This window comes from Pseudonaja textilis, chromosome 1 (assembly GCF_049901715.1).
Source record: "Pseudonaja textilis isolate UNSWEBS1 chromosome 1, rPseTex1.2, whole genome shotgun sequence".
Lineage (NCBI taxonomy): Eukaryota > Metazoa > Chordata > Lepidosauria > Squamata > Elapidae > Pseudonaja > Pseudonaja textilis.
The window spans coordinates 203,468,093-203,612,271 of NC_141990.1; positions in this window are offsets into that span (position 1 = coordinate 203,468,093).

Sequence of the window (144,179 nt, forward strand, 5' to 3'; positions counted from 1 at the left end):
CTCCATTCCCTCCCCACTCCTGGTGGAAGGTTACTGCAAAATCCCCATTCCCTCCCCACCCCACTAACCTGCTTTCCAGCTCCATTCTCCTGTGCAGGGCAACAAAAGAAGATCCAGGCAATCAGAGGTGGTATTTGCCGCTTCTCCAAACTATTAAAAATTTCTCTCCAGAACTGAGAAGAACCTGCTGAATGCCACCTCTGCTACCTTGCAAAATATATTTGCCCCAGGCTGGACTGTTCTGGTGCTTCCTAGGAAGAGGTGAAGTATGGTAGCAAGCAGAAGAGCTGTTGCTTTCTTTGTAGAAAGTTTCAGACAGAAACTTGGCAGCTTCTCCCAAGCAATGCAGATTCCTAAATCCTTCTGGAAGCCTGAAGGATTACCATGACTCAGTGTATAGTAGCTACTATATAAACAGATTGAGCAGGTTTCTCTTTTGAAACAAGCGCATATAATTCTCAATTTACAAACACAGTTGGCACAAAACTTTTTGTTGCTAGGCAGGATGGTTGTTAAATGAGTCCTGCCCAATTTAACACCCCGTTTTACCTCAGTTGTTAAGCAAATCACTGCAGTTGTTATGTGAATCATGCAGTCATTAAGCCAATCCATCTTCTGCCATTGATTTTGCTTGTTGGAAACCAGCAGGGAAGGTTGCGAATGGCCATCATGTGACCCTGGGATGCTGCAACCATCATAGATACATACCAGATGCCAAGCAATCAAATCCTGATCATGTGAGGATGCCCCAACAGTCTTAAGTGCAAGGCCCAGTCACTACTTTCAACACCAGAAAAAAATGCAACTTTGAAGAAGAGCAATAGCAATAGCACTTAGATTTCTAACCGCTTGTCATAAAAATAATTAAGTAAAAGACAAACCACAAGTAATAAATTTTACTTTAGGATCAAAGGATTATTTCATTACATATTTAGAACCTGAACAGACATCATAACACAAGTTATATCAATAACTCATTGCAATGAGGTCCATTGACATGGCTGAGTCCCCTGAACACATCCCAAGACATTCTTTTTATACTTCCCTGCATGCATTTCACAACTTATTTCTTTGTTCTCTCTTACTGACAGTCTCCACATATTCCCATGTATATCTCAAACCTCTAGCCACCGGCTACTTTCAGCTCCCTATTTCTCACAGTTTTCAAAACTACATACTTTTGCAAAATCACATTCAACAGCAACAGCTCAGCAGGATTACAAATAGTTCTGGCACATTTTGAAATCATCCCATCTAAAACTTTGGTTCATGTCTCTTTTATTCTGGGGTTTGCTATCATCCAAAGGCCTTGTTGAATCTGATAGATCAATACCCTATTTTTTTACAGTGCTTTTCAGCCCTCTCTAAGCGGTTTATAGAGTCAGCGTATTGCCCCCCCCAAACAATTGGTTCCTCATTTTACCCAGCTCAAAAGGATGGAAGGCTGTCAACCTTAGGCCTGGTGAGATTCAAACTGCCAAATTGCAGAAGTATCCTACAGTACTGCATTCTAACCACTGCTCCATCAAGCTCAAGAATGGTTGTAAGTTAAGCTCTACCTGCAGCCCCTTTCCTCATGTATTGTGTGAAGTGATGGCAACTTCTAAAAACTTGAAAGTACAGGGAAAATAGGTGGATGGTAGTGGTAGAATTACACCACTATCCATCCCACCACTCTAACCAATATTGTTGTGCCTGTTGTGGCTTGGGGAGGTCCCTTCCCGCTTCCTTCTCTTTCCCATACTACCAATTTCATGAAATTCAAATGTGAGATTATAATTTGATCAGCCATGTGTTTTTCAGAGAATGGATGTCAGTGATTTAATGGTCAGCTTTCACTCTTGTAATTTAATCTAGGATCAATTAATTCAAGGAACAAAAATATAGTAGTTTTAATTAATAGTATTTATAGAAGGAAGATGAAGGTTACAGCTCGATAATTCCAACATGTGTCCTATTAGCAAAAGTGTCACATTTTATAGGCAGTTGAAAGTATCAAAAATATTGTGGACTACTTCCTGCTTTTTCAGACTTAAGGACTGGTAGTTTATCTCTTTTGTAAGTTTGCATCTTTTCATTGTTTTGTTAGCTCAGTGGCTATGATGCTTAGCTTGTTGATCAGAAAGGTCAGCAGTTTGGCAGTTCGAATCCCTAGTGTCATGTAATGGAGTGAATTCCCATTACTTGTCCCAGCTTCTGCCAACCTAGCTGTTCGAAAGCATGTAAAAATGCAAGTAGAAAATAGGAACCATCTTGGTGGGAAAGTAACAGTGTTCTGTGCGCATTTAATATTTACTCATGTTGGCAACATGATCATGGAGATGTCTTCAGATAGCGCTGGCTCTTCAGCTTTGTAACGGAGATGAGCACTGCCCCCAGAGCCAGAAACAACTAGCACGTATGTGCAAGGGGAACCTTTAACTTTAATGAAGAAAGGAGGAATGACCTATCCCCAAATCTTTCATATTCTAATACATCAAAAGTAGTTGATGTATCTTATTATTATTGAATTACCTGAATTAAATTAAACATTTGGCCAAGTATATTTGTAGTTACCATATTTTTATTCCCTTCCATTTATTGGAATGTATTGTATAACTGCTTTCTATTAATTATTTTGTTTACACACAATCTAGGATTCAATGCCATGAAATCACAGTTCAATCGTTGGCTTCTCCGTATGTTTTCCTCATCCTACTAACACTTCTTTCTCAGGGAAAAAAACAGTCCAGTTGCCTTTGAGACAACTATGACCTGGATGACTGAGAATCCCCACAGACACAGTATGATGGCTTTTTTAACCACACAAAATTCCTTTGTGTTTAGGGGAGAGAAAAAAGCATTGGCCATCATTATTTCACAATATCCAGAGGTGTGAAATTATTTTCAGATAATGTTCCATATCGATTGTCACAAGGCACTGTCTCTAGAGTACAACTCTCAATCTCAAGGACTTGTTCCACCTAAACAAGCTTTTTCCTCAAACAAAAGCCAGATACAAATGAAAATGAAGAGCTTCTGTGGGAAACGCTCTCATGTTCAAAGCCCAGGAGACTTTGAGCACCTTTCAAAACTCCTCAGCAGCAGCAGCCTAAAGCTGTTAATTGAAGTCTTGGAAGACATGAGTCTGAAAGGTCATGGTTGTCACTAACCTCTAAAAGAAAAGTGTAATCAAAATCAAATGGATTGGGACAATAGCAGTGCTATTTATACCACTGCCCAAGAATGTTAAAAGAACATATTAGGACACTAAGAAGGCTTAATAAATAAACTCTGTGAACACTAGCTTCTCTAGTATCTAGATCTGTGGTGGTGCAGTAATTAGTGTGCAGTACTGCAGGCTACTTCTGCTGACTGCCAGCTGACTGCAATTTGGCAGATTGAATCCCACCCAGTTCAAGGTTGACTCAGCCTTCCATCCTTCTGAGGTGGGTAAAATGAGGACTCACGTTGTTGGGGACAATAGGTTGACTCTGTAAACCACTTAGAGAGTGCTGTAAAAAGCACTGTGAAGCGGTATATAAGTCTAAGTGCTATTGCTATTATACTATCCTTTGTTTTTTTCTTAAGTATTTGATGCAGAGGCAATTTCCCACCATTTTATGTGTTATCCAGTTGTGCAGGCCAATGCTGAATTTGGGGTCTATATCTCAAAAAAAAAAAAAGTCACAATGGTCTTTTCTTCTTTTTTTCATGCAGGTAGTCCTCAACTTATAAAACATCTTTTTGGAAAATAGCATGGTCCCAGGTTGAACTTCTTTATACAGACACAAAACTCAATTTCATGCTCCTTTTTGTATTCTATTCCATATCTTATACTATTTTACATTTTCTATATAGTTTTTCCCCTCTTTTAATTTTCTCAATTTTATTTTGATTATCTCATCTCAATTCAAATCATTATATTTATACTTTTGTCTTTTCTGTTTCAGTTTCATATCATCTTTTCTCATTAAACAAATTTTCTCCTGTAGTTAGTAATTGGAGTATGACACCTTTATATCTTTTAATTACATCCATTCAACTCTTATTTAAACTTCAATATATACCTTAAGGTTATGACCTTCAATATAATACATAATACATAACTTCCAATCGAATTCTGCTTGGTACATTCTTATAATACACACTATATTCTTAAAAAAAAAAAGATTGTAAATCTATGTAATTATAAACCTTCATTCCTTTCCAGTTCAGTTCTATCATTAATAATCATTAAAGTATTAAACATCTTTAACACTTCTTTTTAATTAAATATCACACTTCCTTAAAAACACATGTAATCTCCATAATTAATTGTTCCCTTATTTCTCTTCACATATGTTTTATAAATCATTAAATATACCTTTTGTTACATTTATTTATTGACAAGCATTCACTAAATTACGATAGCTATTTTATCAGACATTTTAATCATACATTGTTTCATATTTTCTAAAAATATTTCTGTTTCTAATACAACCATACTATCTTATGTACCTTTGCAGAATCCCTTTTTCCATTAAATTTTCACCCATTATCTCTAAATAGGCTGTTTCTCTATATTTTGTTTCTGTCCTTTATAACTTCTTTTCCTTTCTTTCTTCCCTCTCATCTTCTCCCTCCCCTTTTTACCCCCTTGTCTCTCTACTTCTAATTCTCTCTTCTGCATTTCCCTCTTCTGTTGCTTTCTGATTTTATACTTATTTTTCACTCTTTTTTTGGGGGGGGAGTTGTTTTTCCCAATCTTAAACTTTCCATTCTCTTTCCCCCCTTTCCTCCCCCCCCATCTAAGATTACTTGTTCATTAAAGATGGCTTCTTCTTTGTCGCAATCTTCTTGTTCTGCAGGCATTTCTTGTTGTTTCTCATAATTCCAAATCTCCATTTCTAAAAACTGAAATACGAAGCCAAAAGAACCTCTCCCTTCTTGTGCTTTTTAAGTTCCATTTTCAGTTCTTCTAAAAGTGCAGCCATTTTAAACAGTTTTAAACAACCACCCCATTGATTTTAGTCATTCAAACAATAACCAAGAATCCAGAAATCATCAAGTAATCCAGATAGTCCTGAGTTATATCTTCTTATTTCTTTTTCAACTTTCTCTTCCTGGGGTTTTTGTTGCGATATTTCAGTTAGAATGTATCTTTTGAAAGTCTTGTTGAGATTCTGCTGTAAGTTTTAATTCCAGGCAGTCTCCTCCCTTCCAGATCTTACCCTTTTATTCTTTTTCTCTCCTTTCCTGTTTTCAAAAGCTTTTAATTATCCAGAAATCTTTATTATCCCTTTGATTTTTTATTTTCAGCATTAAATGCCTATTGGTGTCAAAGTGGATTTTTTTCCAATTTCTTGCTTAAGTCTCTTAGTTGTCAGTATAGGAAAAGGAAAAAAAAAAAACAAATCTTTTCCCTTTTCTCTCTCCTTCGCAGCTTAAAAATCTTCTTAGGGAACGATGTTATTGTTTTTTAATAGTTTCAATTCCAGGGTACCTTATTTGTTGCTTTTGCTGTTTGACCCAGTCAACCAAAACTTTATCTTCTTATCTTCCTCCTGCACATTCTTTTCCGGTCGAGTTCTTCTTTGTGGTGGCCATTTCTGACCACCGCTGCAACCACCTTTGGGAAAGGGAGTAATGGCCAGCTGGGGAGGAGAGATGTGGCTCTCCTCAACCCTGCAGGCAGTCTCCCCCATCTTCACCACCTCTACAGGGTGGCTTAGCCCTGAAACCAGCCAGCTCGGGGCACTCCAGTGGCGAGCACGGATCGAAGCCTCACAGAGAGGAGGTTTCGGTCTGTCGCTGAAGAAGCTCACACCGGAAGTCCAGGTAGTCCTCAACTTATGACCACAACTGAACCCAAAACGTTTTCGTAAATGAGGTAGTTTTAAGTGAATTTGCCCCATTTTACAATCTTTCTTGCCACACTTCTTAAATGAATCACTGCAGTTGTTAAGTTAGTAACTTGGATATTAAGTGAATCTGGCTTCTCCATATGACTTTGCTCATCAGAAGGTTGCAAAAGGGGATCACATGACCCCGGGACACTGCAACCTTCATAAATACATGCCAGTTGCCAAGCATCTGAATTTTGATCATGTGACTATGGGGATGCTACAGTGATTGTACCTGTGGTAAACTGGACATAAGTCATTTTTTTCAGTGCCATTGTAACTTCAAATTGTTGCTAAATGAATGGGTATAAGGGGTGGACTACCTGTATACATAATTTAGATGATTGCCTTTGCTCTACAGGTGGTATATAGAAGAGGTACAAACTAGAAAAAAAATTCTTAAAGGAAGAAATAAGACATCTTTTTTTATATCTCTAAATATTTCAAGAGGTGGAGAAGAATGTCTAATGATTGATAACAATGATGATCATGATTGTAATAATAAGACAACTTATGCTCCATTGGGTCATTGTTTCAGATATATTCACTTGCCTGAACAAACAAACAGAATGACCACAGGCAAGGAAAACATCAATGGAGGTGGAAGTGGGAAATTCTGACTTTCTACCAGATTCCCCATTTGAAGGAAGGAAGCTGGCAGGAGCATCAGAAATTTTCCTTCCTTCCTTCCTTCCTTCCTTCCTTCCTTCCTTCCTTCCTTCCTTCCTTCCTTCCTTCCTTCCCTCCCTCCCTCCCTCCCTCCCTCCCTCCCTCCATTTCCTGCCAGCTTCCCCATTTATTTCTTTGTGGGAAACCTGCAGGAAGAGTGTCAGTGGGGAAGCCAGCAGGAAGCTATAAGTTTAAAAGATGCCATAAAAGTCAAGGGTGGTACATGGGAGAGTTGGAAAGCACCAGGACAGGTTGGAAAAGTCATATGGCAGTACCCAAGAGATGCCATGAAGGTCTGGGAAAGCACACTGGAAGGACAGGGTCAGCGAGTGTGTGGTGATATATAAGAATTGGGTTTTGGAGATGCAAGTCAGGGATGGTGTGTGGGTCAAAAACAGCACATGGGGGCTGCATGGATTGGGGAAGGCCTATGGGGGAAGCGGCATGTGTTGTGGGAGCAATTGGGGTGGGGGCAGCATTGGCCAAGAAAGGTACACAGGGATTTCTTCTTCCCTGATCCTCTCTTTCTCCCTTCCCTTTCTCATTTACTCCCCTACTAACATTTAAGTAAGTGGCTGCTGGTGGATAGGGGTGGGACCAAAGGATTGTAAGAATGGCTGGGAAATGGTCACAGGAACATTCAAAATGAGCATCGTGTGAGTGCAACAGCAACAACCTGTCAGCACTGAAGAAGGCAGAACTTCCCCAAATTTCATTCCCTCGGGTGTTATGGGTCCTGGATTTTGGATGCATTCTTTAAGCTAGCCCAGGGGTGTCAAACTCACAACATCATGGCATTGTCACGTGATGTATTGGGACTTTTCCCCCCTTCACTAAAGTGGGCGTGGGTGTAGCCAGAATGTGATGCATCTGGCCCATGGGCCAGGAATTTGACAGCCCTGAGTTAGCCCATATGAGGTACCTTGGTTCAAAAATTGTTCCCCTATGATGCATGTTTTACCCAGTTAAAGTTACAAGAACAAGAGTTTTAGAGGTATATAGTAAGATTTTCCAGTGTGAAGAATGACTTTATTTTACAGAGTGAGCACAAAATTTTGCAAAGCAAAGGGTTTTTCTAGGAACCAAAAACAGTTTGTGCTCTCTTGCTTCTATCTCTGTGGAAGAAGTAAAGAGCACCCATGATGTGAGTTACAGCTGTTTTTTTAATCATACTATTCCCCAATATAAATTTAAATGTTGTTATATAATTAACCCCTGGGGAAGGGAAAAGTGATACGAGTCTTCAAGATCTTTAAAATGCTTTCATCAGCTGCTTACCTCTGTAAGAATCAATTTGGCAGCCATCCTGTTTTCTGATGACTAATCCCTGTGACCAAGATAATTCACTCCCAACCCCCACCCAGCAATTTTTGTATTGTGTTACATGTGATGAAAATATTTGAAATGAAAGTGGACTTTTCATCTGTAAAATCAGTCCATGCTCCAGTTAACATCAGAAATTCCCAGAAGATAAATATTTTCACATGCAAATGGCTTTTGATCCAGATGGACAAAAAAGGAAAGACTTCTGTTCCACATGCCAGAGGTACTGAATTTGCAAACCAAGAACTTGCTTTTCTCCTATTAAACCATGAAACATGGTTTACTCAATTTTTATCCATTTCTAATCTTTCAAGTAATGAGACTGTCAGGCCCCCGTCAGAGTCTGAATCCGAGGAGGAAGCCAAACAGCTGACAGGGAGTAAGACTGTGCTCTGTAGGCTGTGGAGGAAACTGGGGAAGGGCAAAGTCCAAATTGGGCAGAGCAGGAAATAAGTAGAACAAGGGAGAGGGAATTCAGAGGAAGACCCAGGCTCACCCCCTCTTTATTCTAGGGCACACAGGGAGGAATGCAGAAGAAAGCAAGGTGGGTTGCATGGCTTATGAGGGAGGAAAGGGCCCTGATTCCCTTCATTAGCTGCAGCTGGGAACACAGTTTATAAAAAAGGCAAGCTGCATGCGGCAGGCTGTTGGGAGCAAACATGACTTTATCTTGTGTTGTTGTGGCTTATCTGTGTTCCTGGTGTCTTCCCAGCTGTGTGAGTTTTCCCATGCTTTCTAGTCTGAAATTCTTGCTCCTGCCCTGCCAAACTAATTACTTCAGTTTGGCTTGTTTGGATTTTAAATTTGTGTTTACCCTGTTTTGGACTTAATTTTCTACAGTCAAAGCCTGTTCCTGGGAGAGTTTTTCTCCAGCCAGAAGGTAACGTAGAAATTGGGGACAAAGTTGGAGATAAGGGGCATTGGTCCTACCTGAATGCTTTCTGAAACGCCTATATGTGCTTGTTTGAACTTAATATTGTGTACATGGTCTCTGTGTGTAAATATACTGATATATAGAAATATCTATATAGACTGATAGACTGATACTGCAGGCTCGTCTATATGAAAGACATGCATTTGTGACTGTAAACATCAGATATTAACTTAGTTTGAGTAACTTCTAGATAGAGACCCTGTGATGACCTGGGTTGTGGCACAAAGGCAACACAGTCAGATAATCAATAAAAGTCCCTTTATTCTCCACTGAGCCAAAGGGAGAATCCAGGCTGGGTAGTCTCTAGTCTGCTAGCTCTGCAGACCGAGTTGAAAAACTGAGGACACACTCCCTGGTAACGGTCCCCAGTTCTTCACTCGGTCTCAGTGTGTTCAGACCACCCTTTAAGGGCTCTGAATAGTTAGGATTGTAGAAGAATATTCACCCCCTGGATTAAGCTTTCCTTCGCAGAGAGGCTTAGATCAGGTTTGACAGCTAGCCAGCTTGCTGGTTTAGCACTTTCATTTTTTCACGCCTTTTATCTGGTTCACGGTTTTTTGCTTTTTATTTTATGTTTTTTTGCTTTCCTTGCTGGTGGACCGGGTTTTTTTTTCTGTTTTTTGTTAAAACTTGGGTGGAGGAGACCCCGAGAGCCCATGTGGCCCAGGCTTGGGGCGGGAGTTGGCGTCTTATTCAACTCGCCTTCTCCCAATCCATTTTCCTTTGCCTGGGACAAGCCGCAGCTGCCACTAAGCACTTCTTTCCTTTTTCGGCCGCGGTGGCCATTTCTTTTGTTTGGGGACATTCTTGCAGTTCATCTCCAGGATTGTCCCTTGGGGGCGTTCGGGACATCGGGATTAAATCCTGACCCCCCCATCCAGACCCCAGAGTACAGTGGCAGCTGTGAGACACTTGAGTCTGCCAGATAGTTGCGGTGCAGCCAGCGCCAGGCTCACAAGCCTCTGACCTGTCAGGGCTTGCTGCAATTCAAAGAGTCAGCTGTTTTTTCAACTTTTTTTCTCTGACTTGGCTTTTGAATTGCGGAGCTGGGCTAAGCTCACCACTCTGGGTCGCATTAGCCTCCTGAAGTGGTAGACAGCTATTGTGGCTGTAGCTGACAGTGTAGGCTAAATAATTTTTGTTTTGTTTTTTACTTCTTTTTCCCTTTCTCTCCCCCTGTCAAGTGACAGTTATTTTTGGTGGGCTCAAAGATGGTCCCCAGGGAAGCTGATCAAGAATTGTCAGTTCCTCAGCAGGGCAGAGAGAAGGCTGTAAAGGGATCTCCTAAGCCCAGGTCTGCTGGTCTGGAGGCAGCAGCTAGGATTAGAGCCAGGGCTCTAGCCCCTAAGAGACCCTCTAGGGCTAAGGATAGGCAGGCCAGGCATAGACAAAAAGCCATAGACAAACAGTTTGACAGGGCAGTGAGAGATTCCAGGATGGCTGAAAACAGAGCCACCTCTCAAACTCTGCCTCCACAAGATGACAGGCAGCTAGACAGATAGGCAGTATATGACTGCCTGGTCTCCTGGTGGCTCAAGTACTCAGGATTTGCAGGGAAACCTTCAAATCAGGGCAGAGACCTCTCACAATTTTTCTGAGCTGCCTCAGGAGATCTTGATGGCGGCACCTGCAGACCAAGTCTCCAGTGGAGCCAGACCTGTGCCTGCAGCCACCTTTACACCTACAGCAGCTGGCTTACGGCCTGAGGAAACCCAGATGCAAGAAATGCCATCCTTCATGAGAGCCTGGATCTCCCGGACAATAAGACAGAAATTGCAGGCAGAGCTCAACTAGCTGCAGCGGCTGTCTTATTTGGACACTAGCAGAGGCACCCTGCAGGGGCAGGGGCAGGCTTCTGCAGAACAGCTGATCCACTTCAGAGAATGCTCGGGCTCCCCTTCAGAAAGCAGCCAAATTTATGGCTTCGAGAGGGACCTCCTTCTGGGAAAGGATTTTTTGGATGAGGAGTCAGAGGTAGCAGATCCCCCCTCCTTTAAGGGCCTTTTCCAGCTGGCTCAAGACTCTGCTGGTTAAGGCTAAGAGCACAGCTCATCTTAAAAAGGACACCGTCACTCAGGACCTTCCCATGGAAGGAGAAGATCAGGAGGATTTCCTGTTCACTGAGAAAGCATCTATGGTGGATGCTGTACCTGTGCTCCAGATGTTTCTGAACCTGATAAAAAAGCAGTGGGATGTACACTCACCCTAATGGGTCTGAGTCTACCTTATTTAATGTGGACAAGGATCTTTTGGACATTATGGAAGTGCCAATGGTAGATGGCCCAGGGGTAGCTCTAGCTTCCTCATCTGTCATCCCACCTGATGCGGAGGATGTTTTAAAGGCAGAGGATTGGAAGGAGGAGATGGCGCTCTGGAGAGCTCATCAAGCTGACACCTGGGCCATCAGAGCATCGACGACCGCATCCTTTTTTACTCGGACCTCTTTGTGGTGGCTGAGGCAGCTACAGGGCAGAATCCTGCCTGAGGATCTCAGGGTGCATCAGGACCTGAATAAGATTATAGCTGCAGCTCAATTGACTGCTGATGCCACCCTCGTGTCAGTCAAATTTTCTTCCAGAGCCATGGCCTCTTCCATAACAACACGCAGGCTTCTCTGGCTAAGAAATTGGCAGATGGACATCAGAACCAAATGGAAGCTGGCGTTGGCTCCTTTTAAGGGAGAGAGGCTTTTGGGGGAGGCCCTGGATCCCCTTTTGACCAGGGACAACCGAAAGATCCTGCCCTCCCAGGGGAGGCGCTTTGATTACACGTCTCCACCCTACTACAGGAAGCCCTCCTTTAAACAGGGGGAAGCTGTGGCAGGCTTTTCCTGTCAAAGTAGGCCCTTCTTCCAAAGATCCTCATCTCAGGCGATAGATAGGCCTTTGCCGCCAGAGGGCATCAGAGGCAAGAAGGCAGAAGGTCCTTTAGGGGTTCCAACAAACCCTTCAGGCACAACAAGTGATGCCCGAGTCTCATCTCAGGCCCTCATAGGGGGCTGCCTGGGACTGTTCTGGCAGAGGTGGGAACAGACCACAATGGATGCTTGGATCCTGTCAATCTTACGGTCGGGTCTCTCTCTGGAGTTTCCCTCCTACCCCCCCAAGAGCCTTTGTGTGCTGCCCCATCTCCAGGGATCCCTCAAAGTGGGATCTCATGGAATCGGTGATCCACCATCTGCTGGACATTTGGGCCATCCAGCTGGTTCCGGTAGATCAGGAGAGACAGGGTTTCTATTCAATGTTGTTTGTGATTCCAAAGGCCTCAGGGTGGTGGTGAGCAATCCACAACCTGAAAGGGCTGAACAGACATCTAATCTACCAAAGGTTCAAGATGTACTCCCTCCACTCCATTCTAGAGGGACTGCGGGAGGGAAATTTTTTGGCCTTGGTAGACTTGACGGAGGCCTACCTCCATGTGCCCATACACCGCAACCACCTTCAGTTCCTGAGGTTTTGCTGTGGCAGCCATTTTCTATGGCCACCATTTTCAATACAGGGCTCTCCCATTCAGCCTGTCATGAGCCCCTCAGACTTTTACCAAGCTCTTGTCAGCAGTAGTGGCACACCTCAGAGCCTTACCCATAAGGATCCAATGCTATGTGGATGACATCCTGATAGCATCCTCTTCCAGATCCCAGGCGGAGGAGGATCTGATGTCGATAATCAGGATTCTTCAAGAGCATGGGTTCTCAATAAACCTGGACAAATGCCACCTAGTACCATCAACTTGGCTCTTGCATTTGGGTGGCTATCATAGACACCTTGGCCAGGCAGGTTTTTCTCTCACAGGAGCATCGAGACAGTATCAGGGAAGTCACTTCGCTGATCCTGTCTTCCAGAGAGGCGCCTATCATCTTGCTGTCTCAACTTCTTGGCAAAATGATATTGTGCATCAGGATTGTCCCATGGTCCTGCTTCCATGCCCAAACCCTTCAGTGGTTCCTGCTCCCTTACCAGAGGGCATGCAGGGGTGACTCACCAAGGAAGGTTTGCGTCCCCTTGCCAGTTCTTCATTCTCTCCATTGGTGGCAATCCTGAGCCATGGATCAGGGATGCTTGTACAGGCAACCCCAGATAATTACCATCACCACCGACGCCAGTCTATATGGTTGGAGGGCCCCACTTGGGAGTCCAGGTCACCCATGGGAGGTGATGACAAGAGGAGCTCACCCACAACATAAATTGGCTAGAACTCAGGGCTGCCCACTTAGAGCTCAAGGATCTAAGGCAGGAGGTGGTGGGGAATGTTCTTCTCCTCATGGACAATGTGGCTACCAAGGCCCACCTAAACCAGCAGGGGGCACTCACTCCAGACCTCTAATACAGGAGGCAACTCAATTGTGCAGGTGGGTGGAGAGAAACCTGTTGTCCCTACGAGCAGAACACATCTCGGGAGTGTCCAACGTGCAGGCAGACTGGTTGAGCAGGGCCATGGTCAACGAGTAATGGTGACTGCATCCCAGTCTGTTCCAGGAGATGATGGAACGCTTCGGCCGCCCGATTCTGGATCTCTTTGCATCACCAGAGAACATGCAGTTCCCGAGATTCTTTGCTTGATTCCCTGCCCGGGGAGCAGAAGGGGTCAACGGTCTCTGGTGCAGGTGGTCCCAGGGACTATTGTATGGCTTCCTCCCCCCTTCCCCTGATTCTGGGAACAATCAGGAAAATACTGATAGAGAGGGCGGAAGTTCTGTTGTTAGCCCCTTACTGGTCTAGGCATCCTTGGTTCACCAACCTGGTGGGCCTGTCAGTCGCCAGACCCTGGAGAATTCCCTTGCACAAGATTTCCCTCAGCCAGGGCCCAATCAAGCACCCAGATCCAGCCTGGTTTCGGTTGATTGTCTGGTGCTTGAGCGGGGGATCTTGAAATGGGAGAAGTTTTCCACAAAGGTCATTCAGATCATCCAGGCGGCCAGAAGACCTTCCACGACCAGGATATACAATGCAACATGGAAGATTTTCTGCAGTTGGTGCACCAGTCACCAATTGGAACCCACTGCTGTTTCTGTTGCAAAGGTATTAGAGTTCCTGCAGGACAGGTTGGATAGAGGTCTCACCCCCAATACCTTGAAGAGACAGGTGGCTGCCTTGGCCTTGGTAATTTCGGTCATCTATCAGTCTATATAGATATTTCTATATATCAGTATATTTACACACAGAGACCATGTACACAATATTAAGTTCAAACAAGCACACATAATTGCACATGTAATTGCCTAGTTTGAAGATCATGTTGGTTTCCAGTATCTTTAAAAATAAATTGATAGTGAAAGGGTGTGTAACAATATCCAAGTCTGTTTTAGATAATCCGGCATTAAATACTATTTAATATGTAAAATTTGGATAATAATCTCAATTTATTTATACAATGCCCAATTTCTCTTTTATCTAATTTTATAGCTGGGCCAATTGGCATCCAAGGTTTCCATTAAGTATCATTGCACCTACAAACAAAAAAGGAGACTGTGACCAGCAGAATTTCATTAGGTGATTACGGGCCTTCTCTATATGTCTGAATGATGTCGGCTTTGACTATGAGGGAAAATCATAATCTTCCTAGGAACTGACATTTCCTTTTTTTTCTTTTTTTATGCACAGAGAGGAAGACCAAAAGTCATAGAAGATATTCCATGAGGTTGCTATGCCTCTTAGTCACCTGCTGTCACCTTCACCCAGAAACCTCTGAATTATAGACTCTTCTGCTTTTCAGCAAACATCAAAGCTTGCTGTGGTGGAAGAAAAAGGTACTTTCCTGTCCACCAAGCATGGAACCTTGCCAGAGAGGAGAGAGTGACTTAGTTTTATTCCTCTTTAGTAAGCTTCTGCTCTTCCTAGAGTGAGAAAAATCCAGGGAGGCAAAGATCTACTTTCCTGAATGTTCTTCTACCCTTTTCTGCACTTGACTTTATTTCCTCATTTCCATATGTCCTCCACAGCAGAGGGAAAATCAAGGGAGCATGGAGGATTGATGATGACAGCAGCGCTGTACTAACATGACACATGCTTCTTCCACGCATGGTGACATCACATACTTGTATGTCAGGGCAAAGTTTGTGTTATGGTGACATGATGCTGCTTTGTTCATTCTGAAAAAAAAAATCCTTAATCTTCTGTCTTCTGTATTTTAAAATGCACTTACTCTTTCTTGTGAAGGCACAGGGAAATTAGTAAATAAGATAAAAAGAGGAGGAGGAGGAGGAGGAGGAGGAGAAAGTCAACAGACTGAACAAAAACTCAATAGTCATGACCGGTTCTGATTAAATGAAGGGTGTCAAACTCAAGGCCCACAGGCTGAATCTGGCCCATGAGGTGCTTAAATCTGACCCATAGGGCCAGCCATGAAATAGCAAAGGGCTAGCTCTTGGTCCTCTGGAAACAAAATGGGCTGTAGGGGGCCACATGCACCCCCATGTCCCATTTTGGCTGCCAGAGGCACCACGGGCCTGTCATTTGCTATTCCCAGGCTGGCTCTGCGGGCTGATTTTAATTACCCCATGGACCGGATGTAAAGATTAAATAAGAAAGAGGAGAGATTGTTCCTGACATAGAAATACATTCTCTATCTACTTCTAATTCTTCTTCACTAAACCTCCCTATAAATAAATTCAATAAACAGATACTACAGACATTTTCCGAGAGCAGGGGTCTTCAAACTTGACAGCTTTAAGACTTGTAGACTTCAACTACCAGAATTCCTCCTCCAGTCATGTTAGCTCAGAAATTCTGGGAGTTGAAGCCAAGTTTGGAGACCCTTGCCCAAGAGTATAAAACTCAAACGGACTGAAAACAAGCTAAATACAGTCACTTAACCCCCCCCCCCCACACACACACATACATATGAATGTCATTTTAAAAATGATGGTTTCTTGAAATAAGTCGATTAGAATTAGTGAGGTAATTGACAGTCACCTGCAATAAGGAAGAGCCTGCTCTGTAATATTGGGAAAGAATATGGTAAGTGCTTCTTGCCTTACAGATGACTGAGAACTATTTTTCATTATGTTAATTTATGTAGTATAAGGCCCTCCTGATTGACATTAATTGATTGTTCCACCTGGGGGTTAATTGACATAAGTTTGCTTTATTCACCAGCACTTTTAATCAGGCTTTTTACCTACTTAAAATAAATAAATAAATAAAAATCCTAGTAGGAATGCATGCAGGGTTATATCCTGACAACACAGTTAGCAAATATAAGGGCTCTTTTGTTAAGATGTTGAGATGTTATTTTTTTTGTTTTCTTGTTTGGTTTATATATTTAATGTTTTAGATGTATATTATACAGAGCAGGGTGTGTCAAATTTTTCAACTTGCAATTTCCGAACGTTAGGAGGTCTCAAAAGTTGGGACGTGCCTTGGAGATTGTAAAGATATATTGGTTACTTTAATATAATTTAGATGTGCTTGATAAGTAACTTTATAAATACCATAACATTTCAGACCAGCAGTTCCCTCATACTTTCAAAGAAGAACATTATTCTGTGTGCAGTGAGCCAGGTGGAAGATATCTTCATTTTCCCTCCAGAGAAAGACTCAAAAACAGGAAAACCTGCTCAAGTGATTGCAGACAATCTAGTGTATTTCATGAAGAAGAAAGGCATTGACAAAGGCTTGAAGGCCATTGAAGGAGATTCTACAAATGTTAATACTGGCTGTGAAGATGATACCATGTGCTGGATAGAGGTCAAGGCAGAACATGCACCCTGCTGGAGCTGATTGACTGGTCAGAAAGTGCATATGAGCCATCTTTGACGTGCAAACTGACTAGAGCAGAAATAAAGAAGTTCATTGACGAACTAATGCAAGTACCACAGTGGCCTTGTCATGCCCAATCAATAGAGGGATGAGTGAAACAGGTCACAGAAGCAGCAAGAAGAGTTATATATACATGAGAAATGTGAGCGTTATATCAGAGTCCAAGAAGCAAGTTGGAGGCTGATGTCACAGAACGAATCAAAACAAGACTTGATGAAACTTGCTTAAACATTTTTGTAACTCAGATAATTGCTTTCGGTGTTAGTTCACAATTGCATGGATTACTTTTTTTGCTTCGCTAGATAAGATTCATGCAGAAAAAAACTTTAATTTTTATAGCACAAGGTGTAATTTTGAGAAGATAAAGTTAGCAGTATTTGTGGGGGGTATAGGATAAGATGTGGATTTACCATACCAAGCTAAACATTGCACAGTTGCAAAAATAACATCAGATTTGAATTATTGGTGTAAAAATACATATTTTTAGAACCCCTCATGGAAAAAAAAAATTGCAAAAATTAATTTTCATCCCATTAAATGACACACCCTAATGTAGGGTACTTGGTAATGCTGAACTTTTGTTATATCAATCAACCCGTGACATTTATGTCATTTTTTCTCTTTGTAGCCTTTTAAAATATAGACAGATGGGACAATTACGGCATCAACTATCAATGTATTCCATATCAAGTGCAACTTTACCTCTATTGTTGCAGGGCTTCTTATTTCATGATGATTTTGACTCGCACTACCATACACAGATGAAGTCCTTGTGCATATTTTATCAGGGGTTGTATGAAAGATGAACAATTGCTGGCATTAGGTGGAGAATAAGGATGTGATCAAAGTCAGCAAGCAAGGATACAAAAAACAAAAAAGACGCTTAGTACAGCTTGCATTCTTTAAAGTGAAGTGGACAGGAACGTTTTCTGAACTCCCAGTACAATAAAATACAGGTTGCCATGGCCTTCAATTCCACGTGTGTTATTTTCTTGTCGGGTCTATTTGACAGCTCTGATCTCAGAGAAAGGGTCTAACTCTACTAACAAAAGGGAAGAGAAAAGGGTACAGTTAAATCCCACAGTCTTTAAAGAAGTATATTATTTATTATACTGTATGCTTAAATTGCCTAAGCATCTGAGCAAGGAAACAAAATGAATATAACACCTGATTGGAGAAGGTTTTTTTTTTTTTTAACATTACAGTTGGTGGTACAGCCTGCCAGATGTTCAGACTGGATTTGGCCTTTTTGTATATCTATTGATCCCTTCCCAAGGACCTGAGATAGGTGGATGTAAATGTTTGATGGTGCTACAGATATCGTCTCAGGACATAAGCTGTTCTGAGTAAAACTGCTTTTTGCAATTGACTGATAGTGAATTTGTCAATGCCAATGGTGTTCAAGGGGTACTCCAGTTGTTTTGGAACTGCACCCAAGGCACCTATTGGTACTACTTTTTCTTTCTTTTGCCATGGTCATTCTATTTCTATTGGTTATCTTCTCCAGTTCTTTCTTTTCTGTTCTGGTATTGCCATGTCCACTATCCAAACTTTTTTTTGTCTTTCTTATCAACAATTGTGAAGTCTGGGGTGTTATGGGGCAGGTGCCTATCTGTTTGAATTCTAAAATCCCAGAGCAATCTATTTTTTTCTTCTTTCTATGACTTCCCCCTATTTTATAGTCCCACCAGTTCTTGCTTGCAAGCAAATGACATTTTTAATAGGACATCTTGCAAATCATAATTTTGCCAATGAAAATTCTGCTTTTAATTCAATATAATTCATGGTGCCTAGTATTGTGTAAGCTTACATAATGGGTTACTGAGGGCAGGCAGCTCCATGGGATTGGTGACCCATTCTGATTCTTATAGGATCTTTTCTGGTCTCCATCCATGAATGGGATAGGAACATGGTCTACAGCACACATATATATTGGTACATTCATTCAGAGAGGCTTAGGGGTTGCTAGATGGGCACAGATTGGATAAAATCTTATTCTCCAGAGGTCTCTGGCATTAAGTAGCATCTGCAAGGTGGGGGAAGGGTGGGGATTAAAAAAGCTCCTCCTGTTAGTAATCCCAATTAGGTCAATTTTTCTCTGGACAAGAAAAATAGATAGGACTCCTTGGAGTTTTGGGTCCTGAACAGAGAGCTCCTAACAGCTGCATTAATTTCTGCTCTGTCTCCCCCCATAAACACACCTGTGCTACTGTCCAGAATATATGCACTTATTGCAATGTGTATTTGAATATATGCACAGAATATATGCACTTAATGCAATGTGTAATGAAAAACAAGCAACTAGCAATGTATATTATAATGTTGATATTAGGGGAAAATACAGTCAGTATTTGTGCAGATTTAAATGCGGTTATACTGAAGAAAGGGATTTTCTTTCTCTTCATGTTATATGTATGCTGGATTGTGGGCTCATTTATGCTTACAGTAGAACCAGTGGGAAAGTGACTTACTTTAATCATTATTCATGTAAGTTCTATTGATTTTAATGAGATTACTCCAAGACAACTTCAGCCTACATCCAACCCACTGAAATATGTTTGTCTAGCTCACGGCTGATGAAAGAAACATAAGTGAATGGATGAATGAATTAATAGACACAACTACTGTAACTACCTATTATTTCACCAGGAATAAATATTGAAAAGATGCTAAAACTGGTCATAAGATGAAATACCTTGCTTTAATACATTTTAAAATAGCATGAATAGCTTTGCGTTTTTTTTAAAAAAAAGCCTCCTCTGGTATTTCTTGAGTTGGTCATATTATCTATTGTTGAACTATCATGGTTCAGTATGAAATGTTGATGCTTCTTCTTTTCTCTGGGACATAGTTGATTATTCCTCAAGAATGTGCTGGATGAGCTCATAGAAATTGTTAAGTAGCATGCGTACCGTTACTGCCCAGGGTGAAATATAGTGTATATGGAGGGCATATATTCTTAGATGTTAAATTATATAGTTTACCAATAATCGCATAAAACCAAAAAGCAAAACCAAAAAAGAATATTTATGTAGGAGCTTTTTGATATGTTTGATTTGCACTGTTCTATTGTTAACCTTATTAAATTATATCTGCTTTCTATTGCGCCATGAAAAAAAAATCCCTTTCTGTATATTGTTTGAAAATGAGTAGCCAATAATTAGTAGATTAGATTAAGAAGCCGGAAGGTTCCTTTTTAAAGAGAGAAGCACATTCCACTGAGACCAAGAAGGGATTCCAGTGCTAATGGCTAAGAAAAAAAAATTGAAAAGGGGCACATTGGCAGACTTTTCCAAGGGAAGGAAAGTTACACATTTAATATCTGGTTTATTTCATTCTTCTTTTGCTTGGAAAGCAGACCCAACCTCCTCTATGATTTGACCTTCTTGGATAGCAACACAAGGGCGCCAAGCAGGGGTGGGATTCTACCGCTTCGGAACCAGTTCTATAGAACCAGTTGTTATAATTCTGTGCAGTTCAGAGAACCAGAAAATTGCGTCCTTACTGGCCCCGCCCCTCTCCACCCTCCCCTCCCCTCCCCACCCCACCCAATCAGTCCTATTGCACATGTGCAACATTGCGCGCATGCCTGACATCGTTGACAGTGGTTTTCCCCACCCAGTCACTCCTTAAGGTATTTCTTTTTTTCCCCTCCCAACGAACAGCTGTTCCTATAGTCAACTGTGCTTGGATTCCCCTCGCTTACTTACTGCTTCACCCAAGAGGCTTTCCTGAGGTCAAGAAAGGCAAAAAATGGAAACAGTACCCCCCACTCCATTTTCTCCCTTGCTGGACCCCAGGGAAGCTTCCTGGGAGCAAACTCCCTCAGGGGGGCATTTTTCCTCCCAAAAGGCTACCCTAGGGCCCAGGAAGAAAAAAAGGAGCCGGGGGGGCACGCAACACCCCCCTGCACTCCATTTTGGGGCCTCCTGGGCCTCGGGGAAGCTTCCTGGGAACAAAAACACCACCACCCCCAGGAGGCTTCCCTGAGGCTCAGAAGGCCCCCAAATGGAGGGTGTGTGTGTGGGGGTGCTGCGTTCCCCTTCCAGGCTGTTTTTTTTTTCTGGGTCCTCATTTTACCCAGCTCAGAAGGATGGAAGGATGAGTCAACCTTGAGCCTAGTGAGATTCGAACTTGCAAATTGCAGTCAGCCAGCAGTCAATGAAGTAGCCTGCAGCACTGCATTCTAACCACTGTGCCACCATGGCTCATAGTTAGAATAATACTTCTCAAGATGTCTTTGATAGAATAGGCTCATGGCCAGTCTGTTTGCTAGTCTGGAACCAGAATAAAAAATCAGTGATTTGGTGCACCATGACTACCAATTGTGCCAGCAGTTGATTTAATGGATCAGGTTGCTGATCTGGTAGTAGATCAAAGCATTTGGTACAGGTAGCTTCAAAGGAAAGAGAAGAAGGAAATATACATCTGAAAATACCTACAATTTACAATAAAAGGATGGCTGCCAACAGACTGAGAATGGGAATACTGGATTATCACTTTATATATTTTGGTATCCGTAAAAGATGAACTGACTCACAGTAGTTCAAAGAATAAAGGAGCTACAGGTAGCATGACTAATTCATTGTGCTGTCTCCAACATTCGCATTCACATGCACAAGGAAACATGGATCAATAACAAACATGATTGACAAGGAACATTTCAAATACCACTTAGAGATTACTCATTGTCAGATCTGTTTAAAATCAAATTACAGTTTGGCAAAGTAGCACTTTCCCAGTTGTATTTAAGAAATTTTACCTTTCGCATTTCAAAAGTACCCCTGTCACATTTTAGTTGATGCAAACGAGAATAAATAAATGAATAGATTTTATTACTGTAATCAAGCTTCTGATTGAGAACAATTCTCATTAAGCACTATATTACAACTGGAAAACCTAACTGTGTCATAACAAATGAAGTACTGCTATGCTTCTTGTAAAAATGCTGGATTGCAACAAACAGATCTATACAGGGAATTTATATTTTTGAAATAATCATATTATCTAATGACAACTTTAAACTTTACCTATTTCATTTTGGTCTTCCTTTAATCCCCCTGGGAGACTTCATGACTTTATTTCACATAGAATATCTAAAAAAATGTAGACATAATATATACTTATATAATTTCCTCAAAAAATTTGGAATACTTATGACTCTTCCATGACATCTCAGCAATTCAGTCTAACTCCTTGTAAGATAAGAGAATTAGAGAATCACAGTAAAATGTGTTGTAATTAATATTAGAATGGAACCAAGGAAAATGTTGCTTAGTAAATAATGTGAAATTCAAGTACTAAATATTATAAAAGAAAAAAATGAAATAAATAAAGTAGGGCAATAAATCATTTTGGAAATTGGTGTCTGACTGATCCTGTTAAATCTCACTCTCCTTTATATCTGAATGTATAAGCAAAATAGCAGCATATCCCATATTTTTTTTAAAAAGAGTAAGACCTCAGAAATAGGAATTCTATTTTTTCATTTCCTTCTCTTGTATTGTTTTCTGGCTTTCTGATTTTTTTTTTTTTTTAATATCAGAAAACCTTATTTTTATTTTTGCATACAATATGCCACTAAGCTTATTCTCTGTATCGTATAAAGTCATATCTTTGTACTCTGCTGAATATCTAGCCACCAAAAAGATACGTTGGCAATAATGGAATGTTGTGTATTTTGTAACCAAGGCTTATAAAAATGAGACATATACATTTGACCTGGCATTTCAGTGGGGGACATCATAATTGGAAGATCACAGCTACTATTAAGTAACAACCTTCCTGAAGAGAAGATTTTATATGATTGCTGAAACAGCACATTTGGTACAAATGTAAGGAGTGTACCATGTGAGGAAATATATTGGTTTTCTTTCTGTGATTTATCTGGAATGTCTCACCACCCTTTGAAACAAAATTACAGTTTATATGAAGATATTCAGATACTAATGTTATCTTCACATACACCTCCAATTCTGTCAGAGTTTTCAATTTTTGAATCAGAGATTCTATTATGTTAGTACTTATGATTCATGTCTAGGTAAGACATGGTCTACTGTAGATGTTTCCAACAATATTGTAGTAATGGTGCAACGGTAGAGACAGGAGAAAGATTTGTAAAGACTTCATCACTCTTAAAAATCTCTACAGGTTTATCAATAATCTGATGTTTAAGTCCCTGAATAACATATTCGTATCTTATTAAATTTGCTTAGGATAATCAGTTTCATAAACTTCAATTGTTCCTTCTAATAGTCATGGTATTAGAAGAAAACTGAATTAGTGCACATATTATATTTATATAAAATAGAATAACAGAGTTGGAAGGGATCTTAGGAGTCTTCTAGTCCAATCCCCTGCTTAGGCAGGAAACCCTATACCAGTGATGGCTAACCTTTTTGGCACCCAGTGCCCAAAGTGCACACACACGCACCCCCAAAATGCAATGTGTGCATGCAACCCATGTATGCAGCCTGTGCCCCCTGAACATGCTTCTGCCCCTGCACCCCTGTGCATATGCACATGTCCCACTGCGCATGCACCCCACCCTTATGCATATGTGTGCAACCCCCGCATGTGTACCCCATCCCCAAACATGCACACATGACACCCATGCATGCGTGACAAAGACTCAAAAACCATCTGGCTGGTGGGAGGTGTGCATGTGCGGTGGAGCTGAGCTGGGGTGAATGGCTCTTGTACCCAGAGAGGGGGCTCTGTGTGCCACCGCTGGCACGCATGTCATAGGTTTGCCATCATGGCCCTATACCATTTCAGACAAATGGTTATCCAATCTCTTCTTAAAAACTTCTAGTGTTGGAGAATTCACAACTTCTGGAGGCAAATTGTTCCACTGATTAATTGTTATCAGATGTTACAAAATGTCACACTGTTTTCAAACTGTTTCTATTCTTATTTTTTTCAAATAAACTATAATTTACAAGGACCAGTTAAGGTATTCAGTCCATTATCCTGAACATCCCTCTCAAAAAAAAATTTCTGCAGCCACTGCATTTAATATAGCTTAAATCAACCAATGATTCATGATGCTATAATTTTTGAGAAATATGAAAAAGGAACAAAACATTTACAAGCAGATTAGTGTTATAGAGAAGAATGGGAACTGAATACCATACTTGTATCTTATTAAAATTGTTTACATCAATGAGCTACAGAAACACTAACCTCTTACATCATGAAATCTATTTACAAGACAATAATTATTTTCTATACTAACTTTTTTTTCTTGAAAATTATTTTCAGAATATAAACTCAAGCATGCAATAAATTATAACTGTAGATGGATATGGTATGAACCTTGGAATAATTTAAAAAATTTAGTCATATTGCCACATCTACCAGTTTTGCATATGACAGTGAATGATAATATATGAAACATTGGATCCATACTGAAATCAAAGGACACAATTTTATTATTTTTGTACTACTTGTGAAAAAAATCATAGGGATCAAGGAATATGAAGATACAGCAATAGAGAGGGGTTTAGATACACTAGATAAATGTAATTTGCTTGTCTTGATGTGCAAGACATCAAGACAAGCAAAGATTGCTCTTGTGCTGACTAAAGTGCCATGAACCAAATGATCCTACAAGTATTTGTAGTAAAAGGGAGCGATGAAATATGGCCTTGTATATGTTTATTTAGAAAAAAATTGTTATTGAGTTGACCATGTAATAAATATAAAGCAAGGTACCATCACCCTCAAGATCATCATCTGCATTTAATATTATTTGTTGCCAAGTAAGCATGCATTAGATTCAGGGGGAATCATATAAATATCAGAGGTGGTATTCAGCAGGTTCTGACCAGTTCTGGAGAACTGGTAGTGGAAATTTTGAGTAGTTCAGAGAAACAGTAGCAGAAAATTTGAGTATGGAATACCACCTCTGACTGCCCCTGCCCCCATCTATTCTCTGCCTCCCAAGTCCCAGCTGATGGGCTGGGTCTTCTTTTGTTGCCCTGCACAGGAAAATGGAGCTGGAAAGCAGGTTAGTGGGGTGGGGAGGGAATGGGATTTTGCAATAACCATCCCCCAGGAGTGGGGTGAGAATGGAGATTTTGAAGTATCCTTCCCCTTCTATGCCCACCAAGCCATGCCCACCATGCCATGCCACACCTACAGAACTGGTAGTAATTTTTCTTTTAATCCCACCACTGATAAACATGCAAATAATATTGAATTATGACTTCCAGAAGTTCTAACCATCATGGATGCTACAAGCTGTAGTTCAGCAATACCTGGAATACTTCCTGTTCCCCATCCCTCCTAAAAAGTTTTGTACATATCTTTCCTTCCCATTCCACCTCTTTTTACTTTATGTACTGTATAACAAAATGAATGGATGCTTCAGGGCAATGGATTATTTTTAGCTATTTATGCAGCACAAACTATGCGTTCTGAAGTACCCTTGAGTAAAGGATAACACAACTATTCCCAGTTTTTCATTCAGTCATTTACAGGGTCTTTTGGTTTCTTAAAATGGTTTTAATGATTCCATTTTGAATCTTAGGCTTTTACATTTCAAGAAGTTAAATGCCCTTTAAAATTATCAAAAGACAACAAGGTTGAGCGCAAGCGTTCTTATTTATAATGCCATTTCTTCTCAACAGCTCTTCTTGCCAAAATTGCCATCTACATCAAACACAGAAGTGAGTTTAACAATTCACTAGTTAAGTGAACAAACACTTGTTAAACTGAGCAGATAACTCAAATGCCAGAAGGGAGTTGAAATGGCTCGGTTAACACCGAAGCCATAGAAACAAAGTGCTTATCTTTGATGAGGTAGATATATGACACTACTGAGAAAGTAGATGAAAGCCTACATGACAGAGCTTGTTCAAACTCTATAGTACAAAAATAGGTTTTTAAAGTTGGAGGTATAAAAAAACAGATTCTGGGGTTTTTTTCAGGGGTGGGTGGGGAACATTCCACTGTATGCTGCCTGTGTTGGAGAAGTGCTCCATGTAACTATAAAATCTTTGGTGTTTGTAAGGTAGAGAGGCTGCACTCTTCTCCTCTCTACATTCTCAGGCAGCAATAGGAGCATGAGGTGTACGTATATTTCTCAGAATGAGAAGTTAGATCCTTATTGAGCATTGATTAAACATGGGAATAGAAGGCAGTCAAGGAAGACTAGCTTCCCATACCAGCTGGGTACCCAAATTGCCTCAATCTCAAATGTGAGCTTCCAATTACAATTTTCATGCAAGATTTGACTCTGATTGTGTGAACTCTTTGAAACTCCATGTGGTTGACCAAAGAATTGATATAAGTAATGGCCATTTCTTTTTCTTTTTTAATTTTTTTTTTAAAAAAACAAACATACACATTCAAAACATAAAAACATAAAACCATCTTTCATTTTATATACATACAGTGTGTCAGTTGGTTACATATCTTTTGTGCTACTCTTTTGTAGCCATTTACTCACAATTTATATCAGTCTTCACATTGTCAAACTAACGTCTGCTTATATATTTATCAGTTATTAATCATCCATGACTAAACTATTTATTCCATCATTTTATACGAGATGTTCCAAGTTTTATCTTAAAATTTGTGTTATACTTTCAACCAATGGTTATATATATCTATATTATGTTTTATATCAATCTATTAAATTTCTATCACAAAATTATCTAGTCTGTTACATTACCATGTCTTTTTATCCAACCATTGATAAAACAAATCCCTTATCATATAAAATTGCTTGTCTTCTTGTTCTCTAATTTCAAATGTCAGTTTACTCATTTCAGCGCAGTCCATAATTTTTTTGATAACTTCCTCCTGCATAGGTATTTTGTCATTTTTCCAGTTCTTCACAAATACAATTCTAGCCAATGTTAAAAAATTTACAATCAAATATTTCAGTTCTTTATTGTATATGTCCGGTATGACTCCCAATAAAAAGATCTCTGGTTTAAAGTCTATATGTTGTTTTATCATTTTTTCCAACCATGTGTGGATTTTAGTCCAATATTTCTTCGCTTCCGAACATGTTCACTACATATGGTAATATGAACCAGGTATCTGATAACATTTCCAGCATTTATCCAATTTAATTCTTAAACATTCTCGCAAGTCTCATCGGGGGTAAGTGCCACCTGTAAAACATCTTACACAAATTTTCTTTATATGCAGTTGACATTGTTATTTTATAATCCTGAGACCACAATTTTTGCCATTTTTCTAAATCAATTCCATATCCAAAATTTCCCCCCCAAGCAATCATCGTTTCTTTGACTTGTTCCTCCTCCAATTTAAATTCTAATAGATGTCCATAAAGTTTTTTAATTATCTTTTCATCAGTACCCATCAAAATTTTATCTAAATCAGTCAACTTGTCATAAAGACCTTTTGCCTTAGAGTCTTTATCAAACTTAGATTGTATTTGCAAATATGAAAACCAATTCATTTTTACACCTTGTTCTTCCAACGCTTGCATAGATTTAAATTCACCCTTTTCATTCAATATTTCCCCATATCTAACTGTATATATTTTTATGTATTATTGGTTAAGAAAATGTTTCAATAGTTGATATCCATGTTGGAATTTTTAAGAAATATTGTCTTTTTATCTTCTCCCAGTTCAAAAACAATGCCTCATGAATATGTCTTCTGAAATACCCCTGTATTTTAGTTCCCTTATACCAGAGAAAGGCTTGCCATCCCAGCAGCAATTCATGGCCTTCTAAAGTCAATAATCTACTGTTATTGACTCCTTTACCCACATCAAACTTGTCGCCTGGTAATATAGCTCCCAATTGGGCAAGGCAAACCCTCCTCATATTCTTGCATCTTGTAACAGTTTTAATTTTATTCTTGCTTTTTTACCCTCCAAAATATATTTCAACACAATTCTATTTAAATCTTCAAAAAACTCTTTCCCTATTTGAATAGGAATTGTCTGGAATAAATATAAAATTCTTGGCCATACATTCATCTTAATTGAGGATATTCTCCCAATCAATGATAGTTGCAGTTTTTCCCATTTCATCAAATCTGTTGCAATCTGCTGTTTGAGTTTAACATAGTTATCTTCTGTCAGTGTGCTACATCTTGGTGTGATGTATATCCCTAAATACTTAACCTTGTTTGTGACCTGTATTTCTAAAACTTCTTCCAACTCTTTCTTTCGTCTTGCTAACATATTCTTTGTTAATATCTTTGTTTTGTCTTTGTTTATTCTCAAACCTGCTACTTTTCCACATTCTTCTATTTTTTCTATTAATTTGGGTGCTGTTTCCAATGGGTCTTCTAATATAAATACCAGGTCATCTGTAAAAGCTTGCAATTTATACTCCTCCTTTTTAATTTTCATTCCTTTCATTCCTTTTTCTTCTCTGATATTCCTATTCAAGTCTTCCAATGTTAACACACCTAGCAGAGGTGACAATGGACAGCCTTGCCTTATCCCTTTTCTTATATCTATGGATTCTGTTAATTCTCCATTTACCATCACCTTTGCAGTTTGTTCATAGTATATCATTTCAATGGCTTGGATAAATTTCTTACCAAAGCCCATTTGTATCAATTGCAGTAAAATAAATCACCAACTCACATTTTCAAAGGCTTTTTGAGCATCTAGAACCATCAAGGCCATTTGCTTCTCAGGGTGAGCTTCATAATATTCCAGAGTATCCAAAATGATTCTCACATTGTCTTTGATTTTCTCTTTGGCAGAAATCCATTTTGATCAGTATGAATAAAATTATTTAAGTATCTTTTTAGTCTTTCTGCCAAAATTGAAGCAAAGATTTTATAGTCTGAGTTCAATAAAGATATAGGTCTATAATTTTTAACTTGCTGTAGGTCTGTACCTTCCTTCGGTATAAGTGTAATGTATGCTTCTGACCATGTTTTTAGTATTCTTTTCTTTAACATAACTTTATTCATAACTTCTAAAAGATGAAAATTCAATATTTCCTGAAAAGTCTTGTAAAATTCTGCTGGCAAGCCATCTGGACCTGGTGCTTTCCCAGCATTCTGTTTTTTAAAGGCTTCTGTTAATTCCATCATTGTTGTACTTCCTTCTAACATTGCTTCAATGCTTTGGGTATCTGAGTAGGTTCACTTTCTGAATATATTGTTTAACTTTTTCTTCTTGAATATTCTCTTGAAAGTGCAGTTTTCCGTAGTAGTCTTGTATAATTTTTTTCTTCTCCTCATTTCCATAGCAAACCTTTATTCTTTATTTATCAATTGACTAATTCTTCTTGCTTCTCTTTCCTTTCTCAGTTTATAAGCTAGCCATCTGCCTGGTTTATTTGCATCTTCAAAGTAATTCTGTTTAGCATTTTTATTTTTTTGTGCTAATTCCTCTTTTTCCATTAGTCCCATTTTATGTTTAATTATATCCAGTTTATTTTTAATGTCTTTTTTTGTGGGAACTTCTGTAAATCTTTTTCCAGTCTTTTATTGTCATCCTCTAATGTCTTAAATATCTTTTTCTCTTTTATGTTTCTTCTCCTAGTACAATCTATTATCAAACCTCTTGGGTAGGCCTTCATCATGTTCCAGAGATTCTGTAAAGATGTATCCTCTTTTCTATTTTCTTTGAAGAAGAAAACAAGTTCTTTCTCTATTTTCTGTTTAAAGTCTTTTTCTTTCAGTATCATATTATTTAAAGTCCATCTAGATCTCCTCTTGTGTCCTTTCCAAATAACTGACACTGGATTATGATCTGCCCAAGTGCTTGTTTCTATTTCAATCTGCCGTACATTAGTCAATAATTCTGCTGACATCCATATCATATCTATTCTAGACCAGGATGTGTGGCTGTTTGAATAAAAAGTATATTGCTTACTTTCCGCATTTCTCTCTCTCCATGCATCTTTTAAATTAAATTCTTCTGTTATTTGAAGGAAGGATTTTGGTAGTATCTTTCTAACTTTCTTTGTTGTTTTTGGTGTTTTATAGTCCAACTGGTCATTAATTATTCCATTAAAATCTCTCATCATACAAATATTAACATAGTCCAATTCAATTATTTTTGTATGTAATTTTCTATAGAATTCTTCTTGTTTATCATTTGGGGCATAAATTGCAATTAAAAGTGTTTTAATGCTGTTGTCCTTTATTTCCACCATCAAAATCCTTCCATCATCATCTGTGTAAATTAGTTCTGCCAAAATTGTTTCTTTAATATATAATACCACACCTCTTTTTTAAGATTGTGCCAGCAACGTAAATAATTTCCCTAGTTTTCCTTGTTTTAGTATATATTCATGTTGTTTTTTAATATGTACCGTTTGTAGGCAGATTATATCAAATTTTAATTTTTCTAATATATGAAATACTTTCCTTCTTTTAGTAGCCAAATTAAGTCCATTTATGTTAATCATAATCATTTTTTTTCATCCATGTTAAGCTTTATAAGAGGGTTTTATTGCTCTAGTAGTTCTCAATTCTCGTTGTTCTCAGGGTTCACCACCTACTGCACCTTCTTCTTTTTCTTTTTCAATTACTGCTATACACTCCTCTTGGAACTCAATTAGTGACTCTTCCTTTCTTTCTTCTTCCTCCTTTTCTCTAAAGTATTCTAAGTAGAATAGCTCAGCTTTTCCAATTGTGTCAATTCTGTGTCTTTGTTCCTGCCAAGTGAACAAGAGGCCTTCTGGCATCAGCCATCTGTAGTTTACTCCTCTTTTAAGTAACTCTTCAATCAAGAATAAATATTCCCTTTTCATCTCTCTTACTCTTCTTGGTATCTGTTTCAGCACCACAATTTCTTTATCTTTATGTTTTAGTGTTTTCTCTCTTGCCATCTGGAGTATCTGTGTCTTAATAATCTTCTTAGTAAATCTAATGTGAACTTCTCTTGGTAATCTATTCCTTGTTACATATCTTGTGTAGAAATGAAACAACTCATCCATCCCATCCATCATCTTTTCTTTGGTTATTTCCAGTGCTTCTGCTAATATTTCTGCCATTATTTCAGCAAGATTTTCACCTTTTCCTTCTTCTATATTTTGAAATCTTTGATAAAATTTTGATTTGTCTATTTTCCATTCTAATGGTTCAGATCTGCCCTTCTTGACATTGCTGAAGCGCATATCAATATCTCCAATTTTCTTATCTCTTTGTATATTTTCTTCAATTTTTTTTGAATCTGTCTTCATATTTCATCATCATATGTTGAATATTTTTCACTTTTCATCTGTCTTTTCATTTTTTTGCTCAATTTTCTGAATTCCTTGCATAATCATCTGTAATGTCACTTCCTTCTCTTTCTCTTTTTCCTATTGTAATATTGTCTGTATAGATTATTGTCCTCCAGATGGTGAGGGAGTTGGTATTTAAGAAGCTGGGGTTGTTGTCTTTCTACTCATCTTGTAATGCTTATCTGTAAAGAAAGAGAGAGAGAAAAGAGGGGGAAAAAGAGGAAAAAAGAAAAAAAATGAAGACAAGAAATTGCCACTCCAAAGGAAAAAAGGAAAAAATAAATCTTCAGGTGCTTGTATACCCTAATCCAATTAGTTGCAATGGTAGATGTAAAAAGTAAAAAATAAAAAAGGGGAAAAAAAGAAAAATATTCTATATGTTCCTCTTAATAAACAAAAAGAAAACCAAAATAAAAGGTTTACATTCTAGTTCCTGGTTTAAAAAGTTAAAATCCAATTAAAGAGAAAAAAAGAGCCCCACGAGTGAGGGGGTGAGTAGAAAGGGAGGCAAAAGGTAAAAAGTAATTCTAATATAAAACAAGCCTCTACCGCTAAATATTCAAGGCTCTTTGATAAATCAGCTCAGAGTTTTTTAAGGTCACTTCAATCTTCTTTCTTTCAACTTCAACTCCAGACTCCAGCTATCTGTTCAGAAATGAGCACCTGAATCAACAAACTGCCATGCTCATCTCTATCTTTTCCAATACAAAGCTCAGAGTCCTTGACTGTAACACAAACTAGTGAAAGAAAAAAGAAACAATGTATCCAAGCCCCTGAGTGGCAGTGCTACTTACTTTCCTTCACTTTCACTTCCCCCTCCTCAATCTACAATCAGGAACTTAAAAAAAAGTACAGTCTTCCCCCCCCCTTTTTTTTTTAAAGGAGAAAAATAAATCTTGAGTCAGGCAGAAGAATCTTAATCAAAAAGGGATTTTCAAGAGGGTTGTTTTAAAAAGGTAGAAAGAAATACAAACAAAGATTAAAAGATTAAAAAGTACCAATCCATCTTAAAGTTAAACAGCTTTGCCAAATTCAAAGTTGCAATAAAAAGGGAAAAAAAGAAAAAAAAACTTTCACGTTGACAATTAATCACGCCGCTTAAGTTCTTTTCTCTTCACTTTTAGTCCACTTTATTTTTTTCAGGGTGTTCTCTCCAAGAAATAATAAGTAAAAGTTCATCTCACCAAACTGACACACTTTCTTTCTGATCTCTTCCATTCCGGAGCTGTCCCAGCTTCCGCAGCTTGGAAGGTTGCCTCTCTGCCGCTGGAAAAAAAGGGCCTTTTCTGGATCAACCAGGGACTTTGTGATGTCCCTGGGATCAACAGGATGTGCCCTCCTCAATCACTGTCTCTACGGGATGGTTTAGGTCTGGTGGAACTGTCCTGCAATGGAGATATCAGCGGCGATCTTGGAGCTCCAAGATCACATGCTGGGATGCCAGCTCCGCCCCCCTTCAGTAATGGCCATTTCTGAAGAGCTGCTGTGGGTATAAGCATCTCTGGGTAGTATTTTCTCTCAAGCCATACTTGGAAAACCCTAAGTCCTATTGCTATGTTTACTATTAGACATATACAAACAGAGTTCACATGCATGGGGATCAAAATGTAGCTTGTTTAGCTTGGTTTGATGGAACATGCACCTGCAGAATCAGCAGATAGGAGTTTTGGCAACTTAGAGCTTTCCCAGAGAGATAAAGAGACTGTCCAGTCCTGAGTTGAATGGAGGAGAAAGGAAGAAATTCAGTATAGCCCAGGGATCTTCAAACTTGACAGCTTTTAGACTTGTGGACTTCAACTCCCACAATTCCTCCTCCAGTCATGTTAGCTCAGGAATTATAGGAGTTGAAGTCACTAAATCTTAAACTTGCCAAGTTTGAAGTCCCTTGGTGTAGCCTCACCCTAAAATCTCTCAGGATAGTTCTAATAGCTGAGAAGGCTACAGCTTTAGTTTGGCAAGATTCTGTCTATTAGGAGTAAGCAAATACAGGATTAGACTCAATTGAAATCCACTGTATCGTCTTTGGACTTGGGCCTGGCAAAACCCAACTATGGTGACTTCATTCAGGGTTTTGCTCAAGTCACAAAATGACTCTGATTTGGTGTATCTTTCATGTCAATTAAAAAATTCTATGCCTTCCTTTATATCCCTAAGAAAGGACTGTTTTTCTTTTTTAAATAAATGCTGGAATAAATTAATTGGAGGATATAGGACTGATACAGAGGGAAGCAGTGAAATCACATCTTTATAAACTGGAACATGTTGTATTATATCCTGACACTGTTCTGTGTTGCTCACTGAGTCTTTAAATATGTATTAGCTTATGCCAAAATAATGCATTCAATCAATGGAAGATTTAAAAAGTGAAAGTGTCATATATAGATGGTTTGTTTGTTGCATTTTGATGGTTTTGAACTTATTTAGTCATGAGATACTACATTTTTTCTAGGGATGGAGCTAATTTCTTCTTTAATCATAAATAATCCGGTAATTGCTCATTTTCTGTTAAGCAGCTATGACCACAAACTCTCTATCTAAAGTGACGTGAATGCAAGGTTTTTTGTTGGATGTTCTGTATTTTTACTCTTGTGGTTTGGCTTGTGTTCTCATAAACTCACAGAAAAATGGGTTCTTGGATGATTAATGGGTAAGTGTGGAGTATATATAAATGCCCTGTCTTTCATTGACCAATCAACCAATCATCCCTTTTTGAGTTCAGTGAAAAAAACAAGGAAGTAATAGTACATGGATGGGTAAGTATGGCCTCTTTATGACCTGTGGACTTCAACTCCCAGAATTCCTGAGCCAGCATGGCTCCCAGCAATTGTGGGAATTGAAGTCCAAGGTGGTAAAAAGGCCATAGTTGCCCACCCCTGTAACAGTATGGTAGAAACATGTTTAATGGAGAAGAACAACAGTAGTTGCATTTCTCACCATATCCAAGAATAGAATGCATTCAAAACAAGAGAAACTTGAGAGAAGATCATTGTTGCCTCAATTGAAAGGAGAAAACCCAAACCTTCATTTTTAGGGAATGTAAATTTCTGAAAAATTGCAAGACAATTTCCCCTCTGTATTAGCATGCATGTTATCTGATCAAAACACACGGGCCACATATTCTTTAAAATTAGCCTATAACTTTCCTCTAGGTTTCATAAAATCAAGACGGTGTTTGGAGTGCTAAGCAACTGTTCTTCCTGAGGTTATCATAATGAAGTGAGGTATTATCTGGTTTTCTTCTTTGCAAAAAAATATATTAATGAGTACAGAAGTGATACACAGCCCTCTTCAGAACACGGTTCCCTTCCTCTCCTTTTTCTTGCTGCTACTTTAGCTGATAAACAACTGTGAATAGGTTGCTGTAATTTTTCCAGCAAAATTAAAATTGAATAATTGACTCATTACCACCTACCACTCCAAATGCACCTATGAATTAATGCTCTGGGCCATTTTCTCGTGTACGTTCATGCATTTAAAATGTTTATAACTTGTTTGTATTTTCTCTGCTAACGTAGATTACAAAATGATGCAATAGTGTCATTGAACAATCAGAAGCTAAGAGGAGGTTGACACAACATGAACTACAATTTTTTAGCTACCAAGCTTCCAGTCCATGAGGAATTGAGACAGTTTGGAGATTGGCATAACTGTTTACCTACCAATCAGGTCAAAATGCATGCATCTCAAAAGAGCCCCCAGGGGTAAATAATAATATCTGAGCATTTCTCCCCAGAAATTCTAAATGTGATTATGCTTCACATATGGCAAAATCCCACATGCTCTTCTAGAAGAAACAGATATGAACAAATGGGCCATAACCTTGCTGGGGGAGAGGAAGTATACAAGCTCCCTTGTTGTGTTGACCATATGTGAGCCCAAGTGCTCCATGCACATTGACATCAGTCATATCAAAAGCATCAGTGTAACAGCTCCATGGGATACTGAAATAGTTTCCACTAATAGCCATCTGAGGTTGGCATTAGAAGAACACTGAATGTACAAATTAACGCAAATATTATCTTTGTCAAATGCTGTAAAATGGCACACTGTTGTCAAACTGCTTCAAACAACTGGACTTTGTTTTCCCTGAAGATGTTTCACTTCTCATCCAGGAAGCTTCTCCAGTTGTGAACTGAAGAAGCTTCTTGGATGAGAACTAAACTCAAGTTCTGAACTGAAGAAGCTTCTTGGATGAGAAGCAAAATGTCTTCAAGGAAAAACGAAGTCCAGTTGCATTTTGAAAAAGCACCTTTGGGACAACCATGACCTGGATGACTGAAAATCTCCATAGACATTCTAATGCTTCATTTTCCCCAATAAACTATGATTTACAAAAAGAAATAATCTTATCTCAATTCATTATCCTGATCATCTCTGTGACAATTCTGTGTGTAGCAGCTGCATTTAATACAGCGTGAATCAATCAATCAATCACTTGTGTCACTCAATATTTTGAGAAATATGAAAAAGGAATAAAGAATTTACAGATTTAATGCCATAGAGAAGAGTGAGTGAAACAACATATATACACATATGCATATGCATACACATGCACATATACATATGCAAACTCTTTTTTTAATGACAAGCTAATATAAAGAAGCAAACAACACAAAATCCTTTACTCAAATTCACTATTTGCCATCATTAACCCAAAGTGACTTTTATCGTTACAAAAAAGATATTTCATGCACACTTGTTAAAATTTTTAATGCCATCTGAGACACCAACATAAAAGAGAGCAAGAAGCCAAAGAAAAGAAAATACATTCTGTGACTAATTATCAGCTTTTTTCACTCTCCCAACTGCTACAAAGTTCTGAAATAAAGCTGTAATAAATATTTGGATAATGGAACAGATGAGTTTTATGAATATAAAGTTAGAAAATAGATTTTGCCTTTAAAAACTAACTGAAGGACCATAACTTCACTGCTTTCCATATTCTCTGTCAGCTTCTATTACATGCTCTAATTCTCCATGCATAATACTGGGGGGCCAAATTCCACCAGAATCTAGTGTTTTTTTGCTAGATTAATGGAGTTTTTTTTAAAAAAAAAAACCAATAATAAGGTCATACATTTCCAGCATTTTGGCAATATTGAAGAATAACTAGAGAACAAGACCAAGGGTGGGTGAACCAGCACATCTAAAAGGATAAAAGCCACAGTGGTAGGTCCTGAAGATGAGGAGGCTCTCATTTAGTCCCAATGTCATATTTCAACCTGTCTTCAGTTTGGGAACCCAAAAATATAACAGTTATCTTATTAACTGAAACATGTATATGTTTCCCACTCACCCTTTTTTATTCTAGGTTGTTTACAAACATCCCTATATAACAGGGATGGACAAATATAACCTCTTTATGACTAGCAATGCCTGATTTAGGAATTCTGGGAGTTGAAATCCATAGGTCACCAAGGGGCCATAGTTGCCCATCCTGCTATGGAATCAAATCAAAGCAGCACAAAAACTCTGACAATCTTGAGGAAAGATCTGTTTAAGCCCTTTCCTCAACTCTATGGTGGGTATCCAGAAGAAAGGCTGAATCAAGGAAGATCATAAGTGTGGATCCATTATTTAAATGGAAGCATGCATGATCAAAATCTCCCAAACCCCATAGTTTACTTATAGGGTTTAATATAATTAAGCCTGACTATAGAGCCAATGATCATCAATTTTGCCCTGTCTACACTTAGCTTCACTTTGTTCTCCATCCATTTTTTTAACCAACTAGTTCATCTGATTATGACAAAGAGAACAGTGTAAAATTATCTATCCCATGTTGCAGCTATGGTGTAAAGATGACTTCTGGATTCAAAGAAGCCCAGATAGGTTGGACTTGCTCTCTTAAGCTTATTTCAAATCCCACTGTTCTTTTCTTGGTTCTCTAGCATGGTTAGCTCCTAGTGCAAATAACCTTATATAGATAATGATAGAATCATAGCTATGATTCATGCACTTGGACTTAGACTTTCTACTATTGACCTCACCCCTTTCCTAAGAGGTCTTAGGGGGCGTGCATAAGCGCACCAATGTGCCTACCGCCTCTGTCCTATTGTTTCTTTTATTTTTATTTTTTTATTTTGCTTATATGTATCCATGTATTCATAACTATGTTTTTACGTATACCTATTATCTTGTAAGCAATTGACAAACAAAATAAAATAAAATAATTAAGACATTGGAGAGAATGTACACTATTCTCATTTGAGTGAAAAATTATGCAATGGATGTTATGTTGTGAATTGAATAAACCTCATGGTGGTTAACTGTCATCAACATCTCCATCCTGTATTTGCTTTTGATTAACCATGGTTTATTCTCATATGGGAGTCTGTCAAATGATGTTTAGGCAAACAAATAGGCTTCAACTCAGTTCTTCTTGTTAAGTCGCTTCCAACGCTTTGTTGACCTGATAGATATCACTTCACTAGGATTGTCCACAATCTGATGCTTTGAGTTCTTCTCCTGGTTATGATGGACCCTAATCTTGGAGAAATGAATGGAAGGCAATTGAACAAAATGCCAACAGAAAACAAGAGGGCTATATCCTATTATTAATATCATTGGCTTAAATAGAGGATATGATAATATTTGTAACGTCATTAGATTCTGCTGATTGACTTCTGAGCTTCCTCTATTTTGCATGTACAAAACACACTACATTTAATTGCAGTGTTGTCTATCTGATGATGTCCATGATCTGAGAGTAATCTTTTAAATGGTTAGAATAAGGTATTTGTGGTGAACATAGACTTTCTCACAGAATTCTACTAATCTGAACAGGATCTAACATGATATAGGAAAGGGCAGCAAAAAAAAAAAAGATTTAATCTGAAGATAGGCTGGATTTGCCTAGGTTTTACAGAGTAAAATATTCCCCAATGCATCTTTTGGGAGACATATGTAGCAGTACCTTTATGGTTTCTGACTGCTGTATCATAAGCCACCTCTCTGTCAGGTGTTGACCTAGAATGGATCTATTTTTAAGAGGTAGAATTTCAGTACCCAAGCTCAGCAGGCTTTTAATATTTTGACAGGGTTATATACCAGACTGACTTTGACACTTTTGTTAGCAATGATGACTATTTCATTTCTTCCATGAATTCTTATCCGTAGTAGACAAGCTGAGAGTCCTCTGATGTGATGGGACCCATTCCAGTCTGTTGCTTCCCTGAAGATCAATACTCAGTCTTGACATCTCTGCTCTGACATGCATCCAGTTTGCCTTAGCTCATAGTCTTGAACCCAAGCTTTAAAACAGTCTACCTTAATTTTCCTACCATGTAAGATTTTGACACAATTGTCATTAAAATCAACCCTTTATTGAAGGGGAAAAAGCAAAAGGTTAAGACCACCTCCTCATCGCTGAGCTGGGATAAAATGCAGAAGAGCTAGAGAAACCATTCCCAGTAGGAATGTATGGACGTGAAAGTTGGGCCATAAGGAACACTTGAGTGCCAAACAAATTGACGCTTTTGAATTATGGTATTAGAGAAGACTCTTAAGAGTCCCTTGGACTGCAAGGAGGTCAAATTAGTCAATCCTAAAGGACATCAACCCCCAACTGTTCTTTGGAAGGACAGATGCTGAAGCTGAAGGTCAAATATTTTGGTCACAAGATGAGAAGACAAAATCATTGGAAAAGACTCTGATGTTAGGAAATATTGAAGACAAATAAGAAGGGGACAGAAGAGGATGAGATGGTTAGATAGTGTCATGTTCACTGAACATGAATTTCGGCAAACTCTGGGAGACAGAGGAGGACAAGGGAACCTGGTATGCTATGATCCATGGTGTTGAAAAGAGTCAGATAGGACTTGGTGAGTGAACAACAACAACAAAGACAACCTATATTTTAACATTACATCTAAACAAAGCCATACACCATCATTTAAGAGGCAACTATATAACCTTTGCCATAGATGTCTACCTTAGACAAAATACTGAGAGGATGTGCCATAGTAGGAGTGCTCTATGATTCCCAAATATTTATATTTTGTGAAATGTAATTACCAGATTTGGGTTTTACTTCATTGAATTTATTGCTTGTATGCAAATATTTTATCCCCTGAGAGGCACAAGATTTTAGGGGGATTAAACTAACTAACTAACCAACTAAATAAATAAAAAAATATGTTATTAGCTCTCATAATTGTTAGCAAGGGAGGCAGGAACAAAATGTCTGATACTCGGTCCTTGAAAAAAAGCCAGAATTCTGACTGACTGCAACAATTCTTTCTGTGACATTTTAGCCAATATGAAGAAAATGTCAGGCATTAGAATTTCCCTTTGTTATATTTGATGGTGAGTTTACTGTCATTCATCACTGTTTTAAAAGCCAGGAAAGCAGAATGACATACTATCCTATTGCCTGAGAAAAATAATGTAGCCAACAATCAGTGCTACATATCCCCAAAACTAAAATAACAAAAGCTTCCCAACTGCAGACTTGATTAGAATTAAATCTCCTCAGGACTCTGAAAACTTTTATTTATATCAGTGTGTTTATTTACCACATGATTATTTAACAGGAATGCACAAACAAATACATAATGTGGCACAATGCTACACACCTTGGTTCTGGAAGACTCTTAGAAAGCATTTCTATGAAAGCTTGAACTTTAAAATTTCTCCTTCACTGCCAGCATAGCCAAATGTAGAAGTTTATTTTGTCAATCAACATTCTCCAGTTCTATTGGAGTATATCTTCCCAACATCCTTAATGTAGATTTTAAAAAATAATAATTGTGTGTTAAAGTTAGAGATGAAAGATGTCCGAGTCTTCGTTTGTGTTATGTTCATCATGCTAGGAAAGACTGTCAGGATAGAAAATCAATCAGCATTACATACCTCTAAGATTGGCCATATAGATTTGACTTGACCTGTTTTTTCCATATAAAAATGCAGAATGGCCTACGGCTTTTCTTGTTTTTCTTCCCTTATTTTCTTTATGATCTTAGCTGGTTATCATGTTAGAATTTTCAGCTATAAATACAAGTTCACACCTTCCAATTTATGGAAATGAAGGACCTATGGCTATAACACAAAAGAGACATGCTAATTAAGTACATTTCATTTGCATATGCTGCATCTATATGGCTATTGCAACTCCCGAATCAACTGTCTCCAATAATTTTCCCACCTCTGATACATAGTGTTAAAGTTGCAGTTTTAAATATAACAATTTAGGAGCCAACATTAAATATATGGGTACTAACTGTGCCCAGCATACGGGCAATTATGGTTTTAAATACAAACTTGGTCAGGCAGCTGTGTCTAAGGTTTTGAAGACTTAGCTCACTGAGCCATCTATATCATAAAAAAGTAAATATTACAAGCAGGCATTAACTGACAGAGGTAACACTAGGTGCAAAGAGATTTGAAATTATTATCCATTCAGATTCAGCCCAGTTACTTTCCTTGCTACTTGTATAAGATATGGGAACTTGGGATAAGTTGATTCTACCAGTTTCATCCCATTCTTACATGATTCAAACATGTTTTGAATATGTTCCAGTTGTTATGGATCATAAAGGACAACTTCAGAATATTAACTGATTGAGCACATGGGAGAAAAAACGGTCATTCCCATGAGACTTAAAATGAAATGAAATGAAAAACAAGAATAACAGTAAGAACAGAAGAGGAAAAAATGTTATCTTTCCACAGAAATGCAGGAATCTCTCTATATATTTATTTAGCATATGACATCTGCAGTTGTCATGCATTCACTGATATACAACACTAAAACACATTATACATACAAACACAACTATTAATTTAAGTAGCGCTTCAGTGTATATGTATACATACACATATACATAGAGAGAATAGGATAGGATAGGATCAAATCAAATGAAATATTTATTGATCAAGTGTGATTGGACACACAAGGAATTTTGTCTCCCGTGCATAAGCTCTCTGTGTACTAAACAACGAAGTATATAATCATGGTACCAATGGAGAAGATAGTAGAAAAGATGGGAAGAACAGTAGCAATGCAGCCATACTACATGGATAAATATTTTTAGACATAAGACAGTATTGTGAAAATGAGATGCTCAGCAGAGTGATGGCATGAGGAAAAAAACTGTCTTATATGTGGACAGTACAATATACAAGATAAATTTTTATTGCTTTCTGAGTATTCCAATCCCTTCACAGGCTTTGCTTGTTCTACCAACAAAAGAGAAGAAATAATTATCTCTTTCCTTCCCCTCAATAAAGAGAATATGGACAGCTATAGATCTGCGTTTCTCTGTTGCCTTCATAGGTTCCACTGAATTATAATTCTTAATGTGATAAAAAGGGGGCTTATAAAATGCAGGGGAGGTAGCACAGTACTAGTATTACATTGCATGATATTAAGCATTTGTTTTGCTCTCACCCATTTGTTCGTCCTGAACCCATCCATTTGGCACAATTTGGATCCTTGCCTGCTCAAAGATTGTGCATTCCTGAATGAAACATTAGGAAAAACATCTTAACATTAACACCTCCTCAGTAGTAGAGCAGACCGCCTCCGGGAGGTGTTCTGGATAAATTTTCTGGGAGGTTGCATGGCCATCTGTCAAGGAGTTGCATTTTTCTTTGAAAATAAAAACACAGAATCAAGCAGTGGAATGGCCATTTACACAACTGAATTCAATTCCTTGCTCAGCACAGGAATCATGATAAAAGCACCCCCACATGCAGTCAAGGAGAAGCAACCACCACTCTCACTAACTGAATTGATCCTAATTCTAAGAGGTTCTTTCTACTGTGCAGTCAAATGGGCTTCCGTGGAATTTAGATTCTTCTCCTGCAAACCTGAATGATAAAGCGCAAATCTTGGTTGTCTTCTACGTGACACTTCTCCACGTACTTGGACTATCATGTTTGCTTTGTTTTGACTTTGCAAGGCTAAACACGTGCATCTTGCTTGTTTCTTCTTGATCCACGATTATTTTAAGTCAACTTTAATGTTAAAGGTCATTATTTTAATATCCTAATGTTTTATCTTATCTTTTCTTGCTTACAAGCTACCTAGAGTTGCCTCTTGGTAAGATGGGTAGCATACAAACTTAACAAATAATAAATAAATAAATAATAATAGATAGTCAAACAGATAAATATTCAGTTCTTTCCATTTCAGTTTCTAGGACTTATTTTTTAATCACTCAATTTCTAAATATTGTTTTCTGAACTTTTCTCTAAAATCTGAATCCTTCTTAAAGGGTTGTACCAAAGTATAATTACAGAAGTAGCATTTGTTCAACCCAAAATAATAAATCTGCTTAATTCCCATGGTACAAAAACTATATTTCTATTTTATTGTAGCCATTTCATAGTACAGACTCATCTTCAGTTTTCAATAAACAAGTAATCCAAGAGAGTCAGGTAGACTATACCTTGTAAAAGACTGATTAAAAAATGTGTTTTTTTTGAAATATGCCAAGTTTGATTAGGAACAAATCCTATGAAGGTTGATGGGCAGCTAACAAAATTTAAAAATAAAATAAAATGAGGAAGAGGAAGGGAGGAGGAGGAGGAGGAGGAGGAGGAAGAGGAGGAGGAGGAGGAGGAAGGAGAAGGAGAAGGAGAAGGAGAAGGAGAAGAAGAAGAAGAAGAAGAAGAAGAAGAAGAAGAAGAAGAAGAAGAAGAAGAAGAAGAAGAAGAAGAAGAAGAAGAAGAAGAAGAAGAAGAAGAAGAAGAAGAAGAAGAAGAAGAAGAAGAAGAAGAAGAAGAAGAAGAAGAAGAAGAACACTCATGACCTTCATTGTCTTGGCACTAAAGTTCATAGTATGGGGACTAAAAACTATAAAGTTTAACCCAAAATGGCAAATACAATACACAATGCCTTGGTGCAGAACAGCAGAACAACAAATAACAGCTATAGTTTGATTAAAAGAAACAGAAATCATGGAAATGGAGAAGGAGCTACAATATATAATTTACACCTGCTCAGAAATAAATTAAAATAATTTTGTGATACTGTAATCACCATCTGTGTTGAATAAATGGAGGAATAAATAAAAATAATTTGTTGGTTTCCAGCATTTCCTGTCCAGCCAAGAAGAAAATTTGGATGTGCCTTTCAAAACCAAATGCAGATATTTCAAGAGGCAGGAAGCAGTAGTGACAAAGATTTTTAATTATCCTGATATCTATTGGGACACAACACATGTCAAACATGGGTCTCTTATAACATTAGTGACTTGTTCTTCTGACAATTTTTTTATTCAGAAGGTAAGCAGAAGGCACAGAGGGATCTGTTCTCTTTGTGTAGTATAAATTTATAGGATTAGTTGGAGAAATGGCAACCATATTGGGGGGAAAATGACCATCTAAGGCAAAAAATCTTGCATGCAGATAAAAGAGTTGATTTTAAAGGGCTAAGGGTGACTGTAGTTGAAATGTATATGTTATTTAACTGCCGGCATAATGTTCTTTTAACCAAAGAAGGGAGACCTTATGGCCCCATGGATGCTGTCAAACCATTCATATGGTTGCACCTTAAGGAACATTTTATCATTTTCTGAAATCTCTTATCAACCATTATATTTATCAGAGCAGCCTTGGTGATAAATCTCGAATGCTAATCAAGATAGAAAAGTTCATAACAATAGATTCCAAGGTTGCTTCTCCAGAGAGGAAAATATATATGTGCAATATCTCTTTTATGACAAAAATGTTTAATAGCTGGAAAGTAATTTGTCTTGCTCTTGAATGATACCAATTTAAAGTATTTAATGAAAACATACAGTGAGAGAACTTATTGCCTGCTAGGAGCAATGACATTTTCCTTGATATCCATAAAAAAGGTCTTCTTTAAATAACATTATTTTATTGACTTATTTGACTCATCATCTATGACTGGAAGGTTAGTCTAATATCACAGCGAGTGCTTAAAGATAAGCATGTCATATTCATTCACCTCTATATTATTCAGACTTATTCAATGAGATGTAGGTCGCCAGTCTAAGCTTGCTAGTTTTCTTTTTAGATATTGAAGTGGTTGCAACTTTCAAACTGAATGCACCGATAGACATGATTATCATTTACTTTTAAAGCATGCCTATAAACAGCTTTTCTTTCAGGTATATTTATTTATTTATATCTCCAATTTATATAACCTCTCATCTTACAAAAGAAGCAACTCTGGTGGTATACAACAAAGTACATATAGTATATTGCTGATGATGACTTATGGTGCTAACAATGCATTTCCACAATTATTCCTCACATTTTTATTTGCATTAGAAATTAAATTAAACAAAAATAATGAACTTTAGTTTCCAGGGCCGGGAAAAACCAACCACAACTGAGCCATTATGTCCAATGAAAATAATTCAAAAGGATGCACAAGGATTTGGGTTTTCTACAATTCCTCATCAAAGGAAGACACCTCAAAACAGGGATGCTGAGGAAGCCAGAAAGTCTAAAGTTAAGGAGTAACTCTTCTTTGTCCTTGAATCTGACATTACTAATCCATTATTACTGCATTGGAGTGGCTGTTTTCATGGCTGAACCACTTTTCTGATTTTGGGATTTGGTTTCTGGACACTCTATCTGGCCAACCTTTACTGTAGGTTGTTAAAAATCTGAAAACTGCTGAAGAGATCTTAAGAAGATATTCCAGGCAGTGCTTATGTATATAAGTGTGTACAGTGTACCTTCACCACCAATAAGCTTCCTCCAAAACCATTCTAATATATCCAAACCATGATCAATAATGTACAATAATCTTGGAAAGTTGGCCCGCAGGCTGGGAGTTTGACAGCCCTGTTATAGAGGATTTCCAAGACCCCATCCAGCCCTATGATTCTATGATAAGAAACAAAATTTTCCTCCAAACAATATACTGATTTTTAATATTTGCTAAATATACAGTATAGGAAATTATAAATAAACCACTCAAGGACCTGTTTTCTTTTTCGATAAGATTTTATCTTGCCAACAAAGGCAGTATGCAGAAATATAAGTTATATTTTGTGTGTGCGTGTATAGATAGATAGTATTATGCAGCATAAAGGTATGCAAATTATATCTGGTAGTGTTTTAAATTTTTTTTCAAATGCATATGCTTTGCTGCTTATTTAAAATAAATGTTATTTTCAGTATAAAGAAACTTGTATTTTTTTAAAAATGACATGATTTTTCCCAGACTTTTAATCCCAGGATTTCTACGTCTTAGATATATGCTCATATCAATGAAGCAGGTAGAAATTTGTCCAGAAACACTTTTGGAAGGAAATTGGTAATATCTGGGTCCTTATTACACCTTCATACACAAACATTACAAACCATTAATTTGCGGACTAACTTGAAGCAATGGTAATGAGCAATTCATCTGCAATACCATTTGATCAGGCTCTTTGGACTAAAGCTAACTTTGGTCAAAATGATATATGTAGGAGTAAGATATTGAAACTGGAGAAAACATGAAATATAATTTCACCAGCCTTGTCACCACTGTTGAAATGTCAGTTAGAAAGGCCAAATTAGATTGGGCTAATGGGATAATTACTTCAGGGCAACCTCTCTGCGGAGGTGTAATATCAAAAAGACAATATTGCAGCAGGCACAGAAAAAATAAAAGAGACTTGGAAAATCATGTCCAGCTTGCAGAATGAATGAAAACCATACAGTGAAGTTGTGAAAACAGAGATGGGGGATGACTTTGCCAACTCTAGAGCATCTGCATCACCTACTGTGGAACTGGACTTAATAGCTTTTGTTCCTATGACATGTTTATCCAATATTACCCCTAGTTTGTTCAAACTAATTTGGAGGTTGCACGACATATGGGCTGAGTTTACATGAAGCACCAGGATAAAATATGGTTGGCTAATCTGTGATATGGTACATTTCATAAACACAGTCATGGTTTACCTCAGGCTAATGGTCATGAGGTATTGGAAGTCAAACTATAAGGCCTGCAATTCTAGGCTCAAATCTAATAAAGAGTCCAGAATCTTCCACTTTCTCAACCAGCTATAGTGGCAAAGAAGAAGCCAGATGGGGCTGGCTCTTGCAGTTCATGCTGGAAGAGAAATTTTGGACAGAAGGAATGGAAGGAAAGAGTAATAAGGCCTTCAATCATATCGAGTCTGCTTCATTCTGTCTATCTTTGAGAATACTTAGATAAACTGGCCTCATGAATATCTCATAGCTCTCTTAACTCCTATCTGATAGCTATAAATTCTGGACAAGTTTAAAAGATAAAAACAAACTCATGGAAGTATCCTAATGAATAAAGAAGTTCAGAACTTAGAAGATGAGCCGAATTTAGGGATCAGAGATCTTCTTGGTAGTGTAAAGTGCTGTGAACTAAATCCATTGATTTGAAGAAGCTTGCATGCAACTTACACTGAGTTATACCAACTTGCTTTGAAACACTTGTTCTCACTGAATTAACTTCCATGTAGCTGCAGTTCACATCTTTATAATTTAATAGTATGAGTAATTACTTGGTAATAAATCCATTTGTTGTGGTGCTTGGAAAAATTACATGCTTTCACCAAGCAATATTCATTTGACTCACCATATGGTGATTATACTTAGCGGTAAGTTTACTGGAATCCTTAATTCTATGTAATAGTATTTATTTTATATATAGTTGGGGTATTATGGCTCTAAAACAGACTGAAACTGTAATCTATGCTCCCTTACTAAAAGCAATCACAATTATATAAAATGGAAGCTACTTTTGAGCAGACATGAACAGGAAATTGCTTTAAAAGTCCCAATTCAAGTCCACAAAGTAGTCTGCCATAACTTTAATTTGCCAATTCAGCCCTTTTTGCAAAAAAATAATAATAATCTTGTAAGGAATGTGTATGTGTGCGTGAGACTCTAATATTAAATCAGTATTCTACAGAAAATCTGGATAAAAGCAAAACAAATCTACTTTTGAGGCTGAGAATGATAAAGAAAAACCAATGTTACTGGGGCAAAATGACCAATCCATTTGTGAATATTTAAAAATTAAGATTTATTGTATGAATTTTAAATGTACTGAAATATTATCTTTCGAGTTGTTCCTTGTCCAGTTATTTATATGCGCACTATATACTATTATACTTTAAAAATATGCCCAGAACAAACAAAAAAAGGTCAAAGCACTTCTGCCAAGAGACATTTAAAAGAGATAAAGAACCTTGTGCTGTTCATGGACAGCTGGTATAAGCTTTGCTGCTTCCACTGACACTTTCTACTTGGCCCATTTCTTTCTGGATGACATCTTGTTCCCACTTCCTGCTGACGCCAAATGCAACCCCTGCCTGTATTTTCCGGCCTTGATTCAGAACGTCTGTTTTCCAGCTGGTGCCATTTTAAGGCCCTCAGAGGAATGGCCTCCAGGACATTTTTCCATTCTAGCCAAATCCCAGTTGGCTGCAGTGCCTGGCATGCCTCTTCCCTCCCAGCGGCTGGTCACTGCCCTAAGCATCTATTTCGTCCAAACCACCAGGTTGCTTATCTTCTCTAGTAGTTAACACTTACTATTTTTATACAACCTTGAGGTTGATCCAATGATGGTCATTTAAGTTAATGAGCCATTCTCAGTCCCAGAATCTCATGCTCCATTCAAGGTTTATATCTTCTGGCAGCTCCCCTTTGGGTTTCTGCCCAGTCCAGGGGAAGGAAGCATGTTCCCGCTTCTTTTCTACCCTCTGTTCACACTACTGGAAAACCTCCCTTCCTTTATCTTAAAAAAAAATATTTTAAAATCATTGCTGCTTTGTCACTAGGATACAGATCTATCAGTTGCTCCTTGCTGCAAATTTGAACCTTGGGGTGGCAATGCAGACCATTGTTATTTTGAGGAGTTTAGTGACCTATTTTGATTTCTCCTTCACATTAAAAAAAAAATCTTAAAATGTAGAGCTCATTCTGAACTAACCTGCTTGTTTGTTTGTTTGTTTTTACTCTTGTTTACTGAATTAAGGAGAAGGGGATAGGAGGAATCTTCACATCTTCAAAAGCTGCGAAGTTTTTGTTATCTGTGAGAGTTGCAGGCTTTCGAGTCATGTGTCACTTGGTCAAGATCCGGTCTTGCAGTCTTATGATCATAGAAGCGGGGGCCATGAAAGCATGGTGCCAGGTTTTGATAAAACCGCTGGTACTGGCCTTTAAGCAGGCTGCTTCTAGAAAATAATCTAGCACTGGATACTGTAGAAATTGGCCACCCTTGGGATGTCTCTGCTATTGTTATTAAGGAGTTCCTGACCGCTTGGAAGGGATTTGGGTATCATCTTGCTTGGTATGTATGATTTTTATGTTATGGGGTTTTTTTACATCTCTTTGCTTGAATTAATAATGCTGCCTACAATTTCTTTATTCACTGGTGTGCTTATTGTCTCTGGATCCAAAAGCACCAATCGCTTGGGTGGTTTATCACTTCCCTGATGCTTGGCAAAACAGACCTATCAAGGGGTGGCTAAAGAAAGCCTCCTTTCAATTCTCCTGTGCATTAGAGCATGGGTGTCAAACTTGCATCATCATTGTGGCGTCATGTGACATATTGGGCCTTTCTTCTCCTTCACTCAACTGGGCGGGGATGGGAACAGCATGTGACATATCTGGCCCATGGCCCACGAGTTTCACACCCCTATATTAGAGAATATAGATAAGGGGTGTCAAACTCAATTTCATTGAGGGCCACATCAGGGTTGTGTTGGACCTCTGAGTTGGCGTGGCCAGGGTGGGTGTGTACAGGGTGGGCGTGGCAAGTTTGATGTCCTGCAGCCCGCGTGCAGCCCTCCCAAGCTCCCTTTTTGCTGGCAGAGGCACCATGGGCTGGTCTTTGACTGTTTCCAGTGAAACAGTGAAAGACAACTGTGGCCCTGCAGTCCAGATATAAGCACCCCATGGGCCAGATACAGCCCACAGGCCTTGAGTTTGACACCCTGGTATAGATCATAGGGGTGGGAGAGAATATGTATGACTGCTTCCCCAGAAAATTTTGGTCAAATGGGACACAAACTTGGGTGGCACTGATTTTATTTGAACACACTGAATGCTACATACCACATTTGAGAAACCATCCCTGTGTCACCCAAATTCCCTATTGGTATGTAACATAATGAAAGAATTAATTTGAAAGAGTTGTTTATTTGTTTATTATATTTATATAGCTATACATAAGGTGATCAAACTGGTCAGTCCTAGAGGAGATCAACCCTCACCGCTCTTTAGAAGGTCAAATCCTGAAGATGAAACTCAAATACTTTGGCCACCTAATGAAAAGGAAGGACTCACTGGAGAAGAGCCTAATGCTGGGAACGATTGAAGGCAAAAGAAGAAAGGGATGGCAGAGAAAGAGGTAGCTGGATGGAGTCACTGAAGCAGTTGACGTGAGATTAAATGGACTCCAGGGAATGATGGAAGACAGGAAGACCTGGGGTCACGATGGGTCGGACACAATTTCACGACTAACAACAACAACAAATAGCTACTCACCTTACATCAAACTCTGGGTATCTCCCAATCAATAATTAAAATGACATCTATAATAAAACAACATATTGCATATACTGTATCTATTATAACCATAAATATTAAAACCTGACACCCAACTTAAGCTTCCCTCATTAAATCCTCTCACCCACCTCATGTCATCCCAGGGCTTCGTGGGGAAATACCAGGTCTGAAGTGCTTTCCAGAAGTTAGTAGAGTAGAGGCCCATCAAGGAGAAAAGGTTTAAATATAATACATTCATAGCTTTGATATATGATTTCCCTGTTATCTTTTGTCATATGAAATAATAATTCTGTGGGCAGGGGGGTTAATCATAATCACCAATATGTCTCTGGATAGGTCCTGTTTTTAATTTCCCCTTGTATTTTTTTTAAATAGCAAGATAAATATTGTGGTAAAGAATGACCACAAAGCCTGGTGGTACACAGCAGGCCAGGTATGCCGAAATCCACACCAATCGATCAGTACAGGCCAATTCTTTCACACTGACTCAGAGCCTCCAATTCAGTTGACAGTCCATGACCAAATCTTAACTGAGACAGTGGAATCTCCATGCCTTCCATATTCCTATAAGCCACACAAATCTTTGACCGTACCTAAAGTACACTGGAGATTCTGTACCTTATACAAATCATTTCAGCTATTGAATCCATCCAGTGCAGCCATTCAAAACTCATTTTCCAACAAGGATGGGTGAGGAGGTTTTTGATCTTGGCAAGCATAACTGTTAAGATTGGAATGTTGTAATGCAGTAACTTACTTCAATTGCCAAAAAATAAATAAATCAAGAATTCAGAGAGAGAGAGAGAAAGAGAGAGGGAGAGGGAGAGAGGGAGAGACAGATACAGAGAGAGAGAGAGAGAGAGACAGACAGGCAGGCAGGCAGGCAGGCAGGCAGGCAGAGATTTTTTTCCAATTTTGAGTCTCATTGGACATAACGTTCCTTCTTACCATCTTTACGGACAGCCTGATTGATGGAATATGACGACAGACCCACATCATGTTCAAAGCCTCAGTTAATTTCTTTCCTTCTTTGTGTCAAAATTACTTTCCCATGTGTTCTTCCTCTGTGCTTTTTGGAGATTTGGAAGTTTTATCTGAAACTCTCACCTTTGAAAGACCTTGACCTTCAACATTTAACTAATAAAATATGTAGTTATTAGAACTGCATCTTTATTACAAACATATTCCACTCTTTAGACTTCTGATAGCTTCCTTCCTATGGCTGATGTAATTTTAAAGGTCATTTTAAAGGAGATGCGCCCTATATACCCATTGGTTAGGAGAAAGCATGGACAAATTCACATTGCCTTTTGGCTTCCTTTTGTTGATGCTTGTTTGCTTCCTCTGTGCCTGTGACCATTCTCCATTCATTTATCTAGTCTTATAGATAAACTATCTTGGCTGATTGTTCCTATTCTCCCTTTCCATGGGCAGAAGAAAACTGGATAATGGAAGAGCACATCATTGACATACAGATGGCCCCACGTCCAATGGCCAATTTTAACAGCTCTGTCTAAACTCTGGGCCACTACTGCTTGTTCACTATTGGTTTGGATATGCCTTGTGTTTGTTTATTTGGGGGGGGGGGAGCAATTTCCTGTGTTTGTTTGTTTCTCTGTTGTGTTACTTGTGGATTTTTCTGGGATTCTGTATTTCATTTCACATCTAGGAAAATATAGAGCAGATGGGAGAGAGAACAGAATGGGGCAGACTCCAGTAACATCCTTCTGGATGGCTGAACTGGCAGATTGCTGGAAACTGTGAAATGTTGATTGTTACTGCCAGGTGCCAAGGAACCAATCAGTTAGAAACAATTGACACATTGGCATTGGATTTGTGTCATGAAGGTTCTAATGTATTTTTCTCTCCCTTTATTGCCCCTCCCCATTAGAAGAGCCCTGGTGGATCAGACTGAAGACCTGTGTAGCTCATCCTCCTCTTTCCCTGAGTCACCAACCAGATGCCTCTGAAAGCAAGTTCAAATTTTAAATTGAGCAATACCCATATTTTATTTTTATATAAATGAATTTCTCCGCATGACTGCCTCCTTCCACCCATACTCTTTTGGCAACTGATGAGCAATGCATCAAAGCCAGTGCAAGCTGACTCTGCTCACTGTTACATGTTTTCTGGGAGGGAAATGATTGTAGACAACACCTGCCGCTGACATCCCAGATTCTTTGAAAGAAGAGGAACCATGCCAAATTGTAGAACTTTCCAAACAATACTGGGGTGAGAGGCATAGCCAAAGATTTTGTAGCTCATTGGGTCACTGTCAGACCTGCTTTCAGAGGAACTAAATTTCTCATTCTAACTAAACTCTGAGAATAAAGCACATAGTTACAACCCACAATGGCCAGGAATATTATGAGACAATGTTAATGAAGAGGAAAGAATTTTCACCCTTGCTGTGAAATGTTAGAAATAGCTGTAGAGCAAGTGGAAAAGTAATGTTTTATACTTAGGCAAGAAAAAACAAATGCACAGGTATAAAACAGGCCATACTTGTCTCAATAGCAGTAACTGTGAAGAAAAAACAAATGCACAGGTATAAAACAGGCCACACTTGTCTCAATAGCAGTAACTGTGAGCAAAATCTAGGACTCCTAGAGCACAACCACTTAAAGTTGAGCTAGCGGTGTGATGCAGCTGCTAAAAAATCCAACACAGTCCTAGGCTACATCAACAGAGGGATAGAATTAAGATCATGTTAAGTGTTAGTACTGCATTATAATGCCTTGGTGAGTGTGATAAAAATCAACCATTCAGGAGACACTGAAGATACGTGTGATAATAATCACAATAACAACTGGAGACAGTGAACAAGAGCTTTATTATTAAGCTTTTGCAAAAGGGAATTCTGCTCATGGCAGAAGACGTTTTCCCCAGGAGGGCTGGGGTTTATTTACAGGTTGAATTATACAGTCTCTGCCCCTTTCCTGGGTTCACAATCTATCCAACTACATGTCTCCCTGTACCACACCCATAGCGTAACACCTTGTCTTTGGAAACTACCCTTGTTCTCATTGCTATGTCTTCCTGTTATGTCCATCGAAGAACAATGGATCATTAGCTGGCTTCTGTTGCGTCAGGGTGACCCAGCATCTCTTACATTAATTCTCAAGCCAAAAGTACAAACCCCCATTCCAGCCAAGAACATGACATTTTACTTTAAAACACAACAAATTACAAAAGATAATATGTTTGTTAGATACAGTTATATAATTGTCCAGTAATCTTCTTGTAGGTCATATCTTGGATAAACATGGAGTCTCTTCTGTTCTTCATTTTCTCAGGTGTAACTGACAATATATATCTTATTGCCACATATAACAACTCACTCTTTCCTCTTTGATACTATTTTTACACCTGAGAATGATCATCAGTCTCCCTCAACATAAGCCTAACCTCTTGCTGGCTTAAGCGTTTCCCTACTACTTCCTGTTTCTTAGGCTTAGTCACCTTACAACAGCGAACTAAAAACTTACATGCAGGCATACATTGCTTTATACTTATGTCTCTCCTATATGGATACGAAAATAATCCACCACGTTTAGAAAGACTATCATTCATCATATCATAATATAACTCCACTTACTTGTATATGTTCTTGGAGTTCGCCATACCTGTTGTCATATAGCCCTGATGGCGAACCGATGGCACACGTGCTACAAGTGGCATGCAGAGCCATTTATGATGGCACACGAGCTGCAGGCAAACTTACCTCACTGCACATGTGCATGCCTCACAGCTGATTTTTGGCCAGTTTGAGGCTTTTTTCACCTCCCAGAGGCTTCAGGAAGGCTTCTGCAAGCTTTTCAGGCCGAAAACTAGGCCTGTTTCATCACTCCCTGTTTTTCTGAAAACAGGAAGTGATAAAACAGGCCTAGTTTTCATCCTGAAAAGCCTGCAGAAGCCTTCCTGAAGCCTCTGAGAGGCTGAAAAAGGCCTCAAACCAGCCAAAAATCAGCTGTGGTGCAGTGCAGGTAAGTGCAGAGTGGCGGGGGGGTGGGATTGCGTGCACATGCATAGGGGGCATGGGGGGAATGCACACTGCCTTCTGGATGCTGGAACATGAGCATGAGAGGGCAAGCATGTGCACAATTTTTGGCACAGGGGCCCAAAAAGGTTAGCCACCACTATCATATAGCATATCACATGGGTTCCCCCTATTGCAGTTACAAATGCATGAGCAAAAGAATATAAACTACCATCCAGGTATAACACTTGTTTCATTGCATTTATCTCTTCTATTTCAGTACAAGAAAACATATCCTCAGTAGGTAAAGGATTATATATCCTTATCCTGTTTCTTTTCCTGGACACTTATATTTTATACAATCATAAGGTAGTGAAATTGCAAGGCTCTAATTGGAGCCTTATGATCTTGAAGGTATCCAACTGTACATCTACCTCTCCACATAAATGGAAGGTCTCCACACCAAAACATAAATTTCAATCGAGTATTTTTAATTCAGTATATTGGCAGAAATAGCCCTTCCTCCAAAATTTTAAATCCCATATAGAAAGGTGAATAAGTATCATATAATTCAACACATTGATTATCCAAAGCTTCCAGTCTTTGTAACACATCCCTATGTGACTACATCACATTTGCGATTACACGTTGGATATCTACCTAAAGGTAATCCATCATCCAAGATGGATCTTATTTCAGCTGTGGATTCAATTAGTATCAGTCGTGTTTGCACTTGATAATATTCACTGTCAGGTTCAGTATGGAAACGTCATTGGATAACTAGGCAATACACCAAAAACCTCCATTCCTACCCAACACAAGGTACTAACCACTATCACTATCAACTTCATGTTGCAGTATTATTAATGGACCAGGCCCTCTTCCACCTTCCATCTGTAGTTTATATGTCAAAACTTACAACCGGTCATTGGGGACTTACATCCACTTCTTCCTTCTTCCATCTTGTACCACAGCCATCATTTACACCAATCTGCTATCTTTTTCTCAATAAAATTGACAACACAATATAAACATTTATTACTCCCAGCCAAATAAGCAACTCAATCTCCCAACGTTCCATAAACTAAGTATATATGAAACTTCATCAGGTTGGAACTTATGGACAGCAAATTCAGGAGGTAATCTCTGTAGATAACAAATTGATCTAGCAGTCCTTTTTTTCCTGAAGTGAGATAAAGAAAAGGAGAATCCAAGTATACAGTTCTTTAAAAGTGTGATAAAAATCAACCACTCAGGAGACACTGAAGACATGTGAGCAATATATAAGAGCTTTATTATGAAGGTTTTTGTAAAAGGGAATTCTGCCCTTGTGCAGAAGACCTGGCTCCCAGGAAGGCTGGGGTTTATATACACGTCCAAATATCTCTGCTCCTTTCCTGGGTTCACAATTTAGCTATGTATCCAGCTATGCAGCACCCCTGTTATTGTAGCATAACATCTGTTTCCTTGTCCTGTTTACCCATTTCCATTTCCAGTAATCTCCATCGTTAACATGACACTGGTCAGTGTAACCTGCCAATATGAACCTTTATACAAAACAAAAGAGAATTCTTACATAATACTCCAGTAAATTATCTTAGGTTAACACAGAGGTTAAAAATGGCATTACCATTACTTTATATTTTCACGGTATAATTCTACATATCACAGTAAGACAACACTTGGACTATTGCATTCAGTTTTGGTCATCACAATACAAAAAAGATGTTGAAACTCTAGAAAGAGTGCAGCAATGAATAACAAAGATATTAGGGGACTGGAGGCTAAAACATATGAAGAATGGTTGCAAGAACTAGGTTTGCTTTATCTAACAAAAAAAAAGAGTGTCTTGATAGTAGTCTTCCAATATCTAATGGGCTGTCACAAAGAAGAGGAAGTCAACTTATTCTCAAAAGCATCTGAAGGCAGGACAAGAAGTAACAGATGGAAACTTATCAAGGAAAGATCCAATCTAGAACGAAGAAGAAATTTCCTAAGAGTAAGAACAATTAATCAGTGGAACAGCTTGCCTCTAGAAGTTGTCAATACTCCAACATTTGAAGTTTTTAAGAAGAAACTGGACCATCATTTATCCAGAATATAGAGTCATCTGCTTGGACAGGATCCCTTCCAACTCTTAATCTGTTATTCTGGTGATTCAGTGCTGTTCCAGTTAACTGTTGCTGATTAAATAGCCATTCTGTCTGAGGTAATTTGCAGAAAGCTATGGTAAGATAGTGGCTAAATTGGTTGGCTAGGATAAGAAACTTTGATCCAGGTCCTCTGGAGCAGGGATGTCAAACTCATGCCATCATGGCTACATCACGTGACATATTACTGCCAACCTGCCCTCCATCGAGGACCTGTATACTGCACGAATCAAAAAGAGGGTTGTGAAAATATTTACAGACCCCTCACATCCTGGAAATAAACTGTTTCAACTCCTAATGACGCTACAGAGTACTGCACACCAGAACAACTAGACACAAGGACAGTTTTTTTCCCAAATGCCATCACTCTGCTAAACAAATAATTCACTTGATACTGTCCAACTATTTACAAAGTCTGCACTACTATTACTATTAATCTTCTCATTACTCTATCCCCTCCCACTTATGATGTATTACTGTAACTTTGTTGCTTGTATCCTTACAATTTATATTGACTGTTTCCTAGTATGATTTGATTGCTTATTGTACCCTATGACTATTATTAAGTGTTGTACCTTATGACTGTTGTACCTTATGTACCCCATTTGACTCTTGACAAACGTATATTTTCTTTTATGTACACAGAGAGCATTTGCAACAAGACAAATTCCTTGTGTGTCCAATCACACTTGGCCAATAAAGAATTCTATTCCATTCTATTCTGTATATTGTGATTTCCCCCTCTTTGCTAAACCAGGCACGTGTAGCCTGCATGTGATGCATTCAGCCCACAGGCCATGAATTTGACAACCCTGCTCTGGAGGAATTTGGGCCGGTCATTCTCTCTCAGCATAGCCTATAATCATAATGCAACTATAGCATTATAATAATGTTGCTATAGATTAAAAATAATAATGCTGCTATAAATTAAAAAAATGGGAGGACAGAGAGCTATGTGCAGCTACCTTGATATCCTGAGGGAAAGGTAGGGTATAATTCTAATGAATAAAGAAAAAATATTGACAGCCCACATTTACATCTCAGGCTGATTACACAGAAGGCAATTGTATTCTTAGTCTCCAATTGTCCGCTTAATTTGTAAGGTCATTTTATTTGTTTGTAATTTTTTTGGCTAATTATTTAGTCAAACGAATAATTTGGACAGCCAGTTAATTGGGATGTACTGAGAGAGCATCAGGTAATTTCCACAATGACAACTTTTGGATGCAAATTAGAATACTTAAACTATAGTTCAGAGACAAGTTTGCCTAGAAATATAATTCAAAAGAGGCAATCTCAGTATATGGTACAGAGCCAGAACTGTGAAGAAATGTATCTCATTAAAGATGAAGTGCATGGAACTGAGCAATTTGTGTTGGGAAAATGTCACAGTTAAGAGTTCAGGTGAAGACCTGGATTGCTATCCTGATGTAATTTTATTGTGGTATTGCTTGTGCTTGATTCCAATGAAGTCACTACAAAGGGATTATTACCGACTGAGGTTCTGTTTCTGACCAGGTGCCAAGCGATTGACACTGGTCTTCGAGCTATTGTGTTGCAGGTGGCTACAGTTAATCAACCTCAGAATTATAGGTGGGAAATGATATCAGAGGCTTGATGTTTGAAGCTAAGCTATGGATGGAGGCATGTCTTCATTTATGTATATGGATAGAAAATGGAAATGGGTGTCTTTTATTTGTTTTGCTTACTCTGGGGATTTACAGATACCTCCTACGCATTTGGTAGTGCCTGAAACTTTCCAAATTGTATGGAGGAGTATAGGCCAATTTGGGCAGTCAAAAATTACAGAAATGACCTAATACAGTACCAGTCACTTTAAGTCAACACTTTAGTCGAGCTAGAACATGGTGAGGGATTCAAATAGGCTATGTTACATAGAAAACTTACCCTCTTAAAAGTTAACTTGTTTCAAACACAGTATGATGACAACTGAGGGATAGAAGCCATTAGGGTAGAAATATCCATATGAACTTTCAGAAGAAGACATTGAGGGGAAACTATGGAAAAATAATAGTCCTCCTTCGAGGCAGTAGAGTGAATTCTTAGCATTTACATCAGGTGCATGATATTAAATCATTATTAGCTAAGCCAGATCAATTTTTTTCTCTGCATTAGAAAGAGTGCAGAGAAAATCAACAAAGATGATTAGGGGACTAAATGCAAAAACATAGGAAGAATGGGAAATGGGAAATTGCAGGAAATGTGTATGTCTAGTTGAATGAAAAGAAGAATTCTGAATGACATGATAGCAGTGAGACATTATTTGAGAGACTTCCACGAAGAAGAGGGGGAGGTCAACTAATTTTCTCAGGCACCCAGAAGGCAGGAGAAGGAACAATGGGTGGAAACTAATCAAGGAGAGAAGCAACCTGGAATTAAGAAGAAACTTCCGAACAGTTAGAACAATTTAAACAATGGAATGACTTGTCTCCAGCAGTTGCGAATGCTCCAACACTGGAGGTTTTTAAGAAGAGATTGGACAACCACATGTCTGAAATGGTATAGGGTTTCCTGCTTGAGCAGAGGCTTGGACTAGAAGACTTCCATGATCCCTTCCAACTCTGTTATTCAGTTAAATTATGTAGCTTGAAAAGACAGCATACAGTAACAGGTGAGGCAATGAAATCTAGAGATATTATAAAATGAATGAAAATAATTTCTTCATCCACACAATATCCCCATACTCAACTTGAAATGATTGAGATGATTAACAATAGACTCACTGCAAACCTTATACTGATTTGATGATCTTCTTGTCAAAAAATTAATACAATATTTCACCGCTCTCTTATCTAGTTATAGTTAAGCTACACTACGTAGGTCTTGATGGATGAACAAGCTTAAATAGTATCATAGTGAGATGGGCTATTTGGCCTCTGTCAACTCTTGTTTTATGTCTGGATGGGATGTCACTCCTCATGAAGGAAAAGGTCTACATCTTTGGGATCCTTCTAGACTTGCAGCTATGGAGAACTATGAATACAGAAGTCTTTTGAGATCTTTGTCTGGTGTATCAGTTGTGATGGAGAGGGAGGCTTTGGTGCAGGTAACACATGCCCTCATCACTCAAATCTAGATTTCTGAAACAATTTTCACTGAAGACTACTCAGAAGCTGCAGTTAGTTAAAAAAATTGGTGCCATGTCCCACATGGTGGATGAGAGCTTTCACAACCATTTGATATGAATTTTGCTAGTTTGTGATAGGCTTCTGAATACAGTTCAAAATGTGAGTTTCAACCTATTATGCTTTACATTGTTCATACAGTTCCAGGTATCTCCAGGAATGTCTCCTTCAAGCAAAAATGCTTTATGGTGTACCTTCCTCTGCTTAATATATCCTCCCCCCCCACAAAAAAAATCGGGTAACTGGGGAAATGAGCCAGTGTTCCTCTTTCCCTCTGGAATAACATCTTCCAGAACTTTGATGCTTTTCCTGCATTTCTTTAGAAAGGCTTTTAAAACAGTATTGCTTCCCAGAGCATCCAATTGCTACCACAAATACAGGGTGCCAGCCAAGATGTTTGCACTTAACTGTTTAATTGTTTATTAATGTAGTTACAGATTGCTGTTTTTATTATTATGTTAACCAGTAGAAATTGCAGTAGAATAAAGTGGTGTATAAACATTCTAAATAAAGTAAATAAACATTATGCAGCATTTTATAAATTATGATGCTTTGGAATAGCAGAACTTCATGAAGACAGAATGAAAAGAGACTCTACCCTGGGGAAATTAAAATCTGTTCTGTGTTACCATACTACATCTCAGGGCTGAGTTGAATGATGCACATCCTTATTTCAAAAGCAAGGATAGTGATGGATCTTACATGTTTGCAATGCTGTTTCATTGCAATTTTCCTGGATATCTCACATTTTTAGCCTGCTGAATATTGAATATTACTCTCTTGAAAGCATAAGTGTGTGTGTGTGTGTGTGTGTATGCACTGTATAAATTTTTATTTGAATTTTTCATATTCAGTTTGAAACTTCATTTCAAGACACTGAAAAATGTTATTATTTGGAGAATCCTTGCCAATTATATTATTATCAAGCAAACTTTACAAATCAGCATATACATAATCCATATCTATTCCTATACTCAAGTGCTTTTGATCAATGAGTTAAGAAATCCATATGTTAGTTGAATTATATTTCAAGGGTACCATCTAATTATTTTGCTTTATTTTAAATCAATAAAATATTATTCAATACATTTGTCATTAGTGTCCCATTGATCCCGAGACCCACAGCTGGAGGTTTGGAATGTGAATTCTACAAATATAGTAGAGTTCTAAGAAAATAACATGTGACAGAATCTACACATCTGTCTAGGTCTGAATCTTCAAACTATGACAAAAATATATCTAGCTGGCTCATTTTTAAAATTCAGTGTAATCTTGATTACACTAAACTATAGAAGTAAGATTGGCCCTCTTTCAAGTTTAGGTGATATGTTAATTGGTTCCAAACTGTTTAAAATATGCTAACGTAAAAGTTGTCAATTATTTTTCAGGGATATTAAATTTTCAGGCTAGATTTTTCTCTGTCAGCTGCTTATTTTTTATGTTAAGAATTAAAAAAACACACCCTTAAAATGAAAAGCTTCTTTGTTCTGCTTTTCAGGCTTGGATTATGTGGGTTTTTGACCTAAGTATCTTGTTCATTTTGATCAGCCTTTGTTCCAAGTTTTAAAACATAAGGTTCACTTTAAAAGTTGATATATTCCATATGCTAATGCATTTTATATCCTTTTGAAAAAAATCTATCAGAACGTTTTCTTATATGTAAAAATAACCTATAAGGCTGCTGTTTCAAATAACTCTTTTAATTTGTCTTGAGGGACACCATTTTGTAATGGAATTGGCTCATCCACTTCTCTTTTAAGTTCTTCACAGTCCTTCAGATCAGGAGAGTTTATGAGGCTGTGTTTCATGTAATGCAAAATCAGGCCTCAACACTCACAGGATAATTCCCTCTCAGTCAAAGCAGGGTCTGAGGGTGCACAATTTTTTCACTCCTCATTCTCCTCCATGGCCAGGAAGAGATTGAACAAGATCTGGCTTCAAACTTCTTGCAGGAATCAACAATTGTGACTAAAGTCAATTTATGATCAACTGTTAAACAAGTCAGTTATAAAACTGAAGAATGTAGGTTTTGGGGACTTTGTTTGTTTGCTTAGTTGGCTTCTACCAAGTAGAGTCTATTTTAACCCAAAATGTTCAACCAAGCAGTGGTATTGAACAGGAGAGGATCATAACCTCAAGACTTTGCTGATAGTCTATCGAAGAGACTCATCCTGAACAGCAGGGGGTTAGTTGTAGCTTTAAGTATACTTTATTACTATATGCATACATGGCCACCAGGATCCTCCTCCTCCTCCTCATCATCATTTTAGCCATTGTCCCATCCACTGCCGGATGAAGGCCTCTTCCACGTGTTTCCAAGCACTACAGTCCTGAGCTTTCCTTTGCCAATTGGTCTACAATATTTGCTAATGTCATCGATCCATCTTCTGTTAGGGCTCTTTTATGGATGCTTTTTATCAAGTGGGATCCATTCTAGGACTGCCTTGGTCCACCTGCCATCACTTCTTCTTGCTATGTGCCATTATAGTACATTTAAAATACAGGTTTTTAAGTATTTTAGCAATATGAGCTGGATGTTACCTGCACCTGTACTCTCCTTCTGAAACAAATCAAAATAATGTGTTTTCTTGGGACATTTAAATTTATAATCAGCTCTGCTTTTATAGTTAATAGCAATGTGGTCTAATGCATTAGGGGGAATTAAAAAGTGCACATTGGTGCCGAATAAAACTCAATGGTTCCTGTGACCTAATTACTACTAGGTCTGGACAAAGTTTCCCCAGATTGAATTTTTCAAAGTTTCTTCACTTCATAGAGAAATCTATATTTACTCATTTGTATGTGCTTGAAATGGAATTTCAATGTAAACTCTAGGTAAAATCACAGGTGCAAAATGCCTTGAATAATGAATTCCTGTGACAGAATCTGTAGCTTTAAACAGTGTTTCTTTTTCCAATAAATAATGCAGTACATTTATCCTCTCTTGGAATAGACTGAAGGTTAAGTAAACTCATCTTTCCTGTAGATTTTTTTTTTACTGTGGCTGTTCAGGTAATTATTGCATATGGGCTGAGCACTGGGGGATGGGAATTAGTCCCTCAGATGTCTGAAACAAGTTTGAGTAGTATGTGCATTGTGTGTTTGTATGTGTATGAGTATGTATCTATGTATGTATAGATAGATGATGGATAGATGGATAGATAGATGATAGACAGTTATAAATAGATATAGATATAGGTAAATATATAGATATAGGTGATAGATATATAGATATAGACATAGATATAGGTACACATATACATACAGATGTAGATGATAGATATAAATACAGATATGGATGTATATGATAGATATATAAATTTATATTAAATAGATGTAGATGCAGTTAATAATTATAGACATAGTCAAATATATAGATAATATAGATATATATGAGATAGATAGATAGATAGATAGATAGATAGATAGATAGATACCGTGTTTCTCATAAAATAAGGCCGTCTTTTGGGGGGGTGACAATTCCACCAGCTGCTTCTAACGGGTGATCATGGCGAAGTGCAGAGAGCTCCCTACTCCCACCAAACACCTTTGCTGCAGATCCAAGACCTTTGGCACCCGCCACTGTTGCTTTCCCTTCTGCTCATTCCGCCACCACGTTTGGAGCTGCCGCTTCTGTGTTTGGAGTGCCACTGCCATTTGGAGTGCCGCCGCCATTTGGAGCACCGCCATCATGTTTGGAGCTGCCACTTCCGCGTTTGGAGCTACTGCCGTGTTTGGAGTGGCGGCGGCACTCCAAATGGCAGTGGTGCTCCAAACAGCGGCAGTGCTCTAAACGCAGAAGCGGTAGCTCCAAACATGGCGGCAGCTCCAAATGCGGACATGGCAACTCCAAAAAGCGGCAGTGCTCCAAACAGTGGTGGGGTTCCAGATGCGGAAGCAGCAGCTCCAAATGCAGCAGTGGCAGCTCCAAATGCAGAAGCGGTAGCTCCAAATGCGGAAGTGGCAGCTCCAAATGGCAGCGGTGCTCCAAACAGCAGTGGTGCTCCAAACGTGGAAGTGGCAGCTCCAAACGCAGCGGCGGCATGGGTAGAAGGGAAATCAACAGCGGCGGGCGCTGAAGGTCTTGGGTCTGCTGCAAAGATGCTTGGCAGGAGTAGGGAGCTCTCCACGCTCTACCATGATCACCCATTAGGAGCAGCTGATGCTGAGGAATTGCTGCCCGCGGGGTGCTCCTAATGGCAAGTCCCCCCGCCCTTCCCCCCATTTTGCATGTTTTAAAATAGGCCTAAATTTGGGGGGAGGGGCTTAATTTTATTTTATGCCTAGAAAACATGCTGGGTCTTCCCATTGGGGGAGGTCATATTGTTGGAGAAACACGGTAGATAGATAGATATAGATATAGATATAGATATAGATATAGATATAGATATAGATATAGATATAGATAGTAATTAAAAGGACTGTACAACTAACAAATATTCTATATCTCATTAACACTTTGGATGACCATCTTCTTTTCACATCTTCCAAAGATATGCATCAAAGATGTGCAACCAATGAATTTAAGACAAAGACCTTGACCCTGGAGGATATTCAGTAGTAGGAAATACATGCAGTTGGACAGTTAGAAATATAGAAATTTCCAAATTAGCCCACCTGTTCTTCTGTCTCGGACCATCATTTATGCTAATATTTAATCTGGTTCTAGAGACAATTTGGTGTAGAGATTAAGCCATCAGGCGAGAACATTCTAGTCCTGCATTGGATACTACAGGGGCTGGAAGGGAGGATGAAGAAGATATTGAATTCAGAGTGCTTTAAACTCCCATGTGGTCTGAGGACCAGGTGATATAGCAATAGCAATAGCACTTAGACTTATATGCCGCTTCACAGTGCTTTCCAGCCCTCTCTAAGCAATTTACAGAGTCAGCTTATTGCCCTCAACAATCTAGGTCCTCAATTTACCGATCTCGGGAGGATGAAAGGCTGAGTCAACTTTGAGCCTGGTGAGATTTGATCTGCCAAACTGCTGGCAGCTGGTGATCACCAGAAGTAGCCTGCAATACTGCACTCTAACCACTTTGCCACCACGGCACAGTTTATATGCATAAACTTCCTCTTCTTCTTTACAGTTCGCTTTAACTGATCATTTTGAAAAGCCATGTCTTTATAATACAATGTGGAATAACATTGGCAAAAGCTTTGATGAGGTGAGAGACATTCTTGTGAGATTGCATTTGTTGAGATTGGGAAACACTGATGGCTAGAGCATGGAAGGAATCTATGGAAGAAAATGATCCTTAAAGGACCCAAGCACCAAACTTTAAAGCTGCGTTGAACTTTGACGATAGTGCAGTCCTTTGAATTATGGCCAGAAACTAAATGATAGTGGAAACACTATTATAACATTTCAAACCCATTGAACCTTCTTTAGTGTGTACTTTGGTTCTTTATGGTGCCTGGTGAAACCTTTTTAATGGTTCCTCATAGTGTGATTAAGTAGTCTTGTTGGCCTCCGTTTTATTTCAAAACTATTTTAATTTGCTTTATCTATTATAAAGTTGTTCCCCAATGCCTTTGGCTAGGTCATAACGGGAAATACTTAGGTAGTTAGAGGATTGTTCCATTCAGTGGAAGAGCATTCTCAAGTATTGTAAAAAAGGCAAAATGGATTTCCTCTGTGAAATAAAACAGCAATTTTGAAAGGTTCCAAAAAGAAAGAAAGGGATTTTATTCTTTAAATAGTCAAATTCATATTTCTCATAGTGTGGATCTTCCTAATGAAAAGATATTGGCTGGATTCTAATCTAGAAAATAAAAGAGGGAACAGAAGGAGAACCAGGACATAATTTGGAAGAACAGACTTCATTTTAAGAAGGGCATCTTCAGTAAAGATGCTGTAGAGTTGCCAAGCTGTATCCAGAATTGGAATTGTTGCTTCCAAGAACTACTCTGGATGCTTTTTATTAGTTAGTTTGTTTATTAAATTTATATACCATCCATCTCCCTGATAGGGCAACTCTGGGAAGCTTACAGAACATAAAAAGATAAATAGAAGATCAGTTAATTAAAAAAAAAAACTATGAATATGAAAAAAAATTAAATTATGCAGAAAATCAGAGTCAAGGAGATAGATGGGATGGAGGTGAGGTCTTCTTACCCTGTCAACCACTTCCAGGGTGAGCTCCCCTTCAGGGCCCCAAGCTGAGCAGCAGAACCAAGTTTTAACACCTTTCAGCCAAATGAGTGGAAGCCGTTCTCACCTCCAGTGTGGAAAAGGCTCTTTTCCTCAACCCTGCCTGCTGGAATTTCTTAGTAGATGGCATCTACAAACAGGCCTCTTCCACTGACACAAGTTGGGCAGACTATTCCCATTGGGGTGAGATGGCTTCTCAGATGTCCTGGATCCATGCCATATGGGTTTTATTGGACCTGGTAAATTGGACCTGGTAAAGAATGAATCTTACGCAAGAATGATGTTATATGTGTCACTCTAGATGTCTCTAGACTCTTGGATTCCACAGTGACCTCTTAGGCCTGCCATTCATCCTATTCTGTCCCAGGGCTATGACAGGAACTCTGACACATACCTGTCCCTAACTTAGATGTTTTGGATGATGTTCAACGTATTCTGGATCTGGGAAGTTTTGGTAGCAGAGAATGCAAGATAATATACTCGTCATGTTTTCCAAAACTAAATCCATACAATATGTGTCCCAACTATCTGTCAATTTCATTTCTTCCTCCATGCTTTTTCTTCTCTGTTAACACACTGTGTAGTGCCTGATTTTTTGTGGCATTCATGTCTCCCAGATTAATCCTTTTCAAGGTTTCCTAGCAACAATCAGAGCACCAGCCTTTCGCAATAAAAGAAATGCTCTGTGCTACTTGGATAGTGTGTTAGGTTTCACACACTCTCTCTGCCCCCTCCTCAGTTCACATTCTGCCCCTTTCCCAATGTGCCTCTTGTCAAGACAAATAAAAAGTAATAGCAGTTTGTTTGAGTGCTATTCCCTCCCGAACCATCTATTTCTAAGATAAGATATTTGGAGAGGAAGTAGCAAGGTAGAATTTATTTCGTCATCTAGCAAGAGGAATAATTTTAAGGATCTTGTTTGGTTTTGAGTTTGTTTCTGGCATAATGGAATAGAATGCAAATTTTAAAACAAGGATAGGAGAGGATCTTCCAGGTAGCTTTCATTATGGGGAAAAAAACCCCTGAAACACTTGCATTGGGGGAGAAGGCAGAAGAGATAGTTTGCATTAAGTCATGACATATATGTTTATAAAGTATGAACCTACAGTAGAGAAAGAAAGAGATGATTTAAAGGGCTGGATTATACCATACACATAATTCACTAGACTAGAAGATAACAGCAGGCTTATCATATATACAGTTAGTCCTTGACTTGCAACCATAACTGAATCTGGAATTACAGTCACAAGTCATGCTGATTGTTAAGTGAGCCATCATGCGACTTACCTGATTTTACAACAACTTTTTGCGGCGGTTGTTAAGCAAATGCTGTGATCGTTAATTAAACGCTACGGTGATGAGAACTCATTGTTCACAATGGACATTTTTGCTGTAAACATGAATCACAGCCACATGACCTCAACTTGCTACAAAAGTCCATAAATGTGGATTAGTTGCCAAGCATCCAAAATGTAAACATGTGATCATGGGAAGGGGTTGAAATTGGAAGTTTGAATCTAGTTGTAAGTACCATTTTTGGAGTTCTGTTGGGCATGAAAGATCAGGTCACACGTGAAGGTCCAATTAAGCTGATTTATTGCTACTCACACCTATGAACAGAAATGTCCTCAGCTAACGGTAAGCTTTGTTAAGAGTTAAGTAGGAGTCAATAGAATGCAATGGAATGCACTTTGTTTGTGGATACATAGAGATTCTAGGCTGATCCCTCGTTTAACTCCATCCCCAGGTTCTGCCACTCCTTTACCAACCATTGTAACCTCAAATGGTCACCAAGTAACTGGTCATTAAGCAAGGACTACCTGTAACAGGATCGCAGAAATTCAGGTGGAAGCAAAGAAATAGAACATACAAGTGCTGTCTAATGTTCATCCAGACAGGAGAAGGCATGCTACAGAACAAAAAGCCCTTTCTCATGCCATTTCCTCACTATGGATTTATAGCATCTTCTAGCATCATTCAATCATTGCTGAACTACCATAATGGTAATGAAGACAGGGTTTATATCATCTCAGTGATGGCTGTGTGACACTGGAAGGTGCTATAAATCATTAGCAAGGAAAAGTTTTTCAAAGAAACCATAAGGCAGTTCAGATAAATGCAGTATATGGGATGGAAAAATCTGAACAACTACTAGAGGGCAGCAAAATATACAGAAAAGCCTAAAGTCACATAGTGGTTCATCTAAATTTTATCAGTCCAGAGATTAATCACCGGTGTAGGTTTTATTTATTTATTTATATCCTGCTTTTATCGTTTTTATAAATAATTCAAGGTGGTGAACATACCTAATATTCCTTTCTCCTCCTATTACCTTGTGAGTTGGATTGGGCTAAAAGAGAGGGGGACTGGCCAGGGGTGGGCTTCAAAAATATTAGCAAAGGGTTATATGCCTGGTTGCTGGGTGGGCGTGGCCATGGTGGGTGTGGCTTAGTTGGATTCCTTTTTTTTTTTTTTTTGTAAATTTGAGTTTTCACAAAGAGAAAAAAATACAAATAAAACATCTTTTTTGAAAGTAGCGTAATCCCGGGTTACATTTCTTCGTACAGACACACATTCAGGTTCATGCTCATTTTTATATTCTGTTCCATATCTTATTACTATTTTACATTTTCTGCATAGCTTCTCCCCTCTTTTAATTTTCTCAATTTTATTTTAATTATCTCGTCTCAATTCAAATCATTGTATTTATATTTTTTGTCTGACCTGTTTCAATTATCTATTATCTTTTCTCATTAAACAAAAATTCTCCTGTAGTTACTGATTGGAGTATGACGCCTTTATATCTTTTCCCTAAAGTTGTAACATTCAATATAATATATAACTTCCATTCGGATTCTGCTTGGTACATTCTTAAAATACACACTGTATTCTTAAAAAAAGAAAAATATATAAACGTATATAATTAAAACAATGTTCCATTCCAATTCAATTCTATCATTAATATTAATATTCATTAAAGTCTTAACATCTTTAACATTACTTTTCAATTAAATATCATACTTCTATGGGAACAATTATAAGCCTTTCATAGTTAATTCCCCCCCCTCACTTATATTTTATAAAACATTAACTAATTAAAATGTTCCCATTCCTTCCTAATTCAATTTTCTCATTTATTTTATTTCACTTATTTTATTCACAAACATTTCACTAAATTACACTAACTATTTTATCCCTCATTTTAATCATACATTGTTTCCAATTTTCTAAAGTTATTTCTATTACTAATATAACAATACAATCTTATGTACCTTTACAGAATCCCTTTTTCAGTTAGATTTTCACCCATTATCTCTAAATAGGTCCTGTTTCTCTATAACTTGCTCCGGTCCTTTGTAACTTCTTTTCCTTTCCTTCTTCCCTCTCTTCTTCTCTCTCCCCTTTTTACTCCCTTGTCTCTTTACCTCTATTTCTCTCTTCTATATTTCACTTTTCTGTTGCTTTCCAGTATTATACTTATTTTTCAAAATATTTTTCTTTTCTTTGGTTGTTTTTTTAAGTCTTAAATTCTCCATTCTCTTTCCCCTCTTTCCTTTTTCTTCCCCACATAAAATTACTTGTTCATTAAAGATGGCTTCTTCTTTGACCCAGTCTTCTTGTTTTGCAGTCGTTTCTTGTTGTTTCTCATAGTTCCAAATCTCCATTTCTAAGAATTGAAAAACAAAGCCAAAAGAACCCTTCCCTTCTTGTGCATCTTCTTTCTACTTTTTAAGTTCCATTTTCAATTCATCCAGAAGTGGTGCCATTGTATAATTTTTTAAACAACCACCCGATTGATTTTAGTCATTCAAATATAATAACCAAGAATCCAAATATCACCAAATAATCCAAATACACGCAAGCTGTTTCTTTTTGCTTTTTGTTATTTTTTGTAAATTTAAATTCCAGGGTACCTTAGTTTTTGCTTTTACAATTTAACCCAGTCAGCCAAAACTTTCACTTCTTATCTTCCTCCTGCACATTCTTTTCCGGTTGAGTTCTTCTTTGAGGTGGCCATTTCTGACCACCACTACAACCGCCTTCGGGAAAGGGAGTAATGGCCAGCTGGGGAGGAGAGATGTGGCCCTCCTCAACCCTGCAGGCAGTCTGCCCCCTCTTCACCACCTCTATGGGGTGGCTTAGCCCCGAAACCAGCCAGCTTGGGGTGCTCCAGCGGCAAGCCCAGACAGAAACTGTGCACGGTTGCGGATTTCTGTCTGTCGCCGAAGAGACTTCAAACTGGATGTCTACTTGGCTTCTTGCACCATGGCAGGGGAGAATTTTTGCCCTTCCCAGACTCTGGAGGCTTTCCTCCAGGATCCTCGGGCTCTGGAGGCTCTCTGGAAGCCAGAAATGGGCCCATTTCTGGCCTTCCCAAATGTCAAGGAGGTATGTTTTTCACCCTTCCTGAGCCTCCTTGCAACCCTGCCCTTGCCTGCATCCAAAACGGGCCACGGGGGGTGGACTCCTGGGAAGGGAAGGTGTGGCCAACCAGAAGTGGGATTTGGGGGTTCTCTGAACTGTATGGAATCTTAGCTAGGGTCTCTCCCGAACCTCTGCAAACTCCCAGCAGCCCACCCCTGAAACTGGCCCAAAATCACCCAGCTGACTTTCATGCCTAAGGCAGGATTAGAACTAGACCCTAGGAGCAGTCTCCTTGTTACTATGCCAGAACCTTAACCATCAGATCAAACTGGAACATAATTTGCTCATGCCCCAACAGGGCCTGCTTAGCATCACTGTAAAACATATACATATACTATACAGCCTAGGGGCAATCATATACAGTATTTGCAGATAAGGCCGACATGTACATTGTAGCTGATCTTGAACACTATGGATAGGTTTCATTGAATCTCGATAATTGTTATTTATTTATTTGTATCTCTATTACTTTTTTCAATTAACTCAAGGTGGTAAACAAATCCAGCACAACTTCTTCCTCCTATTTTCCCCATAAAAATAACCCTCTGAGGTGAGTTGGGCTGAGAGAGAGAGTGACTGGCCCAAGGTTACCCATCTGGCTTTCATGTCTAAAGCAGGACTAAAACTCCCAGTCTCCCTTTTTTTTAGTCTGGTGCTTTAACACTAGACCAAACTGGTCAGTGGTGAGATTCAAAAAGTTTTACCACCAGTTCAGTGGACGTGGCTTGGTGGGTGCACTTTGTATGCGTGCACACATTTTGTGTGTGTGCGTGTGCCAAACGCGCACTTTGTGCAGGCGCAGAGGTATTCCAACTCACCCAGGGGTGGGATTCAAATTTTTAACAACTGTGGGCATGGCTTAGGTGGTGGGCATGGCTTGGTGGTCATGTTATTGGCTGGGTGTGGCCAACTGAACATCACTCACATTGAGGCACGCATCTCCTCGCCTGGCCTCTCATGACTGTGGGAATGCTACAACAGTCATAAGTGTGAAAAAGGGTCATAAGTTACTTTTTTTCAGTGCCATTGTAACTTTGAATGGTCTCTCCACACAAGCCAAGTACCAGCAAAGGAGGGGGAAAAAAATCCCAGAGAAGTTCCTGAGACAGGAAGTCCAGTCGTGCCAAGAATGTAATAAGGGTTAACGAAGAGGCAGTTTCTGTAAGCAACACCAGAATATTTCCTTCCTGCCTTCATTACAGGATTAGGCCAGTAATTTCTTCTAACAACTGGTTCTCTGAACTGCTTGGAATGTTAACAACCGGTTCTAGCAAATAGGTTCGAACTGGTAGAATCCCACCCCTGAACTTATCTCCTGCAAGCCTGCACTCTCCTGGTCACTTCAGCAGCTGCCACGCAGCACTCTGCTGTGCCGCACAAAGCAGCTGCACTTCAAAAGCAGAGGATAAAGGTGAGTATGGGTGCTTGGGCAGGTGGGTGGGCTCAACAGCAGAGCGGCAGAGAGAACCAGTTCGGTCTCCACTGCTCATTGCTGCTACTGGCTCAGCAAACCAGTAGAATACCACCACTGAAACTTGCCCTTCAACCTGAAGAAAGAGCATTGATCTAGACCTCTGACAGCAGGGTTTTTCAGAACATTATATAATCTCTAGAGGGAAGGAAGGAACTAGTACAGAACTGAAACAGCAAATCTGTGACACTGACCTTGGTAGGGATGGGGTGATGTATTCCTCCTTTGGAGGACTCGCCATCCGTAGACCATTTGTTCCAATGAACTACCTCATGAACATCCTGAGTCTGTCACTTCAAATGGCTGCTTTCTTACCAAGGTTTAACTTCTGAAATTAATCAAGGACAAAATATATGGTCAGAATATGCCCTGATCAAATGGGAATTACTGAGTCTGGTAGCTAGATTTTTTCTTTCTTTCTAAGGAGGTGTGCCTACAGATTGATAGCTCTTTTATGACTAAATTATTATGGATGGTTGATAAGAGAAAACTTAATTTCTCTTGGCTGCTATGGTTCCTAAAATATCCAGGAAGGTAGCCAAGTTTTATGCAATTGCTATTTCTGTTAAGAAGAGATTGATGAGATTAACAGTTTAGAACCTTTCTTATAAAACACCTCATGGCCTTATGTTTATTCTTCTTTGGCCATATGCATTAGGTTTTGTTTTTTTTTAAGAAAAAAATGATGGATTAACCATGTCTTTTGTTTGCTATCTATGGATTTTATTTTTTTCTGTGTTATCTATTTTATTTTAATTTGTCCCTATCTTTTCTTTGTCATACTTTCTGTTCTTATTTTGCAAATTGTGTTGGTATGCCTACTTTGTGCCAGACCTTAAATGAAGTTCTAATTACTCACATTACTGTTCAGAGTTTTTGCAGTGTAAATTCAGCACCAGAAAAATAAACACAGATGGCTGATGCTTCATTTAATGTCTTTATAAACATATTAAGTAAATTTTACAATACCAATTGTAAATTTCTCCAACATGGGGCAAACTCAAACAGAAGCAGACATGTTACAGGTTCAGAGTAGAGTTCTAATCTTCAGCAAGCAAGCAAGTTAGTTTCTCTTTCACTGTTGAGCTGAGCACAGAACAGAGATAAACCACACTCAGATTCTCTCTTTAAGTTTCAGCCCTCAACTCAGCTCTCATTGGCTGACCTTGTTACTAAGCTCTATTCCAGTTCATGAATATACTCTGACATTCCTCTTTTCATAACTGGAATAGACATACATCCAATTAACTTCATTTTTTCTCATAGTGTACTTCACCCAATGGCTTGGTCATTATGTTGGCTAAATTGTCTTCTGATGCACAGTGAAGCAAGGTAATCAATTTATCTTTGATGGCTTCTCTTACGTTACAATATTTAATGTCCACATGCTTGCTTCTATTTTTTACTCTATCACCTGTTGCTGTTTTTATGCAGGCAGCATTATCCTCATAGACTAATACAGATTCAGTCACCTTTATATTTAAATCCTATAACAGTTATACATACCAAATTGTTCTGTCTCATCTTTCTTCTTTCTCAAAAGATGAAAGAGTACAAACTCACACAAACACAGGCAGGCAACCTGGCTCGGACTTCACAGAGTTAATTCTTTGGAACTGATAACGTCCTTGGCATTCCAACAGGCTCTGCCTGCCAAGTCCGAACTGATAACAAGTAAAAAGCTACTTAGAGAAAATTACAAGGCAGACTACAAAAATCATTCACAAAGAAAAACCTGAAGTAAGATCAAACTTTGTCCCGTACAAAGTTCCAGCCGACAACACACCCACTTTTATCCCCTGTGGGGTGTGACTCAATGACTCAGCTCACTCTCTGACCCTCCCACGCCTCCTACGTTGCTGCTCATGTTTCTCCCTATGACTCTGCTTAGGATCAAGCCAACATTCTTCCTCTTGACTCCCTGTCAGGGGCTGCTCCAATATGTCTTCCTCCTGATTAATCTCAGGTTGTTCCTCTCGGTTGTCTGATGAAACCTGAGGCATTATCAGGGAGGAAGGCATTACCAGAGAGGAAGGTCCTGGGGAGGAAGGCATTCCCAGTTCGTCCTCCTCATCTTCCAAGTCCTCTTCCTCTAACAGCACAGGCTCAGAAATCGGAGCCACAACACCAAATTATCTCTGAACAGAGTTCAGACAAAGCAATAAATTTTGCCTCCGCAGTAGAAATGGCGACAGTTGTCTGATTTTTGAACATCTAACCAATTAAAGCCCCTCCAAACAATATCACAATCCCAGAATTGGACTTTCTGGTTTTTACATCATTTGCATAATCACTATCAACATAGCATTACAATTTTTATTCTTCAGAGACCTGCATTTGAAGACGTAAATTCATAGCTGGAATCTGTCTTCACATGCTCAGGATAGACAAGTCTCTATCTTACCGAAGGTCAATGACCTGATGGCTACCTTCAACCTGGTTTGGCCAGCCTGTTGAAGCTGATGCCCGGGGTGTGGCCACTGAGCATGATGCAGCTACTAGGAACCACAGGTGAGAGCTGAGTGACAGGGGTGGACCAAAGGTGGATGAGCTGCCCTAAAAGGACATGACATGTCCCTACACCAGAGGTGCTAGTCCTTCCTGAACACCTCATACACCCCGGTATATAAGTCTAATGTTATTACGAGAACCAAGAAAGGATTCAGTCCTTGTTTGTTGTTTGTCATTTCTACTCATCTCTGCTGCTTTTGTTTTCCACATTAATCTGTGAATCTGTTTCTTCAAAAATATGTTTAAATGATATTTTAAGTCTAGTTTCTGTCAAATAGCATAATTCTCAAAATATATGTACCATACTTTTTTTTTCCTCAAAAGTTTCCCTTGCTCTCTCCCTGTCTGCAAAAACTTCACAGATCATTATGTCATTGTGTTCTGATCAGCACATCAATCTGAGAAGGGTGTAAAGATCAGGTCACCTCATTTCAGAGCCCACTAAGCTGGTGTTCTTCAAGTGTTCCTCATTATGACATCAATGGTGTGAATGACATTTGCTATTAATCTGCAGAAGTCTGGGTCCAGATGCACTGGATTTGGCTGGTATGGTTTATGTCAAGCAAGATAGCCATTTTTCCGTCTCAAAAATGTGTGAAATGTGTGTTTTTGAATGACAACAGTATAGCTTTCCTGTTCCTCTTAACACAAAAAAGGAAGCAACAAATGCAGAATTAGCACAGGGCTTATTTGTGACATGAATTAAAACGATGCAATGAGACTGTTCCACTTGTGCATCCTCCAGCAGTAAAAGAAGGGGCCAGGATGTTATTTTTCTGTCTCTGTTGTCAAGGAAGCATCCCTTGTGATGTGCAGTGAAGGAAGAATGGAAGCTGAGAAAGTTTCTTTGAGAGCAACAAGACAAGTATTTAAGCTAAGGAGAGATTGAAAGAGAGAGACATACAGCTGGGTGGGGGGGGGGAGAGAAAGAAATTAATTGGATAATTGGAAGCCATTAAATCTTGAATAAAAGAGCCAATGAAAAAAATGGATGTAGCTCACATCTGAGGTATTTATAATAGACCAGTTTTAATCAAACTAGCATTTCACCCAATTTATTAACTGACTTAAGACTAGATCTTTCTTTTAAGATGAATGTGCTTGATCTGAAAGTGTAACTAGTAAAGCAGTCGCATGCAAATTGTTCAGATTTTAAAAAAAGAGTTAAAAACTGAAGTGTCCTTTAGATTTGTTGGCTAAGGAAAGGAATCCAAAGGACTAAAGCCAAAAACAGCATTTGGGGGAGAAAAAGGTCGCTTCCCTTCCTTAGGCTCTTCACTAATGGTGCAAATAGATGGCTGAACTAAAGCCAGAGCTCAAGGGAAGCGGGGATATTTTTGTAGCAAGGACTTTAAAACTAAATAGTAATGGACAGGATTCATCCTACCTTGTTTAAAGGGCACAGACACCAAAGCTATAGATGTGCAAGGGGCGTTCTCATGCCACAGCAGAACCTGGGGAAGCAGATTTGTGTGTCTTTACGTGGCTCAGCTAGCAAATATCCGAAGGTTTGCCAAGGAAGCTCTACCATTTCCTGCACAGCTGGGCTGAGATTTTCTTTGCCCCCAGAGCTGCTTCCAGCTCAGCTTGTCCTTGGCTCATTGTCATTCTAGGACACAACTATTCAATAGCTTTTCGGTTTTCAATTCTCAGCTTTCCTGATTCTAACTCCCAGCTACTCTGCATTTCAAATGAAAAGAGCCAACCCAGCACCCTGCAGGAGGATGCAAAATGTATTTCAAAACTGCTCACAATTTTGTATCATTCATATAAAAGATGTGATAAACTAGAAGGGCTGTAAACTAAGACCGTCCCTTTTGGATACAGGAAAAATATGCTGTTGGGTTTAATTATATCATCTAATTTTCTAAGCCACATCCTTAAATACCATTCCCAAGATTTCATGGAATCAGAAACAATTTGCCTGATGGACAGGAGTTTGTATCATGCAGGTTCTGGGAGCATCTAAATGCATGGGGTCCAAACATCAATGCTGGGTTTCAGAAACCAGCTAAGGAAACAAGGCTCATTTGTTTGAACGATATATATGGCTGCCCATCTCACAGCAGTCTTTCTCAGAAGAATGCAAGAATCCAAAGAACAATCCAAATAAGAACAGCAGCAGCAACAACAAAACCCTCAAAAACAATCAAAATCAACGTAATAAGTGTCCAAGATCTAAACATCCATCTGTTTTCCAATCAGTTAAGAAAGCAACAGGATCAAGCAGCATAGTTTACTTAACCTCCAGACCCAAATGCCTGAGAAACAACCAATCTTAGTTCCTGGTGAAAAGTTAGCAGAATCCAGGCTCATCTGGATCTCCAGAGGATGCTGTCCCACAAGAAAAATGCTCTAACAGAGAATACCTGGCTTCCAGAAAGATCACACTGCTTGATAGAAGGGAAACACTAACTTTTCGATTTTGATGGGCAAATAGAAACAGTTGGGGATATATGGTCCTGCCAATAGCTTTGCCTAGTGCCTTGTGAAAGTGGCAACCAGCATCTTAAATTGCAATCAAAAATTTACTGTAAGCCAATTTATTTCGCAGACCAACGATGTTACATGAGTCCCAAAGTTATCCATGCTTCTACTGCTTCTTTCTGGACCAGATGCATGACAGGAAACAAAGGGCCAGTGATTAAGGCATCAATTACTATGAGAAAGACCTCCCAATCAAGGGATGGGTACAACTGGCACACGCTAGTTGAATGCAAAGGCACTTCTGTTTTTAACTGCTAGTTGAGTTTGGGAGTCTAAGGAGAATCATCAAATTGTGCCTCACAATGTCTGAGAAAGGTTTGAGGAGAAGGGGGCTCAAACGCCACAGCCACTGGCTAGTCTTTCCTCTCCAGGCCTTCACAGTCCTCAAGAAAGATCTTCAGATTCTCACTGGATTAATCCAGGAACAAGAGCTGTATGGTTGGACATCATCAGTGTACTATTGATTCTGAACCCCATATCTATGGATGACTTCATCAGGTATTTAATGTGGAAGTTAAATAGGACTGGGATGAAAATACAGTTCAGAAGGATCCTGCAAATCTTAGCTTAATCTCTGCTCAACCCAACAATGACCCAGCCCCAGCCCCAGGAAAAAAAAAAAAAAGAATCCACCATCACACCTTGGCTTCAACCTCCTATCTCTTGAATTTATTCAGAAGTCCAGCATATCATGATGGATGATATCTATCTCAAACCCGCCAAACTTCTTTGAAAAGTGCAATCAATGCTTATATCGGTGCCGTAACCATGTCTGAATCCCAGCTGAAAGGAGTATACAATAGTGGTGGTGGCAGTGATGATGACTTCCAAAATTAGGTACTGTTCACCTTCTATATTACTTCTGCATCACACTATGCTTTTAATATAAAGAGATGTGTGAAGGTTTGCAAGCATATCCAATTTGTTCTTCCCAAGCCTAGAGGCAAACTGCATACAAATGGAAATGCACCCCATTTTTTAAATAGAAAAGAAATTCACATGGAAATCCGATGAAATAAAAGAAAGAGAAAATAAGAAATGTATTAAATCAAAACTTAAGAAATTTACCAATGTTCTGGTACTTTCTTCCCCCATATGCCTCTGCATCAAATTTATCAAAGTACCCACCATGGCTCTGGATAACACGAGAAATCTGGGGAACTTGCAGGATACTTGAAATGGAAAAGCACTTCTGAGGGTGTAGCAACTCTGGTGTGTGTGTGTGTGTGTGTGTGTGTGTATGTATGTGTATGTGTATGTGTATATATATGACTCCCCTTCAAAATTCCAACGAACAAAACAGAAAGCAGCCGTTTCAAATTAAATCAAACAGAAAGAAGTCTTACAAGATAACGGCTGGAAGGAATCTCAACCCACAGCATAAATCTTTACTCTGTCCAGCAAACCAGTCCTGGCAATAAATCTCTAGTCTCAGAGCTTCTTGCTGAAATGTCCTCACTCAAATAAGTCACTTTGTTCCTCGCAAATTGTACCAGCCCAGCTGTGTCCTTTTATACTCATTGAGGCAATGTGCTAATTTACTGACTCGCTCTCCTCATTCGCTCCAGCTGATTTTGCCTTCTCAACCGTCTTCTGTTTTTACATTTAACCACAAATTTTCCAAGTTCTCATCTCCACTAGAAGACTCTCTCAAAACTTCCCTGTCAGCCATTCCTGGCTGTTGATCAGATAAGGAACCAGAGGAGGTCAAAGGTCCTGACAATTCTAATACATCAGGTCTGTTGTCCTTTGTCACGTCCATCTCCTCATCCTGGTTACCAGTCTAATCACTGAGCCATGCCTGCTCATATTTTTCTGCCATGACCTCCTCACTTGAACTCATATCAGTCACAGGAGCTGAATCCAAGCCCAGAGCCACAACACTATCCCTCACCGCAGGGCCTTTCCCCCGGGTCTGATGATCCGGATGCGGTTTCGAAGGAAAACTTTCATGAAAGTCCCGAATGATGTCTGGAGCATGAACTGCAGATGCATCCGTCCATGAGCAAGTTTCCGAGTCATCCACTCTCCTTCCGACTAAATACTAGAAACGACCCATGAGCCAACGCGAATCAGTAACACTGACCACCGTGTCATCAACCTCCGCCCCCTCACGGGGCGTCGATGGGAAAGTCGTACCAGCTGGAGCACGCAGAGGACAGTCCGGGGAGTCAGGAACCAAAAGAGAGCGATGGAATACAGGGTGAATATGCATGGAGCATGGTAAGGTGAGCCAGTATGCCACAGGGTTGATAACCGCCTCAATCGGGAATGGACCGATGAAACAATGGTCCAATTTCCTAATTGGGCGATCGATCCAAAGATGTTTTGTGGATAACCACACCTTGTCACCCACAGCTAACGGAGGTGGTGCTCGACGTGACCGGTCTGCAAACCGTTTATAGTCCTCTTTCGCTCGTTCAAGTTGTTGCCTGACTAAACGGTGGACCGCTTGCAGTTCCTCCAGAAAATCTTGTGTCTCAGGAACTGGTGAATCCATCCAAGTTAATGGGAAGAAGCGCGGATGATAACCTACATTCGCGAAAAATGGTGTTACCCTAGTGGAGGTGTGCTGCGAGTTATTAAAAGCGAATTCTGCCAATGGGAGGTATTTCGCCCAATCGCTTTGTCGCTGATTAACAAAACACCTCAAATATTGGGTAAGAATGCCAATCACCTTCTCAGTCCCGCCATCAGTCTCCGGATGGTGCGCTGACACAAAGCACACCTGAACTTGTAGCGCTGCCATTAACTGTTTCCAAAACTGCGCAGTAAACTGAATTCCACGATCAGAAACCACTCTATCTGGCAGTCCATGCAGACGAAAGATATGCTGTAAAAATAGCTGAGCCATAGTGCGGGACGAAGGTAATCTCCAACAGGGAATGAAATGAGCCATTTTAGTCAGCATATCAACTACCATGAGCACAATCGTGAAGCCCGACGAGGATGGTAAATGCGTGAGAAAGTCCATGGAGATCGCTCCCCATGGTCTGCCCGGAGACGGTAATGGTTGGAGGAGTCCAGGGGGTGCACCCGACGCCGCTTTCACTTGCCTACACTGGACGCAAGAAGCGACGTAAGAGAACACATCGTGATGAACCCGAGGCCACCAAAAAGTCCGGGTGACCAAATGCAAGGTTTTATAAAATCCAAAATGGCCAGCAGTGGGGTTATCATGACATTGTGTCATGATGAGAGCTCTCAATGACCTGGTAGGTACGTATAATAAACCCCGATGTCAGAGCAAGCCCTCTTCAAAGGACCATGGAGAATCAGGTCCGATGTCCCCCCGTCTCTGCTGCGCCCATGCATCCAATCATTGCGCCTCTCATATGCGAGCCCGCAAGACTACTGGATCTTGTAGTACAGCCAAGGATTCTGGTGGTAGCACCGTTAGTAGAGGAAGAGGATCCTCGGGATCGATATACTTGGGCTTCTGAGACAACGCATCTGCCCTCCAATTCTGTCCACTTGGAACATAAGTAACGGAGAAATTGAACCTGGCAAAAAACAACGACCACTGAATCTGGCGTTGGTTCAATTTCTTAGCTGTGGTCAAGTGTTCCAAGTTTCGGTGATCTGTCCGAACCTCTACTTTGTGCCGAGCCCCCTCTAAATGATGTCTCCAGGTCTCAAAAGCAGCCTTAGTGACCAACAACTCCTTTTCCCAGATGGTGTAGTTGCGCTCTGAAGCTGTGAGCTTCCTAGAATAGTATGCGCATGGGAAAAGAGGTGCGCCATCCTTCGAAGCTTGTAACAGTACCTCTCCGATAGCGACATTAGAGGCATCTGTCTCAACCACAAATGGACGATTCGGATCAGGATGCCTCAATATTGGCTCGGCCACAAACACTTTCTTTAAAGTTTCAAAAGCCTGTTGTTGTGGAGGCCCCCACACAAACGTGACCTTCTTACAGAGGAGCTGAGTTATGGGGTCCATTACTTTAGCAAAGTCTGGAATAAAAGTCCAATAGTAGTTGGCGAATCCCAAAAGACGTTGGACGTCCTTGACTCGACAAGGGGCTTCCCAACTACACAATGCCTCAACCTTTTTAGGGTCCATAGCAATGCCCTCGGGAGAAATGATGTGCCCTAAAAACTCTATCGACGACTGAAAAAAGAAACACTTCTCCAGTTTCGCATAGAGCTTATGCTCCCAAAGACGCTGCAGCACTTGACGGACCTGATGAAGGTGGTGATCCCTGGACCAAGAGTAGATTAAAATATCATCCAGATATACCACGACAAACCGATCCAGCATGTCCTGAAAAATGTCGTTTATCAAATGCTGGAATACAGCGGGAGCGTTGGTTAGACCAAATGGCATGACGGTGTACTCGAAATGACCATAACGAGTGCCAAACGCCATCTTACACTCATCCCCCTTGTGCATCCGAACCAGGTTGTAGGCCCCACGCAGATCGAGTTTAGTGAAGATAGTAGCCTCCCGCAACCGCTCCATCAATTCCGGAATGAGCAGTAAGGGATAGCTATTCCTCACGGTGATAGAGTTTAGTCATCTATAATCACAGCAGAGACACAGTTCTCCCGACTTCTTCTTAACAAAAAGAACGGGAGCCAAAAGAGGGGACGACGAGGGTCGAATAAATCCCTGAGCTAAGTTTTTATCCAAAAACTCTCGGAGTGCAACCAACTCGGGCTCCGACATGGAGTATAATCTCCCCTTTGGCAATGGAGTGTCCGGTATCAGGTCCACGGGACAATCATAAGCACGATGTGGGGGTAATCGGTCTGCCTCCTGTTCACTGAAAACATCGGAGAAGTCCGACAGCTCCAAAGGAATTGAGACAGCAGGAGCGGCGATATCTTGGCCAGCGCAAACATGCCTCAGGTGGTCCACACATTGTAGGCTTGGAAAAGAAATGGCGTTCTGCGACCAAGCCACCAACGGATCGTGCAAACGCAACCAGGACATTCCGAGCACCAAAGGGAGATGGAGGTTCGAGGTGACATAAAAACTTATCACCTCCTCATGATCCCCAATAAGCATACGCACTGGCTGAGTAGCGCAGCAAATGGGTCCTGACTTGAGTTCACGCCCATCTACGGTTTCCACCTTAATGGGTGGATTCACAGGAATCAAAGGAATTCCAAAATGTTTAACAAAAACACAGTCCATAAAGCTGGTTGTAGCCCCTGAATCCACCAGTGCAACGGCAGGAATTCCTTCCTTCTGGGACTGTAAGAAGATACGAGTGTCCAAAAGTAAGTGCCGAGGAGGACCAGGATTTACTTTGGCAATTTGGGATGGGGGTGGAGGATGTACCCGACCTAGGGTTTCCCTGAGGTCGGGCCTACCCCGTTTCCCGATGGGCCAGCAGTGGTTTCAGACACAGGTCTGCGAGTCCTTCTCCGAGTGCAGGAATTTGCAAAATGTCCCGGACCCCCGCAATAAAGGCACAAGCCTTCCTGGAACCTTTTCGAATGTTCTCGCACCATTAAGTGAGGGCGGAGTGCGACTAACTCCATCAGCTCCTCAGCATTAACCGTGGGTTGGAAAACTCTCGGTGGCATGGGTTGTGCACGAGAAAATGAAGATGGTTCCATAACGAGCCGTTTGTGTCCATGTTGCTGTAAACGAGCTTCAATTCATAAGCACTGAACTATCAATGCATCCAAAGTTAAAGCCCACTCTGCATGGACCAGCTCATCTTTGATGGCATCAGACAAGCCTTCCTGGAATGCAGCCATATGAGCCGGTTCGTTCCAGTTAGAGTCCATACTCAGCAAACGAAATTCTGCAATGTATTCCTGCAGGGAACGTTTCCCCTGATTAATGTCCCGTAACCGTCTGTCCACAGTTTGTATCTTAATTGGGTTCTCAAACATCACTCTCATTTGTTGGAGAAAACCCTGGAAATTGTTCAACAATGGGCTATCGTGAACTAACAAGGGAGTAGCCCAATTAGCAGCCTGCCCAGTTAATAAACTGATCATAAATCCTACTTTTAGACCAGTCGGTTGGGAAGTCTTCAGGCCTCAGAGAGATAAAAAATTGGCATTGACTCATAAATGCCGGGAACCTGTCCATTTGCCCAGAAAATTTCTCCGGCATGGATACTGGGCTTTTCCTCACAGGAGGGGCAGGGGGAACAGCAGCAGGGCTTGATAAGCTGGAAACATAATTCAGCAATTGTGTTACCTGATTCTGAAGCGTCACATTGCTTTGCAGTAGCTGATTAATTTGTTGTTGTTGCTGCTCTACCAAACGCTGCAGTTGATTTGAATCCATCTTGCTTTAAAGATGGTTTGTTTGTGGCCAGGAACAATAATGTTATGACTCCCCTTCCAAGTTCCAACGAACAAAACAGAAAGCAGCCATTTCAAATTAAATCAAACAGAAAGAAGTCTTACAAGATAACAGCTGGCAGGAATCTCAATCCACAGCATAAATCTTTACTCTGTCCAGCAAACCAGTCCTGGCAATAAATCTCTAGTCTCAGAGCTTCTTGCTGAAATGTCCTCACTCAAATAAGTCACTTTGTTCCTTGCAAATTGTACTAGCCCAGCTGTGTCCTTTTATACTCATTGAGGCAATGTGCTAATTTACTGACTCGCTCTCCTCATTCGCTCCAGCTGATTTTGCCTTCTCAACCGTCTTCTGTTTTTTACATTTAACCACAAATTTTCCAAGTTCTCATCTCCACTAGAAGACTCTCTCAAAACTTCCCTGTCAGCCATCCCCGGCTGTTGATCGGATAAGGAACCAGAGGAGGTCAAAGGTCCTGACAATTCTAATACATCAGGTCTGTCGTCCTTTGTCATGTCCATCTCCTCATCCTGGTTACCAGTCCAATCACTGAGCCATGCCGGCTCATATTTTTCTGCCATGACCTCCTCACTTGAACTCATATCAGTCACAGGAGCTGAATCCAAGCCCGGAGCCACAACATATATATATGTGTGTGTGTGTGTGTGTGTGTGTGTGTGTGTGTGTGTGTGTAGTGTATGTGTATGTATGTATGTATATGTATATGTATATGTATATGTATGTATATATATATATATATATATATATATATATATATATATATATATATATATATATATATGTCGACTGGGAGGTTTGAGCCTGCTGTGCGCTTTGAGTCTGATGTGTCAGAAGACACAGGTTCGAGTGATGAGGCATTGGAATTTGAACCTGCTTTGATGCAGACGTGAGCCAGGAGGACAAGGAAGTGTCGGAATCACCTTCCTCTCCAGAACCTTCCACGTCCGTTATGCCTCAGTTGTCAGCAGCTGATCCACAAAACGTGCCAGAGTCTTTGAGTGATGATCAAAATGACGAATGTTGGGTTGATGCAAGGACTAGACGTAGGCTGAGACGTCAAGCACAATTTGAAAGGAAACATCAAGTCAGAGACTAATTAGAGAGACTGACACGCCCCTTCAAGGAATATAAGGAGGCGTGTTAGCTAATGATCCTTGTTCGGGTCAAACTATGTTAATTACGTTCATAGTCTGGGAGAAGCCTCCTGTTTGCATTTCAGCTCTGAATTATCATGTGGCTCCTTATCTGGGTTTGAAGACAGCTTCTGGGAAAGCTGCCAATGATGACTACAGAGAAAAGTTAACTCTGTTGTTCCTGATTTTATTTGTTTGTGTTTATTCCTTTGGGACATTTGGACTCTCACCTTGTGTCTACAGGTGAGACAGAATGTGTGTGTGTGTGTGTGTGTTTGTGTGTGTTCTGTCTCACCTGTACCCACAAGTGAGAGTCCAAAGTTCCAAAGTACAAATGCTCAAACAGACAGTCTCAGACACGGCAGAGTTAACTGCTTCTGTTTACACAGTCCTTGGCAGTCTTCCTGGAGTCTGTCTGGCAAATCTGAACTAACCATAAATCAAGACGCTGCAGCCGAGTATATCAGACGTAACACCAACCGAAATGACACCTTGCTTCGAACAGGGATTTAGGGCTAGCACGCTTCCTTATATTCCCTAAGGGGCATGTCAGTCTCTTTTCTTTGTCCATTGGATGGCCCATTTCTGCTTACGTCTTTGCCGTGCGTCTATCCAACATTGCTCGGTTTGTCCTTCAACTAATGACTCCGGCACGCTCTCCTGATTAACAACACCTGAGGTTCAATCAGGGAGGGAGATTCAGGGGAGGAAGATGACTCTGAAACTTCCAGTAAATCAGGCTCATATCTCAGAGTCAAGTCCTCTTCTTCCTCCTGACTCCCTTCAATGTCGCTCAATAATGCAGGCTCGAATCTCAATGCCAGATCTTCCTCATCACTCGAGCCTACATCTGCTGACTGACCAGGTTCAAACCTCGGAGGCACAACATATATATATATATATATATATACACACTACTTGACTGAATAATTGATTGACTGATTTAAAATAATCTCTATGCAGCTGTCTTCAATAAAATAATGGAATTTTAAAAAGTCAAATAAACATGAAAAGATGAATAAAGTCATTATTTCTCACATAGACATACACACTCACTCTCTCACTCTCTCACACACAAAGAAGCATAAATCATATTTTTCTTTTAATAGCAAAAGCATATGTCATGGGCAGATCTTAATATGCAAGAAACCTTGCATTTCACAGTTGAAACCTATGGCGAATGTCTAAATAACATTTCAAGTAATGGAGCATAGAGCAGTCCTCTCCTTACTTTTAGACCTTGAGGTGATCTCATTGGAGGATCTTCACAATAAAGTATGAGACAAAGTTCTCCAACCCTCAAGAACAGGGGTGTCAAACTTGATTTCATTAAGGGCCATGTCAGGGTTGCATTTGATCTCCGGGTGCCAGGGTGGGTGTGAGCATGGCCAGCTTGACATCACTCGTGTTGGGGCGCCTATGGCCCAAGCACTCTGCAAGTGAAAACAGATTCCCAAGCTCCATTTTCAGTTGGGACAGCTTCCTACAATCCTCTGCCAGCAAAAATAGAGCTTGGGAGCCCGTTTTTGCTGGCAGAGACATGCGGGGTAGTCCTTTGCTGTTTCCAGGGTGGCCCTGCAGGCCAGATTTAAGCACCCCATGGGCCAGATCCAACCCGCAGGCCTTGAGTTTGACACCCTTGCTTAAGAAGGATTAGAACTACAATATTTTTCTCATACTTTTCAGCCATTGTAGCCACAAAGAAATCTGGAAGTATATATCTCAACACCCTTGGAGAACTTCAGGTTTAGAAAGACTGGAAGGATTTTTCCCTCCCCCAAAATACCGATTTTGCTTAAAGAGGGCCTCCTCTTGCAATTGTAGCTATATACAATATGATCCAATCATGAATAATGCTACCGAGCCCAACCACCCAGATAGTCAGCACTTTGGGCGGTCTATTCTAGCATTACAAGAAATAAATATCATTAAAGCTAATCTATTATAATATTGATTGTTGTATGCCTCCCAGAATCACTTCTGTTAAAATCGGCAGCTATATCCATTTGGTTAAATCAATCCATCATTCTGGAGTTGAAAAATGACCTTCAAATACATCCTGAAGTCCTTTATTTTGGTTTGTTTTATAAAGATCCCACATGTCCTCTTGGCTTCAATAACTGGAGCTTTTCTTCTCAAGAGCTCTTCCTCATTTTAGCTGTCCTCATAAACCATTGTAGAAGATGTGGATTAATTAGCAATGCTCTTTCACATAAACAAGCGCTTCTTGAAGAAGACACTAGAATTTAAGCTTTCTTTGCACTTTGTTTCTTGCCCAGGGTTTAAATCTAACTGAAATGTCTACAATACATTAAAGATTGTGGGGCACATGTGTTACACTAGATCATTTCACAACAAAAAAATTACTGAAGAGACAATAAAAGACCAGAATCTTAAAGGTCCACTTCAATTTCTGGTCTTGTGGAGGATTCAAAATATTCCTGTATGAATTTCAGTAGAGTCCTTTTCCCTCCATGTAAATGACACTGAGTTAGATGATCTAAACATGAGTCACAATATTCTATATTTTTCAGAGATGATTTTTTTTGGAATCATCAGTAAGACATCAGATGATACATCATCTTGTCCACTTTTGTAAGGAAGGGTAGTCAAATCTCTAATGTTTCTGCAATGAATAAATCTTCAATGAAGTGCTCCAATTAAGTCCCAGTGTTACAACTGGAGTTTCAAATATATTATTGAAAATTCATTCTCAAGAAAAGTGATTGGTGAAATTAAAAAAAAAAACCTACTTAGTGATACTTTTGCATTGAGGTCTCATCACACGAGGAACATTTAGCGTCCTCTGCCCTACCAGTTGGGGTGGAAAGATTTCCAAAGAGCTTGTGTCTGTGGGTAAGCAGGAATATTTGCCGTGTGGTATCTTCATATGACAGTTTCTGTATAAACTGGAACCAGGTTTCTTAAAGTGCCTTGGAGAAGGAAAAGTCTATTCACTGCTCTCAGGAAAAGATCTATACACTCAGTGCATAAATAAGGTTAGAAACATTTGGAATGAAAGATTTTTCGGATTAAACAGAGACAGAGAAGCAATTAATAAATTATAAAATGAGGGAAAGAAAGCTGTAAGTTGTTTCTATTAGGGTTATAAAGTGTAGACCAGGGGTCTTCAAATTTGACAGCTTTAAGACTTGTGGATTTCAACTCCCATAATTCCTCCTCCAGTCATGTTAGCTCAGGAATTCTGTGAGTTAAAGTCCATAAGTCTTAAATTTGCCAAGTTTGAGGACCCTTGGTGTAGACCTTTCCTTAATGTCTAAAAACTATCAAATAAATAGATGCTTTTCACTAGTATATAGCATCTATGCACATAATACCAGATTAGCTTCTTTACAAGTTTACTTGCTGTTTGAGCATGTTAAATAGTGAAAGAACATTACAACATTATGAATAGAGGTGGGATTCAAAATTTGTTACTACTGGTTGTGTGGGCGTGGCTTGGTGGGCATCGCAGGGGAGGGTTACTGGAAAATCCCCATTCCCTCCCTACCCCACTAACCTGCTTTCCAGCTCTGTTCTCCTGTGCAAAGCAACAAAAGAAGACCCAGCTGATCAGCTGGGATTGGGAGGCAGAGAATAAATGGGGGCGGGGCCAGTCAGAGGTGATATTTGCCAGTTTTCCAAACTACTCAAAATTTCCACTGCAGGTTCTCCAGAACTGGTCAGAACCTGCTGAATATCACCTCTGATTATGAACCTTGGTTCACAAACCACCCACACTGGCTGCAATGTTTGAAAGGGTTATCTTATTCAATCTCAGCTTTAATTGTTTATTATTATGAAAATAAAGAAAACCCAAGGTTCCATTTTTCCATCATGTTTCAGGATCTGGTGAAAACTAGCAGCACCCAGACTTGGTTAAGAAGGGGAAAACCACAATTCATAATTAACTGGAAGAGCATGTGCCTTACACATGGAAGGGTCTAGATACAATGTTGTTAGTAGTCCTGGAGAGCATAATAACTAGAATAATGATCAAATATGGTACATGACAGCTGTCTGTATTCTTTTCTCTCCTCAATTCCTTTTTGTTGCTTTCAGACAAGATGGCAGCTTGGCAGCTCAATAAAAGTTTTGCTTTTTGCTTATGGGAGAGATAAATAGCGATTTACTCAGGATACACAAGATGCAGCATTGTGCTGATGGGAGAGATAAACAGCAATTTACCCAGTAGAACACAAAATGTAGTATTTTGCTGAAGTTTTTAACTTGGTTAGGCTTGCAGTTCAGCTCCATTATTTCATCTCTCACTAAAGTGGAGAGATACAAGTTTGGTCTGTACAAAGGACTCCTCTTTTAGTTCAAATACTGACAATCTTCTTTGTTTGACAGTGGCAATGCTTTTCTGAACGTGTAATGAAATGCTGTTGTATCTTCCTAGTAGATATGTGGGGCAATGTTTTTTTTCCAAATCAAATAACAATCAAGGATGCTAACATCATGGTCTAATGTTTTAGAGCATACAGGGTATAGCTAAAGCCATACTTCGGAAGGCAATTCAAGAAGGGCTGCTATTGGAAGATTCTGAGCCTTTTTGCCTCAAAGGTTGACATTTAAAGGGACACATGTAGCTATTATCCCACACAGAAGGTAGAATGTTTTCTCATTTTGTTGTCACTGACATTGAACTATTTCTCATAAGCAACAAAATAAAACAACAGTGTCGTGCCTGAAAACAGTACTCTGTCTCTCACTTTCTGTGTATCAAGTTCAATAATCAAACCTTCCATTTCCAGAACGAGTTCATGCTTAAAGCCCTCTGGAAATAGCAAATCAACAAGCAGATGTGTAAATCTCTCTCCTCCTCTCTCCCCCTTTCTTCCTCTCCCTTTCTGTCTTCCCTCCCTCCCTCTCTCCTCCTCCTCCTCTCCTCTCTCCCTCCCCTCTCCCTCTCCCTCCCTCTCTCTCTCTCTCTCTCTCTCTCTCTCTCTCTCTCTCTCTCACACACACACACACACACACACACACACACACACACACAACACACACACCTTCATCACAAAATCTGGGGGATTAATAATATTCAAAACATTCATTTTCATGTGAGATATCTTCCTTTTCCCTTAAATACTTGACACTTGCCTGCTATTCATATAATGTAGTTTAATTTTTTCGCTTTTGCACCTGGGCAGGTAGTATTTGTCTAGCAAGGTATCTGTAGTTATCAACACCAGATTGTTCCAGCTCCTTTGCATATGTTCCCTAAGTGGATTTAAATCATATATATGGTTTATACCTATAAACACTGTATATACTTACACAAAAATGATTGCAAACGATTGAGGAGTGTATAACAACAGTTTTATGTACTTGGGTTAGACTATTATCAGTGTTCATTTTTTTTCTTTTCTAAGATCGAGTGCTTGAAATGTTTTGTTTATTTTGGGCAGTTTTTATTTTCTATGACTTTGGTCTATTAATTTTTATCCTACATATAAAATACACATGTTTTGATTAACAATATTCTCTGGTCTTCACTAATTCCCAGGATATCAGCCTAATTAGGGTCTAAAAAAGGACATTTTCAAGTTATCACAAAGCTATTTTTAATGTGTAATATAATTATTATATCACATAATATGTAAAAGTTCAACCTCAGGAAGAGAGGCCTTCTGATTAGGCAAGGTGTTAAGTGGGCAAGTATATGAAGATGTCTTTATTCTGGAAGAATAAATGATAATATTATAGCATCCTAGACCAAGCTAAATTCAAAAATGCTAGAGAATTCCTGGAAGTCTGCTACCCATACAAATCAGCCATCAAATAGGCAGATAAAAATAAACAGCATCTACATACCAGATTTTTACAGTATCCTTCCCCTGCCATGCCCACCAAACCACACCCATAGAACCAGTACTAACAAAATGGAATCCCACCACCGCTGCATACCATTCAAAAGAAACAATCAAAAAGTTAAAAAGGAGACAAAAAGACCACACTGCAACCTTGCAAGCAATCAACACTCAGATAAGCAAAGATTAACACCAACATTAATATTAGATTACAGTCAAGCAGTAAACAATACCACAGTTGAGGAACTATCAACTCAGACAAACAGTCAAACAGGAAACAACAGCCTAATCAAGGAACCAGCAAACACTGACAGGGCAAGTCACTAGTATATAAACACCAAGCAAACCCTACTTTCTTCTACCAAAAATGATGTTATTTAGCAGGGTAATGAAATATCTGCAAGCTCAGAGAGCACCAAGGATGCCACAGTTCAACCTAGAGCTACAAATATTCTTAGCCAAAATGGTCCTTTTGGGACACTATAAGAATATATCTCAAACAGTTTTGGAGCAGTTCTTAAAGTTAATAAATCTTGTTTGGCCTCTTGCAATAAATAATTTTCCAACAGACTATTTATTCTACTTATCCATATATTTCAATACAATTTTGATATCCTAAATTGTAATTAATATTGATAGAATATATTTTCTTTATTTCTAATGCTCTAAGATAGGGGTGTCAAACTAAAGGCCCAGGGGCCAGATTGGGCCTGTGGGTTGCTTATATCTGGCTTGCGGGGCCACCCTGGAAACAGCAAAGGACCAGCCTGTGGTGTTTCTATCAGTAAAAACGGAGCTCAGGGACATTGTGCAAGGTCACCCCGGGGTCTTTTTTAGGCTGCAATGGCCTCCTGCAGCCCTCTGCCAATGAAAACGGAGGTCTGGGGAGGCTGCATGCTCCATTTTCACTGGCAGAGGGCTAAAGGAGGCTGCCGTGGTCAAAAATGGAGCCTTTATGAGTGATGTTGAGCTGGTCATGCCCTTGGCCATGCCCCCTGGCCATGCCTCCCCCCCCAAGATCAAATACAACCCTGATGCAACCCTCCATGAAATTGAGTTTGACACCCCTGCTCTAAGCTATCTAATCCATAGAATGCCAATAATTTTAATAAATGCTGTGCAAATATCGTTGTAACATATAATGTATTAAGATTTACAACATATGTGAAAATAGATTTTGTGAAAATTAACAAAAATGAATTATTCTGTGTGTGCCTGCATGTAACACAAATTGTTTGCCTGTAAGCCTTCTGAGTTTCTTGCATAATCCTTTAGTTTTGATGCAAGCAAGGGATAGGAATGATAAAATGGATGATAGTGATATTAAAATGAATTAAAGGGATAAAATCTCAAATTGTCAGACAATTTAAACTTGAAACATTTTTTTAAATGGTAGAATTACCATTTGAATATCTTCTTGAAGCAGACTATGTAAATCACTCTTCAGAAGAGTGGAGCTACTTAATTCCAAAGCAATTTTACAATCAAAGTGAACGAATCTCTCCAAATGAATAAAATCTGACAGACAGACTCACATGAGAGATAGGAGTGGTGATGGTAGAAGGATCCCAAATCAACTAGAGCCAAATGAAATGATTCTTTTGAAAAACAGAAAACAGGAGAACTTAAAACCACAGTAGATAAAACTTCGACGCACTATTGCTGAGGTAAATCAAAAGAGTCATCAGTGGGGAAAATTTCCACTATAGATCAAAAGGCTAGCAGCTATGCAAGCTGCTGGTTATGAAGAAAAGGGATGCATTGAGCAGAAGGGAAAACAAGCAAACACATGAGAATATTTGCTGCAGGAACTCAGTGAAAAATAAGTTTTCATTACCAAAGAAGAAATATTTGCAGAGTTCAGCAAAGCCACCCATGCTGCAGATGGAAAAAAAAGTTGGAAGAGTTGTAGGGCATAAGAAATGCTGAGCACAGACCCACTACCTGAACCAAAAAAATTAGAATAAAAAACAATATGATGCACAGGTTAATTCATTTAGAGCTTTCAAAATCATGACGAAAAAGCATGCATGGTGAAGGGTCATAATCTGTGTGAAAGGAGGTGCTTGAACCTCACAAATAACTAATAATAGATTACAATTCTTGATCCTATGTTGATAGCAGAGACTATCTGAAGATATTTTGAAAAACAATTAAGTTTCTAATAGCCCATGCTGTCTTGTTTGCTAATGTAGAAGTTAACAGAATCTCAAACAGTACCTGTATTTTACAGATGAAGAAAAATGTTTGGTTTTTTTGCTGGGAGAACTAGATTAAGGTATGAAAATAAGAATGGAAGTCCTCAAAGACATTTATTGTAAGTAGGAACATAATTAACTTTTTTTAAAGGCAGGAACATAAAATAAATACAATTTGGATTCAAATTTCAGTTACAGTTATGGTTTATCTAAGCACAGTTCTTAGAACAGGCCCTAATGCCCTGCTTCAATCATTGTTAAACAAACCATAATGATTGCTAAGCCACAATCCAGCAAACCACATTACACTAGCTCAGTGCAATGTGTGAATAAGATAGATGAGGGCCATCTGGTAATTGAGTTTTGCAAAAAACGGTTTTATAAAGACTTTAAGATTTAGCCAGGAAAATTTGCACAAATCAAATATGTGATTCTTCTTGGTTCTTTGTTGATAAATATAACATAATAACATAATTTCTCTCTGCCAATTTAAGACTTATTCTAGGTTCAGAATGAGTGAAGCAGTGGCTCAGTGATTAAGACGTTGGGCTTGTTGTAGAGTTGTAATTGCAGGAATGTTCCTATCTTGGATGGCAAACCTCAGATAAAGAATGTTTACAAGCAAATACAACTCAGGCAAACAAAGTCACTAATCTAAAGGAGGATTAGAGAGAGGAAGTAAACATACGTTAGACTTTAACTAGAGATAATTAATTGTGTTAATTACTATTATGCTAAACAGTAACAAAAGTTAAGCAGTAACCAAAGTTAACCAATGTTGGAGGATAATTAAAAATGTGTATAAATGCAAGGCTAGACTCCAATAAAGTTCATCATGATTCAGTTGTTCATGATCAAACACCTCGACTGCCTCATCATTACAACAGCTTGTCACCTGGAAAGGTAGCAGCCCCAAGTTTGAGACCCAAGCACCACGTGACAAGGTAAGCTCCCGTCCTGACTCCAGCTTCTGCACCCTAGTAGTTTGAAAGCATGCAAATGTAAATAGATAAATAAGTACCACTTTGGTGGGAAGATAATAACACTCTGTGACATCATGCTAGTCACATGACTGCAGAAATATCTTCAGACAGCATTGACTTAATGGCCTTGAATAGGAAATGAGCACCACTTCCTATAGTCAGCAATGACTAGCAGAGTAAAATCCACAGGGACTCCTTGGTTCAGAATAAGAATTTCACTGCCTCTCTGAAGAACAGAAGATATCTGCAAAGCAGTAAAAATTTTGAGCCCATATTACAGATATAACAATTGAAATGGCAGATACACTTAGTTCTTGTAGAGACCAAATAGAGTATCCCAGCAGAATAAATGAATACTGCCAACACTATTAATACAAGCAAACCTTTTGAGGCTTTTGATCCTGTTTGTTCATGACACCAAGAAACAGAGCAAAATGTAGACCATTTAGGATGAACACTTAGCTGTTGTGGTCTAGACTTCAAATGATGTAGCATGGTTCTTCAAAAGAGGCATGATAGCATGAAATCTGGCACTCACTTTGGGATTGCTTCCTAGATATTATTTATAAACATCTAACACCAATTCTATAGAGTCTGGCAAGACTAAGAATAAGCTCCATTTCATTTTTTTATAATTGAGTAGCTATTGTCTCCTGACATGACTGACACCTATCACTATCAGCTCTCGGGGCCACCAGTAAAATTTTAGAAGTGGTATATTTGATTTGTCTCATTCTTGGAGAGAAAGATGGAGGACAATGGTGTTATCCTTTAGATGCACCTACCTAATAAATAAAAACGATCTACTGCAATTTTCAGAATCCAACTTAAAGCAGATATCACTTTCATACCCTTGTTTGACATTCCTTTTTGAAAGAAACACACAAATCTCCTTTTTTTTCCTTGACACATTTAATACAATGTAGACAACAGTTTGCTGTTTGCTATCTGCCTGTGCCCTTTGCAATTAAAACCTTGATAAAATCACACATTTTGCGTGTTCAGTCGAAGCATTGCTAATTTCACTCAAGGTGCAAAGATGCTTCCATCACTAACATTATGGCAATTTGTCACATTCTTTATGTGTTATATTTGTGGAATATCACCTCTCTGGGCTTATTGTCACAGGCTATATTCATGGATTTATCTTTGAAATCATTTGAAAAGGTTAATTTGTATATAATCTTGAATTTGCCTCCAAACATTTTGCCTCCAAAACACCACCTAACACTGATTTAGGAACTTGACGCTTTTGCTTCTTTTAAAACTGTTCATTGCTACACACCATAACTGGAAGAGTGCAGAGCCAACAACACAACATGGAAAATAATAAATTTGCAAAATACAAAGGGCAAATGCTAATTTGTATTGGAAGTCAACATTAAAGGAAATTTAGCCAGTGTGAATCAGGGATTTTTACAATGGCAAGATAAATGGATTATAAGGAAATGCAGAAGAATATTGTCACACAAAGAGCACTGAACTATGTTTAAGAAAATGATTTTATAATCTGTGTTGTGGAGTGGTGGAATAACCTGAGGTGAACACGGAGTGAACTTCAGCTTTTATTTTATTGTAAACAATAAAGGGTTGCCGCGGCTGCCGCGCTAACAAGGCAGCCAGCTGGCGGAGAACAGCTGATGCCATTTGACAGTTCCCTTTTATAGCCGGCTATCAAACGGCATCAGGAATGGTCCGTGGAAACAAGGACCGGAATGAAGACTTCAGCTCAGTCTTTCCCAAAAGCCACATTCCTTTCCCCCAGAATGGAACATGCATAGTCCTTCAGATAACTCAGGCGCTTGCATAGGCGGCCAGATCTTCTAGGTTCTGATGGAGCTGCTGCTGGAAGGAACTTTTCTGCTTGTTGGGCAACTTCTGGTGCCAATTAAGCTGTCGTCTCGGCTTCAGGCATCTCTGGGTGAGGGACAGATGACGGCTCAGGTAGGCTTGTGTTCCTGTCAGATTCATGGGAAGTTTCTTTCGGCACCAGCGGTTTCTCTGTCACAGGAATGTCTTGAGGGCCATCTGCAGACGAATTCCAACACCTTCTAAGTTGATCGATATGGCGGCGCCAAATGCACCCATCTTGCAGTTGGACCCTGTAAGACTTAGGACTGGTTACTGCCACAATCCACCCAGGCATCCACAAAGGTTGTCCCGCATAATTCCGGGCATACACCTGGTCATTTTCAGCGAACTCCCTAGCCTGGCTATTTGATCCTAGGGGCGTGACTGGGGCATAATAGGGATGGAGTCTGTCTAAAGTAGTCCTTAGATGTCTATCCATGAGAAGTTCAGCCAGGGACCTATTAGTGGTGGCACAGAGAGTCGTGTGCTGGGTTAGGAAATACTTAGCAAGCCTAGAGTGCCAATCTATGGGCCCAAGCCTTTCGAGGACCTCCTTAGCAGACCTGATTGCTCTTTCAGCCAGGCCATTACTGGCAGGATGGAAAGGAGCTGTAAGTGTGTGCCTGACTCCCAGGTTAGCTAGGAAGACCTCAAACTCACAGGAAGTAAACTGGGGGCCCTTATCAGACACGACAGTGTCAGGGAGGCCATGGGTAGTGAATATCCTCAATAGAGCCTTAGTGATGGCTTCTGAAGTTGTAGTGGTCATCAAGGTCATCTCTTCCCACTTAAAAAAAGAATCAACCATCACCAGGAATGTTCGCCCATGAAAGGGGCCAGCCAGATCTATATGCACCCGAGACCAAGGGGTTCCAGAATCTTCCCACCTGCCTGGAGTGGATGTGGGTGGAGCAGGTCTGGTAACTTGGCATGGCTGACAAGCATTCACCCAGCTTGTAATCTGAGCATCCATGTCCGGCCACCATACATAACTACAAGCTAGGGCTTTCATTCTGACAATGCCGGAATGCCCTTCATGCAGGACCTTTAAAACTGAGGCTTGAAGGGACCACTACCCTAGTTCCCAAAGTAAACAGCCTTGCAAAGAAGACAGTTCTTGCTGGTGAGTTTTGAAAGGCACGAATTCGGGGGCATAAGGAATTGCAGGCCACCCCCTTCCCACACAGTCAAGGACTTGGGTGATTACCTTGGGTGATTACCAGCGATATCAAGGGTGGTGATAGGAAGATTGAGATCATTGACCAGGAACACAGCATTAGTCGGTGCAGGATAACAGGGACTGGATAAGCACTGATTTGTAAATACTTATTCAATGACATCTTGTAATCTGCGCAGATTCTTACGCTACCATCTTTTTTTAGGGGTGTCACTATTGGGGTTTCCCATTTTGCGAAGTCCACAGGCTCTAATACACCCTGTTTAATTAATTTGTCAAGCTCCATGTCTAATTTGGGGTGGATTGCAAAAGGTACCCTGCGAGGCTTTAAACGGATTGGTACTGCCAGAGACTCCAAGTTGAAAGATATTGGGGTTCCTGAATAACAGCCCAGCCCCTCACTGAACACATCAGCATAGTCATTAAAGAAGGTGTCCACTTCAGCATTTGTAATAGAGTGGATTCTGCTTATACAGAGGCCAAGGGCAGGGAACCAGTCTAACCCCAACAGGCTAGGGAGGGCACCATCCACTACCACTAAAGGCAAATGACCTTTGAAATTTTGAAATTGTACCAAAAAGCTTGCCTTTTCCGATGACTGGGATGGTTCTGCCTTGGTAGTCACGTAGGATTAACTGGTAGCCATAAAGCTTCTTCTTAGCCATTCTGGGAAGTAGTTGTTTCAAGGTGCTCCATGAGATGATGGACAGTGCTGAGCCTGTATCAACCTCCATCCTGCAAGGTTTTCCTTCTATAGAAACAAAAACACTGATTTTGTTAGAGCCTTTGTTAGGCAGCTTGGCTTGATAGCAGGCAAAACAGTCTTCAACTTGTTTTTGGAAATGTTGAATTGTCTGAGGCTTTTGGGCAAAAGTCTTTCCTGCTTGACAGATCCTGGCTAAATGACCCTTCCTCTGGCATTTTAGACAAATGGCATTCCTGAACTTGCAGGATGCCCTGAGGTGGTTTCCCCCACAGCTTAGACAAATGGGCTGAGGCCGTGGAGGTTGATTGGGGGTTGGCCTGTTCTCCCTTTGACTGTTTCTTTGCTGCCTGAGGCAATTTACATCATTAGCCTCTTCAGAGCCTTCTTCTGAGGAGGCTTCATTGTAATGGATGGCTGAGTTGCCCTGGCTAATTGGATTTCCCTGAATTTCTGCTGCTGAAAGTGCTGATAGTTCAGCAGCTTGAGACTCTTCAATTGCAAATTTAAGGGTTAAATCCCCTTTAGCTAATAGACGCCTTTGTAGCCTTAAATCCCTGACTCCACAGACTTGTTGGTCTAATAACATATCCTCCAGATAGTCTCTAAACCCACAGTGCAAGGCAGCTGTTCGCAGGGCAGCCATGTACCCACTAATAGTCTCTCCCTCAGCCTGAATCCGTCTCCTAAAAGCATGACACCTGGCAATTCGGGATGGCTTAGGGGAATAGTGGTTGGAAAGAATTTCCTGCAATTCTTCCCATGGAACAGTCTTAATTGAACATGGAGCCAATAACGCCATAGCAGTGTCAAACACTGTGGCTCCGCAAAAACTTAAAAAGTAGGACTTTTTCCTATGGTCGGAAATGTCAGCAAGGTCTATGGCATCTAGGAAACAGTCAAATCGGATTCTGTAGGATTCCCAAGTTTCTGCTGTTGGTCTGAAAGACGGGAATGCAGGGCTCGAAGTCATCTCGACTAAATGGTGCCAGATCTTCTGAGGAAAGTTGAAATTTGCGCTCGCAAATAGTGACAGTAAGCTCTTAAATTGACATACAGCTCGGTAGTGACTTCGGCTCTTTTTGTAGTGACTCTGGCTCTTTTTGTAGTGACTTCGCTCAGCAATTCTTTGCCCGGTTTCCTCTTATATGAATCCCATCCTCTTCGCCATTGTTGTGGAGCGGTGGAATAACCTGAGGCGAACACGGAGCGAACTTCAGCATTTATTTTATTGTAAACAATAAAGGATTGCCGCGGCTGCCACGCTAACAAGGCAGCCAACTGGTGGACAACAGCTGATGGTGTTAGACAGCTCCCTTTTATAGCCGGCTGTCAAACAGCATCAGCCAATAGGAACAATCCATGTTCCTGCTGGAAACACAGACCGGAGTGAAGACTTCAGCTCAGTCTTTCCCGAACGCCACAATCTGCATTCTTCTTTTTCCTCCAAAGGCCAAAGTCACAACACAATGCAAAGAAGCATAAAGTAGAATTCCAGCTTAGCTTTCTAATGGCTGAGCTTTGCAGACATGGAAAAACTAACTCCCGGTTATAGATAAACAATTATTCTCCCCCGTATTACAGACAGCACACATGGGTAATATTTGCCTCTGCACAACTCAATATCACTTTCTTGCAAAAACCCGTATTCCTGGCTAGTGCACATAAGACAAATTACTGCACAAAATTGGCAATTTAAGAGATAGATCAACTCTTCATTTCTGCAAAGAGGTTTGATCTGCCTCTCTGTATTCCTGAATATCCACACTTTTCAAACAAATTGAAACATATGTATGGCAGCAAAGAACAAAAAAGGATGATCAGAGAATTAGAAACAAAGACCTGTGAAGTGAGATTGAAGAAAATGGGAATATTTAGCCTTGAGAATAAAAGAGTTAGAAGAACTGTGACAGTTCTCTCCCAATAACTGAAAGGATATCATGAAGAAAGCCAAAACTGGATCTTTATTGTTAGTGCAAGACATAAGTTACAGGAGGAGGTATAATCCTGCAGCTGGATGTTAGGAAAAAAGGCAGTTTGACAGTGGAACCAATTTCTCAGAGAGTAGTAGACTCCCTTTTGCTGGAAATGCTTAACTTTTTTAAAAAAAGTGCTTAAATGTTTAAGAGTCTAGCGATTAAGGCATTAGGTTGGAAACCAGGAGAGCGTGAGTTCTAGTCCCACCTCAGTGATGAAAGTCAGCTGCAGTGGTAGGATTCAATTTTTTTTACTATCGGTTCTGTGGGCATGGCTTGGTGAGCATGGCTTGGTGGGCGTGACTGGGTGGGCGTGGCTAAGTGGTCAGGTGACTGGGGGGCTAAAAAGAAAAAAACTCACTTTCTGGAGCAGGGGGTTGGACTAGATGACCTCCAGATACCTTCCAGCCCTGGGTTGTTGTGCTGTTTCAAAGCCTCCTCTGAAGTGCATCGAGTGCCAAAGTTTGTGGTCCTTCCTTCCTCTACTTTTTCCCTCCTCCCTCTCTTTCTTTCTTTCTTTCTTTCTTTCTTTCTTTCTTTCCTTTTTTCTTTCTTTCTTTCTCCCCTTCCTCCTTTTCATCCTCCCATCCCTCCCTCTTTCTTTCTCATTCTTTTTTTCTTTCGCAGCACCCTCCATGCCCCCTTTTTGGCCTAGTGGGTCTCAGGGAAGATCCTGGGAGCAAAAATGGGGTCTGGGGATCCACGCACCATCCCCTGTGCCCCATTTTGGGCCTAGTGGGCCTCAGTGAAGCCTCCTGGGCACTGAAAAAAGAAGCATTTTGAAGTGAGGGGGAATCAGCTGTGCCATGCAATTTAGATGAGCTAGAAAGCAAGAAATCTGACGATTTCCTGCTTTCTAGTTAATCAAAGTCTTGCGGCACAGCTGATTGTCACCCAACTGATTGTCAAAAATACCAGTTCCACTAAACCGGTAGCATTTTTTTTTTACTATCGGTTCAGCCGAACTGGTAGCATTTTTTACATTTTTAAATTAGGAGAAAGAAAATGTAATAGATAAGTTTGCTGCCTTGAGTTACTTATAAAAAAGTAATAAAGGTGAGATAAAAACAAATATTTTCCCGAAAGTTTTTGAGGAGAAGCTGGGAAACCATCAATTGGGGATGCTTTGATTTGTATTGCTGTATTGAGCATAAGTTGCTCCAATGACATTAGGGATCAGGTGGCATATACATTTAATTTATTTTTGTTATATACACAGTATGTGAAATCATAGTTGCCAGTTCTTTAGCTAGTGTCGGCCTTCATACACATCAAGTTTTTCCACATAACCTAGAATTGGTATAACATATTTATAGATCCAAGCAATCTAGTCTTTTGTAATTGACAGCTTGAAATTATGTCACTTCACAGATCTTCTAAGTGCCGTCTATGAGTTTTTGGAACGGCTTTCACTGTGCTGATTACTATCTGGACCACCACAGCTGGTTTACGCCATATTGTCATTGTTTTTGGTCTATTATAATTATTATTATTCATTGCACAGTCATCCAGATGTTCAGACCGGGTTTGGCATTTTTTGTCTACCTGTTGAGTTTTTACCAAGGACCTGGGATAGGCAAATCTGGATATTTGATGGTGTTACAGATATCGCCGCAGGATGGAAACTGTTCCAAGGAAAGCTGCCTTCTGCAATTGACTGGTGGCAAATTTGTCAATGCCTATGGTGTTCAAGTGGTGTTCCAGTTGTTCTGGGACTGCACCCAAGGCACCTATTACTATTGGTACTTGCTTGCCTTTGCCATAGTTATTTTATTTCTATTTGTAGGTCTTTGTATTTTGTTGTCTTCTCCAGTTCTTTCTCTTCTATTCTGCAGTTTCCAAGCACTGCCACATCCACTATCCACACATTTTTGTCTTTCATATTGACAACTGTTATGTTGTTGTTGTTGTTATTGTTGTTGTTATTGTTATTATTATTATTCACTAAGTCCTCTATAAAAACAGAGTGTTCTAACTTTTGATATCATGCATGCTTTAACTTTAAGGTCCATGGGAAAAAGAAACAAACTGAGCATAGCACAATTGCTGTTGGGTTATAGTCAAATAAGCACCATGTGTTTTGTCTGTTTGTTTGTTTTTTCAATTGCAGCCCACAAATGCTTAATAGCAATCTATATCATTCTAAAAATAATCAAAGCAAGGTGGCCTGGAAAAATAGAAAATGGAAATCCTGTCACTTTTTTTTTTTAATCCAGATGGAATTGATACTAATTTTTTTTTGTTTGCTTTAATTTTATTCCCCACAGAGTATAGCAGATGTACAGGTACTAAGCTAGAAACTGTTATAATTGCAAAACCTGTATTCAATTCCTTAGAGAGCTTTGAAATTTTTCACAGACAATAGAAATACAGGCTTTGAAAGAGGGAAAAATCCATATGCCTGGAGAACAATGGAATACAAGCTGATTACCTAAATCATTTACTGAAGGAACGTGTTCTTTAAGAAAAGCCACACAAGGAGCAAAATCCGAAATAGAGCTAAATTTAATCAATATCAAAAGCAGGACTACTAGTATGTACAAAGTTTAAAAATTAACCTGTTTTGAACTGGTTGGGTGTGTGGGTGGGTATGTTTAATCAGTTACTGAGAGAACTGCATTTTCTTTGGCTCAGTCTTCATTCTGTGACTAGGATGGAGAAATGTTTAGTAAAGAATTAACTTGTAACAGTTCAGTAATTAACGTTAGCTGCAGAAAAAAAATTCTATAGGATGATTTGTAGTATAAGCAGACATCAATTGTTCAGTGTTGAAATAACTGCATTTGCTGATTGCTAACTACACAAGGTGAAACTAGCAACCAAAACATGGGTGCCCTGTATCGATCAGAAGTATTACTGTTCAGAAAAATGAATTGATAAGACAAAGATGAAATGATAAGACAACAACTTGTGTCTAATCAAAACTCTGTGATGATAAAGATAGACTTTCAGAGGCCATCGTTACATTAAATGTGAAGCAGAAGTAGCTTACAGGCTGTTTAGATTCATATTAAAATGGGAAGTTGGGCTAGATGGTTTGATCCCAAGCTGTTTAATTTTTTTTTTTTAAGTGAATAATCATCACCTTCGATTTCACTCAGAATCCAAGTGACTACCAATGGAATTGGGAGAAGGGTCTCTTCATTGTGGTGATCTTTTAGAGCCTGCTACAACTCTAATTGTCACATTTTGGATCAATAATAGAGGTAGGAAGCTCAGGGTACAATTATGATTAGAGTAATGAGAGAATAGAACATTTTGGCAAGATCAGCAAGTGCCAGAAATGGTTGCAGTCAGTGCAGCAGTTCACATTCAAAAGCCCCCCCCCCCAATGTCGCATTTGCATCATCTTAGCCTCAAACATTCCCTATTTGCACATCACATCCTTTAGAGTGAATGCAATTCTATTCAGAGTTGATTATATAACCATAGCTGAGTCAGTCTGACACCAGAGTATCTCAAATGAATGTTACTATTCCAGAGTTCAATTCAGGACTTCCAGAGCCACAAGAAATGAGGCAGAAAGTAAGATACTGTATATAACTGGATGCTATCTATATACCAATGACACCACGTATTTAACTCCACGAGGATCTCTTTCAATAGTTTTCTCTCTCTGTCTCTCTCTCTCTCTGTGTGTGTGTATGTGTCCCATGCGTGCATGTCTTTCAAATTCCAAGGTTATGAGTGGTTTACAACAGTCATAAAAGAAAACAAATTCATGCTATCAGGTACATAACAATACATACCATCAAAGAAATGAAAAGCAACAGACAATGTTGTATAACCAAGAGAGAGAGAAAAAAAAATTACTACTGATTAGTCAATCTAATCATTTCCCCCAAAGTAGTTTGATAGCCTTAACAAAGGCTGGTAAAACAAGTGTCAGGGAAACTTCTAGAAGCAAGGTATGACATAACATGAAATTGGATTTCCTTCAAGCTTACATTTCTCTTAGAGCAGGGGTCTGCAACCTGCCGCTCTGGAGCCACATGTGGCTCTTTTGGCCCTCTGCTGCTGCTCCTTGTCGGCTGATCCCACCCCTGGCTGGCCTCGCCTCACTTCTCCCCTCCCCGTCATTGTTCGCCTGGCCTGAGGAGGTAAGGGTGATGGCGGGGGATGGAGATTCGCTCCGTATTCCAGAGCAGGAGGTGACTGCGAGTGAGCGATGTCAAGTTGCCCACGCCCACCCAGTCACACCGGTTGTTAAATTACTGGGTCCCAGTGTTTTCTGTGGGAAATGGGTCCAAATGTCTCTTTGAGTGTTTAAGGTTGCAGGCCCCTGTCTTAGAGGAACAGGAATCAAAGCATATTCCCATTGGAAGAACTGAACAGCAGAACTGATGAGAGATATGTGAAGATCAAAGACATAGAGGATTTTAAAAGTTTTTTAAAAACTTGAACTTTTACTTGGACAATGAAACCTATTAGTAGCCAATGCAGCAACTATAAAGCAACAGAAATAGAAAAACAATGGCTCTTACTTACTAACAACTTAACCACTGCCTTTTGCCATGGGATTTCCAAGTGATCTTCAAACACAACCCCATGTAGACTGATGATGTGATCAAGGGTCTCTGTTTATTGACACAGTGTTGGGTCAAATCTACACAAGTAACTGAGTGATTCCATATTTAGTCTTCTGCCATCATCACTCTAGATATTTCTAAGGTTAAAATGGGGCCTCCCAGGCTTCCCAAATGACTCAGAAGAATAAGACGTGTTAATGTCCAAAGCCATTAAAAAGTTCAGCAGAATCAATGGAATGCCTATCCACCGCTGTCAGCTTCTAAGTGTAGATCATCATCTAAGGGGACCATATTTGTTTTAGTACCAGATAAAAGTCTGAATTCTGATTGAAATAAATCCAAATAAACAGTTCTCTTAAACACTTCCTGGGGATGAAATGCCACCACGTATTTTATGACCTTTCTTTAAAATGGTAGCTTAGAAAAAAAGGTCAGAAATTATTTCCCCCTCTGACCATTTTCATTAGAAAAGGTCGAATACAAAGTGAATTGCATGCCCAGGGTCTCTGTCTTCATGCTTAAGTTCAATTAGCTAAAAGGAATTTGAACTGTGAAAATATGAAGAGTCTGAAATGAAGAGTCCACATCAGATAACAAGTGAAAAGTTTTATCCGGGAAAAAAAAATGGCAAAACAGCTATACAAAAATGTTCATACTCTAGCTGGAATAGAATATATGATAACCTGCTTTGGTTGATTGGGACAACCAGGGGTGGGATTCTACCAGTTCCAGCTGCTTTAAAGCCTGCCGCTTTAAGCGTGATGGGACCTTGCAACGGGGCCCTGCAACGGGACCTTGAGCACCCCCCAGCCCAGCCGTAACCGCTCCATTGGGAGATGCTTTCGAAGGGCTAGGGCAGCGGGTGCTCACACTTAAAGCAGTACCGTTGCAAAGTCCCGTCATGCCTGCCTGCCACTTTAAAGCCTGCACTTTAAGCATGCCGCTTTAAAGCCTGCTGTTTTAAAGCCTGCTGCTTTAAGCGTGAGCACTAGCTGCCCCAGCCCTCCAAAAGGTATTTCCCAGTGGAGCAGTGATGGCTGAGGTGGCAGGTGCTCATGGTCCCATTGCCGTTGCATTCCACCCCTCCTCCCCACTTTCTTCCTTTTCCCTCCACCTGCTGCTGACTGGAGCTGTTTGTCCCAGACCAGGTGTGTGTATGCGTGTTTGTGTGTGAGAGTGAAAGAGAGGGGGGGGGAGAAGGAGAAAGAGAGGGAAAGGTGGGGGGAGAGAGAAAGAGAGAAGGGGAAAGAGAGGGAAAGAGAAAGAGAAAGAAAGGGAGGGAAAGAGAGAATCCCACCCCTGGGTGGCTGCCCCGAGAGTGACAGAGGCGGAAGGAATAATGGGGTCATGTAGAAAGTCAGCATACAAGCATCCGATCCTGGTTGCATTAGGAACCTTTTGTTTACAATATCTGTAAATTTGGAATTTTCCCTTCTGTGCTACAAATTCATTTTTGTTAAGACCATGGAACGTTGAGTGTTACATTTCTGAAAGGTTTTTTGTGTGCATTCATGGAAGTCATTAACTTTGATTTGTCAGTCTTGGGTTGCCTGATTATTACCTTCAGGTGAATTCTTGAGGTTGTATAGAGTCTAGGTAAATAATAAAGTTTCTCCGTTCACAGTTCCTAATGTCTGGTTTTTGAAGAAAGGATCATTCCTAAAGATGTTATTATTCTTGTAAAGTTTGTTTTGGTTGTGTAAGTTCTCTGCAACAATGCCACATACAGAGACACAAATGAAGAGAAAGAATATCTGGCTGTGAGTGTCAGGGGATAAAAATATTGAGCCTGAGGCTCCTGTTTTGCCTGCAGTCTTGGATTGGGGTTTGAAGGCTGTAAAGTCTCCAGTCTCTTTTACATCTACATAACTACAGCTGTTGTTCTTAGTTCTGATCTTGTGATCCAATGTAAGAAGGATGTTGAGGAACAAAGAGTGAAAGGGTGCAGAAGTATTCATCCAGAATTGAAGGTTGGGTTCCTGGGGAGAAGGAACATCTTTGGGACTGAAACTTGTGTACTGTAGATACAATAAGAGGCACCAGTTGGGTCTAGGAAGGGTCACCAATCTGAAACATTAAAGGCTGCATGATTCTGCAGCCCCCAGTAGGGTCCTTCCTTCCTTCCTTCCTTCCTTCCTTCCTTCCTTCCTTCCTTCCTTCCTTCCTTCCTTTCCTACTATTGCCTTTCTTCTGGGCTGTTCTTATTCTATGATACTGTAGAACTGGGTTGCTCTGAGCATCCTCTTGCTTCTAAGCTGTCTCATTTGTTTTTGTTGATTGCATGTATGTTTTTTTTGAAGACCCTGCACAAAGATTAAAATGCACATCCCTGCCTGCAGGCTTATTCTCTGATAGGCAGAGTACAATAGAACCGGGCCAAACTGGTGAATCCCACCCCGTGTGTGTGTTTCAGGTGGGCTTTCTGGTTTTAGAAGGAGAGAGGGAAGGAGGAAGGGAAGGGACAGAAAGAGAGTGAGAGAAAGAGGGAGAGAGGGAGGGGGAGAGAAAAAGAGAGAGGGGGAGAAAGAGGGAGAGAGAGAGAGGGGGAGACAGAAAGAGAGAGAGAAAGAGAGGGGAAACAGAGAAAGAAAGAAAGAAAGAAAGAAAGAAAGAAAGAAAGAAAGAAAGAAAGAAAGAAAGAAAGAAAGAAAGAAAGAAAGAAAGAGAGAGAGGAGAAAGTGAATGAGATATATGAATAGATAGATAAATACATGGAAGGAGGGAGGGAGGAAGAGAAAAAAAAGAGAGGAAGGAAAGACACGAACCCTGGCTTCAGAAGACTTTGAAGCAGCACAGCAATCTAGGGCTGGCCTGCAAGGGATCTCAGAGGTCATCTAGTCCAACCACCTGCTCCAGCAGGAGATCCTTACAGAATCAAAGAATAGCAGGGTTAGAAGGGTGTGTGTGTGTGTGTGTGTGTGTGTGTGTCTGTCAAAACTCCAAAAACAGGTCAATTAGCTCTGGGGAGATCAGTCATAAATTAGAACACTTGCTAAGCAACCAACCATTAAAAGAGGATCACTTGTATTTGGTGTGCCAGTCATGTGGCCACCAAGCCATGCCCATCCTGTCACATGACCACCAAGCCACACCCACCTCATCATGTTACCATCAAGCTACACACACCCAGTCACATGACCACCAAGCCACGCCCACAAATTAAGCCATGCCCACAGAACCAGTTTTTACAAAATTTGAATCCTACCCGTGGGGACAACCCATCAATGTAATGCATGGAAAGAAATACGATTTCATTTATTTATTTCTATCCCACCTTTGTTATTTTTACAAATAACCCAAGATTGGTGATCATATCCAACACACCTTCCTCCTCCTATTTTGCCCACAAAAATAAACCTGTGAAGTGTGTTGGACTAAGAGAGAGAAGGACTGGCCCAAAATCATCCATCTGGCTTTTGTGGCTAAGGCGTTCTCCACTTTTCTAGCCTGGGCGCCTTAACCAATAGACCAAATTGCCCTAATGAGAAACTCCAACGTGTTTCAGTTATCTTAATTCAGATTTTTCCTCCACCATTTTTCTACATTTGAATCTCTAATAGCAAAGAATATATGTAGCTCAGGGCCTGAACTGTGAGATCCAACTAGGTGATATCATCAGTGTCTGCACTGGGTAATGAAATGTCTGCAGGTAAACAACCAAGGTCAGAGGGTACCGTGGACTTCCACTTTTCAAACTCCAATTTTGTTATGTCCTGAGGACTCAAGGAGTTCTCACTCAGGTCCACTCACTTTGTGTGGGCGTTATTCCCCCATTCCCATTGGTCAGTTCTCCCCAGCAGCCAGCTATAAAAGCAGGCTGCGGGTCCAACTGGCTGCTGATTGCTGCGAGCCAGTTCCAGGCTTGGCAAGCACGGTCAGCCCTTTATTTGTAAAATAAAGTACTGTTGCACTCATGCTCTGGTTCAGCCTCTCATTGCTCAAACTTAACACTGGCGACGAGGATGGGATGGCTACCAGAAGCACCTTGCAACCGCTGAGTCACTAGCCACCGATCTACAGCCCAGAGAGAGCGATCGGCTGGCAACAGGGAAACGCTGATCCGCAGCCAGAGAGAGCGGTCAGCTAGCGAAACGAGCGATCAAAAAGAGCAAACGCAGATCCGCAGCCAGAGAAAGCGGTCTGAGTCAAATAGTTAGAAGCGCCTGTAGCCGCTTGTTAGCCTCGCTACGGGGAAAGTGAAGCGCTGCGAGCCGCAGCCGCTCTGCATTTGGCGCCAAATTCAAACGGGTGTCATTTGAATTTCGAGCCAGTAGGAATCACAGCACAGCGCTGTAGAGAGTCACTAACGCCCACTTTTTTTGGCGCGAATCAAGACACCTCCAACGGCTAGCAGCCAACGTGGTAACCCAGAGAGAGAGAAAGAGAGGGCAGCAAAAACCTCTCCAGAGCTGATATCACTAGTAACTCACGCAGCGTTCGTAGTCCCAGAGAGATTTCTCCCGCAGGTAGCCCAGCCGCTCCAGCACCATGAGTTCCAATCCAGTATTCCGGCAGTTTAAACCAGACGAAGAGAAGTGGGAATCGTATAAGAACCGCTTTCAATCATTACATCGATGCGGTCGCCTGTCGGATGCGGGAGAGCATCGGAAAAATCCTATTTCCTAATCTACTGCGGAGCCACCGCTTTACGATACCGCTGCAGCACTCGTGGCGCCGAGAGAATTAAAAAACGTTCCGTGGTCCGAGTTGCTTGAGATCCTCACAAACCACTACGCTCCCAGGCCTTCACAAATCGCCAGGAGGTTCACGCCCGGTGAGGAAACAATCAAGTAAGGAGACCATCAACCAATATATGGCCGCCTCAGAACAGCAGCCCTGCACTGCGGGTTTGGAACATACCTGGAGGACATGCTCCTCGATCAATTGGTTTGTGGGGTCAAGGATCTCAACCTACAGAGGCGACTGCTAGCTAAAAAGACCTCAACCTCGCGCAAGCGTAGAGGAGGCCCTAGCAGCCGAGCTAGCAACGAACTCAGCCACCGAAATTCAGGGCCCAAGCGCCAAGCTAGCAGCGTTCCCAGTCCATTCCGAAGAGGTGGAAGCGGAGGAAGGCCACAACGATGAGAACGATGTCCATCGCCTCACCAATGACAGACAGTCGCAGGTAGGGGCCAAACAAAATACACCGGTCCACCCAAGCACATCACCCTGTGCCTAGCCTGTGGGGGATCACATCAAAGGGCCACCTGCAAGTTTAAAGGAGCCGCTTGCAACAACTGCCATAAGAGCGGGCACATTGCGAGAGTCTGCCAAGCCCCCAAAGCGCTGCACAAAGACCCCGTCCTCGCACTCGGGACCACAGAGGCAAGTATTAAACTGTCGCACGCACCGCCTTGCCAGGCGTACTTGCCACTCTGTTAGTAAAATTTCTCTCTCCGTTTCCCTAGAAGGTAAACTGTGCCACATGGAGGTTGACACAGGGTCAGCGCTCTAAATAATCTCGTGGAACACCCTCAAGAGACTCCACCCCAGCCTATCTACTACCCGGCTTCAGAGATGCCAGTTCGGTCTGAAGGACTACCAGGGGAAGGCCATTCCCGTGATCGGCAGAGGCAAGTTCTTTGTCAGTTTTAGAGCTTTTAAAGGCCACCTACCCTAGTGGTAGTTAACGGCAATCTACCCACCTTATTGGGGCTCGATTGGTTTCCCACCTGCCTAGGGTTAACAGGAGTCCATGCTGTCTCAACCTCAGACACTGACTCCTTATTCGCTGACTACGCAGATGTGTTCAGCGAGGAGCTGGGGTGTTATAATGGAACCCCCATCTCGCTCACCGTTGACCCCCAGGCAGTCCCAATCAGATTAAAACCACGTAGAGTTCCATTTGCTATTCACCAAAACTAGACGCGAATTGGATAAACTACTAAAACAAGGGGTCATTGAGCCAACAGATTTCGCCAAGTGGGAGACGCCCATTGTCACACCCCTCAAAAAAGATGGTAGCCTGAGAATTTGCTCGACTACAAGACAACAATCAATAAATATTTACAAGTTAGCGCCTACCCGTGCGTCCGTCATTCAGCACTTATTGCACACATTCGAACCGGGCAGTATTTTTGCTAAATTGGACATGTCTCAAGCGTATCAACAGTTCCCTGTTGATAACCAAACAGCGGAACTTCAGACCATCGTCACTCACAGGGGTGCCTTCCGATGCAAGCGTCTCCAATTTGGCGTAAGTGTTGCCCCGGGTATTTTTCAATCCTCATGGAGCGGATTTTACAGGGCCTCCCTGGTGTAGTACCCTACTTGACGACATCTTGGTCTCGGCCAGGGACAGACCCCAACTCTTCCAGAGAGTGCGAGCAGTGTTAGAGAGGTTCAGACAGCATGGCCTCAAGTTAAAAAAAGAAAAATGCGCCATTGCCACTAGACAGGTGGACTTTCTGGGTTATAAAATTGACGCCTCTGGCATTCACCCCTGGAGTCCAAGGTCAGGGCGATCCACGAAGCTCCCACACCGACCTCCAAAACGGAGCTACAAGCTTTTTGGGACTCCTAAACTTTATGCATCCTTTTTGCCCCATAAAGCCTCAGTAGCCGAACCCCACACAGATTACTAGACAAAAAGTCACCGTGGCACTGGGGGCACAAAGAAGACCAGGCGTTTAACGCCGTCAAATCACTACTACGCCAGAAGCAGTGCTCATCCAATTCGACCCCAACCTTCCTTTAGTACTGGCAGCAGACGCATCCCCTTTTGGAATTGGGGCGGTCCTTAGTCACCGACTCGCCAATGGCGCCGAGGCCCCCATCGCCTTTTTCTCCAGGACGCTCTCGGCCACGGAGCGAAATTACAGCCAAATAGACAAGGAAGCCCTAGCAGCTGTTGCAGCCGTGAAAAAGTTTCACTAATTCCTTTTGGCCACTTCTTCGAACTGGTCACCACCATAAGCCCCTCCTGGGCCTACTGGCCGGCGACAAACAGACACCTCAAGTCCTCTCCCCTCGGATGACAAGGTGGACGCTTTTCCTAGCGGCCTACTCATACAAACTTATCCACCGCCCGGGCAAAACTCTATCCCACGCTGACGCACTCAGTCGCTGCCCCTTACCCGCTCCGGCTGAAGACCCAGCTCCTGTCAATGCCATTTTTGAAATCACCCAGTTGGACCTGCCCATCACCGCCCTTGACATCGCCGCCAAAACCAAGGCAGACCAAACGCTCGCCCAGGTGCTCGACTGGGTGAGGAGGGGTGGCCGGGAGGCAATGTTGATAACAAATTCGCACCCTTTAAGACTCGCATGCAGGAGCTGTCCAGTTTGCAGGGTTGTCTACTGTGGGGCACTCGAGTGGTCATCCCGACCTCGCTGCGCACCCGAGTCCTGGAAGCGTGCACCACGAGGACACCCGGCATTGTGAGAATGAAGGCGTTGGCACGCAGCTACGTGTGGTGGCCGGGTCTAGACGAGGACATTGCCAATTGGGTAAGTTCCTGCAGCATTTGCCAGGAATCCCGTCCTGCTCCCCCCATCGCCACCCCTACCAGATGGGAGAGCGCCAGCGCCCTTGGTCTAGAATCCATATCGATCTGGCCGGCCCGTGCATGGAAAGATGTTCCTAGTGGTCGTGGACGCTTATTCCAAGTGGATAGACGTGGCGCAGCTATCCACGACCACCACACTAGCAATCACCAACGTGTTAATGCGCCTGTTCATTACCCATGGACTACCCGACTCCTTGGTCTCCGATAATGGCCCACAGTTCGCATCAGTAGAATTCAGCCGTTTTGCAGCCAACCTAGGCATTCGCCACATTTTCACAGCCCCATTTCACCCTGCGAGTAATGGGTTGGCTGAAAGGGCCGTCAGGACCACCAAAGAGGCCCTCGCTAGGTTTGGCAGAGATGACTGGCACCACAAGCTCTCACGGTTCCTGATGAGCCAGCACTCAACCCCCTGTGCAGTCACCAATAAGTCCCCAGCGGAACTTCTGATGGGCCGGCGCCTGAGGACTGTATTAGATAGACTGCACCCACAATACTGCCCTGACTCTCCCCTCGTTTCCACTTCGGGGGTTAGACATTTTATGTTACAGGAGCCAATATTCGCAAGGAATTTCGCTGGGGACCCACTTTGGATTCCGGGCGAGGTCATCGCCGTCACCGGGCTGAGATCATATAGAGTCAGGCTGGAGGATGGTCGCGTCTGGAGGAGACACATAGACCAACTCAGAAGGCGCCTCAGCAACCTCGCAAACAAGAATCCAGAGTCTCCAGTCGAAGGGAACCGTCCCATCCGCCACCCAGCCACACCGCACCCAGTGACCAGTCTGCGCCAGCGGTCGTTCGGTCAGCCCAAACTCGGACAACAGCGCCCAGAGAGTTGATCAACCGGATCCAACCCACGAGAGTTTGACTCCAGAAACCAACCCGGTGGTTTCCGAGGATGCCCAGTCCAGAGAGAGTGTTGGCGACACTATGCCAGCTCAACCGTCACAGACTGATACCGAACAGTCAGACAATGTTCCCGAGTTGCGCCGCTCTGGGCGCCAACACAAACCCCCCATCTACCTCAAGGACTATGCGTGTTCGCATCTGGGGGGAAGGGGTGTTATGTCCTGAGGACTCAAGGAGTTCTCACTCAGGTCCACTCACTTTGTGTGGGCGTTATTCCCCCATTCCCATTGGTCAGTTCTCCCCAGCAGCCAGCTATAAAAGCAGGCTGCGGGGTCCAACTGGCTGCTGATTGCTGCGAGCCAGTTCCAGGCTTGGCAAGCACGGTCAGCCCTTTATTTGTAAAATAAAGTACTGTTGCACTCATGCTCTGGTTCAGCCTCTCATTGCTCAAACTTAACAAATTTCATAGCCCAAGGCTGCTTCAATCGACCAAGAATATATCTAGGATCTATTGTTTGACAACTGAGGCTCAAGAATTACCAAATCTATGCTCTGTGAGAACTTTGACTGAATCACCTATTATTTTTGCCAGTAAAAGTCTTCAAAACAGTCATGAATATTTTTGGGGGGTCCTTCCAGATTCATGATTCTGATTAAGGAGCATGTGGCAATGGTGGCTAGGAGGGACTTTGCACGGGTTCATCTTATGAGACAGTTGCACCTGTTTCTGGATTGGCAGGCCCTGCTTACTGTCATTCACCCTGACTGGACTAATACAATGTGTTCTAAATGGGGCTTCACTTTGTACAGAGGGCAGTGGTGTGGGTAGATATGTGTGCTCCTAGGATGATACATATTAGATCCCTGTCTTGTGAGCTGCATTGTTTGCTTGATGTTGGTTTTAACTTTTAAAGCTCTTCATGGACAGAACCAGGCTATTTCAGGGACCACTGCTGACACCATCCTAACCCATTGGATCTCTGAAGAAAATCATGCTATGGGTGTCTTGGGCTAGGATTCTAAATTTGGTCAGTCCCAGGAGACATATCTTCCCTACTGTTGTGCCTGCCTTATAGAATATTCTTCCACCTAAAAATAAATTAGCCCTACTTCTTTTGATCGTCTGAAAGGCCTGAAGACCTGGTTATGTGAAGAGATTTGATGCTTCCATGGAATTGTAGACCTCTTGATGAGGGGGGCATTTATATGTCTTTCAACTATAAGTTGCATTTCCATTTTTAAGGATTTTATTATTAATATTTCTGTTTGCTGCTTTTATATTCTTGCTTTTTATCAGGCGTGGATTTCTACTTGTTCTGTCCACCTCCGTAGAACTGGTAGCTCAAGAGAAGCAGACATAGAACCGATTCTATGTCTGCTGATGTTTTTGTCCACCCGCCTACCTGGGCTCTTACCTGACCTTTATTTCCTGATTTTTCAATTTCAGCTGCCGAACGAGGCACAGCTGCAGTTAAAAAAGCAGGAAAAGAGGGCTGTTTCAAAGGCTGCTTCTCTGCACGCAGCATGCTGATGACGATTTACAGTTCGCAGCGTGCAGGGAAGCACATCATAAATCACTGAACCTCATAAATGACCGAACCAGTAGTTAACCCTGTCGTATCCCACCCCTGCTTTTTATCAATTGTTGTGCACCTGTCAGAGTTATCTTGGATGATGACATCAGGTCTATAAATTTGATAAGGAAAAAAAGAAAAGAAAAGATAGAAAGGAAGAGGGAATGAGGAGAGAGGGAGAGGGAGGGAGGGGGAGGGAGAGGGAGGGAGGGAGAGACTGACTGACTCCAGGTATGGCTCATTTTAAATGGTCTCATATTTCTGCAGACTTTAGGAACCTAAATGACTCTGAACTATATCAAACAATGATCACTTAAAAGAAATGATAGGAAATCCAAATTAATGCCATCTGAGAGATGAGCAATAAATACCATATTAATGTATATCTTGCTATATGGGTAAGTACAATTATTAATTCCAATAGCTCTTTGTACTGATTAAATAAAAAAAATATGACTGGCCATACAAAAGTAGCCATTGGCAGCTAACTCGTCTTAACCATGAACTTTAAAAATTTTCACGATTAGGAAAATGAATCATGACTCAGAAATGATTCTACCCTTTATTGTACAAAAGCTGTGTATAAAAGTTTATTCTGGGGAAATTTTGAATATCTTTCCATTTTAGCAGAGGTATAAAATATTGCAATTCTTTGAAATGCAGGGCTCGTCACATCAGATAAAGTCTACAAAAGATAAAAATGATCTATTATTTATCCCCTTTTCTCAGCCATTTTTGTTAGCATCAGATTTTAATACAAATAAGCTTCTCTCCCTCTCCCGTCCTTTGCTTTTTATTTGTTTTAAATACATTTTAACTCTTCCGATAGTGACCGCACAATAAGACAGTCTATTGCATTTAGGAAGTGAGGAAATGTTTTTCATGGGTATCTTTTTCTTGGAGGAAGACACTAAAAACGTGTAACTAAATATGGAGGTGCTCCATTTGGAAAAAGAAGTATCTGTTTAGTGCAATCTTGCATGTCTAGTAATTCCATTACACCAGGCTATGCTTTAAAATTAGACTGTAACTAACAATGCACAAAAGAATATTCTGGATGACCTTCTTCCACATTTCTGAAAGTGCGTAAAAGGAGGTGGCAGAAAGGAATTACCATTCATTGGATTTGGATTTTCTCGACTGTTGATTCGATTCCCTTTGTTTTTTTTAAAAAAATGGGAATGAGGACATTAGCAGCAAGGTGCAATGGAGCAGGATAAATAGCCACTTAGAATAGCCCTACAATGAGATAGGTGGCAAATAAGTTTAACCAATAAATAAACAAGTAAAGAAGACCATCAGGATGTTATGAGTGTACAAAGAAGAAAGAATCCAAAGATTCAAGAACTGTGCAGATAGAACGAGACAATATTCATTTGGGTGGTAAAATGGGTTGAGCAGGTCTCTTGCAATGAACAAGGTTGGCTAATTGTGGTTAATGAATGGAAGGCTAACAATAGTATGTGACCTTCAAAAAGCAGCCTGGAAATATTCATCAGAAACTGTGAGAGCACAAACCCAAAGTAATGAAGAAAACTACATCCAATTCACCACTCAGTTCTCTTCCAAACACACCCTCAGGACACATAATGTTGTAAACCTAGATAATAGGCTGGGTGAACCAGAGCAAGGAGAATTATGTCAGATGAAAAAAGAATGTAAATTATGCCTCTCTTCACATATACGGAAAGAAGAACCAAAGTAAGCTTTGGTCACAATTAATTTTCCTGTCAGCTTTAGACGCTGGCTAAAACATCCTTGTCCTTTCATTCAGGACAAACTTTAAAGCTGTGCGGTAGTCACCAACGTATTAATTATTGCAGTTATTTTCTAATGTTGTTCTTGCTAAGGCAACAACAAAAGGGGCTTATCTCCAATTCTCCAGTAACTTGTATGGCCCGATGTTTGACAGCAATTTACACCAGGGAGGCTCAAGCAATGCCTTAAGCCGTGGGGACCCCTGGTTCAAATCAGAGCTGCCATCTTTGGCTTTTAGACAAGATTTTTTTTTATTTCTCCTGCTGCTGAGGAGAAAGGCACTTATTGATAGTCTTGGCAAGAACTTTGTTCTTCTGTCAGCCTTTGTACCTCCCAAGAAAGGGATTTATTTGAGGCTTCTGTCACTTCTGAGGCACCTTGTAGATTTTGAGAGGCCTTAGAACTTTCCAGCGAACTGTCTTCATGGAGGGAATGAGAGAGAAAAGGGCATCGATGTTTATTTTCAGACCTGGGCTTTCATTCCCGAAAATATCTGAATGGATTCCACTTGCCGTCTTTTCAACATGCCTAATGGAAGGGATGCATTTGCAGAAACCTGTGTAGTCAAGCCCTGTCTTTGCCTCATTTACTTCTGATGTGGAAATATGCCTCTGCATCTCTTACGGGTCTGCCCTTTCTAATACTCTTGTCTGCTTCAAGTTGAATGGATTGGCTTCCCTTGGGAGAACAATAAAAAAAACATGGTTATCTTTGTACAGACCTAGATGAAAAGCATTTCAAGTGCAAAGGACAGAGAATAACATTCTGCAGAACCACCTTTTGTCAATGCAGCAGGTAACCAAAACTGACCAAATAACAAACAACAAAAATCCCTTTTTAAAATCCCCCCCCCCCAAAAAACTGAAATGTACTCTTGCTAACTATGCAAAGTATGTGCACGTGTCTGCTTGTGCCATTTTGTACAGTTAAATGCCTTAGATCACAATCTTAGTGTTATGGTTTGCCAGTATGGGCTGTCTCTTCCAACCAGCATTTGAGAAAAATGAATCCTGTAAAATTGATTCTGAAATGTATCATTTGTCAGTTCTGTAAATTCAGTTTGATTATAACCTACTAATGACTAATATATATATATATAAGTCATCATCATCAACAACAACAATATAATCACCATCATCATTCTGCACAGAAGAGTAAGGGTATCCACAGGCAGACGATTGACAGATTTGTGAGTGACTTATTTACTGTCATATTTTTACTGCCAAAGAGCTAGTTTTTTCACTTCATTTGGCATTAGCCAATAACAAAAAAGCAAATTCATCCAAATTTCCATGGAAACCTCTATAATCTGCCACTCTAACTATTTGGTGACTTGTTTCTTGGTATCATTTAATGATTAAATGAATATATATGTATATGTATATGTATATGTATATGTATATGTATATGTATATATATATATATTGCAATATATCAGTGATGATCTTTACTAAATTGTACCTTCACCATAAATAATTGTTAACAACCATATTACGCGAAAGAAAACTCTCACTAAGATGCTGTCTTTCTTATTAATTGTTTATAATAGTGCCTGGTGGCCTCTGAGCCCTTTATTTTAAAAAAGTGGGTGATTTCACAAAGTTTAAAAGATTTTTTCCCCTGAAATTATTCTAACTAAGAAAATGTCTTCACTTTTCCTGCTCTATTTTTTTTTTTCATTTTAAGAATAATACTCTACTTATCTTAGATGGAGAATGGCTAATGATGGGTAAGAAGTCAGGCTAAATTTGGCATTGAGAAAACATTTAATAGTCTTGGAACCTTCTTCTCCCATTCCAAGTAATTTGTAATAATGGTAATATGTCTCAATTCAGCTTTTCTTCATAGCATTTCTATTATGGTCTTTTCCAGACTGTGCATGTGGCTCTGAATGGTTAACAGCCTGACTCTGGTTGTAATGAAATGTTTGCTTCATAGGGGGCCATATATCTTCAGAGTGTATTTTTAAGATTATTAGAGACTTTTCTGAGCAGGGTTGTATTTTTTTTCCTTTGAAAGAAGATAATTGTAACATTTGTAGGGTCACTGAGCCCTTTTGGATGAGGGCTTAGATTCTTATCCAGAACAATTCAGTTAACCAAGTTTAACTTACTTATTTTCTTACTGTTTGTTTGTTTCAGTGTTGGATTGATTATTTTTTACTACCGGTTCTGTGGGTGTGGCTTGGTGGGCATGGCTTGGCTTGGTGGGCATGGCAGGGGAAGGATACTATAAAATCTCCATTCCCACCCCACTCCAGGGGAAGGATACTGTAAAAACTCCATTCTGTCCCCACCCCACTAACCTGCTTTCCAGCTCTGTTCTCCTGTGCAGGGCAACAAAAGAAGGCCCAGCCAATCAACTGGGACTCGGGAGGCAGAGACTAGATGGGGGCGGAGCCATCAGAGGTGGTATTGTGAACTACTCAACATTTCTGCTACCGGTTTTCCAGAACTAGTCAGAACCTGCTGAATGCCACTTCTGGTTGGTTGGTTTGTTTGTTTGTTTGTTAAATTTATTTACTGCTGATCTCGCTGTAGGGCTATCTAGGCAGCTTACAATAATAAAAAGGACGAAAAATGAAGGGTGTGTAAACAGAAGTAAAATAATAAAACAATAAAATAAACAATGACAAAAGAACACAAAGAGGATACATTGATATGAGCATCAAAAAGATGGATGGGTGGAGAGCAGAGAGCAGGGCGGAGAGGTTGGCAGTGGAGTCTGCCATCAATCCAGAGCCACCTGCAAGTGGCTTCCTCCTATTTCTGTGGTGGCTTGCTGCAGAAATGACTAGGTTTCATTTTGATCACAGTTATTGGGCAATAATTGATGACTGATTAGCCATGACATCTCTGTTCAACCTTGGCTGGGTAGGTCACAGCCTGATTGGCTTTCAGTATTCTGTCGGTGCTACAAATGCACAGCAGAAAGAGGTCTGGTAATGGAATAGTTAAAATAGCCCATTTAGGTTCTGCTCAATTTCAAATATGAATATGGAAGACTTGGGCAATTGAAAGCCTCTTTCTCTCAACGTGTCACTGAAATGTTGTTATTATAATTATTTTATAGTTCCTAGTCATCTTCTCAGATTCCCATAGTGCTTTGCTAAATCTAGGGGTAGATTGGCAGCTCTCAAACCAAGTGATTCTGAAATGATGGGTAGCCTCAAGGAATGGATCTAAGTGCAATAGCACTTAGACTTACATACCACTTCACAGTGCTTTACGGCCCTCTCTAAGCAGTTTACAGAATCAGCATATTGCCCCCAACAATTTTGGCTCCTCATTTTACCCACCTCAGAAGGATGGAAGGCTGAATCAACCTTGAGTCTGGTGAGATTTGAACTGCCAAATTGCAGGCAGCAGAAGTAGCCTGCAGTACTGCACTCTGACCTCTGCATCACCATGGCTGATCTTTAACAAATGCTGCAATAATATTCAGTGGCCCAATCACTTTTTTTCTGATGCTGAACAATCAAAGCTGTCAGGTAATACTTTTGAGTAAGATAAAACAGGTATAGTCTAGTCATACATAAAACTCAGCCATATCTTTGATGTATTCAACATTCCCTGATAACGATAAAGATGCTGTTAGTCAGTTTCAGTGATTGTGGTAATAAATATAAGAGAAGTCCACCACCACCCTGTCCTGTGAGCTTGTTTCTCAATTCCAGAGATTCTGTCAGGTGGAAAGTAACCAGAATAACACCATGAGCTGATCAGAGTTGTTTCTTTATTGCTGCCTGCCTATTTACAAGAACCTCACTGGACTTAATACACTCTCTTGGGAATGACTAAATAAAGCCTTCAGGAATTGGGGGTGGGGGGCTGAAGTAGGGTTTAGCCCAGTGGTGGGATTCAAATTTTTTACTACCGGTTCTGTGGGCATGGCTTGGTGGGCGTGGCAGGGGAAGGATACTGTAAAATCTCCAGTCAGAGGTGGTATTGGCCGGTTCTCTGAACTACTCAAAATTTCCATGACTGGTTCTCCAGAACTGGTCAGAACCTGCTGAATACCACCTCTGATCTGATCCAATGGGAATTATGACCCACACTCATGGCCTGTATCAAAAAAGAGAATTGTGGAGGGAGGGAAGAGGAGGTTTGAATGTTCCAGTAGTTATTCAGCATAGGTGATGCTCTTCTCTGGTCTTTCACAAGAGACCTCATTTTATAAGAAGGAGAATAACCATGTTGAGGGAAATATTCAATATTTATTAAGCAGGGCAAACCATTTGTGACATATATTTACCTCATTATACATTAAATTATTTAATATTTGGCCTCAGATTAATATTCATTAATTCCACAATATTATATTTGCAAATTAACATTTTTATTACATATACCATTCAAATGCAAGGTCACAAAGGGAGTTTGTCATGTGAACTATTTTGCATTTAAATTAGTGCATAGGCAGCTGTAGCTTAATCACTTAAATTTTAGTAACAAGGAAAGGATAATCTATTGTCCAACACGGTCCAAAATGAAGTTTTTCTTTTGCCAAGGGGAACCTATTGTGTTTCCCAGTTTTACGCTTCCTCCACAAGTGAAGAAACTGACAATATAAAAGGGGAGGCACTTGACCTCCCCCTCCAAAAAAAGGTACTGTAGAATTATTAAATGGCTCTGGTCATACTTCAATCCATGAAGTAAGGAGTAGAAAACAAATTTGAAAATTTGAATAATGTGACCAGGTTCAAAGTCTTGCAACTTATTTTATTCAAGTAGAATTCAATGAATTAGGAAGTGCTCTGAACTCATATTTTGTAAATATATATATATATATATATATATATATATATATATATATATATATATATATATATATATATATATATATATATCAATTTCACTTCCTTAGAACTCCAAGTGGGACTGAAAATGTTTTTGCCTGGTATCTTGGAATAGAGAGGGTTAGTTTTTGCTGAGATTCGCATTGTATCCCTTGCAAATAATATATTCTACATAAATATCGAGCATGTGTAAATTTCTATCTGTATTGTCCATAATATCTATGTAAAATTTAGCATATTTCTCAAGACGTCTGCTCTATGTTTAGGATGTATATTTAGAAGGGGGCATATGCAGATTCCACTTTTCTCTGCATATGTGGGAATGCTGCTTTCAACCAGGAGCTATAGATGGACCCATGATTTGGAGATCCAGCAGAAATATTTCCTGGGCCATTTTCTTTATCACTGCTAGTCCATGAACGTTGCTCCAGGTGCAGCATAATTACAATACTGGAAGATCTCACTTGGAAAAGATGGAGGGTTTGCACTGCATCTTTTTGTCCCCCATACCTTGGATATTTGTAGGACAACTGTATCAGAGATGGTATTCAGCAGGTTCTGACCAGTTCTGGAGAACCGGTAGCGGAAATTTTGAGTAGTTCGGAGATCCAGAAAATACTACCTCTGACTGGCCCCACCCCCATCTATTCTCTGCCTCCAGAGTCTCTGACTGGAGATTTTACAGTATCCTTCCCCTGCCACACCCACCAAGCCACACCCTCAGAACCAGTAGTAAAAAAATTTTGAATCCCACTCCTAGAGTATATCCATTAGTTTGAGCATGCAATTGGGTGCAAGCTTATTCAAAGGCTCCCTCAGTTCTGTGATCCTTATTTCCAACTGACACAAGCTTTAATTATATCCCAGTGTTATTTTGCCACATTTAGATCCACCCAATGCACCAGGTTGCTAAAGATGGTCTTAAAGCTACGAGGCTAAAAATGAGGGCATAAATATTTAATCTGGTAACACTTCTCCTGATGCTTAACAATTTGGGCTGGGATGATGGCTGAAGCTTCTTTAGATCTCTTGTCAGATTTATTGCAGCCAAGTTATTACCCTCATTTACTTACCCACCTTTGCCTACAACAGGATGTACATAGATTTGCAAAGCACTTTTAATTTTCCCTGGAGACAGCCATTTTATTAGATAATATTACCCTCTTTGCTGCCTGCTTAGGTTTTACTGATGACTCATGACTGTGACATCTGTCTCTGTGCATGGGGAGAGATTCTTTTGCTTCATCTGGGCAACTGCCCATAGTGAGGATATTTAAAAAAAGAAAAGCTCACAAAAAGCAGAAAAGTCACTAAAGAACCTCAATCTTTGTAAGTCAGCATCTGCTTTCCAGAAGTTTGATTTCTATACAGATAGAATAGAAAAAATAAAAGTAAATGTTCTTTCCAACATCGTTTCTACAAAATCATATGCTTTAAAAAGAGATACATTTGATGTTATAGCACATATAATAGAAAAATGTAGGTTAGACTGTTTGGACCTGGGACATTTAAATTCAAATCCCTGCCTAATCATAAAGCTCACTGCGTGATTTGAAGCCAATTGCATTGACTCAGGCCAACTTCACAGGGCTGTTGTTACGTTAAGAGGGATAACGTAAGGAACACTTTAGGTACGCCAACCTTGAGCCTTCCATAGACAGATGGAACATAAATGAATCAATAAAGATCAGATCAAGAGCCTTGCAACAATTCATTCATTTGTAGAACAATTTGATTGAACTTGGTGCTCAGATCAAGACCTCTATGCTTCTGTGTTTTAGTGTCTGGTTCCAAAAATGGTGATAATCTTTTGTTCCTATCATCATTGATAGACCATATTCGATATTCCCTACCTGAAGGGGCGGGAGTGTGCTAAATTTCTTAGCAATCCATTGCCAGTGCACTGATGATGTTGGCTGGTTGAGTAATGAAACATCTGCAAGAAAACAACCAAGCTCAGAGAGCACCAAGGATCTTCCTCCTCGACAGAGAATGTTTGAAGCTTTTAGTAGTCTACTTTACAGTCTACTTATATTAATTTCTTTTTCTTTTTGCTTTTTCTCAGAATGGGATGACATTTGAAACATACCTTGATTGCTTCATGGCATGGATGAAGCATGCCATATTTCCTAAAAATTAGAGTGAGGTTTGAGAGAGCTATGCCATTTTAATTTATTTTAAGCACCTCACAATTTTATTTGGCAGCAAAAATATATTACCTAGGAATGAAATCAAATGGGAAACAGGGAGATAAAGAAAATAATTAAACTCTTAGACACTTTCTCCATCTCTCCCAAAGTTCTGTGAAAAAAGCAATGATGCATATCGTCACAAGATTCACTCTGATTTAAGGATTGACCGATCAGTCACTGAATCCAAAGTGCCTCAACTTTCCTTTCTTACATTGGGGACATTGGCAGGGCACCAAAACCAGCAGGCCAAATCAAAGATTTTGAATCCTAGCAGAAGAGATGACAACCACCTGCTCTGCTCCAGCAAAATGGAAATCTGCTTACAAAATCATTCCAATCCATCATGGATTTGGACTTTATCCATTTCTGCAACACAGAACAAACATACCTCTTTTGTTGTTGATTATGATCTTTCAAAAGTCTTATGTAGGAGATGACCAGGGTGAGCCTGAGGGAAGGGTCAGATGTGTCATCAGTCTCGAGTCCTTTCATATTCACAAGAGAATTAAGTCCAGCCAACCTTGAATTCCATTAACCCTTATCTGCTGCCAATTTGCTTTGGCTGTTAGTAGTTCAGATTCTTGTAGAAGTGTTTGTATGTAATAAACCTGGATTCATTTGAACCACCTTGACTCCTGATTTCAGGCATTTGACACCTTAGGTGCAATCTAAAGGTTCAAAGAAATCACCTCTTCCCCCTTTGCTTTTCCAGTCCTTTCTGTGGTTGCAATACTATCAGTGTTTTCATGCACCAAAGACATTCTAATGAGCTGAACAGAGCACATATTTTTGAGTACACAACATAGCATTGCAGCATAGTCAGAATCAAAGAGAAAGGGGGAAGCTTTTTTGAATTATTGATAGAGCTAGAGAGGGCACAAATAAATCAATGAGAAACAAGAAGTTCATGATCAATGAAGATGGAATCTCTTCCCTGCTGTTTGGTCACAATGAGATCTTCAAATAAAGCAAGCTAACGTGATCACTATGGCTCTCTTCAACCCTTAATCTTTTCACAGCCCAGAAATTTTAATTATTGCTATAAATAGAAGTAAAGAAGGAATTGGAAAGGAGAAATGATGTCACTTGGAAGTTATCAGTTTCCTGAAAAACTCTTTGAACATTTACTTACATAGGATTGTATGATCCGTCTATATATTGTACAAGTACTATTACATCTCACGGGACACTCAGTGGTTAAGATGCTGAGCTTGTCAATCAGAAAGGTTGACAGTTCGGCAGTTTGAATCCCTAGTGCTGCATAACGGAGTGAGGACCTGTTACTTGTCTCAGCTTCTGCCAACCTAGCAGTTCGAAAGCATGTAAAAATGCAAGTAGAAAAATAGGGACCACCTTTGGTGGGAAGGTAACAGCGTTCTGTGCACCTTTGGCATTTAGTTATGCCAGCCACATGACCAGGGAGACGTCTTCAGACAATGCTGGCTCTTTAGCTTTGTAACGGAGATGAGCACCACCCCCTAGAGCCAGAAACGACTAGCATGTATGTGCGAGGGAAACCTTTACCTTACTACTACATCATAGGGTTTTCTGCATTGCTCCTGTTCTGTTGTCTATTACCTATCACTATTGTTATCACTGTTATCATTAGCTAGTGCTTTTCCATGACAAAGTAATGTTCTTTTTTAAAACAAAAATGCATTTCATGAGAAGATTGAAAACTGAGTTTATGACTTAAAAAAGATGTTGATTTTTTCCCCAAAGGGAGCATTCTATTTGAACTATGCATCAGCTGCTCACATAGAAAGTTACAGAGAATAGTATAAATGATTTTGACTAGAGAATTCCTCAATCAGAAGTCAATATTTTTCCCTCTTGGCTTTCTCTATTTTCTTATGTTGATAACTATGCAGGAGGGTTGATCTTTTCGAAAGAAAACCCAAATCTATCAAAACAATTTTAAAGCACAGATTAAAATTACCAGGATTTTTTTAAAAAATTAAAAGTTTGGCAAAAGAGATGTGACCAAGTTTCTAAAATATTGAATGAGTGAAGCTCAAATGCTTGGAAGGAACACTACAGTCCCCTTCCAACAAGCCAGAAGGGTAGGGGCATCTGTAGAACAGCCTCTCCTGCAAATATTAAAGGCTGTGTTACTATTAGTACCTCAATTGCCAGAAGGCAGTAAAGTGCTTGAGACAGCAAGCTGAAGAAAGTAAGCTCCAAGCAAAAGAGGTTCTTCATTTTTCCTCTGGATTTCTCTTGGCCTTTGACTTATCTTTCTATATAATCTGGTACAAGTTTTTCTAAACATTCAGAATGGCTTTTCTTTCTTTTCCTTCCTTCCTTCCTTCCTTCCTTCCTTCCTTCCTTCCTTCCTTCCTTCCTTCCTTCCTTCCTTCCTTCCTTCTTTCCTTCTTTCCTTCCTTTTATTCTTTCTTGTCACATTTATATAACTCTCCATCTCACAATCAAGAAACTCTGGGTGGTGTACAGCAAGGTTATTAACAGATTGTGCACATTAATATTAATATTTTTTAAAAACATTACAATGATAAAAGCACAAAAAAAAACAGAATACAGATTAGGCAAAGTGGAAATGTTAGTTACCCAGGAGCCATGTCACTATTTTGCCAGTCCCCTGTGGTCTGCTGACAAACCAGCTTTCGAGAGACTTTGGAAAGTTAAAACCGATGAGGGTAATAGAAGGATGTTCCATAAATCAGGGGCCATAGCAGAAAAGGATCTGCCAAAGGAAATTCTCTAGTATTAGATTAAGATACAGATTAACAGAGTTGGAAGGAACCTTGAAGGTCATCTAGTTCAAGCCCCCACACAAGCAGACCCTACACCATTTTGACAGATGGCAGTCCAGTCTCTTCTTGAAAGCTTCCAGTGGTGAAGTTCCCACAACTTCCAAAGGCAAGCTGTTCCATTGGTTGATTGTTCTCATTGTCAGGAAATGTCTCCTTATTTCTAGGTTGAATCTCTCCTTATTCAGTTTCCATCCATTATTCTGGTCTTTAGGTGCTTTGGAAAATAGCTTGACTTCTCTGTGGCAGCCCCTCAAATACTGGAACACTGTTATCATGTCTCCCCTGGTCCTTCTCTTCACTAGACTAGCCATGCCCAGTTCCTGAAACCATTCATTATATGTTTTAGCCTCCAGTCCATTAATCATCTTAGTTGCTCTTTTCTGTACTCTTTCTAGCGTCTCAACATCTTTTTTATACTGTGCCTTCTCTTCTGAATCAGATGGGACATGAAGATGTAACTGGGGAGAAGGAGCCCCTCAAATAACCCTGTCCCATGTCATAAAGGGCTTTAGAGATCAAATTCTGGGTTTGCCCTAAGTTGCTCTATTCCATAATTGTAAATACTAGCTTAAATTGTTTCCCAACTATACTAATCTCAATTATTTGCACCGAAAGCAGAACAAACTAGCAGTAAGATCACACCATTCAAAGTTCCCATTTAGAAGACCTCATGGTGGTTAGACATAGAACAATTATCACAACCTGCAAAGTTAAAGGGGTTAGAGTTTGTACACCTGTGGGATTGTCTTCTTCTGGCTAATTGTAAACTTAATGAGTCGGTTACCTTTTGGGGCTTATTAACAATTTTATTGGTTTATTTTTAAAGGATCATATCAACTGGGAGAATGTCTAAACATCTGCACCTGCCTTATTCATGATTTTATATTGAATCTGTAAATAATTGTACATAAATAGTAAGTGTAAGTGTGCATGCAAATTTTTAAAATATTATGGCATTTATCTTTGTAACATGTAGTCATGTTGCTATTCCCTGTTCACTTAGGGATTAATTGAAACATACAATTTGACCAAGGATGCTAAACCTTTGCAACCAACTATAGTTTGAATATAGTTTTAAACAACTGCATTGTTTAAAAACTAAAGTAATTCCATAATTATGAAATTCAAGTACTAATGTGTTCACAATTGATTTTCAAGAAAATTAAAATATTTATAATAGTCAAGATTTGACATCCTTACTGCCATAGCTTATATTCAGAGCCAGAAAATCTCATTTAAATTTTTTTTTAAGGAGGAAGTATTAAAATGTTCATTTTATTCCAGTTCTTTAAAAGAGTAGTAAGGTTAATAATTGAATTTTCTTTATCCAGAATATTCAGAAGACAACAGAGACCTTAGAATATAATTCTAATTATAGAACTATAATACTGTAACATTTTTTGTCCCTATAGATTTAAAATAAGATCTTCTGCATGATTATGATGGCTTCTTCCATCCTCTAAAATCTAAATGAGGACATTGTTTATTTTGTGCTACTAAAATGGTGTTTATTCCTGTTCTTCCTAGTAAAGCCATCTGGAAAACAAAAATCTGTCACAGGGTGCTTACATCAAATGCGGCCTAAATTTCTGACAGCACCAATCAAGCTTCCCTATAACCTTTTTTCCCAGGTTAAAATCAATTGATTTCCACTTGGAAATCTGCCATCTATAAAATAAATAAGGCACTATAGGTACCTGCCATCTTTAAATAAATAAAAATAAACCAAGAGTTCAGTTTTTCTGAATGAAAGGAATAATAGCTAATTTTATTGGTCAGTTTTTACTGCTTTCTTGTTCAACATGTAAATCTCATATGACAACCAGCTGTGCTAAAAAGGCCACAGTACGTAGTAGGTTGATGAGAAAGGTTTAGGATGATTGGTTTTGTGATTCTTTTGCTGCACTAAACTGAATTAATATGTACAGCTTTCCAGTTTTTGGAATATTTCTTTAACAGAATATTAAAACTGAGTTATTGTGAGTGATTTATGAGTCTTGTTTTCTTCTTTGTGTCCTTTTGTTGTAAAATTTGTCCAGAATCAACTGGAGTTTAAAAAGCATTTCACTAACTTAATTAAAACGTTACCTGAAGGAAAATATAAAGGGGAGAAAAAACTTTACAGTTAACAGATTGTGTGCTGAATAACTTACTGATTCTAATTACAATACCAATCTATGCAAAGAAGAAAAAACTTAAAACAGTTTCAAACTGGTAAAATTTCATATTATTTCCCATATCCATGTGCTAGCATATATCTTTTATCCTTCCTTTTCTTCTTTTCCTATACTTGAAATCTGTTAGCAATGCAAGTAAACGACAAAGTAACGCCTGGTAAAATCTACATGAATAAGTCAGGAATCAGAGTGCTCGTTTCTCATGAGTGCTATATGGATTCCTTAACATTTTCACACTCTCCGTGTTGTGTTTCATCTTCCTGCCCTGTGCATCTTAGAATCTCGCCTGCCCCTCTGGTGTTCAAATGTGCCAGAATTACACATATTTCTTGTAAGCGTTTTGCTTCTATAGTTTATCTGGATTGAATAACTGCGTACTGCTCAAATCTTATCTCCTATTGTAGTGTATGATGACACTATGTTGCCTTCTAGTGGCAATTTCATTTAAATGATGGGATTCAATTCCAGAGCATACTCGATGGTTGTGTACACATTTTAATTTCCATATCTAGACCAAAGCTGAGTTGTAAAGATAATTCTCAAGATAAGATACAACAAGCAATTTTGAAGATTCTAGTAGATTCCAACTATTATTCATCTCCTCCCAATTTTTCCCAGGGTACCACCAACTACCATTTAATAGAAACTTAAATGACTGCTCTTCCTAAGGAATATCTCTCTCTCTAATTTAAGTGCTATCTCAGTAGTATAAAGTATATGCCATGTTGACTGTGGGAGGGAGAAATACATTCCACTGTTATATAGAAAAAGTAGGACTTTCCTTCAAGAAAAGGGATCTAAAGAGTGAAACCTATATCCTGTCTTCCCTAAAATAAGACCTATCCCAAAAATAAGCCCTAGCATGTTTTACGTGTGCACCTATTATAAGCTCTACCCCTTAAATAAGCCCTACTTAAGAGCCTGTGTAGCTGGCCATCCACCCATTCCATCTGGTTGCTTGTGGTGCCACAGGGCTAGGCAGGGGGAGGTGGAGCTCACCCCATGCGACCCATACCAGCTTATCTCATGGCCCCCGCCTGATATCTGCCGCACGGCAGCAGCACCAGCAACCATGTAAAGCAGGGGCCCAAGTAGCCACTGGCTTACTTCTTTTCCTTGCTTGCACCCACAATGGAGCAGGAGGCCGAGGTGTGTTGGTGCCATGGCCTTAAGGTGAGGCGGGTGTCAGGACATGGATGGCCTGGCTGCAAGGGTCCTGAGGTAACCCAGTATGGAATGAATGGGTCAGCTCCACTCCCCCTGTGAGTGAGTAGAAGAAGTGGGCCTTCTGTACATAAAAAAGAAATAAGACACCTCCCAAAAGAAAATAAGACCTGGTTTTATTTTGGGGACAACATGGATAGGATATCATGGATCAAATTTCTCTATCAGGTTACTAAGTGCTGTGAAGATGTGAGTTATATGAACTTATGTGAAGCAAATAGACATATCTCAAAACCCATAAACAAAATTGAAGAAGAAGAATTTTTCTAGAACCAATCCCATGCTAGCTTATATTTCTCTTGGCCAGTGGTTTATATTTAAAGACACCTTATCAGAAAGTGCAGTTTCGGGAGCTTTATTTTAAGTTTTATTTATTTGTTGACTTGTTTATCATTACTTTATTCTCAGGATATGTCTCTGAACATTTTGTTCAGTAGATGCTTTGGAAGTCTTTGATTTATATTTGTGTTAATCTTCAAAGATCGTTCAGTTCTGTTTAGAGTTCATCAGCAGAGGTTATATAAACATTTAAAACAGAAAAAGATCTCATTTCTAATAGATACAACAAATCCCAGTACAATCCATTAAACTGTCTTTGGATACACACACACACACACGTATTTACCACATTCAGAAATATGAATTCATCCTGAAGGAGCATTTCCCATTTATAGCTAGCTTTTAAGTCATGTAAGCTTACATGACTTACAATGGACTTGAATGAAATCAGCACATTTTGCTCCATTATGAGTCTGGTATGGAAAGACTAAGCAGATTATAAAAGTCCACATTCTTAGAATGGCAGGACTTGCTGTTTTATTCCCATGCTAAGCAGGGGGTTTGACTAGAAGTTCTCCAAGATCCCTTCCAACTCTGTTATTCTATTCTATTCTATTTTATTAATTAGTTCAATTTAAGTGCCATCTAACTTTAACTGGACAGCTTACAATATAATATCCTGAAAACCAAGACAAACGAACTGGGATCAAGATACACCCAAGAAGGGGTTCCATCCATCTCAACCCAAGGCCCAGGAGAACAACCAGACCTTCAAAGCTTCATGGAATGCCATCTAGTCATCTCACAATTGGACTATTGTAATGCACTCTACATGGGGCTACCCTTGAAGAACATTCAGAAACTACAGCAGAGTGTTTTTGGCCCCTGAAGAATGGTCCCTGTAACACCACTGCTTTACGAGCTGCACTGGTCTGCTTCCAAGTGAAATTCAAGATGTGGGCACTCACCTTTAAAACCCTTCATGTCAGGGGTCCAGATTACTTAAGGGACCATCTCACTCAACTGGGATTGGCACGTACCACTCGTGTTGGCAGAAGAGGCATTCTGTAGGTCCAGTCAGCCTGATTATTCATGGGAATAATCTAGATTTGCCATTATATTAAACCTCGTGGCTAGATTTGGTATAATTGTGTTATAAATTACTCAAATGCCTACCTAATACTTGCTAACCTCCTTCTCTTTAATGTGGTGTTTACACTGACTCTTTTAATAATAACCATTTTGTGTTGAAATAATGGGACATAGTCCTCAGGGGTGGGATTCAGTTTTTTTACAACCGATTCTGTGGGCATGGCTTAGTTGGTGGGTGTGGCCTAGTGGTCATGTGATGGGTTGAGCATGGCCAACTTGACATCACTCATGTCAAGGGGAGCTTCTCCTCGCCTGGCCTCTCATGACAGTGGGGATGCTGCAATGGTCATAAGTGTGAAAAATGGTCATAAGCCACTTTTTTCAGTGCCATTGTAACTTTGAATGGTCACTAAATGACCTGTTGTAAGTCAAGGATTACCTGTACAAAAATACAAAAAGCTTCTTTGCTTGCAAAAAGCTTCCGTAAATACCAATCATTAGATTAAAAATACCTGCAAGCCAAAATTACAAATCAGACAGGGTGGCCAGAGCACCTTGAAGAATAAAAATAGTTAAAATGCAGTGATAACTATCAAGCAGCCAACTCTTGCTCTTAAAGTGAAACCCTTTAGCAGAGAGGTCATTTAAGCTCTCCAGAAAGAGCACACCCAGGAAAAGCAATCCTTAGATCCATTTGCACCACTTAAAGATACCAGCTGGTTTCACTCACCTCACAAGATATCCTAAAGAAATCATCCAGATTTAAGCAAAGGTTACATGCCCCACAGAAAGGCAGTGAAAAAATCAGTGCCAAACTTGCACCCTGCCTCTTGGAAGTATACCCCAAAAGGACAGTGCCAGATAGTACTAAAGCGGTAAGGAAGACCTCCTCCCCAGATAGAAAAAGAAACCATGAGGCAAGAAAAAATTCAAACACAATATAAATAATTAAATCACAACAGTAGCTGTTGCCTTTTGAAGTTGAATAGGGAAAATTATCCCATCCATAAACACAGGATTAAACGTCACCAAGCACAGAATTGAGCTTCACCAAAAATCAGTTTTAGACCAAAACTCAGAAAGAGTATGTAAACTCACATTTGAATGTCAATCTTTCTAGCTAGCCAAGAAGCCTTGCTGAATGTCACTCATCTTGGTTCCCTGTCACTAAAAGCTTTGTTCATTATTCAATTATTTCTTCAAAGTACTGATTGTCCAGGGAAGTATTTCCTCCCAACAGCAGTGTAAAAATCTTAAAACAATCCTTCCCCTTTAAGAAAGCCTCAGAAGCTCGGGAGACAGCAAGTCTAGGCTGTCTGTCAAGAATGTAATAAGGGTGGACAAAACCAAACTGAGGTTGCTTCTAAGTACCAGTTCTCCGAACTGCTTAGAAAGTTAACAAAGGGTTCTATAGAACCGGTAGAATCCCACCCCTGATAGTCCTACAGGCTATGAATGAAACCCGTCATTGGTTAAATTGCAAGTATTTTTTTTAGGCCTAGTATCATTATCCACTGTTTTCACAATCATCTTCTTGTAATGACTCCTTGTGGGGTGGAGTCTGGGCTGAGTGTTTACGGGGTGGATGGCCTTCCTGTTGCCACTGCAGAGCTTTGTTTAGTGCTCATTGTGCTCAGAGAAATATCTGTCTCTACCTAGGATCAAACTCACAGACTCCTGATTGTGAGGCAAGAGCTCCACCTCTAGGCTAGCGCACCACTCATCATTATCCACTGTTGTGTGGTGCAAGAGATTATTTTGGACAGAGACATCTATCTTAAGAGCCCATGTTTATCTAAAAGTCCTTAAATATCCTCAGAGATATGACCAAAGACAGTTTCCCTTTGTAATATGACAAACATATCGGCCAATTAAATTAATTTCTAGCATTAAAAAGTGTCTTTGTCTTATCATATTGATGTTTCATGTTGTCTGTAATGGTGCGACACCCCAAAATGAATGCTTACATTTTTGATAGCTCATCTTCCTTTGGAATTCCTAGCTCCTACTAAGAGTTATCCAAACAACACCTAGGATTACTTTCTGGAAGGCCCAATGTAACACCTGCTACATTCCATCAACAGATCTTATTTGCCAAAAACAAAAAAAGCCCCATCATTATAGTTGCCCATTCTTCCTCATTTCAGAATTTTACCTCCTAAAGCGATAAATGTCTATGTAACTATCAAAAAAAATCTTACTGAACTAAAAAGATGACTGAACACTTTTTAGCTGGACCCTAAGTGAAAATGCTGCAGCCATGCGCTCAATGCTTACCATGTATTAAATTTTCCTAAATGGAAATGCAGCCTTGTAAATAACTGAACACTTTTCTAGGATGGCTGTGGGAAAGGAAATGATTTTGGTTCTATTAATGTCAAAAAAAAAACCACACGACCAGCTTTGAGTACTGTATATCCGCTATGTCTGTAAACATTTCTTCTTTATTTTGGGATTATGAGTTAATGGCTGTTATATAGTTTGGCTTTCAGCAATATGAGTCTGTCCATATAAAATAAAGTTATGTTTGGAAAATTTGTCACTGAAATCAGTTGGAATCTAATTGAGTATCGGAAATGGACCAAATAGAGAAGCATCCAACGTAATATAAATTTAGAATGAGCAAAAGTGAATGGATATAGATTATCTGCATCTCTCTGTGTCTGTCTGTCTGTTTGTCTGTCTGTCTGTCTGTCTGTCTGTCTGTCTGTGTCTCTCTCTCTCTCCCTCCCTCCCTCTCCCTCTTGCTCATCCAGTTAGTCTTTTTCCCAGAGCTTGAAAATCTTGACTATTCTATCCGACACTGAGCTGGAACGTTAGATAAGTCTAGCTGTTTAGCTGTGGGTTATAAATTCTTTTGATAATTTCTGCTGCGGTTAATTAATATTATCATGGTTATCTATTTTTTAAAATGTCAAGATTTTGGTTTATTACTAGCTGGCCACAGTTGTGGAAGATGATAGATAGATAGATAGATAGATAGATAGATAGATAGATAGATAGATAGATAGATAGATAGACAGACAGACATCTTCTCCCATCATTTTTAAAAAAATTTGTATAAGGAAAGCACTTCTTGGTTTTAAGTTATTGAATATTTCCTGAGATTTTGGAATTACCTTTCTTTTTGTTTACTTACTTATTAATATTATTGTTGTCATTTATATTATTATCCTTTTTCTACTCTATGATCTCATGGCAACCAAAAATGATTCCATGAGATAAGGCTGAGAAGGATTATCGCCAACTCACTTAGAGAGTTTCCATTATTGAGAGAGGGATTTGAACACAGCCTTCCAGTATCCCCGTCAAGCCCTTAAACCAGGGGTGTGATTAAACAACCAGTTCAGCGAACATGCGCTTTGCGCATGCAGAGCATTTGCTACTGACCTTCTCCAGCAATCTCTGTAACAAAATCTGCTGTGCCGCGCAAATCAGCTGAGCTTGAAAACCAGGATATAAAGCACAGACTAGAATGAGGGTAGGAGGGTGGGCCCAACAGCTAATCCTACCAGTTCACCTAAACCAGGTTGAACTGGTAGAATCTCATCCCTGCCTTAAACACTATATCATATTGACTGTTTGAAGTTTCTAAAATATAACTCTTGTATTAAAATTAATTTGTTGTTCTCCTTAAATAAAGCTTCTTTCAGAAATATTATGCACATTGTGTTCAATTTACCTTCCGTTTTGTGTTCACAATTGAAACAATATGCAGGTGTGCATTGATGAAACATGAAAAAAAATGAGATCATTGTATCATTTTTTTTCTGTAATGGTAACATCCCTAAAATTACAGAGGTATACTAAAGAAGCAAAACAGAAGAAAATTTCATTCACTACCTGAATGCATCTCAGAATCTCAAAGACCAGCAAGTGGTGATATATGTGTAGATAATTAATGTTACATATTGAATAAATTTTGCTGAAGGGTTTACTCTTTTGCATTTCTTGTGGAATTGTCTTAACACTTTTATTTTATTCAGTGTCAGAGATTTTGTCTTACCTGTGCCTTTGAGAGAAATGAGCTATAGCGCTGGCAGAGAGTATCTCTCCAGGAAGATACAGAACCATGCAAGAGGCTGCAAAGGCACCAGAATCAATAATAATTCTGTAGCAGGCTTAGTGTATGGACCCAAAGGATCAGAAATGATTTTTCCAATCCTCTTTGGTTGACTTTTCCTTTAAGAAGCCACATAACGGAGTTTCATTACTTTGTGTCCACTGCTCGAGAGCAGAGGCATGTCTGTGGAAGAAAATCCATTAAGAGGGACTAGATTTGATTGTCACTGTAGGAAAAAGAGCTCTGAGAAAAACAATCTGTAGCTTTCCTTTTATTGCACAATAATCAACACATATACAACCACTTCCAAATGGAGTGGCCCTCAGATGTCCTCAAATCCAAACCATTTTATATTCATTTTATGATAAACAAAAGATTTATATCTGTTAGAAAAGCCTGAAATGCTTTGCTGTATCCAGCCTTTTTTTCCCCGTAGCTGTTTATTCAGAGTTTATAACTAAGGGCACTGCCACAGGTAGATTTGGTACTAGCTTGAAAAGAATTGTGACCTTTGTATTGTCCTGATGTTAGCTGTGTGGGTGAGCTGAGCTAATTTATTGCTAGCTCAGATGCAAGTAGGTGAAACTCCTGCAAAACTCACATAAATGCATGTGTGTATATGTGTGCATCAAAAATATGATGTTGCTCTTTTTCTCCTTTTGTGAGAACTTTGCCATATACATCCTTGCAGCTCCTGAGTTTCAGACTCTGGAAAGAAATATGCTAATCGAACTGCTTTGCAGCCTTCTCACTAAACCAGACAAAACTCTTGTCAGTTTCATGTCTAATCATTTTTGTCTAGGCTAGTGAGAAGGCTGCAAAGTGGTAAAATTAGCATTTTCCTTCCAGAACCTCAAACTTATGAGGTTTTGAGGAGGTATACGCAAAGATTCTTCAAAAGGGAAGAAAAAAGCAGCAGCATAATTTTAATATAGACATGAATTTGACACGGGTTTTGTCAGTATCATAATTCTCTTCAGATGAGATCAAGTAAGGGCCCATCTATAATTTTTATTGTGGTCTATGGAAATTAAAGATAAATATTGTCCAATCCTGGTCTGCTCTTTTCCTTTCTTAATCTTTTAAGAGAGAAGGTATGAAAAGACTTATGAATTGTTTATCTAAACAATTGTCTACCACAGAATGATTTGTGCTATTAACAAGAGCAATATTCTGAGGATTCTGCTCCTTGCAAATGTTCACCTTCAGAGATGCAGAAAAGTGATGTTTTTTTGAGCTGTTGCCCCAATGGCAATGTCATTTTGAACCCACAAATATTTTTACTCTTGGACATCAAAATGGATGGTGTTATGTTTCTATATTGGCATTATCTTGACCCATTGGACTTAGGTTTCATGCTGGGTTCAGCCCATAGATATCATTGATCATATTTGTCATTGATTTTTTATGAAGCCAGGATGGGGTGGTGTTGTGACTGGAAGGTTTGAGCCAGCTGTGAGCTTTGAGTCTGATGTATCAGAAGACACAGGTTCGAGTGATGAGGAAGGTTTGGCATTGGAATTGGAGCCTGCTCTAATGAGAGATGCAGATGTGGGAGTGTCGGAAACACCATCCTCTCCCAAACCTTCCATTTCAATCATGCCTCAGGTGTCAGCAGCTGATCCACAGAACATACCAGAGTCCTTGAGTGATGACAAATGTTGGGTTGATGCAAGGACTAGACGCAGGTTGAGATGTCAAGCACAATTTGAAAAGAAACGTCAAGTCAGAGACTAATTAGAGAGACTGACACGCCCCTTCAAGGAATATAAGGAGGCGTGCTAGTTAACGGTTCTTGTCCGGATCAAACTTCGTTAATTACTGCGCAGCTTTGAAGAAGCCTCTGTTCCTGTTCCTGATTTATCTTGCAGCTCGTTATCTCGGCTTGAAGACAGTTTCTGGGAAAGCTGCCAACGACGATTACAGAGACAAGTTAACTCTGTGGTTTCTGGTATTATTTGTTCGTGTTTATTTCTTTGGGACATTTGGACTCTCACTTGCGGCTACAAGTGAGACAGAACAGGGTGGTATATCCATCCTGGTGCTTCTTGAGCTCCCTATGACTTTCACTATCATTGATCCTTCTGAACAGTCTTCGGGGGGGCAGGCATTGTTTTACAGTGGTTCTCTTTGTTCTTTCATAGCAAGTTACCCTCTCTTTCCCCTTCCTGTTTAACACCCACATGAAACTGTTGAGTGAGGTTAATTCATTGGTTTGAAGTTTGGTATTATCAATATACTGATAAATACCCAATTCTATCTTTTGACCCAAAGCTCAGAGCTCCAACTGTAATGTAAGTGTACAGTGAAGAGAATATTTTGGTGTGACAGCTCTAATTTTAGAACTGCACCAACTGCCCAAGTGCTTCCAGGTTTCATTCAAGGCATGGGCTAGGGGTCTTCAAACTTGATAGCTTTAAGACTTGTGGACTTCAACTCCCAGAATTGAAGTCACATTAGCTCAGGAATTCTGGGAGTTGAAGTCCACAAGTCTTAAAATTGCCAGGTTTGAAGACCCTTGGCAAGGGCAATCACTTACAAAGCCCACTAGCATAGAGATGCATTTGTGAGAGGCCACATTTCCCATGGTTTATGTCTGACCAGAATGAGTTGACGGAGTTAGCACACTCCGCATCCCTTCAATTAAACAATGCTATGTATTAGGAAGTATGCCTTCTCAATTGTGACATTTGCCCTCTGGAATGAGATTATCTCCCCCGCCCCCCCAAAGATTTGTGTGGAGTTCCCATACTTATGGTTTTCTAGAATATCTTGAAAATCTGGCAGTTCATCCAAATCTTGGGTTAGGGTGGAAGGGGCTCCCTGTTGAATGAAGATTTTTTTAAATGTCCTGTATTGGAGTAGACAGCATGATGGCTCAGCAGTTAAGACACTGAGTTTGCCAGCTGGAAAGCTTGCAGCCCAGGTTTGAGACCTAAGTGCCACATGATGGGGTGAGCTTCTATCCTCACTCCAGCTCCTGCCAACTTTCAAAAGCATGCAAATGGAGTAGATAAATAGGTATCACTTCAATGGCAAGTTAACAGCACTTCTTGATGTCATGCTGGCCACATGAGTGCAGAATTGTCTTTGGACCATTCTGGCTCAATGGCCTTGAAATGGAAAGGAGCACCCTTATAGTTGGCAATGAGTAAAATCCACTGGGACTCTTTTACCTTTACCTTTTACCTTTATTGGAAGGTTGGATGCCATGTTGCTTATTTATATGGAATATAAATTGCTTCCTGTTGTTTGCTTCCTGTTGATGTTGTGAACCACCCAAAATTGTTTTGGAGCAGTTGGTAATTAAATCATAATAAACATCTTCATCAATAACAATAACAGCTATGACATGTTTTCAGTTGATAGTTTCAGATAAAAGATAAAAAGGTAAAATAAACTCACGCTAAGTCCTAGTATTCCTTAGTGCTTTGCCACTCAAGTCCTAACTAGGCTTGATCCTGCTTAGTTTTTATCCTAGATTGAGTCCAACCAAGTGCTGCCATCTGCTGAGATCAAATAAAGAGTGCAATCATTCCACAGTTTGCTCAGAGTGCATCTGAGGATTGTATGAAAACAAGAGGTTTTATCTAAGTGGTGAAACTACAAGGGCATTGAGAGAAATTTCTTTCTAACAAGAGATTGTTTATTAGAGACAAAAATAAAACAGTCATTGAGGAAACTCAGTGAATTATTGGGCCTTCAGGGGGAATGGTAACATTTCAGAATTTGGCCTAATTCTAAATTCGAGAATTTAATGGTTCCCTTCATAAATATAATAGCAGAGTGGTAGTTTTAATCAGATTGGCATTGTCTACTATTGGGATCTGTTCACGAAATTGCTTACAGTCTAGTTGGCAGAAGAAAACTTCCATACCTCCTCTGTTAGGAATATAAGTCACCTAACAGGTATTTGGGTTAGAAATATATAAACCAGGATAAACATTTTAATACTGTCTCTTTAAGAGCATGCTAAAAACTGCAATTGGGTGTGGTTTCTCAAACAGCCATAAGATGGAGCCAGAAACCTGGGTTATTTAGTCTGAGTCTCAGAAGAGAGTGTAAGTGTATCTCTATTTCCTTCTGTTGGAAAGTATTGCCGTTGTTCCATTTCTTCTAATTGACTGATATTATTGGATTTAATGTAAGTCTGTTAGTGAACTGTTTTTGACAGTGGACTTTGATATTTGGATTATCCCTGGATGAAAACTGACTGATTTTACCTGTGAATAACTTTGGATGGCTTATTTTGGACTTTGCTTAAACCTTTCTGGAAGTAAAAACCTACATTTACTGTACAGTGTATCTGTGTACTATGTGTGTATTATTCAAACACTTCTCTCAAATACGTCTCCCTGTATGCGCTGATTCTCCTAACAGGGAATTACCTCAACATCCTCCATTCAGCAACTCTTTTTCCTGATATTTCTGGGGGGGTTGTCCTTCACAGGCAGAGGCACAACATAGAAGATCAAACTCATCAGGACGAGATTCAGCCATCTATCTGCATTTGAAAGACAAAGGTCACACTTTTGAAGACAGCAAAATCCACATTTTGGATAGAGAGGATGATTGATTTGAAAGAGGGGTAAAATAATCCATCTAGGTTAGCACTTCTCCTTCAACAGAGGGGGAGGAATAAGCCACCATCTATCTCTAATTTACAACACAGCCCTTGCAACAATTGCAAGAAGAGTCCACAACCAATTGCACCCTGATTCAGGTGACCCTGGCAGCACAGATAACCCCACCCCATCCCACCAAGTGGCCTCAACAGCTCTCATAGAGTGCTAACTGCAAGGTGATTGCAGAGAAACACAATCCTTCCCACCTGCTCACCCCACCATCCTATCAGAACCTATCGTTCCACTCTCCACCATCCAGTCTCAATTGTCAGAACCGAACCTTCCACCCCCCTCATCAGAACAATGAAGCTTTGTTGGAAGTTAAAACCTACCCCGCTCCTAGAAAAATGAAATATTTTAGGATATATTAAAAAGGCAGAATATTTCTCCTAAAAGAGAAGTAAAAAATCAGAGAGGCAGAAACTCAACCCCCCCATCCAACCTTTGTTAATGGGCCATTAAGGCCTGGGGCAGTCTTTTCTACATAACAAAGATCTACTTCCTTCAGGATAAAGAGCCATTTAGTTGCCCTTCATTGCATCACCCACCACGTTTCAACCAAACTTAGCACACAGGCAACTGACAAAGCTAGCTATGACTTCTGACAGCAACCAATCAGGATACTCTTCCTGTGTCCCAGGAAGTTCAAAGCCCAAAGAAGGCATAAAACCCAGGCACTCTCAGCATATCTTCCCTTTTTCACCCAGGATCTCCAAGCCATGTGGTCCTGTTCATCAATACACCTTATTTCCAAGCAACTTCCATGAATCCAGTGTCTTTTGCCCCACTTGGAACTGAAACCAGAAGGATATTTCTTTCAACAGCTTCTTGGATGAAAAGCAAAATATTTCCTTCTTCCTCAAGGAGAAATAGCAGTCCAGTTGCCTTTTGAAGGAAAAAGCACCTTTGAGACAACTATGACCTAGATGAATGAGAATCTCCACAGACATTCTTCCCCAGAACGCTTCATGTTCAATGGGGTTTGAGTAACATTGAAATATGGCATTTACATCCAGTGGAGAGAAAACCAGGATGCTTGAATTTCTTCATGACACAATGACTATGATATATTTGACCTGCAATAAGCAATTCTATAACTGCTCTTTTTGAACAAAGTTTCATCTTTAGCAGATTGCGATGGCAACCCACCCACCCCACCCCCCATTTAAAAAGAGTCTTTTGCCTCTTACAACCTGAAGGAGCAATTACAATGAATATAGGAGATTCAGTGAGGTTTATGCAGGACTGTTTTGCTGATTATTTTACTCTCCTTTGCTTGTAACCTATTATTTTATTGGAAATCTATATGTGTAATAACTCAAAGATTACCAAATAGGGTTTTTTTATAAAAAAAATCAGCAGAAATATCATTCTTTTACATTGATAGTAATTCCCTTTAGGCTTCTATTTCATCATGGAGAAATTCTATGCAGCAAGAAAATTATCTGGCAGTACATGTCTAAGAAATGTCAAAAGCTAGCCATTTGTGCAATTTTACATAGTGGGTACTCACGAGGATTAATCACAATTGAAATCAGCACTGAAAAGCGAAGGTCTTCTAGCACCATGGAATCCAATTTCTTGTATAGAGACATTAGTCTGTTTCAGCATGAATACAATTGGTTAAAATAACAACCAATTATAAGCTTCCAAGGAGCATAGATTATGATACTGAATTCCAAACTTTGTGTTTTCTTATGAAGATATACTGCACGCTTTCACAGATAATGGTATTACATCTTTGCAGTTAGGATTTTATAAAAATAAAATAAAAATTAGATAGCAGGTGTTTTGTTATGATGAAGATGTCATAGAGCAACAAATAATGGTACTTATATCTTTGCAGTTAGGATTTTATGTCATAAAATCAACATTTAATAAAAAATAAAAAATATCATGACATTAATTCTAATATCTATCAATCAAACAATGCACTCTGTTATGTATTTAATAACATCAGAACCATGGTGGCACCGTGGTGAGAATGCAGTACTGCAGGCTATTTCTGATGCCTGATGCCTGCCTGCAATTTGACAGTTTGAATCTCACCAGTCCATCCTTCTGAAGTCAGAAAAATTAGAACCCAGATTGTTGGGGTCAATATTCTGATTATGTAAACTGCTTAGAGCAGGCTAAGAGAAGGCTGTAAAGCACTGTGAAGCGGTATATACGTCAAAGGGCTATTGGTACAGATAACTAATCACTGAATTTAACTTTTTAGTCACTGTAATTGGTGAAAATTAAGTAGCATCTTCTGCCCCCTGAAAAACACTACTTAATCAAATTTAAGAAGTCATACAGCATTGTGGAAAAGAATGAGGAAGGGAAGTGTTTATTGCATCATTAAAAGCTACACACAAAATACTAGATGTTACCTTTTATAAATGTATATTTTATATCATGATTAATATTTATTTTATCTATATCATAAACACATGTTTAGAAGTTGGATTTGGTAGGAGTCAAAATAAGACTTCCTTAGAGAGACTATTGGCCACATGTTGTTTTTTTTCTTCCTATTATGTCAACAGTGAATGCTGGCTGATCAGGAACTTACTTTAAATTATGACATGTAGCTATTCCACCATTAAGCAGACATTGTCAAACACGGATACAGGGATGTTTGCACATATCTGATGACCTTGTTTTAGCCAACTGCAAAATGTTTCAGTATGATCGCGAAACACTGACTGTTGTTACTTTCCGTCCCAGGACACGTCAGCTAAGTAAGATAAGCATACTTGCAAACTTACAAACTATCACATACTTTGCTCTTTGTTCTTTGTTTATGATTTCTTCCATATAAGGTAAAATTCTGCTACCTCCTTTGTGCTCCCCCACCCGCTTGAAAGAGAATAATAAAAGAGGTTTGTGCAAAGCAATCGGGGCTGCCTGGACCATTCCATCTGCCCCGGGCGCGATGTGCTCCCTCCCTTAAAGCAATCGGATGTCTGGTGTCTGTTATTGGTATTCACCCTTGCGAGGGTCCCGCTTCAAACTTCTTCCCTGCGGGAATTCCATAGGCAGTGGAAGGACGCCGACGGAACAACGGACCGGTCGCTCGGCACGACAACTGGGGGCTCGTCCAGGATCCGTCTGCCTTTCGCTGTCTCAAGGTGTGGTCTCTGTCTAGAGGTGCATCTCCTTCACTCCTGTTCTTACGCACCTGGCAAAGGCATCGTACAATCGTAAGTAATGGGCTCTCCACTTTCCAAAGTTTCGTCAGGTCATAGGGACGAACTTTATACTATAGTGAAGAAGGCTAATTCATTTCAAAAAATTAATGGCACCACTATATATCCTCTTTCAAAAAAATCATTGACTAACCTATTGGCATATATAGAGGAACATTGTCCATCTTATCCTGAGAAGGGAACGCTCCGACACTCTTCATGGCAGAGATTGGGGAAGTACCTACACGATATTCCCTGAGCCCCGCCCGAAATATTAACATCTTGGCGGGCTGTCATGGCAGCATTAAACACACTCTATCCTCCGAAGAGAATGCTGCACCTCTTACATCTGATATTCCCCCTCTCTCTTCTTCTTCTTCTTCTACTAACCCTGCTAAATCTGGAGATCCTCTTGTGGCACAGGTGGAAACTCCCTCTCTTCCACCACCTTACATCAATCCTGTGGAATCTTCTAATCCTCCTCCTTCTGCCCCTACCCCTTCTTCCTCTCCACTAATTCCTCGAGGAGGTCTTATTAGCAATCTCCTTTTCTCCCCTCTACCGTTGGATGATTCTGAAACTCTTTCTGCCTTCCCTCTTGCCCTTCCCCCGGGAGGTGGCGGCAACCCTGTACATATTAACATTGAATTTAAGGTCTTGAAAAACATAAAAGATGCGGCAACTAATTATGGTCTGCACTCACCTTACACTAGAGGCATACTTGATTCCTTGGTTTCTGGTAATACTGTCATGTTGCTCTATGATTGGAAGATGTTGTTTTCTATGCTCATGATCCCAGCACAATATGTTGTGTGGCAGTCTGAATATGAAAAATGTGTTGATGCAGAAATACGGCGAGGTTTGCCGGCAGCAGTCACGGAAGGCCATCTTAAAGGGACAGGACAATTTGCCACTTTAGCTCAACAACAGAATTGTCCCTGCCGTGCTTTCGCCATCATTCATATGTGTGCAATGAATGCCTTGAAACGAGTGGATGATACAGATTCACAATCCACCCAAGCCTTTTTAAAAGTAGTGCAGAATTCTGATGAATCCTATGCCTCTTTCATCAGTCGTTTACAAACTGCATTGGATCGTCAGATTGATAACGCTACTGCTAAACAGGAATTACTCATGAAATTGGCTTTTTCTAATGCTAATCATGACTGTCAAAAATTTTTGCAACCTGTCGCTAACAAACCAGGGGTCACTTTGGCTGGGTTTCTCCAGCTTTGTAGAATTGTTGGCACAACCTCCCATAAAATGGACGTGCTCGCAGCAGCTATTTCTTCTTCTTTCCCTACTTCCGCTTCTTCTCCCGACGCTTTCGCTATAACTCGTAATGGCAACTGTTTCAATTGTGGCAAGCCTGGACATTTTAAAAATCAGTGTCGGATGCCGGGAGGAGGAGGGGCATCCCACGGCCAAGCTAGGGGCCCTCCGCCTCCTGATTCTAAAGCAAAACCAAAAACTATCTGTCCTCGCTGTCGTAAAGGCTTTCACTGGGCTTCGCAGTGTCGTAGTAACCCCCCTTCTGCTCAGCCTTCGGGAAACTAACTATGGGGCTTTCAGCTAGCCCCGCTACCAAGGCTGACCTCCCCACTACCACTTTCCCGTAGTGTTATCTGAAGACCTTGTGTATGATGACCCTGGTGCTGTTGTAACGCTTCCTTTAACTGCAACTCTTTTAACACCCTTGCCTCCCTCGTTGCCTATTCTGCTCATTCCCAATTCCACTCTTACCATAGAAGGTATCGTCACTGCTCCTTACCTATATGACTCCTCTGCTCTCAATAACTTGGCTCTCCGCTGCAATAGGGGATCGTTGTTTTTCCTTAAAAAAGGGGACCATGGTCGCTACGCTTATCTTAATGCCACCTACTGATCCGCCTTCCCTGTTTGCATTACAGCAACCTGTGCACGCTTCTAAACCTACCCTGTCTGTTACCTTGAATGGTCACACTTTTGATGGCCTGATTGACACCGGTGCTGACGTTTCTGTCATCTGCTCTGCTGAGTGGCCACCTACTTGGTCTCTTACCGAGGCTGCCTCAGTGCAAGGCGTGGCGGAGCTCAAGCCGCTAAGGTCAGCTCTAATTGGCTCTCTGCTTCTACTCCACATTCAACTATAACAGCATACCTTAAGCCTTATGTTCTTCCCCTGCACTGCAATCTGTGGGGACGTGATTTGCTTTCTCAGTTTCATGCCTATATCCAGCTACCCTAACACCTCTGTGTAAAATCTTTGCTTTCTTTCAATATGTCTATTACACCATTAGCTCTCACATTGAAAACATCTTTGCCTGTATGGACTGATCAATGGCCTCTTACCAAAGAAAAGTTAGAAGCACTGCACCTTCTTGTTCAGCAACAGCTTACGGAGGGGCATATTGAGCCATCTACAAGTCCTTACAACACTCCTGTTTTTGTCATCAAAAAGAAATCAGGCAAATGGCGCCTCCTGCAGGATCTCAGGACTGTCAATGTTATCTTGCAGCCCATGGGACCTCTGCAGTGTGGCTTGCCTAATCCTAACTTAATTCCTGTCGGATATGATCTTATCATTATAGATTTGAAGGACTGTTTTTTTCTCCATACCTTTAGCACAAAAGGACAGGATCATTTTTGCCTTTACAGTACCCGAGCTCAACAACTCAAAGCCTACGGCTCGGTACCAGTGGAAGGTCCTTCTGCAAGGCATGTTAAATTCACCAACTATGTGTCAATTTTTTGTTAACGAAGCGTTACAGCCTTATAGGTCTCAGTTTCCCACTTTTCTTGTTTATCATTATATGGATGACATCTTGATTGCTGCAGATGGGCCAAAAGGAACAGTTCAGAAAACCTTTCCAGTCCTTTTGACCACATTAGCAAAAGCAGGGTTACACATAGCACCTGAAAAAATCCAGTCTCATTACCCAATGTGGTATTTAGGTCACAAGGTATTAGCCTCCACGGCTTCTCCATCTATTCCCTCGCTTACACTTCCTCAACCAACCACCTTGGTTCAGCTGCAACAATGCCTAGGGGTCATCAATTGGGCTAGACCTTATCTTGCATTGACCACACATATGCTGTCACCCCTGTTTCAGGCATTAGTAGGATTAAAACATCCAGCAGACAAAATCTATCTTTCAGAACAACACTTGCACGCTTTGGACCAGGTAAATACAGCCCTGGCCACTAGATGGGTGGACCGTGCCCTCACTGATAGACCACCTTCCCTTGCCATTCTCTCTACCCAACAGCTATTAACTGCTGTAGTGATCCAAATTTCGGATGAAAAACGCCTCCATATTTTGGAATGGTTACACCTACCACACACTCCCAAGACATCTATAACCACTAGAACAGCTCAGATGGCTTCCCTTATAGAGAAGGGGCGAAAACGAACCAAAGCCTTGATGGGAATGGATGTTTTTACACTATATATCCCTTTTAAGAGGCCTGCAAAATCATGACTTCCTCCCCTTTTCCTCAACCACTTTCGGCTGGGGAGAGTCATGACTATTTCCATCAAAATAAGAAGGCCCTGGTACAGCAATTCGGGATTACATACCAGGAAGCCACAGCAATAATCCAACAATGTCCCACATGTAGTCTCCAGGCTAGAGGTATCCCTGAGGGTGTTAATCCCAGGGGTATCCAAGCTTGTGACACATGGCAGATGGACATCACTCATTATCCTCCCTTTGCTCCCTGGAAATACATTCATGTGTCTGTAGACACTTATTCAGGGTTTATTATGGCAACATTGCAAAGAGGAGAGGCAATTAAAAATGTTATTAATCACTGTATTCGAACATTCGTAACGTTGGGATGTCCAAAAATTCTCAAAACAGACAATGGTCCTGCTTATGTCAGCTCTCCCTTTGCTGAGTTTTGTCATAAGTGGGCCATCATTC